Source organism: Thalassophryne amazonica, chromosome 14, assembly GCF_902500255.1.
Source record: "Thalassophryne amazonica chromosome 14, fThaAma1.1, whole genome shotgun sequence".
NCBI classification, from domain to species: domain Eukaryota; kingdom Metazoa; phylum Chordata; class Actinopteri; order Batrachoidiformes; family Batrachoididae; genus Thalassophryne; species Thalassophryne amazonica.
The window spans coordinates 13,935,707-14,079,885 of NC_047116.1; the positions used below are offsets into that span (position 1 = coordinate 13,935,707).

General features: G+C 41.3%; 4 protein-coding genes across 13 annotated transcripts in view; 2 read left to right on the top strand and 2 right to left on the bottom strand.

Moving 5' to 3' along the window:
- Nucleotides 1-8,973: 8,973 nt before the first annotated feature.
- On the bottom strand, nt 8,974-97,489 carry tbc1d4 (TBC1 domain family, member 4). Of its 8 annotated transcripts, none has more exons than XM_034187233.1 (24): nt 96,355-97,489; nt 66,689-66,817; nt 65,632-65,860; nt 64,657-64,898; nt 64,140-64,229; nt 60,978-61,082; nt 60,757-60,889; nt 60,559-60,650; nt 60,339-60,449; nt 58,949-59,065; nt 58,195-58,245; nt 48,906-49,120; nt 48,273-48,428; nt 43,125-43,282; nt 41,069-41,278; nt 38,999-39,001; nt 37,565-37,726; nt 37,330-37,488; nt 30,620-30,720; nt 30,378-30,521; nt 20,141-20,300; nt 19,883-20,052; nt 17,124-17,300; nt 8,974-14,173 (listed from the first exon to the last, which is right to left on the bottom strand). In XM_034187233.1, the coding sequence occupies exons 1-24, from the start codon at nt 96,730-96,732 to the stop codon at nt 13,943-13,945; spliced, it is 3,723 nt and encodes a 1,240-aa protein (XP_034043124.1). In that variant the 5' UTR covers nt 96,733-97,489; the 3' UTR covers nt 8,974-13,942. The 8 variants fall into 8 exon arrangements, with proteins under 8 accessions (XP_034043124.1, XP_034043122.1, XP_034043123.1 ...); XM_034187231.1 differs by having other exon boundaries at nt 48,906-49,123; nt 96,355-97,488; XM_034187232.1 differs by lacking the exon at nt 38,999-39,001 and having other exon boundaries at nt 48,906-49,123; nt 96,355-97,488.
- A 9,030-nt stretch (nt 97,490-106,519) lies between these two features.
- On the bottom strand, nt 106,520-118,187 carry commd6 (COMM domain containing 6). Its single transcript, XM_034187019.1, has 7 exons — nt 118,024-118,187; nt 113,314-113,372; nt 111,923-111,988; nt 111,746-111,822; nt 107,663-107,831; nt 107,389-107,541; nt 106,520-106,935 (listed from the first exon to the last, which is right to left on the bottom strand). The coding sequence occupies exons 1-7, from the start codon at nt 118,043-118,045 to the stop codon at nt 106,885-106,887; spliced, it is 597 nt and encodes a 198-aa protein (XP_034042910.1). The 5' UTR covers nt 118,046-118,187; the 3' UTR covers nt 106,520-106,884.
- Nucleotides 118,188-119,687: 1,500 nt separating this feature from the next.
- On the top strand, nt 119,688-136,597 carry uchl3 (ubiquitin carboxyl-terminal esterase L3 (ubiquitin thiolesterase)). Of its 2 annotated transcripts, XM_034186921.1 has the most exons (9): nt 119,688-119,834; nt 120,041-120,052; nt 123,021-123,149; nt 123,274-123,430; nt 128,794-128,879; nt 135,372-135,419; nt 135,560-135,635; nt 135,758-135,816; nt 135,905-136,597. In XM_034186921.1, the coding sequence occupies exons 1-9, from the start codon at nt 119,793-119,795 to the stop codon at nt 135,992-135,994; spliced, it is 699 nt and encodes a 232-aa protein (XP_034042812.1). In that variant the 5' UTR covers nt 119,688-119,792; the 3' UTR covers nt 135,995-136,597. The 2 variants fall into 2 exon arrangements, with proteins under 2 accessions (XP_034042812.1, XP_034042813.1); XM_034186922.1 differs by lacking the exon at nt 135,905-136,597 and having other exon boundaries at nt 135,560-135,659; nt 135,697-135,793.
- Nucleotides 136,598-141,610: 5,013 nt separating this feature from the next.
- Nucleotides 141,611-144,179, top strand: part of lmo7a (LIM domain 7a) — a 114,632-nt gene continuing 112,063 nt past the window's right edge. Inside the window, exon 1 of one of the 2 annotated variants that reach the window (XM_034186924.1) lies at nt 141,611-142,088. In XM_034186924.1, the coding sequence (XP_034042815.1) occupies nt 142,020-142,088 (69 nt within the window). In that variant the 5' untranslated portion in view covers nt 141,611-142,019. The remainder of the gene's footprint in view (nt 142,089-144,179) is intronic. The other variant, XM_034186926.1, reaches the window with a different exon arrangement.

A 144,179-nucleotide genomic window follows, 5' to 3' on the forward strand; every position in this document is an offset into this window, starting at 1 on the left:
ATTACTAGTTAAAGTTAATGGAATACTCAGCTCAATAGAGATCAGGGAGACAGACACCCTCTCTACTTGTAAGATTAGGCTTAAAACTTTCCTTTTTGCTAAAGCTTATAGTTAGGGCTGGATCAGGTGACCCTGAACCATCCCTTAGTTATGCTGCTATAGACTTAGACTGCTGGGGGGTTCCCATGATGCACTGAGTGTTTCTTTCTCTTTTTGCTCTGTCTGCACCACTCTGCATTTAATCATTAGTGATTGATCTCTGCTCCCCTCCACAGCATGTCTTTTTCCTGGTTCTCTCCCTCAGCCCCAACCAGTCCCAGCAGAAGACTGCCCCTCCCTGAGCCTGGTTCTGCTGGAGGTTTCTTCCTGTTAAAAGGGAGTTTTTCCTTCCCACTGTCGCCAAGTGCTTGCTCACAGGGGGTCGTTTTGACAGTTGGGGTTTTTCCGTAATTATTGTATGGCTTTGCCTTACAATATGAAGCGCCTTGGGGCAACTGTTTGTTGTGATTTGGCGCTATATAAATAAAATTGATTTGATTTGATTTGATTGAAGACACATGTATTCTCCCTCTCATTTAGTTAGCATATTTGTCATTATGCTTTTTATTGTTGTTATTATGCTTTTTATTACTTTCAATATTTAATATTTCTTGTACTCTTTTAATTGTGTTTTTTTAATTGTGCTTTTTAATCTTTTACTTCATTTTTTGTTTTCGGGTTTTGTGTGAAGCGCCTTGGGGCGACACTGTCCTGAGCTGGCGCTCTACAAATTGAATAAATTTAATTGAAATTGAATTAAAAATGAAATGTTGACCACACAAACACAAAATATCTTGGGCTATACTGCCTGCAATGAAACCGAAGTCAAATTACGTACCTGCGAGGCCTTTGCATTCACAGGGCGCAGGGCTTCTGTGTGTTCCGAGGATGAACAAAAAGTCTGTGGGGTATAGAGCCTTCTCCTACCGTGGTCCGGCTCTTTGGAATGATCTACCTGCTGTTATTCGGCAGTCTGACATGGTGGAGATTTTTAAATCAAGACTGAAGACCCACTTTTTTAGACTGTCTTATCATTAATTTTTTAATCTTTGTGTTTGCTTTGTAATTTCTTTTTATTTTATTGTGTTTTATCTTTTAACTGTGCTTTTCTTGCTTTTAATTTTGATTTTAGATTAATTTGTGTTGTTGTGAATTATGTGAAGCACCTTGGGGAGACTTTCTCGTGATTTGGCGCTATATAAATTAATAAATTGATTGAAATTGAAATTAAAAATAAGGATCACAGCAGATTTTTTTTTTCCCCCTTATGGCCCAACTTTTTCTGATTTGGTATTATTTATCTATAGTATTCATGCACGCTTGCTCATAAAGTTTGTCTTAAAACTAACCCTGCCGACTGCACTTAAATACAACACGGGAGAGGGTGAAGCAAATGTTGTAGACGTCGTTCCTCTTGATAGGAGGAAGTGTCTGCAGTGTTTTAGGCCTCGTCTTCTTTAGCGATCAGTAAGTAAGGAACTCCACAATGCCATGAAAATGTTTGGGCATTCAGATATTCCAAGATGTATTGGCTCAAAGGTCCAACCTCCGGCTCCTTTTTCCTTTGTGGTTTTTGACTCTTGAATACCATAAACCTTCTCTCCACCCCGAACAGTCTTTGGTGTTTCGGCATTACATATGGAGATTGTCTAAATTATTACTGAGGTGAAGCGGCTGCGATAAGTAGAAGGACTCAGGCACAGCGTCCCTGCTCCGATCACTGCGGCCGCCTGGGACAGTTGTCACTTTTGTCCGGGATCATCAGTTGGAAAATGGCCTCATTAAGACGGTGATTCCTGATATTTACTGTGCCTGAACCTCCTTGTGTTTCTAAATGTGTCACGCACCGACTCTGCTCAAGATGTCTACAAGAGCAGCCACAGAGCGCGGTGGGCGACCGTGAAGAATATGTTGCCGGGCAGCATGCCTGTGGCCTGTTCGCCCGCACGTGCATACGCGTACTGTATATCTGTGATCCCCTGGTGAGTGCGGGCCTCCAGAGGTTCCACAGATGACTGAAGCGTTGGATCAGGTGAGCCTGGCAATACTCCCGAGCATGTGCTGCAGCTGGCCCAAGGGGATCATGGGTAGCGTGCCTGCCAGACCGCTGCGGGGGAAGGTGAGAAGAGGAAGAGTGGCTCTTGTCAGGAAAAAGATGAAGAGGATTTAGACATGACAAGTGTGCCATTAATCACAAGACTCTCCAGGCAGCTTTCGTGGCTCTACCCGCAGTCACTGGGAGGAACCAAAGGAGCGGACCGGACCCGTCGTGGGAATAGCAAGAAGAAGACAGCGTGCGTGTTTAGTTTTGTGTTTCTTCTGCAGCTTCATTACTGTGCTATCTCGTATTCCCTGTGTCATTGCCGGCTCCGGCCGTGCACCATCAGTCCCTCTGGCAGACACATCGGTGACAGGTACAGTGGGAGAAAAGCGCTCTGTAGGAAGCAAATCTGTCAGTGCGCTAACTAAAACATGTCACTGACAGCTCTGCGAGCGCGCTCACGCAGGGACACTCGCTGATTGGAATCCAAGGCTGCTCTGCTGAGGGGTTCATTTCACCACACGCAAGACGCAAACAAGGAGGTTTAAAGGAGCTGAAACACCGGGCGGGGAGACGGAGTTATTTAGGAGAGGAAAGCTCGGGAGAGGAATCAAGGCAGGGCTAAACTCTGAACCAAATGTGTGTTTGGGGGGCGGCCAGGGGAGGGGGGGGTCTCAGGGGAACTGGCTGCTCTGTGTGGACTAGACTGAACCCACCTGAGTCTCTTCCCCACCCTCCAGCTATTTCCATCACCACTTCCAAACCTTCACTCTGTTCTTGGTCCTCTGTTTTCACAAACTTTAAGCTCTGTAACTCTACGCGTTGATGCAGCTCTGCACAGTTCTGCAGCTTTGCACGTTTCTACAGTGCGTTTGGTTGCAAACCCCAAGATTGATTTTTGTTAACTTGCAGATAACTACACTGCAAAGTTTAAAACAGAGCTGTTGCTGCTGCTGCTGCTGCTTCGATGGCCTCCAGTCCAGATTACTTTCTACTGAAATCAGTCCAGCTTCCACGGCATCGCCGCCACAGCAGCGTGAATATCCATATAAGGCTGGAGGGTGCTTTCTAACCTCCTTCCTCCTCGACTCCTTCTTTGCAGCCGCACTGACAGCTCTTGTGTTTTGTTGTGCAGAAAACCACGCACACCGCAGAGATCAGTGCTTCTACCTCACGGGTGATTACATCTGTGTGTCTGCCTGTGTGTATGTCACCCAACACAGCTCAACTAACATCAAAATTCCAAACCTTAAAACACCAGTGGGCGTGCTCTCCCAAATCTGAAAAATGTACTTAGAGGCCAGAATTATGAAAGCAAGTTTGTCATTTCATGTTTGGGTTTTTGTATATTCATTGTATTCTTGTTTGGGCTTTTCTTTATGTTCAGGTTTTGTCTGCTTTGTGTTTTTCCTGACTGCACAGTCTTGTCTTGTGTTTGGGGTTGGGTCTGGGTGTGTCTCGCCCCTTTTGTCTTCCTGATTGTTCTCCCACACCTGTGTCTCATTTTCTCTAATCACACCTGTTATTTAAACCCTCTGTTTTCCCTCCTGTCTTTTCCAGTTCGATGTTCCTCGTGTCTTTGTTCCAGCCTTTTGTTCACAGTCCTTGTCCTTGTTTTTGCCTCGCTGTGTTACTGAACCTTTTGCCTGTTTTTGACCTTGAGTAAGTCTCATAATTTGGATACCGTTGCTGATTTTGACTTGCCTGCCTGTGTACTGACCTTTGCCAGTTGTTTTAGTGAATCCATTTTGTCACTCTACGCCTGACACATTTGTGTCCAGCCTTTTTGCGCCCAAGTTCCCGACAGTAAATCTGCACAGCCTGGAATCATATATGCCTCTGATGGACTTGTTAATTTTTCACAAAGTACAGTTTTGCAGTAGTGATTCATATGTATACAGTGCATCCGGAAAGTATTCACGGTGCTTCACTTTGTCCACATTTTGTTATGTTACAGCCTTATTACAAAATGGAGTAAATTAATTTCTTCCCAGCTGCGAACATAAGTTGGCCACAGTAGGACATAGATGCCACTGATGTCAAGACATGAAAACTCCTCACAATGCACGAAGGTTTCCACCCAAAGAGCAGTACCCTGAGGCTCTATGCGCAATTCAAGGAGGGAGGGCGAGGAATAGTGAGTGTCAGAGCAACAGTCCGGGATGAGACGAGGAGCATCCATGAATACATCAGAAAAATGGCCCCCGAGATCAACTGCTAAAAGAATGCCTCAGGCAGCTGAAGACGGACAGTGATAAGGAACAGGAGGAGATATCAGGGAAAAGTTATCCCCTCCATGGCATGTACCATCGAGAGATAGAGGAAGTGCCTTGACACTTGCACAAATTTGATCCGCTCACTGGTATGCAATCTGCTGTGCCAGAGAGTAAACTCATTGTAAACCGTTGTAAACTGTGCGCGCCTTTGTGCAAGTGCATAAAATACATTTTGAAATGTTCAAAATCTCTGGCACACATTATGTGACCTTTATGTGAACATTGCACAAACAATTGAAAAACACTGCATTAGTGCAAGTGATTGCGTCAGCGCACCGCACCACAGTGCTGCTCATCTGAACAATTATGATGAGATGTTAAATCTATAATAAACTTAACTTTATAGATACTCATAAGAAGGAATGACAATGCAGCTGTTTTATGAAGCCATTATATAAATATTACAAATATTACCTTTTAGTCAATTCCAAATGCGTTCTCCACCTCATGAAGAGCACAAGAGAGAGAGAGAGACAGAAATGACACCAATTCCACCAGTTAAAGTGTTTTTCTGCATTGATTAATTGGTAAAATGGTAAAATAAAGGTTTTCATATCTGGAAAAAATAATGCTGATACAGATATACCGATATTATCGGCCAACCAATACATACGAGGTCTATTAGAAAAGTATCCGACCTTATTATTTTTTTCAAAAACTATATGGATTTGAATCACGTGCGATTACATCAGACAAGCTTGAACCCTCGTGGGCATGCGTGAGTTTTTTCACGCTTGTCGGTTGCGTCATTCACCTGTGGGCAGGCTTTGAGTGAGGAGTGGTCCACCCCTCCCGTCTATTTTTTCATTGTTTAGGAATGGCTCAGAAACTGCCGCTTTGCTTGATCAAAATTTTTTCAGAAACTGTAAGGCACATCCGAGTGGACACCATTCGAGAAATTCAGCATTCGAGAAATTCAGCTGGTTTTCGGTGAAGATTTTAAGGGCTGATGAGAGATTATGGAGTGTTACTGTCGCTTTAAGGACAACCCATGGAGCCACAGAGAAACACCTCTGTTGGAAGCGTTATGGGACAAGTTTGAACATGCCCAGCTGTTGAACAGTTTCTCGGATACTCACTCGACTGAAAACCATCGAAAGCCGCCTGAATTTTACGAATGTTATCAACACGGAGGTGTTTCTCTGTGGCGCCGGGCCATGAGCGGCTGCCTGCCAACGCGCGAATCCGTCCGCATGTCTTTCATTACAAAATCTCCTTTAACAGTGGAATGTCCGGATAAACTGCTAATCCTGACCTCTTCTGAAACTTCTCTGTTCTCTCACGACGTCCTGGGTCAACAGAGGCTTAAATTTGGACTTTTTCAGCTCAAAACAGGCTGACGATGGCGGCTCGGAGCGCGGCGCGCCCTCCGGCTCCGTGGGTTGTCCTTAAAGCGACAGTAACACTCCATAATCTCTCATCAGCCCTTAAAATTTTCACCGAAAACCAGCTAAATTTCTCGAATGGTGTCCACTCGGATGTGCCTTACAGTTTCTGAAAAAATTTTGATCAAGCGGCAGTTTCTGAGCCATTCCTAAACAATGAAAAAATAGATGGGAGGGGTGGACCACTCCTCACTCAAAGCCTGCCCACAGGCGAATGACGCAACCGACAGGCGTGAAAAAACTAACGCATGCCCACGAGGGTTCAAGCTTGTCTGATGTAATCACACGTGATTCAAATCCATATAGTTTTTGAAAAAAATAAAAAGGTCAGTTTCTTTTCTAATAGACCACATATATCTGTCGGGTATAGTTTAAAGAATACCCATAATCCAATATGTGTTCTTCCTTTTGGAAGTTCAGCCTAATCTTCTAATTGTTGTAGCAATCAAATGACAATGAAATACTGAAACACAGAAAAACTGAAATTGGGATTTTTAAAAAGTGATGACAAAGTTAAAAAAAAAAAAACTTAATCCACATCTGGATCTGTATGAACATAAAACTTTGTGTCCGTCTATTTGATCATAGTGATTATTTATTTATTTTCACAATGTTTTGCTGAGATGGACTGGAAACCTTTTGACTAATCCTGCTAACAGACTGAGTTTGGGCGGGGTCAGCACGCTGATTGCTTTCTTTTCTCTATAATCCCGTCTGAACATCTGTTTCAAAGCATTCTTTGCAGTCTCCTGTGCACTCCACAATACAGTAAATATTGCTCATAAACTTCAGCTGAGAGCTTCAGTTCCACAGGGAGGATGAACACAGCGGGAAGCAGGGTAGGAGGTAATGATGGATTGAAGGATGAAGATAAGGAGGACGGAGAAAATAAAAACACAAACTGAGCTGATATGACCTTCGGCAGAAGAAGCATCGTTCTTGGCCAATCCCCAGCGGAGTCCCAGAATCCCAGTGCTGGCCCGTCGCAGGATGTGTCCTGGTGTGGGAATAATCCAGGAATGTGGCCTCTTTTGTTTAGAGCAAGATAGGCTCCTGGTTGGCGGACTTTTGTGTGTCTGTGCATGTATGTGCTCCAGGCTTGGCAGAGACTGATCAGAGCGACACTCAGCAGTGCATTCTGGGAAAGGCCGTCCTCAGAAAACAACATGGCTGCTATCTTTGAAGCCCCTCCTCTACTGATGTCGCTCTCACTGGGTTCTTGCGATTCAAGTCCGTACTCTAAAACAAAAGAGCCTCGATCAAAGTGTTTTATCAAACCCTTTAGGATCTAGTTAGCAGAGTCCATCATGATGTCGCCACTGGGAAATAAGCTGACATTTTAATTACATTTATTGCAAGTTGAGCCTGGAACCAAGCGCTGGTGTGGCCCTTTGCCACATCTACGACACCACAGGACCACCTGGGGTCCAGTTGGGATATAATACTACTTTTTATTTACATTTATCACAACGTCAAAAATGCAAAGTCTATTTGACTCGATGAGAGTTTACTCACACTGCCTAACAACAATTTTTATTTATTTATTCATTTTTTAGAAAAAAAATAGCCTGTAACTATCGTGATTGGGCCCAGATTCTAGAGTTTTCTAAAGGGAAAATTGCACCTTAATTTAAATGGACATAGTACGCAATAAAAGAGAAAGAACACAGTGTTCGGGCTGTCTTCACCTGCTTTTGGAGATGATAGTTTTCTCTGTGCAGGGAGTAAGGAAATGGGAAGGGAAACCCGAATGACATCATGGGGAAACCCCAACAATAAAATACATGTTTCTGCTTTTAATGAAGAACATTTCCCCAAAGGTTCACTTGAAATCTGTCAGCTATCAAATGCAAATTTAGGGGCTGTGTGATGTGTAACTGCTCAGAAAAATACAGTTGTATGAACATGCTTCAAATTATTCTTTATTTTGGACCATTGTCAGTATTTTGGCACCACAGTACGTTGACACACCTCTGATTTACTTGGATTTTTTACATTTTTGTTTTTGACAGATGACACTTCTAGTTAGCCAATCAGGAAGCACTTTCCACTTGAATACACAAGCTACAGGATACAGGCCTGTAGCTCTTTTTAAAAGACAGTTTTGCACATAACAATATTAATAATAAGGATGAAGGTATTTTTAACAACTATAACACAGCCACTCATCTTTGATCCATGCTGGCCAGTCAGTACAATATTACTTTGAGTGTTTCATTTTACTACTGCAATTCTGCTTTAAATGGAATTGATTAAAGCAATGTTAATTACCAAAGGCAAAAAAAAAATCCCTTGCTAATTTGGTTAAAAAAATTCATAAACGGTTAAAGAGTATCTTGGATTGCGGGTATCCCCCATCCCCAATGCATTAGCTGGCTGTAAAAGTGATTGTGTTAATCATAATCCTTATAGTTTGTCCAATTACTTATGGCCTCTGAAAATGCAGAGACTTTATAGAAATGACCATAATTCCCACATGGCTCATAGTATGTTTGTTAAATCCCTTAAATCTGAAGGTCTATGCTACAAACACATCTTAATTGTTTTACTTCAACTCCATTGCGGTGGTGTACCAAGACAAAACTAAGAGAACCGTGTCACTGTCCAAATACTTATGAATCTGATGGTAGGATACCTCTTAAATTTAAAGGTATCCTGACCTGTTCCCAGCATCTGAATTTGTATTTATTTGTTTCAAATTCTCAACCACCAAGACACAAACCAAAATATCTAAATAATACTAATACAATACTATGATGACATGTGCTACGATTGCTACTACTAACGACAGCAACAGCAACACCATAGTAGTAAATAATGATTCTAATAATACAGATCTCTACCTTATGTTAAGTTTGGGGGGAACTTGCATGGTATAATGCATGTTTTCTGTTCAAGCTGTTTTTGATGTTTTATTCGCTATAACATAACTTAATTCAGAAATATAGACATCCTTTAAATATTTCACACATCTTTTCCCCTTACTGTGGACCTGTAGTTCTCTTTGCCCGAGGCCATCACCAAAGTAAAACTCTTGAAAGGCCTTTAAATAGTCTCTCAAACAGTCGAAGCCTAACCTGGTCTTTTACGCAATGTCTCTACACACAGAGACCATTTGAGCTCGGGGCTACATCCTACACCGAGAGCACCGGCTTGTCGAGCAGTGAAGAAACATGATTTCTTTATTATTGTAGGGCAAGAGAGGAGGAAAAAAGGGCACCAGAAGACGGAAAACAAGGCAAGGTGAGGTTTATTGAAGAATTATTGACAATATCTGTTCTTCGTGTAGCCCTCATCTTGGAAATTAGCTCTTATCAAGCAATCATTCCTTTAAAACACAGTGATCGAAGCATAATTTAGCAGTCAGGACTGAAAGCACCTCCAGTGGCCATGAGGATGAACTGCAAACAAAAATTACATAAAACCAAAATAACATGGTATCTCTGTGCAATGGATGATAAAGGTCACCTTAGCCTGTTGGCACTAATCAGTAAACTGAGAAAAATATGCTAACAGTTTGCCAACAGTGATGTTTTTTTTTTAACTTTCTTTTCGAATCATCACATTAAAGACAAAAAGATCAGATTACCAGACATGTTCAGACAGGTGTAGTGACAGAGTCAATTGCATTGGTTGATTTGAAACATTTTTTTGGTTCATAAATCAGTTTTGTAGTGCACAAATAAAGTAAATAAGCAAAGTACAGGCAAAAAAAAAAAAAAAAAAAAACGCAAAAGTTGTGCATCAACCGTGTTGTAGATGCACATCAGCATGTTTGAAAACCATGGTCTGAAATGACCTGAAGGCCCCCAACCAGGATTTTTATCATGTGGACCATGTTTAACAATGTAAGGCATGCCACGGACCATTATGTACTTACTAATGGTTCTTATCAGGCCCCCAGGCCACCAGTTTGAAATCCCTGTTGTATGAGATTTGTCTGATATGTTTAAATGCAGACAATCCCTGCTTTTCAGTGGTGACATTTATTATGTCACTTCAGTTATCACGGGAACATTTAATGATGATGGAGCCACACAGTTTGATCAGTCTCAAAGTTCTGCTTCTCAGCAAATGTACAAGCAGGCAAGTGTACAGAGTACGAGTATATGCAAAAAAAAAAAACAAAAACCTCCCAGCATCACGAAAAAAATTACATGTTGCATTGTATGCAAAAAGACACTCAAGTTTTAGAACACCTTTACAGTAAGATGGTAAAAAAAACAAAGAAAAACCCAGCACTGTCGCTACTTGTTTCCAAGAGCCAGAGGACTGATAGATGCTGTTCATAAGGTATATTTTTCATAGATGGATGTTGCCTTCAAATAAAAACCTTTGAAGAAATCAGAGACCAGGACTGTTGAGTCACACGAGCTAAAGAGATTCAGGGACACTTAAGTGTGTGTCAGCTCTGTAAGCTGTGTACACGTGAGTGTGCAACGACGCCCCGTGGAAGAGGAATTTATGATGCAACAACGTACATTTTCAGAATACTGAGAAAAATAACATTTTTGAGTCAAATGTGGAAAGAGTGGAACGCTGTGCTGAAGATAAGTATTGGTTTAACAATTTGTAGAAGCCTGGTTATTTGTAAATCTTTCCTCTGAAACAGATTTATATATATATATATATATAACACACACACACACACACACCTGCAAAAATATCTGATATGGATCTAGATACATGGGCTAGGATAGGATTCATGGGCAATACTTTTTACTCTGTCTGATACAGTTCTTTGTTTATTGGAGATATTTCTTTCCATCAATTATAATAAACCAAAAATGGTGTTGCTTAACTTCAAATACATATAAAAAACCAGAGACCTTCTTAGGGTTTTTGCTACTGTGCTGCAGCATGCTGGTACTGCCTGTGGTCACTTTTTCCCACTACTGGGTGCAGCACCACATATAGCATCAGAAAGCAGAAGTCCAGAAGAAACCAGCTGTTGCTAGCGTAGCATAAACAAGCACAGCATACGTTTCTGAACCAGTAGAACTTGATTTTCGGTAGCGCATTTAAGATTGATTCATGGTTCCATGTATCAGTGTAGCTGTATCTATTTTTTTTCTCAAAGACTGGTGATCTGTAAGCTACTCATTGTCCAAGAGTGACCCCTAGTGGCCCTTGAGTATATTGGTAAAATAACATTTTAAATTGATACTGTATGTCTAACTTAAAAGCGTTTTTCAAACTTTAAAAATGACTCTGGAGTCTAACAGACGTAAAGCTGTAATATACAGATGGAGGGGTAAGCAGACCGATTGTTTTAAGATATTTGGGGAGTGACATTTTTATTTATTTATTTATTGGTCAAGTGGTCCTTGGTCTGAATGAGTTTCAGAAACACTGCTTTACTTACCTATATTGTTTATTGTTCTACCAGTTAGATATGTTTAAAATGTCTTCTGCTTCAGTTTCCGCATCATAGTTTTGGTTAAATTTCAAATGATCTGAGTGTAAACTATTTACTGATAACACACATTGTGTTCTGTCACCAACAGAACAGGCCAAAAGAAACAAGACAGGAAAGACTCATAAACATATATAAGAGCTCTCAGCAACAGTTTTTCACTCGGCTTGTGAGAAACCCTGCGATCGTGTCAAACCTTCCGTTTGGTGTGTCATTACACCCCCAGTGCACACGCACGTATACATTCCCACAGCTAAAGAAGGAACTTGAGTGTCTTTAAGTTCTTATTTGTTTTGCGGTCTGACGCACCGCTGAGCAAAAAAAAAAAAAAAAAAAATAGTTGTCATGTGACCATGCAGCTGCTGCAGATACGCATCATCTGGAAATGTCAAATATTCAGGGAACTTAAGGGAGGAAAAGTTATTCTTGCTAAATTTGTAACGTGCACATTTGGAAAACTAAAAAAAAAAAAAACAGCATTTTAGAGTTCACAGTCGGGTCCTTGTTTCTCTTCTTGTCAGCTCGAGTGTGAATGTGGTGAGAAGCTCGAGGCGACACCGCGGGCAGTCACACCGGAAACCGAGAAGGCAGACGACCTGACATCCTGTCTGAGCTTAGGAAAGAAGCCGCTCCCACACCCCACCCCTACACCCACCCAAAAAAAAAAAAAAAAAAAAGTAGTTGAAGATTTGGTTTTGTCTCGACTGCACTGAAAAACGTTTGTGGTGTGTGTTGTTGAGAAATGAGACAGCAGCACACATGGTGCTACAAAGAAAAACAGAAGCAGCACAACAAGACCACAATCAGATGCAAACACACAAACTCTTATTTAAATTCATATTTCACTCATCTTTTGTGTAATATCTGTGAGTGCCACGCCAACAAACAGAAATCAGTTTTTTTTTATCTTATATTTTGATTTGTTGTTCATTTTTATCTCTTTGGTCTCCACTTTGTGCACCCTGACTCGTGCATTTCTTTCATCCAGACCTAAAAGTCTTCGAACTGCTCAAAATGTCAGAATTACAAGTTAAAAAAAAGACAATCTGACCAGATTAAAGTTTGAAGAGTTAACCTGCCGCTGTCCACTTGAGTTCAGCTGTTGTAATTAAAATAGTTTATGAACATTTACGTACTCGTGCTTTCCCAGAAAGCATTCCTTCTGTTTGTCGGATTCAAAAATATTTTTTCTGTCAGTAACTGCCAGCTGACAGAATAAAGATTTCTGAGAACTTGATTGTTGTAAGATTCTATAAGCCTGAGACATTTGTCTATTTTGGGGGTTACACAACCTTTGTGGCACCATTTTGGAGTTGTTTTCCTTTGTGAAGACACGCTCTTCGTGGTCTGAACGTAAAAGTATGATTTTTGGAGAGTTCTGAAATTCCTCAAGTAGTGTGCTGTTTTTGATCATAGCGTTTATGTAATTTTTTAAATTCACTATTAATGTTGTGGATTTTGAATAATGCTCCTTTTTGCAAAAATTAAGCAACATTTACTTTTTCTAATATTCCAGGTCATTAATTTGAATTTTTGTAGTTTTCCTCAATGCATTCTTCAGAGTCATATTTTTGATACAACTTATTTCACAGTGTTGCTTATTTAAAAAAATATATTGCATGTATTGTAAATTTTAAAATTTTAATTTTTCCCCCTCCGTTTTCAGTGGCTCCTGTTAACTTTAAAAATTAAAAATTTGGACTGATGCTGGATTTGATTCCGTTTCATTAAAACGGTGAGGTCATGATGTTTTTTTTTTTTAAAGATGTTTTTAATATTAGCGACATGATACAGTGCACTAATGTTTTTAGTAAAGTTGGTTTTATTAAACTTTGGTGTGGATTCATATACTAAAGAAAATAATATTCTAAAACCTGAAGAAAATGTTGGTAAAAGGTCTAGAAAAGATCGTATTACATTTTGTGGTGTAAAGGGGGCGGAGTAAGGAGACTTTATTTCATTTATTATTTTAAACTTTTTCTTATGGGATGGTTTCGCCTTGGCAGTGGTGTACACTCAATCCACAGCCTGTCTAGTTGAAATTATTGCACTTTTAGTTTATATCTAGCTGGAGATGATGTGAGGACTTTATTATAACCTGATATCGATACTAGAATCCTCGATAAGGAATCGTTGCAGCGTGTGATGATGTGATTACAGAGAAATGGCGAGTGGACGATGGATTGAAGTACAAACTTTGTGAGAGACGATCTGCTGCTTGAAATATTCCAGAGTTCAATGGTAATGGTTTAGTGAGGAATCAGCCAAAAGTCTAATGTGGCACATGGGAGTGTCTTGTTTAAACATTTTTTTTTAATAAAAACAGAACCCCTATCACCATCATCTTTGGAGGGATTTTACATTCACAAAAAATTCAAGTATAAGTGACAAAAAAAGCAAACTACTCATATAAATCAACGTGATTAGCCTGAGCCCAAGACTTAAAACTGGACGGCTGTAAATTGACCCTGAGGGCTGAATGATTGTTCGCCACCAGGTGGTGCTACTGAGCTGGATCATGAATCCGTCAGCGAAGGCAGTGTTTAAAAGTGTTACTAAGGCGGGCACGTTTTTTTTTCACTTGTGACTAACTCAAACATGCCCCACAATGGTCAAACGTATGAAGCGGGCGAAGCCGCGGTGAGGACAGTTTTGACCAACAACAGCAGCTTTGATCCGCTGCCGGATTAGTTCACGGCTAGTGGAAGTGAAACCTGTTCCTCACGTTTTTAAAACCAGCGCTGTGGCGTCCGGCTCCGCTGCACTCTCAGGCCTCGCTTGGCCCTCAGGGCTTCTTGGCCGCAGCTTTGGCTTTCCCGTTGGGTCCAGTTTTGATGTGGGTCATTTCCACATCTGCCACGGCGTCGGCAGGAAAGCACGAGCGCATGCGTTCGATGGTCTTCTGGTAAGACGCCCGCTCCTGCTCCAAGGAGCGAATCATGTGCTTCATTTTGCTCTCCCGGGAGAGGAAGTTCTCCACGCTGCTCTCCAGCGTCTGAATCTTCTGCCGTGCAACCTGGAGGACACAGATGTCAGTGAACACACCGTGTGACACAAACATGAGGAGGAAACAAAAAGTCAAACACCTGGATCAAAGCTTTTCTCAAATGTAGTTTAACTCTATTAAAAAATAAACCAGTAAATCAGTGTTTGTTTCACTTTATGACCCGTTTAACTGACGTGACAATTCTGTTTGGACTTTTTTCCACACACAGTAAACTGTGAGCGGGTCTCCGGCTGTTTGTATCAACTCTTTACTTTATGCTTTGCTGCCCTCTATGGGTTATCAGAAACACTACAAGGTACAATTTTATGGCTGTCAGCAGCTATTTAAAAAACAAAAACAACCATTTGGGCAATTCTACAGTAACGGAATTACAATCTGAGCTAATCTGTTGTGGTTAGATGCCATATGTCCAGATTTTGCTGCTGTTGTAATTCCGTTACCATAGAATTGCCCATTTCAGGAATTCTCTTCCGGATCCAACACGATAATTTAATAAAAATATTTTAATATGGATATTAAAAACACCTCATTTTGTCTTTTTAATGCAAAATATTTTGTTTAACAAAATGATAAATCATAAAGGTGCAGCTAAGTATTTTATTATTATTCAATCTGTATGATTATAGGATTAAAGAATTGTTTTATTCAATGTCAAAGTAATAATAATAATAATAATAATAAAAGGCAATTTTACAGAACAAAATAAGACACCTTGAAATTAAGATATTCTGTTTTGTTTTTTGGGCGGGGCTTACCTACTTTATAAAACTTTGCCTAATTAAACTGAATTATGTAAATACTATTTAAACATTTTTAAGTGATTTAAACAGTACATACTTGATGTACGAGGTCTATTAGAAAAGTATCCGACCTTATTATTTTTTCAAAAACCATATGGATTTGAATCACGTGTGATTACATCAGACATGCTTGAACCCTCGTGGGCATGCGAGAGTTTTTTCACGCCTGTCGGTTACGTCATTCGCCTGTGGGCAGTCTTTGAGTGAGGAGTCGTCCACCCGCTCGTCGATTTTTTTCATTGTTTAGGAATGGCTCAGAGACTGTTGCTTTGTTTGGTAAAAATTTTTTCAAAACTGTAAGGCACAACTGAGTGGACACCATTCAATAAATTCAGCTGGTTTTCGGTAAAACTTTTAACGGCTGATGAGAGATTTTGGTCTGGTAGTGTCGCTTTAAGGACGGTCCACGGCGCCTGACGGCGATCTGCGCTTCGAGGCGGCAGCGTCTCGCCGTTTCAAGTTGAAAACTTCCACATTTCAGGCTCTGTTGACGCAGTAAGTCGTCAGAGAACAGAGAACTTTCAGAAGAAGTCGGCATGAGGAGTTTATTCGGACATTCCATTGTTAACGGTCATTTTGTAATGAAAGAACGTGCGGGCAGAGTCGCATGTCGGGCTGGACCCGACCGCGGGGGGTCGCGGCAGGAAAAACACCTCCGTTGGAAATCTTAACGGGCAAGTTGGAACATGCCCAAGCTGTTAAACAATTTCTCAGTTACTCACTTGTTGAAAGCCATTAAAAGCCGCCTGAATTCTACAAATGGTTTTCAACACGGAGGTGTTTTTCCTGTCGCGGCGCACACAGATTTGCCGAGTCGTCACGGAAACGACTCGGCGAATTTGCGCGTACGTCTTTCATTAAAAAAATGTCCTTAAACAGTGGAATGTCCGCATAAATTCCTCATGCCGGCCTCTTCTGAATCTTCTCTGTTCTCTCACGATGTCCTGGGTGAATTAAGCCTTAAATTAGGATGTTTTCAGCTCGAAACAGGCCGACGACAGCGCCTGGAAGCGCTGCAGGACGTCCCGCTCCGTGGGAAGTCCTTACACCGACAGAAACACCCCATAATCTCTCATCAGCCGTTAAACTTTTCACAGAAAACCAGCTTAATTTCTCGAATAGTGTCCACTCGGATATTCCTCACAGGTCCAGAAAAAATTTTGATAAAGCAACGCGCGCCGTCTCGAGCAGCGTGTGAAACAAAGGAATTCAGCCGAGAGGGCGGGACCACATCTCACTCAAGGCCTGCCCACAGGGAAATGACGTCACCAACACACGTGAAAAAAACTCACGCATGCGCACGAGGGTTCAAGCATGATTGGTGTAATCGCATGTCATTCAAATCCATATAGTTAAAAAAAAAAATAAAAGGGTCGGTTTATTATCTAAGAGACCTCGTATAACAGGATAAAATCATATATACTTTAAGCAAATTATTACAGACTTGTTGGTTTATTGCTGTTTTAAATCATAGCGTTAAATAATAATTTAGCAGTTTCTAAACCGGTATAAAACTGCTTCCCAAATAAAAATACTGATATAATATATAAAAATAAACAGTTAGATAAAAGACAAAGTATTTTTTTAAATCTTAAGATAAAAAATTTAAATCAGTATAATCAAATATATACTTTAAAAAAATGCTGAAAGTAATTTAAAGGATTTTATTTCAAATAAAACCCTCTCCTGTTATTCTGCGACACGTCTCAATTTGAATTTTTAGACTGATTTGGCCGTTTTGATCAGGTTTATGGTTTTACTGATCATCAGCCTTCAGGTTTTACTTCAGGATCAGTGTGTAACTGTTCCTACTCCTTTTGAGTGTTTTTTCTTAATATACATATTTTTCTTGTGTATTATTATTATTATTATTATTCCTTTGATGAAAATAGATTTCATTCATTCATATTACTGCTGCGGTTCTTATTGGATCAGTCTGAAGTTTTGGACCGTGTAAACTGGCCCACAGAGCCACAATCTAATGGAGCCAGAATGTCAAATTTCAATTTCAATATCGAAAATTTCAAAAGTGATTTTGTCCCGGCAGAGCATTCTGGCCCACAGATCAGCCTGTTTCCCAAAATAACAGGATTACTTTTGTAAGTTCGCTCATGAATTGATGTAATAATAGTTTCCATTGTGATCGTCTGCTCATTTACCTGAAGTTTTTCCAGCAGGTCCATGTTCTGCTTCTTCAGTTGTGCGTTGGTCTTTTCTAGTTTGTCCAGTCGCTCAGATTCGTCGGGTGGCGAACCGACTTCCAACATCTCATCCTGCAGAACGTGATACTCCACCTCGTACGCATGCAGCTGTTTGGAGATGTCCATCTCCAACACCTGGTCACCCACAGACCACAGAGTGAGACTTTGTAACCTCCACAAACATGCACACACACGTGGACAGACTTTAACTTGCTGGGTGATACCATAGACTGGTTTTGACAGAGATGTGGGAGAGTGTTTTGATGCTCAAAAAGTTCAACTTCATGATAGTGGCTAAGAGTGCTAACGCTGTAGCATACACAATTAAATAACATGAAAATTTCACTCGCTGGAAATACTGGAGCACAGACTTCTTAGATGATCCACAAGGACAATTAACAGCACATAAAGAATACAGCTGTCCATAACAATGCGTAGCTAGCTGCAGCATGCGGCGTCTCTTACTGGAGTAGCGGTGCACAATACGTGTCACTCAAAGTGACCACGCCCCTAACTTTATGTAACTTTATGACTTAAAACATCTTAAACTAAGGTTTTACAAAATAAAAAAACACCCTGATACAGTTATGTAGGAGGAAACAAGCTGTAGAAACCAAAAAGTTTTTTTTTTTTTAATTATTATTGTCATTATTTTTTGGTACGAGGCTGTAAACATGTTTACTTCTGTTATAAAGTTGGGTATTTTAACATGAGGTTCTATGGGAATCTGCATGCTTTTGGAGCCAGGCTCAAGTGGCCACTCAAGGAAGTGCCTGAGCTCCCTCTTCCAGGTGGGCCTCGATTTGGACGGCCGTAGGTCAGGTCTTGGATGATACTGGTAAAATTGTATTCTGTCTCAGTTTTGTTCCACACCACATCAGTGTAGGTCTGTGTGCAGATCATTTGCAACGAAAGGAGGCCCAGAGCTGATTTTCCATTTTTGGTCAATCCCAGACAGCATTCTGAGAAAATTACCTGTATATACGCAGTTATTTATTTATTTACGCTTACTGTCCACCATCCATGTAATGTAGCTTTGGTAAATTATTTCTAGCACATTTTCTTAGGCTTTGGCATGTACCCTGTACAAGTGAGTGAATGGATCAGAGTCCATCCCGTCCAGGTTGTTAACATGATTACTCAAAAACCATAAATGCTATCATCTGTTGAGTCCCCAAACTAAATAGTCTTCTGATGAGGACAAAGTGGTTAAAATTTCATTAACTTTGATGCATGGGCTCAATAGAAAAATCACGTTTGATTTGCTTATCTACTACTAAAAGCAACAGGTTCATCGTTGTGTCCCACAAGAGCTTGTACGCAAGGTTCTTGAAATTATTATTAATGCAGGTACAATATAATTTCACCAAGAGCTCTTGTTTAATATACGCTGTACCTGTTTGGTCTTGCTACAGGGAACAAGGTTATCATTGAAACGATACCGCCTACCATAGCTGGACATGTTAATTTTGATTTTACATCGCAGGCTACGCTAACGTAACTGTGACGTGTCTTGTGAGAGTTTTGTGCTGACCTTTGAAATTTTGTGAAAGTCCAAAGACGTGAAAGTCGCAACATAACAGCTTAATTGATTCATAATGTTAAAACTGAGCAGTTTAAATTGATGAGGGGGTCAGCGTATTGATGTAGTTGTAATTTTACCCGAGGCTAACATATTGCCATCAGGTATTGCGAAAACCTGGCGTCCGTCTGTCTGTACATCCATCTGTACAGCATAAGTCCAGTTCTATTACTGCCACAGTCTTCAAATTCACATGGAACATTCTTTGGACACAGACCTTGGACAAGTTAGACGATAGCTAACCTTGCCGTATTGTAAGAGGTATTTAAAGATGATTAAAAAGTCTCATTCTGTACCTAGTGTTATGGCATGATCTCATGGACATTGAGGTGGTGATGTCACTTCCTGGTGTCGCTAGCTGCTAACTTTGCTTCATTTTTGGTTAGAAATAACACCTATATTATGTAAAAGCTAGCGAGAAATAAACACTTGTAAAACTGAAAACGCTGTTTTTATAACCTGATAACACCTCTGGAAGGATTTACAAACCATTTACCGCACGTTAGCATGGTGACGTCACTTCCTGGTGTTGCTAGCTGCTAAATTTGCTTCATTTTTGGTTAGAAATAACACCTATATTATGTAAAAGCTAGCGAGAAATAAACACTTGTAAAACTGAAAATGCTGTTTTTATAACCTGATAACACCTCTGGAAGGATTTACAAACCATTTAGAGCACGTTAGCGCGGTGACGTCACATACTGCTAGCTAGGAGAAACTGTCTCGTTTGTGTGTAAATATAACCCCTTTGTCATATATTACGTAAACGCTAGCGAGAAATAAACACTTCTAAAACTGAAAACACTGTTTTTGGAACCTAATAACACCTGAACTGATTTACAAAACATCTTGTGGATGTTAGCGTGCGTGATTGATTGATAGAGTGGCTTTATTGAACATGTACAAATTGTAAGACAACAGGATCTTAATAATGAACTGACTGAAAATTATCAAGAACACAATGCTCATACAGCCGAGGGTATTTCAGCATTGTGTTATATTTTTACTTTAAAACCATTTTCTGATTCCTCCCGGTTAATGGCTACATTTCAAATTTTTAGTAATTTCATTGTGGCGCCACATTTATTTTAAAAAGTAACACGGCCGCTCATGTTGGGGTCACGCCCCTCTGTACCTTAGCAATAGTCTGCTCCATCTGAGTCTGAGTCAGGGTGGGAATTGTAGTTTTCAGATAGTCCACGATGCTCTCAAAGCTGTCGCACTCTAGTATCTCCCCCTCATGGTTGCTCAAGAGACAAAGGGCCACTTTAAAGATCACCTCTGTCCCCTGGATGAACAAAAAATCTGAAAACACAAACACACAAAGGACTTAGACACGGAGGGACTTGTAATTGTCAGAAGGTATTACAGTGTCGATACGCTGGCAAAATACCAAAAATGCGGGACACAAATCCGAGTGGGAACTGTGAGGCGAAGAGCGTGAGGAACCATGGAGCCGCGTAGAGGCTTGGACAGATCTCGTGCTCGTCCAAGTGATTGTACAAACCGCGATGGTAGTCGTGCAACAGCCTGGAGAGCTGGTACATCTGAATCTGCAGACAAAAAAAAAACCAAAAGAAAAACACAGATATACACAACGGGCAGGTCACGGCGGGCAGGAAAAAACAAAAAACCCAAAACTGGTCTGTCTGGATGTGCAGATAAAGCAGCAGATTAACCTTTAGCTGAGCAGCGAGCTGCTTCAGCGACTTGCTCGCACACGCATCAAGGCCAAAAGCATTTAAGGAGCTGTGCAAACTGCACACAGTAACATTACAGCGATCTGACAAACGCCTCAAACACTCACCCGCCAGAAAGGGGAAGCAGAAGTTAGCGCAGGTTAAAATGACTCCGTTATCAGCGTGACAGTTTCCTGACAGTTAGCAGAAGACAGAGAGCAATACCTTTACAGCGACGAGCGGAACCATTTCCTCATCTTCACCAACTGTGGTTTGGACTTTAAAGGTGGGGGGTGCGTGGAGAGTCCGGCGCTGGTTAGCTAAATAGTTACCTGAAGTGGATTAAACATTACCATGCCTGCTGATGTTTTCACCTCAGCCAGATCAGCAGACAATCAGCTGAAGCCAACTCGCTGAGCACGCCGTCCGGTCTGAATACAGGGTGGGGACACACACGGCTACTGTTTGCTGATAACCGACCCGGAAGGTTTACATAATAAATCACCTGGTTTTCCATCATAGCGTCAAAAGGTACACCTCAAAAGCCTGGTCTGTGTCTCCCCATTTAGGTTTAATTTCCAGGGGGTGGTACTATTGGTCGCAGACAAAACTGCATCTGGACATGACTGGACAGATTTACAACCAGTGGAAGCAGCGAAACAGGTGACGTAGGCAGAGCGACAGTAGGACTAGTGTCAACAAAGGTGCAACGATGGCGTGCAGTGGAGTAGGTACGTTGTTGAACGATTGTTCTCGCTTTTGCCGGAAAAACCTGCAAGTCCGTGGAGTTTTTTAGTCATTCAAAAAAAAAAAACAATTTTTAAACAGAGCATGTGGTGCTCTTCAATGAGTCATCGCAGAACGCAGTCATAAGGATGACTGGGGGGGAACTGCAGTCGCATTTAATAAGTGAGCTTGTCAGTGTGACTTCTGTGAAACAATGCTATTGCACTGCTGTGCCAATTTACATGCACTCAGGTGCCATAAAACAGTAGGAACGGGCGCTGTGAAACAGCTGGAAAGGTGTCAGTGCTGGACGTAAAGTTATCAAAAGACTAACAGAGAGCAGACACCACCCGTGTAAATCAATGTTCTTTTAAGTACAGTTATTTTGTGTCCAGTTTGTTATTATTAAACTGTTGTATTTTAGTAATGTGCTGCTGCACATCTGTGTGGTATCTGAACCACAAAGGATTGTGGGTAATCAAGCAAAGCAGAAGGTTTTTGGTGCAGCGTCTTGCAGCCATAAACACTGGAACTAATTCATGAACATTTTTAATAATTTCTCTCAAACTCCTTTTACTTGTTGTGAAAGTGTAGGAACACGGACCCACAACAGGGGGCGACAATGAACGGACAATGGAGGAATCAAATAACACTGTTTTTACTGTTGTGGAAAAAGGGCACAACAAATACAACTGATAACAATAGAGAGATTTAGTCTAATTCAAAGGTGTCGTGTGGGCAGGCTCGACGATAGGAGACGTCTGTCCAAGTCGAACCGGAACCAACCCGATCTCCTCCGCCACCGGACCCCGGGGATACTGGAGCCGCCAAGTCCCGAATTCCCAGGTGGCCACTGCCTCCGCTCGCCGGATCCGGTACTGCTGGCAGGAAACAGAAACAGTCAGGTGTGGATGCGGCTGCACCCAACAACACGGAGGGTGGAGAGTCCACCTCCACCTCTCGTCAACAACTGGTATGTGCAGGAGTATGAGTACTTATCAAAAAAGGTTGGTGAAAAGTCCAACTCAGTCTCCAGCTGCAAGTACTCACTGACTACTGTCAAAACACAAAGCAACAATGTTCACTGTCTGAAAGACAACACAACGGCTGAGTACGTTACCTCTTTAGGTATGGCGATATCTCGGCAAATGAGGTGGAGATGCCGTCCTGCTGATATACCTCCGTCTTGATTGGGATCAGCTGTCTCCCGTGATGGATGACAGCTGTCGTCCTGGCTGCTCCTGTGAGGCGGGAGCGCCCTCTGATGTCTGGAGCCCGCACTCCAGGCAGGGCGCCCTCTGGTGGTGGGCCAGCAGTACCTCCTCTTCAGCGGCTCACACAACAGGACCCCCCCCTCAACGGGCTTGTCAGGGTGGCGACGGTAGAAGTCAACCAGGAAGGCCGGGTCCAGGATGAAGCCCTTCTTCACCCAGGAGCGTTCTTCGGGGCCGTACCCTTCCCAGTCCACCAGATACTGAAAGCCCCGGCCCATTCGTCGAACGTCGAGGAGCCGGCGTACGGTCCAGGCCGGCTCTCCGTCGATGATCCGGGCAGGAGGCGGCGCCGGACCCGGAGTGCAGAGGGGTGAGGTGTGATGGGGTTTAATCCTGGAGACGTGAAATACCGGATGAATCCGCAGTGAGGCCGGAAGCTGGAGCCTCACTGCGGCGGGATTGATGACCTTGAGGATTTTGTAGGGGCCGATGTATCGTTCTTGCAGTTTCGGGGAGTCCACTTGTAGGGGAATGTCCTTGGTGGACAACCATACCTCCTGCCCAGGACGATACGTGGGAGCCGGGGCCCGCCGCCGGTCTGCATGGTTCTTCGCCCTCGTCCGGGCCTTTAACAAAGCAGAACGGGCGGCACGCCACACCCGACGGCACTTCCGTAGGTGGGCCTGGACCGAGGGCACACCGACCTCCCCCTCAACCACCGGAAACAACAGGGGTTGATACCTCAAGCATACCTCAAAGGGGGAGAGGCCGGTGGCGGACGACACTTGGCTGTTGTGGGCGTACTCGATCCAGGCCAGGTGGGTACTCCAGGCCGTCGGGTGCGCGGCTGTCACACAGCGTAGGGTTTGCTCCATCTCCTGGTTGGCCCGTTCTGCTTGTCCGTTGGTCTGGGGGTGGTACCCGGACGAGAGACTGACCGTGGCCCCCAGTTCCCGGCAAAAGCTCCTCCAAACATGCGAGGAGAACTGGGGACCGCGATCGGAGACGATGTCTGATGGTATTCCATGCAGACGGACGACGTGGAGGACTAGGAGGTCCGCTGTCTCCTGGGCCGTTGGCAGCTTCGGGAGGGCCACGAAGTGGGCCGCCTTGGAGAATCGGTCCACTATCGTGAGGACGACGGTGTTTCCCTGGGACGGCGGGAGACCCGTGACGAAATCCAGGCCGATGTGAGACCAGGGGCGATGAGGCACGGGCAGCGGCTGTAGCAATCCCGGTGTCTTGCGGTGGTCTGCCTTGCCCCTGGCGCAGGTGGTACAGGCCTGGATGTAACCCCGGACGTCGGCCTCCAGCGACACCCACCAGAAGCGCTGCTGGACGACTGCCACGGTTCTTCGCACCCCAGGATGACAGGAGAGCTTAGAACCATGACAGAAGTCCAAAACTGCAGCCCTGGCTTCTGGTGGGACGTAAAGTTTGTTCTTCGGTCCGGTTCCGGGGTCCGGGTCTCGTGTCAGGGCCTCCCGGACGGTCTTCTCTACGTCCCAGGTGAGGGCGGCCACGATAGCGGACTCCGGGATGATGGGGTCCGGGGGATCCGACGGCTCCGTTTTGACCTCATCTTCATGTACCCGGGACAAAGCATCCGATCTTTGGTTTTTGGTCCCGGGACGGTAGGTGATCCGGAAGTCAAAACGGCCGAAGAACAGTGACCAGCGGGCTTGCCTGGGGTTCAGCCGCTTGGCGGTCCTGATATACTCCAGGTTCCGGTGGTCAGTGAAGACCGTGAACGGCACGGACATTCCCTCCAACAGATGTCTCCACTCCTCAAGAGCCTCTTTCACCGCAAGGAGCTCTCGATTGCCGACATCATAGTTCCGTTCGGCTGGGGTCAACCTGCGGGAAAAATAGGCACACGGGTGAAGGACCTTATCGGTCTTCCCGCTCTGGGACAGCACGGCTCCTATCCCTGAGTCCGAGGCGTCCACCTCAACCACCAACTGGCGACTAGGATCGGGCTGCACCAGAACAGGTGCAGACGAGAAGCGCCGTTTCAACTCCTTAAATGCGACATTGCACCGATCCGACCAGGTGAAGGGGACTTTTGGTGAGGTCAGGGCTGTCAGGGGGCTAACTACCTGACTGTAGCCCTTAATGAACCTCCTGTAGAAATTAGCAAAGCCTAGGAACTGTTGCAATTTCCTACGGCTTGTGGGTTGGGGCCAGTCTCTCACCGCCACAACCTTGGCCGGATCAGGAGCGACGGAGTTGGAGGAGATGATGAACCCCAGGAAGGACAAAGACGTGCGGTGGAACTCACACTTCTCGCCCTTCACAAACAGCCGGTTCTCCAACAACCGCTGCAGGACCTGACGTACATGCCTGACATGAGTCTCAGGATCCGGAGAAAAGATGAGTATATCGTCTAGATATACGAAGACGGACCGGTGCAGGAAGTCCCGCAAGACGTCGTTAACCAAGGCTTGGAACGTCGCGGGGGCGTTTGTGAGGCCGAACGGCATGACCAGGTACTCAAAGTGACCTAAGGGGGTGTTAAATGCCGTTTTCCACTCGTCTCCCTTCCGGATCCGAACCAGGTGATACGCATTTCTAAGATCAAGCTTGGTAAAAATCTTGGCTCCATGCAGGGGCGTGAACACCGAATCCAACAGGGGCAACGGGTATCGGTTGCGAACCGTGATTTCGTTCAGCCCCCTATAATCAATGCATGGACGAAGTCCGCCGTCTTTTTTACCCACAAAAAAGAAACCTGCGCCCATCGGGGAGGTGGAATTCCGGATCAACCCGGCAGCTAACGAGTCCCGGATGTAGGTCTCCATTGATTCACGCTCAGGCCGTGAGAGGTTGTACAGCCTACTGGACGGGAACTCACTGCCCGGAACCAAATCAATGGCACAATCGTACGGACGGTGGGGGGGAAGCGTGAGAGCCAGATCCTTGCTGAACACGTCGACAAGGTCGTGGTACTCCACCGGCACCGTCCCCAGATTGGGCGGGACTCTGACCTCCTCCTTAGCTTGGGAGCCGGGAGGAACCGAGGAACCTAGACACACCCGATGGCAGGTCTCGCTCCACTGAACCACTACCCCGGACGGCCAATCAATCCGGGGATTGTGCTTCAACATCCAGGGAAAACCTAAAACCACACGGGAAGTGGCCTGAGTCACAAAAAACTCAATCACCTCCCGGTGGTTTCCTGACCACTCCTGAGGGAGTAGGGAGCCATCTAGTGCCCGAACCTGCACAGGCGAGGTAAGCGCCACCAGAGGGAGCCCTATCTCCCTGGCCCATCTGCTATCCAACAGATTCCCCTCAGAGCCCGTGTCCACCAGTGCTGGGGCCTTCAGGGTTGAGTCCTCATAAAGGATCGTAACCGGGAGTCGTGTGGCAATGTGGGTGTGTCCCACGTGAATGTCTCGGCCCACCCCTAGCCCAGTTTCTAGGGGCGGGCGTTGGAGTTTAACCGCTCGGGGCAGTCTCTCATATGGTGCTCTATTGCACCACAAACAAAACAAGCTCCATGGGCCCGTCTCCTCTGTGCATCTGGTGCCCTAAATGTTGCCCTACTCGTGTCCATAGCTTCGTCAGTAGGGGGAGCTGTGGCCCCACGGAGCGCAGGGGCCGTGGAGCGTGGGGAAGGCGGAGCGCGGTCGGAACCGGAAGGGAGAGGGCGACAATGAACGGACAATGGAGGAATCAAATAACACTGTTTTTACTGTTGTGGAAAAAGGGCACAACAAATACAACTGATAACAATAGAGAGATTTAGTCTAATTCAAAGGTGTCGTGTGGGCAGGCTCGACGATAGGCGACGTCTGTCCAAGTCGAACCGGAACCAACCCGATCTCCTCCGCCACCGGACCCCGGGGATACTGGAGCCGCCAAGTCACGAATTCCCAGGGGGCCACTGCCTCCGCTCGCCGGATCCGGTACTGCTGGCAGGAAACAGAAACAGTCAGGTGTGGATGCGGCTGCACCCAACAACACGGAGGGTGGAGAGTCCACCTCCACCTCTCGTCAACAACTGGTATGTGCAGGAGTATGAGTACTTATCAAAAAAGGTTGGTGAAAAGTCCAACTCAGTCTCCAGCTGCAAGTACTCACTGACTACTGTCAAAACACAAAGCAACAATGTTCACTGTCTGAAAGACAACACAACGGCTGAGTACGTTACCTCTTTAGGTATGGCGATATCTCGGCAAATGAGGTGGAGATGCCGTCCTGCTGATATACCTCCGTCTAGATTGGGATCAGCTGTCTCCCGTGATGGATGACAGCTGTCGTCCTGGCTGCTCCTGTGAGGCGGGAGCGCCCTCTGATGTCTGGAGCCCGCACTCCAGGCAGGGCGCCCTCTGGTGGTGGGCCAGCAGTACCTCCTCTTCAGCGGCCCACACAACATTACTTGTTTCCAATATGAGTGCGCCGCTCCAGATCTAGGAAACACTTGTACGAGTGTGCCGCACCAGATTCTGTAAACACTCGTATGAATGCAGCGCACCACATTCAGTGAACACTCATACGAGTGTGCCGCACCAGATTCTGTAGGCGCTCGTATGAATGCAGCGCACCACAATCAGTAAACACTCGTACGAGTGTGCCGCACCAGATTCTGTAAACGCTCGTATGAATGCAGCGCACCACATTCAGTAAACACTCGTACAAGTGTGTCACACCTGATTCTGTAAACGCTCGTATGAATGCGGCACGCCACATTCAGTAAACACCTGTGTGAGTGTGCTGCGCCAGATTCAGTAAACGGTTGTATGAGTGCACCACGACACATTCTGTAAATGCTTATATGAACATGCCACACCACATTCAGTAAACGCTCGTACCAGTGTGCTGCACCAGATTCTGTAAATGCTCGTATGAATGCGGCGCACCACATTCAGTAAACACCTGTACGAGTGTGCTGCACCAGATTCTGTAAACGCTCGTATGAATGCAGCGCACCACATTCAGTAAACACCTATACGAGTGTGCCGCACCAGATTTTGTAAACGCTCCTGTGAATGCGGCGCACCACATTCAGTAAACACCTGTACGAGTGTGCCGCACCAGATTCTGTAAACGCTCATATGAATGCGGCATGTCACATTCAGTAAACACTTGTATGAGTGTGCTGCACCAGATTCAGTAAACTGTCATACGAGTGTGCTGTGTTAGATTCAGTAAACGGTTGTAAAGTGCACCGCGACACATTCTGTAAATGCTTGTATGAACACGCCGCACCACGTTCAGTAAACGGTCGTACGACTCTGCCGCACCACATTCAGTAAACGCTCGTATGAATGTGGCGCACCACATTCAGTAAACGCTCGTACCAGTGTGCTGCACCAGATTCGGTAAACGCTCGTATGAATGCGGTGCACGACATTCAGTAAACACCTGTATGAGTGTGCTGCACCAGATTCTGTAAACGCTCGTATGAATGCGGCGCACCACATTCAGTAAACACCTATACGAGTGTGCCGCACCAGATTTTGTAAACGCTCCTGTGAATGCGGCGTACCACATTCAGTAAACACCTGTACGAGTGTGCCGCACCAGATTCTGTAAACGCTCATATGAATGCGGCATGTCACATTCAGTAAACACTTGTATGAGTGTGCTGCACCAGATTCAGTAAACGGTCATACGAGTGTGCTGTGTTAGATTCAGTAAACGGTTGTATAAGTGCACCGCGACACATTCTGTAAATGCTTGTATGAACACGCCGCACCACATTCAGTAAACGGTTGTACGACTCTGCCGCACCACATTCAGTAAGCGCTTGTACGACTGTGCCGTGCCATATTCAGTAAATGGTCATACGAGTGCACCGCGCCACATTCAGTAAACAGTCGTACGACTCTGCCGCACCACATTCAGTAAACGCTTCTATGAGTGTGCTGCACCACATTCAGTAAACGCTCATATGAATGTGGCACACCACATTCAGTAAACGCTTGTACGGCTGTGCCATGCCAGATTCAGTAAATGGTCATATGAGTGCATCGCGCCACATTCAGTAAACGGTCGTACAACTCTGTCGCACCACATTCAGTAAACGCTTGTATGAGTGTGCTGCACCACATTCAGTAAACGCTCGTATGAGTGTGCTGCACCACATTCAGTAAACGCTCATATGAATGTGGCACACCACATTCAGTAAACGCTTGTACGACTGTGCCGTGCCAGATTCAGTAAATGGTCATACGATTGCACCGCGCCACATTCAGTAAACGGTCGTACGAATCTGCCGCACCAGATTCTGTAAATGCTCGTAACTTCAGATGACTGTGTAAACATGCTGAAGTCCACCTGTGTTTCAATCCTGAGCACGTTCACAAGAACAGCAAATAAGCATAAATAATGCGCACATGATGTACCGCCTATATATGCCACAGGTGTCCAACACAGATTGAAAGGATGAACTTTACAAGTTTGGAGATTGACATCCTGCTATCAGAGTTCCACAAAGGAACATCTGTAATGTTTAACTGTGGAAATTGTGGAATAAAAGAAGTGAGTAAAGTAAATGGGAATAAACAATTGCTTTTAATGCCGTGTTGTGCAAGGTGTGCAGGGCTGTGAAAACTCAGCGGATCCGCGAAATTCCGCAGATTTCATCATGGAGGGGGGTGTTAGTGTTTTACTCTGTAATCGTGATCGTCACTGAGTTTTTAAAAAGTCTGTCGCAAAGTGTTCTTTTTTTACGACATTGTGCAAGCTCTTATAAGTCCGCGGCGGTCCGCAGACACTGATCTGTGTGTTACAGATACAAATCAGTGTCCTGTGTGATCTGTGGAGTTTCGAGGAGAAAAAAGCCTGGCTGTTAACGACAGCTGTCATAAAGCGAGACTGGTTGGTTACTGCGGCAACGCTGTGTGAAGCTTAAGCTGCCTTCAGACAGAGAGAAGATGGCGAGAAAGACTGTTTGTTTGAAAAAGTCTGATAAGGACAAGAATCCATGGAATTGTTGCTGGCTTCATCAACACACCTGAAAGATAAAAGAAACGGGAAAAGCGACCTGTGCCCTCTCAGGAAACACGGTAAGAATTTTTCTCTCTCTGGAAAATAAACGTGCTGTTCAAACAGGATTTTAGAAAAGATTATGTGACTTTTTTCATTAATCTAGACTTTCTTTCATTGGAAAAAAAATACTGTGGATTTGAATGAATTTACACAAGAATATAAATGAGTTTTTACTAATGTAGACTTTTTCATGGGAAAAAGACAATGTTGCTTTTAGTGGATTTACAGAAATTTACACAAGAATATGTTGCTTTTTTACTATACGGTTTGTTATTGATATATTACCATGATTTTCAAAATATTCTACAAGCTTTAGCTGTGGTTTCTGAAATGCGTTAACAGTGTTTTCAGTCTTAATGAGTTAATGCATAATTTGGTTTACAATTAAAAGGAAAATCATTTCAGGTCCTACTTCCACGTCATATTCTGTTATTTCAACATGATCACTGACAGTTCAAATGAAACTTGAATACAGGGTCATTTAAATATGCACTAATTCTGAGATTATTTATTTTTTTTTTTTTTTTATGAGATTCTGAAAATGTATCATTAGATAAAAAATTATTTTGGTTTCTGGGATCCCACAGGGCCTGAAACCCCGGCTCCTGGGGGCCTATGCCCCCCAGACCCCCTGCAAATTTTCCTTGGATTTCACAATTTTCATTTCACAGCCCTGGGTGTGACTGGTGACATGAACAGGAAGGTGGTCATGGGGTAGTGCGGACGCTAAAGGCGCTTCTGAAGAAGCTAGACTACATCCTATCCATCCCAGAGAAGAGTTCCTAAATTCTGGGGCAGATCTGAATGTGTTTGAAAATCTTTTCTATCTCTCTATTACCTGGTTACAGGTCTTATGACATCACAAAGGTTTATAGATGTGTTGTTTACTGTATAAAAGTCCTTGTATATTTGTGTGTTGAAGGTATTCATGTTGTCTCAGAGTGAAAAAAGTTATTCTGGGGCTGTTAAAACTGCCACGGCGGTTGTCTCGTGTACGCATCCGCAGGCTCACCTGCAGCGAGATCATATCCGGTCTGTACTGGCGTCTGATGCCGAGGTCATACATCAGGAACTTGAGCATGTCGAAAGCTTGATCCTCGCTCATGTGGAGCAGCAACACGCCAGCCACAAAGCTGATTCCCTGACAGTAGCCGACCTGGGCAGCAAAAAAAAAGAAAGAAAAGATGGATCCTTCAGTCTGCGTCCTCATCATCTGTCCACATGAAATCTGGAGGACAGGATCGGCGTGAGTACCTCCGTATCCAGCAGAGAGTAGGCTTTCAGCAGGTTATAGAGGGACAGCTGGCCCGCTCCCAGCTGGGTCGAGAAGTACTGATGGGAGGGGAAGGTCCGACCTGAGGAAAGCAGTCACAGTTCCCCCCATCAGATCTTGTTGATGTCATTAGTGATGCACCGATTCACAATTTTTCACTTCTGATCCAATCCCGATACCTGGATTTGGATATCTGATGATACCGATACTTTTCAGATCCGATACCAGAGCTCTGTTTGCTTTAATATTATTATATTGTTATTACTGTTGATTTTATATGATGATTTTCTTTTAAAAAGGAGACCTGTAAGTTGAGCTACAATTTGCCAGAAGGTGCATCTAAGATGAAAGCCGAGATTTGATGTTTTATGAAAGTATTAATTACTTTTATTTTTTATAGACTTTTATAGCCTTATTTTTATAGACTTAAAGAGAAAAGACAGCACTCTAGTAAGTAAGTAAGTAAGTAAGGTTTATTTATATAGCACCTTTCAAGATAGAAATCACAAAGTGCTTCACATAAGAACAGAGAAATTAAAAACAGCAGAAACATAAAACCATAAAAACTAGGTAAAAGCCAGCCTATACAAAAGGGTCTTTAGCTTCACTTTAAATGTTTCAACAGAGTCCACGGAGCGTAGGTCCAAAGGCAATGCATTCCACATTTTAGGTGCCACCACCTCGAAAGCACAGTCTCCCCTGGTCTTCAGTCTTGTCCTAGGCACAACCAATAGGCCTAGGTCCGAAGACCTCAGAGACCTACTTGTCACATATGGATGTAATAGCTCGGTGATATAAGATGGCATTTGACCATGCAGAGCTCTAAAAGTCAGTACTAGAATTTTAAATTGGAGTCTGAAATGGATGGGGAGCCAGTGCAAGGAGGAGAGGATTGGGGTTATATGTGACCTCTTTGATGACCTTGTCAGCAGCCTCGCAGCCGCATTCTGAACCGTTTGTAAGCGGTCCAAAGAGGACTTGCTAAGGCTAAAAAATAGAGAGTTACAGTAATCCAAACGTGATGACACAAATGCATGAATGATCATCTCCATCTCCATCCGAGACACAATGCTGCGCAGACGGGCAATATTGCGCAAATGGAAAAAACAAGACTGTGCCAGGCAGGTAACATACGCGTCAAAATTGAGGGAGTGATCGAACGTAACACCCAAGTTCCTCACTGCTGAGCGAACAAAAGGGGCCAGAGAACCAAGATTCCCAACCACAGTGGGAACAAACTCGTCAGGGGCACAAACAAGGACCTCAGTCTTTGCTATATTTAAGGACAAATAGTTGGCCACCATCCAGTCACCAATAACCTCAACACAGTTCTGAAGAGCAGATACCCTAGAGACCGTTTGAGGAGTGAATGAGATGTACAGCTGGATGTCATCTGCATAACAGTGGTAGGAGACATCTTTAAAACTACTCAAGACATGACCAAGTGGGAGCAAATATAGAGCAAACAATATAGGTCCCAGAACAGAACCCTGAGGCACACCACAGGATAGCATGGCAGAGGAGGACATAAATTTACCAGCAGCAACAGCGAAAGTCCTGTGTGAAAGATAAGACAAAAACCAGTCCAGAGCAGACCCAGAAATGCCCACCCAAGTCCTTAGTCTCTCAACTAAGACTCCATGATCCACCGTGTCAAAAGCTGCAGAGAGATCCAGAAGGACAAGTACAGAATATTCACCTGCATCTCTGCGCATTAAAATATCATTTGAAACTCTGAGAAGGGCAGTTTCTGTACAGTGCAAGTGGCGGAACCCAGACTGGAATTTACCAAGAATATTATGTTCAGCTAAAACCTCATTAAGCTGTTTGGCCACCACTTTCTCTAAGACTTTGGAAATAAAAGGCAACTTTGAAATTGGTCTAAAATTTTGAAGGCGTGAAGGATCAGCATTAGGCTTTTTTAAAAGAGGGTGAATAACTGCCTGTTTAAAATACTGAGGGACATAGCCGGAAAGCAGTGATCTATTTATTATCAATAAGACAACTGGGCCAATAGAATGGAAGACCTTTTTAAAAAAGGAGGTAGGGACGATATCAAGTGGGCAGGAGGAAGGTTTCAATCTGTCCACCAGACCAGTGAGCTCTTTCAGTGATATAGGTTTAAAACTATCCAGAACTGATGGCCGGGTAAGATAGGGAACAGAAGAAGAAAGAGAGGGATTAATATTTGCCCTGATATCACGAATTTTGCTGATAAAAAAAAAAGGACAAAAAATTGTCACAGTCTTCATTTGACTGAATGATAGCAGCAGGAGATGCAGGTGTAACAATGTCTCTGATTGTGTCAAACAAAATTTTTGGATTCCGTCGGCTGTTAGAAATTAAAGTGGAAAAATAAGCAGCCCTCGCATCTTTCACCATATTATTAAAAGAGATTAAAAGCTCCTTTAAATGAAGGAGGTGGACCTGGAGCTTTGTAGATTTCCACAAGCTCTCCACTTTCCGACATGATCTCTTAACACTACGAATACTGTCATTCATCCAGGGGGAGGAGTTATTCAGAGGGGCGTGTCTGGTTTTAAAAGGAGCCACTCTGTCCAAAATTGAGAGACAATGATGATTAAAAGAATTAACTAAAATATCAACATCATCTGAACTAAACAACTCATCAAGGTTAAAAGCAGCAGAAAATACATCTGCAGTAAAATGATTAAAAATGCGAGAGCAGATCACAGGAGGAGCAGACGGACAATCCAGATTAAGAGACAAATTAAAAAGAATACAAACATGATCAGAAATAAAAATATCCTCAGAATAAATAGACTCAATATTAAGACCCAGAGTAAAAACAAGATCTAAAACATGACCTTTGCTGTGTGTGGGGCCAGACACGTGTTGGATCAAGTTGAAAGATTCCATCAGACTGATGAATTTAGCAGCAGATTTATCAGAAGCATCATCAGCATGAAAATTAAAATCACCAACAATTAAAAGTCTGGACAGCTTGAGAGTTGTAGATAAAAAGTCACTAAACTCCTTGAGGAAGGAAGTGCATTGACCAGGTGGACGATATATTAAAACACAATAAAAAGGATTAGTTCTCCCAACTTTTAAAATCAGTGATTCAAAAGATGGAAACGATTCTGAACTCACACGTCGACACACAAAGCTGCTCCTACAGACCACAGCAAGTCCGCCACCACGTCCACACAAACGCGGCGAGCTGAAGAAACGGAAATTTTTGGGACAGAGTTCAATGAGGGGGGCGTGTTCCATTTCCCTCTGCCAGGTTTTAGTTAGAAACAAAAATTCCAGGTCCTTGGAGCGAATATAATCATTCAAAATGAAAGTCTTGTTAGCAACGGAGCATGCATTTAACAGCACCATCCTGAGAGGAGCTGCAGCTGGATTCTCCATAGCAGACTGCCGGGGGAAGGCACACAGGACCCGCGGAGACGAACCACTTCGCCTGCGGGGTTCACGCGCCAGCGGGGGGGCCACCACAGCCACGGGAAAATCAGGAAACACCTGACGGAGACAGCAGGGCCGCCGGTGATGATCCAGCGAGGGAGATGGGCCGTACATCCACATGTCTGGAGAAAGCAGGTTGATCAAACGGGATCGACGACATTTTCCCACAACTCTGCGTTTCCAGAACAGCCTCAGCCTCACCTGCACACCGGCTCTTCTCCCCCGCCTTCGTCTGCGTCCGCGGGAGCTCCTGTAGCGCTGACTGGCGCTAGCATCACCGGCTAACGGCACAAACGGAGGCCACCGAAAGAGCTCATCACCAAAAGAAGACGAGAATGAAGCCCCATAGTTCTCCATAGAAGCTCGGATATTGAGCAGAGCCTGACGGTCATACACACAGCGAGCAGCAAGACCATCGTAGACCAGCAGGATGACAATCAACAACACACACACAACAGGTACGCGGACAGCAGCGATGGTGAAGCCAAACACAGGTGCCATCTTGATCACCGTCCCAAGTCCCTCTCTCTCTCTCTCTCTCTCTCTCTCTCTCTCCCTCTTCGTCTGTCTGTCTCTCTCTCTCTCTCTTGCTCACTTTCTCTCTCCCTCCATCTCTCTCTCTCTCTTTTTCTTCCTCTCTCACTGTGTAAGTGCTGCACAAACTTCGAACTTTTGGGAAACACGAAGCCTTTCAACTGTAAAATAAATGTATCATCATTGACGCTCACGCGCAGGATTTTAATGGAGACTTTTTCCCCCTTTCAGCGGACAGAATCTCTGTTCAGCTTCTCCTCCTCGGCTGCACGCTGAGCTGGCGTTTTACAGCCTCGGGACAGTGAAGCGGCTAACTTTTTAGCACAAATTTTCAGAAACAATTTTCAGAAAATCTGTGCTCGAACAATAGACAATTTGAATCCTCGAGTCGGGCAGAAATTTGCAGCTAACAGCAGCTAGAACACTGTGGAAGAGAGCTCTGTCAAACAGCCCGGCTTCAGAAACCTCCCCCTTCTCCTCCCGCTCAGCAGTAAACAAGCAAAGAGCAAACAGCAGTTGAGAGGATTCACAGTGGCTCTTCTCCGGTATCAGAAAATGTCATGGGATGGATCGGTATTTTCTGATACGTGAATTACGTTGGTATCGGATCGGTCCCATCCCTCGATGTCATAAAGCAAAACTGTTAAAGAGATTTAAAAAAGGCACATTCTGATCTTCTTTGACTCAGTAATTATCTGTTCCCCTCTTTCTGAGCCAATGACAGCCCGGTATGCAAATAGAAAACACAACAGTGCACACTTAGAGAACGGGGTCAGTGGGCGGGGTTCAAGGCAGAACTCATTTGCATACATATGAATATTCAGTCCCCCCCCCTTTTTTTTTAAGAATGGAGTAGAAGTTCTGCATTGAAGTATTTTTCTACACATTCCTGAACAATTTTTTTTGGGTTAAAAAAAAAAGAAAAAACATATTAAAGATGGAATAATCATTACCCCAAAAAAAAAAAATTAATGCATTTTTTTTTTACTACACTGGCACCATGTAATAACATAATGAGCTGATCGATATGACCTTTAAATCACATCTCCAGTCTTACTGGTCGGGGAGACATCCTGGATCAATTACATCATCATTTCATGACGTCTTTGCGACAAAATCAGTTTTGAATGAGGCTGCCACAAAGATAAAAAATAGACCAAGGTCTGATTTACTTAGGGTCAATCCCTCCAAAAGTGCCAATAAAAGGATCATATTCTCTACTGTTTATTCAAAACCTGCTGAACAGTTTAAAAGCATTGGCACATTTTACAAACTGACTCTACCTTGGGGGAGGGCTTTAAACAGCACCCTCTGGTGGTGTACAAAAGAGGAAAACTGGTACATTCCTATCTTCCTCCTTCTCCACCAAAAACAGGACAAATCATGTTGACTCCTATCCCTGATGGTAATCGCAGGTGTGGAGGCTGTAGTCAACGTAACTACACCTACTGCTGTAACAGTTTTAAACATCCCCACACTGGTAAAGTCATACCCATCAGAGGCATCAAAATCTGTTATCTACATGATTACCTGCCCATGTGGAAAAGCCAACGTGGGAAAAACAAGCAGGGCTTTAAAAACACGCATTGCAGAACATAGCACAATAAGATGTAAAAATTTAATTATCCTGTGGCAGCTCATTTTGTGGAGTTCAATCATCCTATCTCTTCTTTAAGATATATTGGTATTGAACATGTAACTCTGCCACCAAGAGGTGGGAACCTGGAAGTGCTACTGTCAAAAAGAGAGCACTTCTGGATCCACCATTTGAAGACTCTCACTCCTCATGGACTCAACACTGACTTCGATTTAAGATGTTTTTTGTGATTATGTTTTTGTAATCATGTACTGTTTATGCTGATGTTTTTCCTATGAACATTTAATAATTTTGTCTTCTGATTTTTAGAATGGGCTGAAATCACTGGGTGTCATCACTCTTGGGACCTCCCACTCGTTGGAGGGGGTTTTGAGCACCTGGGTTGACAAACAATTTTGAACACTTGGTCCAACTGAAGCTGCAATCTGACAAGGCCTTTGGCCGAAACGTTATTATGAAATAAAACAGCAGCAGGACATCAGTATTTTGAGTGTGCTATGCTTTTTCTTTATATTTGAGTTACTATTTCTGCATATGCACCTCAGCAGAGGATCTTGGTGTGCATTTTTTACCTATTTATTTTGTCTTTGCGACATTACCATAATGTCATTATAATAACATTTGATTACAAATAGCTTCCTAATCGATACAGGCTTTGTATAAACTGTTCTAGCTCCACTGCATCTGGAGATATTCAACATTCTTAACAACCTTTGATCTCTGACCAAACCGCTCCAAAAGTTAATCATCTGGAAACGTACAGCCAAGGAACATTCCCACCAAGTTTGGCAAAGATCTGCTCACCCATGTCAGTTAAATTGTAAAAAGACGAACCTTGGAATAGAACCTTGGAATAGCTGCGCTGTCGCTGGAGCTCAGGGTAACAAACAAAATACGCTCCCACTCAGAGGCTAAAAGAGCAAACTTTGAACTTAAATTGTTCACTTACCCCAAGTTTCTATTTGCTCTGATTAATTTTTTGGTTGAAAATGATGTAAAGTCCTCTAACTGACTCCTTGCTGTACTTCAGCAACGTAGTCAACGGTCCAAAAATGTGACTGAGGTACTTTTGTAAACAGTTAGTAGCATCTTGGTGGTTAATGGTCCCACTGGGAGCGTTTTACGTACCGAGGTCCACCAGAATGGCGTGCTGCTGTGTGGTGAGCTGCTTCAGCAGGTCGTGGTACTGGATGTCTGCCGCTTGCTGGCGCTGCGGCAGTCGGTGTCGCAGCCGGTGCTGATGGGAAAGGAGCAGCCAGACTTCTCCACGCCTGCTCTTGGGAACACCTGCAGACGAGAACCAGCGCGCCACACGTTAGTGAAGCCATACGTCTCTACTGGCACAGAGCTGGGCGCGTCAAACCTTGGCAGAGGGCGCGGTACATCTCCTCCGTGTCTTGTGGGACAGTGGTTCTGCCCGGGGCCGTCAATTTTTTCTCCCATAATGCTTGTCCCTCTCTGGAGCACTGTCCCACTTCCTGGTAGTTCAGCTTCATCTTGCGGATGTGCAGCTCATCCCGACTCGCTGCAACACCACCGCCACAGAAACAGATAAGAAAAGACCTTAATTTAAGGACATTATGTCACCCAGCAAATAAATGCAGCAAACATGGAGAGAAGGTTGAGTCTGACCTGCAGTAGAAACTTTTTTTTTGGCAGATATGACAGTGGGACAGAACCAGGATTATTATAACTGAATTTTTTTTTAAACTGTCAAACTTACTGAAGCTTGGAATAAAATAAAAAATTGTAGGCCCATCCTTCAATATGTTAAAAAAAATAACTAAATATCTTATTAAATCTGGATAAACTGTTATGTCGGGAAACTTAAATGTGCAAGAAACTATTTTTAAAAATGAATGTTTTTTGTGAAAATTCAGCAAAAATGTTAGGTTTATTCTGCAATTTATCTACTATACTATATATAAATATTTTTTACAAAAGCAAAACAGCACAAAACATATATATATAATTTTGACATATTGAAAAGGGTGGATGTAATCAATAAATCATTAAATATTTAAATATTAATTTATTTAATTGCAAATATGCAATTCAGGCTGGAGTCAGGAAATTAAATACATTTTTATTTTTACAATTGTGAAAGACCAAAAAAAAAATGATATAAATATATAATTTTGACATACTGTATTGAAAATGGTGGACAATATGTGATTTAAATCATAAAATGTTTAAATATTGAATTATTACATGTTTGGGCAAATATGCACTTTGGGGCAGAGCCAGGAAATTAATTTATTACTATTCTGAAATAGAACTGTCGTTGACACACTTAAAGGATGGAAGCAATGATGGATGTAAATTATTAAATCTTTACATATTGTTAATTCTTTGATTAAAATATGCAAGCAGGGTTTTTTAATTTTTAAGATTGCATTGGCAATGAAATCTGAGTGTTTTATAATAGCATCATTCATCATATTGTGATTCTCTGGTGAATCAGAGGATCAAAACCCAATAATGTTGCTCTAAACAGAAAATCCAAACTATGTGCTCGTGTACGTGAATGTTCTCCAATGTGATGATACAGATTCATGACAGCAAGTCGGTCTAAGCGGAAAAACCACATGAACACAAACCACAAAAAACCCATCTGCACCAGAGAAACAACCGTATTAAGCTGAAGGTGTGGAGAAGCTGAATAAAAATAACCAGTAGAGATCAAAAAGAGGACAGAAACAACATTCACCACGAATGACACCAAACATGCAAAACAAAAAAAAACAGGCCGCGAGCACCAGCACCAAAAATCATTATTCCCAGTCATATTTCTTACCTTCTATTCAAAACGTTTATTCACTGTTAAGTCCTCAGACCAGCATTGTTGTCGTGGTAACAAACAAAGGAAACAATGTGTTGATATTCAGCATATAAAAGAATAAATAAATATGTATTAAAACAAATCATAAATCCATCTTGGTTGATTATATTCATATTATGTTTAGATGATTAGCATGTTTAAACACAGCGTTATTAGCATTGACGTGAGCGGGTGGATCACCAAATTTTTTACGTAACACCATAAAAACATCTGCATATTCAGCTGTGAAACTTTGACTTTTAATATATGTGAGCACCAGTGAAGTAGCTCATAAAGCCTTGTTGCTAATCGCAGGGCCCTGATGGCCACTCAGGCCGCTGTTCCTTGTAAGTCCAGTGATGATAAATATGAAACTTTATTGTCTGTTCTTCAAACCAGCACATGCATGCAGCAGCAGGAATCTTTTTAATTCCAACAGAAACCTGAAATCAATCAGTAGCTGCATTTCCATCACAGACTGTATACATACTGGACAGAGCCTGTGTCACCCATTGGTTTTCTACAGAGACCCGGAAAAGCCTAAATGACCCCCCTTTTCTGGGTGTCGCCATGTTGAGTGCTCCGCCCACACTGACTCACAATGAACTCATTAATGCATAAAGGGGTGGAGCGTTGGTGGCTCCGTGTGTGACAAACAAAGCCGGAACACATCCCTCTCTCTCAGTTCAAACCAGCAGCTAACAGCTAACCTTAGTTTTGGCTTTTATTAATTCATAGTTTTGGGGACTGTGTGGTGGTTCTCGTAAGGGTTTACTCTGGTGCGGACAGTAAAAGTTACCCACCGCATATTTCCTTATTAATCGTGCATTACATGCACCTACCTACAGCTACTAAAAGTTAGCATTAGCATACAATATTAAATAAGATGAGAATTTCACTCAGCGTTAATATTATAACAAGGGTGTCTTAGATGATCCGTTAGGATGTTTCACCGCAAAACAAGGCAGATTATTTCAGGTGTTTGTAATAAAATACTCCAAATAGACAGAAAAGCGAGTGGCTCCGTTTCAGTCAGATGCTTCGAGGGGAGGAATCAATGGACAGCAACCACGCCCACAATTATACAGAATTTATTAAGACATCTTAAACTAAGAACTTAGCAAAAAACATTCAGCCCTGTACAGTTGTCACAAAGGAGGAAACTATCTATTGAGACCAAAACCGTTTTTGTACCAAGCTGTAAACATATTTATTTCTGCTCTAAAGTTGGACATTTTAACATGGGCTTCTATGGGAATGTGCTCTGTTTTGGAGGCAGCCTCAAGTCACCAATCGAAAAACTACAAGAAAAATGACATCGGCAATAAGGTGAAAGTGGGAGCTTGAGTGTTGCTGCTTGGTTTCCATTACAGATTTGCACAAAAATTAAGTGATATTATCAGAATGTTGAGAAAACGCTGTAACGGAATGAAAGTGTTTCCATTAACTGATGGAATGCAACTGCTGGGTTTTATCTTCTGGCCCGAACTGTCTCACTAAATATTGCCATTTCGTCGTTTTTATTTCAGTATTACTGTAACGTTATTTCTCACAAAGTTTAACAACCTTTCCATCGCTTCCTCTGTCCAAATGGTTTAGGCCCTATTTTGGTTAAACCAACTGGATTAAAGTTAAAAGTCTATACTATAAGAACTCTGCTGTGGTGGAACTAACTGTCCAAATACTTATGGTCCTGGCTGTCGCTCTCTTTATTCCAAAGTATCTCATGTGGCTTCTGACAAAAATACAAATTAAACCAAACAGGAAAATAGAATAATAAATGGTAGAGACATGAGGAGAAAACAAAACAAACAAGACATCTGACACGCTGGGAAAATTAAATAAATAAATAAATCAAACAGTAACGTTCTTTGTGAGAAATTTTCTACATTAACACAACAGCTTCATGATACAAAGAATTCCAGTGTCTTCAGACAAACAAATACACCCAACGTCCAAAAATAGTTGGTGCTGCAGCTTGAATAATGTGCTGTTTTTTCATGTTTCAGACTCTGGAAAGTTAATGAAGTGACGTGTCTGACTCACCCTCCAGCCGTTGGTTCTCCTTCTCCATGCGCAGCAGCAGGATCTGCTGGCGGATCGCAGTCTTCCAGAGGGCCCGGTACTCGGCTCCCGTCCTCTTCGGATGCTCACCGGTGAGGTCACCAGCCGGGGTCAGCAGGCAGCCCAAGGGGTCTCTACTGGAACCCGAGGCCCGAGGCGAGAGAGGCAGCAGCTCCCTGACATCAGAGCAATCTGAACAAAAGGAGACAGTACGTATGATCTTAGACCTCATTCAGACTGGGGTTGGCAATCTGGCTCGATTGGGATTCAATCCGGATTGCTTTCTAGTCTGATAGCGTTCAGAGCTGTTTTCCAAACTCAAACCAGCTCAGGCTGAAGAGACTATTGGACCGTTTCTTGCATTGTGATCCTTCACCTATTTGGCTTTGAAGTAGTTTATCTTGCCATGACACGGGCTTGCCTGGTTTGAAACTCCACTGCCATCTCTCCAAGACTTTTCCATGCCTCCACTGGAATGTCATCTGGACCAACTACCTTTCCACTCTTCATCCTCTTCATAGCTGCCCTCACTTCATCCTTACTAATCTCTTGCACTTCCTGATTTATTGTCTCCACATCATCTAGCCTTTTATCTCTCATTTTCTTCATTCATCAGCTCCTCAAAATATGCCCTCACCTTCCCTACACTCTTCTCACTTGTCAGCATATTACCAACTGCATCTTTTACCACCCTAACCTGCTGCACATCCTTTCCAGCTCTGTCCCTTTGTCTGGCCAATTGTCCTATTCTCCTTCCTTACTATTCAGCTTCTTGTACAGTTTGCTAAATGCCTTTTCCTTAGCTTTTTCCCCTTCTCTTTTTGCCTTACGCCACATCTCCTTATACTCCTGTCTACTTTCTTCGTCTCTCCAACAATCCCAATTCTTTTTTGGCAACTTCTTTCTCCTTATGTTTTCCTGGACATCTTTGTTCCACCACCAATTCTCCTTGTCTTCCTTCCACTGTCCAGATGTCACACCCATACCTTCCTAGCTGTCTCCCTCACCACATCTACAGTATTTTACCAGTTGTCCAAAACTGCATCTCCTCCATCCAGTGCTTCTCTCACCTGCCACTGAATTTCACACAAGTCTTCTTCCTTCAATTTCCACCATTTGATTCTTTTATTGAGCTCTGAATCTCTTCTTCTTCTTTCCCTCTAAAGTCATCCTACAAACCACCATCCTATGCTCTAGCTACTCTCCCCTGCCATCACCTTACTGTTGCCATTACATTAAAAAATAATCGTAAATATTTTGGGGTTAATTTTAAACTTAAAAAACACTGTGAATTATATTGCCATGTTCAGATTTTTATTTTTAATGTAATTATGCAAAATTAAATGTCAAAACTTCAAGCAGAATATTCTGTCTGTCTGTGAACAAGATAAATAGAAAACAGACAGATTTTCACCAAACTTGATGGGAATATTACTTGGGCAGATATCTAGAGAGGATTAACTTTTGAAAAGATCAAATCAACAAAACATTTTCTGTTATATCTCAGCAATCTATAAAGCTCGAGAGATTATCTAAATATAACAATGATTAGCAAAACATTTGTGATTGACTGGTATAAGTCACATGGAAGGCATGTGTTTTCAGTAAGTACATTGTTCAAGACATTTCGTCCTCTTTGAGGTCCTGATGTCTCCTGCCTATAAAGGGCTCCGGTTTGTGAGTGAGAGAATAATAAACATAGGACGTTGTGTTACCTTTCAACAAAAAGTTGGAGTTTTCTACAAAACTAATTATCACCACCGGTTTTAGTAATCAGAACACTGTGCACACTGACATATCCCAGTGTGCACAACGTGCAGGTTTTGCATCAGTCCCATGATGCCTTTCATTTTAATTTTATGCAAGTCACTTTTTCTGCACCTGCATGAGAAATCCTGAGAGCAACGTGCTGAGATTTGACCTAAACTCTAAGATGTACGTCCCACTGTACCCTTAAGTATAAAACGTGTTTTGCATTGTTTCAGCACCAAATCTGTCTCAGTAAAGTAATTATGTTGTCCGGTGTTTAGTGTCACACCTGTGTACATGGATGCAGAGGGCTTGTTGATGGGCGATGCCACTCTCAGGAAGATCTTCTGTCTCCACGAGACTCTGCGTGTGGGCGCAGGCAGACCAGTTACACTCACAGAGTCGCTGCTGCAGCCGGACAGCGACCTCTTCCTGCCATCCTCAGTACTGCAGAAGAAGACAGAATGTCACAGACATCCGATACAGCTCAGGTATCATCTTACAGTCTGCCGGCAGACTTCTATAAAATGCTCAGCAGGAGAAAACTCATCATCAACACCGTGCACACCATTAAACAGTGACATTAATGAAGCAGAAGGTGGCACTGCAACTCACGATTAGTAAACAACAACAGACACACAAGCAGACAGTTGTTGTGTGCATTTGTTTATTTTCCACTGAAGAAACAACTTCAGTAAGAAGGAATTTTTAAAGCATTCACTGCCTCAGGATTTAAATTATACGTGTCGTACAGAAACTGCTCGATGTTATCGAGAACACTTAAAGACCACAAACCTCCAGCTGACTAACGCTCCTGTTTACATTTCACTTTGATCCCTTTCTTTTCCAACATTCTTAACATTCTTAGATCCTGATTGCCAAACTTTGATCCGGTCTTTGATCCTCACCAAGGAGGGTATGCTTTAATCATTGTTTGTATGTTTTTCTTGCTTTGATCCTCTAATTAGGATCAACGAACTCCGAATCAAGAGGCAGATTGTGCCTTTGATCTTTGATCCGCACTAACTTTGATCCTGACTCTGATTATCTGTTGAAAGCAATCAGGATTTACGTTCAGCAATACAGATCAAAGACTGGGTCTTTTAACTTTCAGGCATTTCAAAGTGCTTTACATTATCATTATATATATATATATATATATATATATATATATATATATGTGTGTGTGTGTGTGTGTTCTCCACTCAGATTGCAATAGCCAATCACAGATTAGCCTTTCTGTAAATCATTTACCTGTATTTTGGCATGCTTGGCACCAGAAAGTTATGTTGGATCTAAAAGGATCCAAAAAGGCTAGGACCAAAAGTTATATTGGATCAGTTCCCACTGACCAATAGCGTTAGAGCTTACTGCCAACAGCTAGCCAATCAGAGCACGGCATATGAAGGTCAGGAACTAGCTGACAGACACTGGTTGAAAAAATGGCAACAAACATGTCAACAACAGCAGAAAATCATCTGCCAGTGAGGTTTGCTGAGTTCACAGAGGAGGAACTGGTGGAACTATTGAACTCCAAGGATGCCAAAAACACTAAGAAGGTAGACAAGCTACTGACGTTCCAAGCACGCTACTGACGTTTGAGAAGCATTCATATGCTGTTCACAACAAAATAAATTGATCTAATTTACTTGACTCTTTGTTGTTTGCTTAATTTGGGAGGGGGTTGGAGAACATAACAATTGATGGATGGTAAGTCATCCAACATAGAGAAATATTGGATGAAGAAAAGTTATATTGGACGAGGCATCATCCAATATTTCTCTATGTTGGACGACTTACCATCCATTATTTGCATAATATATATATATATATATATATATATATATATATATATAAACATAAAAACAATAAAAAAAAACTAAACAACATAAAATCTGAAAAGCAATTAAACTGATTGATTACATAGTAGCCAAGTGGTTAGTGCACTTGGTTTCAGTATGGAAGGTTTGCCTGCCACATTTCTCCATGTAATGTGGAGTTGCATCAAGAAGGGCATCCGGTGTAAAACCTGTGCCAATTCAACGTGCAGATCCACCTTGGATTTGCTGTGACGACCCCAAGTGCAAACAAGGGAGCAGCCGAAGGGGCTTACTTTCGACGCTTAAAACCTCAAAACAAATTTCAAATATACAAGTTACTTTTAGGATACCATGTTACATGTTCCGAGCTACTGTCAGTTACACTCAGGTTACAGTTATTCAGTTGCTGTTTCTTTAAGTTTTTATAACTCTCATTTTACATATTTACTGTCATTTACAAGGTTACTTGCAACCAGTCAGTTACCTCACTAAGTTACAGTTAGTTCATCTCTTTTACAGATACTTTAGGTTCGGGATAAATGATATGACTCCAGATCAGTATCATGATTTAATTTAATTTATATCGCGCCAAATCACAACAAAGCCGCCTCAAGATCAAATCATGATTATATCCTATTATAACGTTTACCTCCATTATGATGAGTTACTGATTATTTATATATATTTTTAGGATTACAGTGGAACCTCGGTTTTAGAACGGCTCTCTTTATGAACAAATCGGTTCACAAACATATTTTTTGACAAAAAAATGCATCACTTTTCAAACAGTCTTGGTTCATGAACACCTCCACCACAGTAGGTGGCGGTAATGCACCCTGTTGGGTTGCATTCCGGCAATAAACAAGAAGAGGCAAGAAAGATTTTTTTGGTGATGAATGATTTTTTTGAATTTTTGGTGACTTGCGTGGTGGTTCTCCTAATGGTTTACTTTGTTGTGGACATTAAAAATTATGAACTGTGTATTTTTTCGAGTAATCACACATTAGCGGAGCTAATGGGTGAAGTTTTTAAATTTGACTTCTGTGTCAGTGTTATTAATGTGTAAAGGTATGAAAGCAAATGCATATAATTAAAGTGTGTTTAGTACTAGTGAGTTACTGCAGCAGTAAGACTTTGAATGTGATTTAAAGGTCATAGTAAACTGGCCACAAGGATCTGCTTGTATGTGTGTGTGTGTGTACGAGGTCTGTTAGAAAAGTATCGGACCTTTTTATTTTTTGCAAAAACCTGATGGATTTGACGGATTTTTCTGTCTTTTTCTGTCTTTTTCCTTGAAATGAAAATCCGCCGAGCACACTGCACATGTCCTCACACAAAGGCTGCTTACCAGAAAATGACGCAATCAACAGGCGTGAAAAAGGTCACGCATGCGCACGAAGGTTCAAGGTTTGCTCATGCAAGCACACGTGATTCAAGTCCATCAATATATATATATATATATATATATATATATATATATATATATATATATATATACACACAAAACTTTTTCCTCTCCATTTATGTCAAACTTAAAGACAATAAATTTTACTGAAAATGATACAAACACGTTTTACTGGTTAAATAAATAAAACGTCGAGGGCATCACTAAAACGACATCTACCACTTGCCATTAATTAATTAATGAACAAAAGCAAGATTCAGTTGATTAGAGGCTCCAACTGTTGATTTTGATACATTTGAATTAGTTTAAATTATTCAGTTACTCTTTGACAAGAGCTGCCACTTGATCCAGATCCACACCAGGAATTAATCATGGCCTACCTCTGCAAAACCTTTTACTAAATGACCTTTTGAGATAATCTTCTGCTTACCGGTAAACGTCGGTAAACCTGTGTTGTGACGAGCAGTTGGTGAAATTTTAAAGCTCAGCGTTAACAGCAGGTTAACGGTAACTAGGTGGCAACAGGTAACCATGTGGCACCAAGCTCCAACTTCCAGATACAAATGTGGCATGAAGCTGTGCTTAAGGTTTTCGTGTAAATCCATGATGTCACTTGTTATTGATCACATGACCGCGTGTTTTCACGGTGGGTCAGCAGAACGGGCAGCATGATCATGTGCACGATGAAAAACAGGAAGGGATTTCCTGTTGGCACAAGCGCTTTCTCACAGCTGCTCTTCAGATTTCTCACTTCTCCACAGCTCCATTGAAAGTAATTAAAAAAACGTTATTGTTTATTTTTGATAGATGTGCAACAGCTGCAGGATTTGATCTATACCTAGAACCATTTGTATTAAATCCTGTTGGTGCATTATCAATGCAAATGCTTTGAGAAACAAAGAGTCCGAGAAGAACAAAACAACTGTGTGCCGCTCTGAATGTCATTCATAATGTAAATGTTGACCTTCTCTGTCTGCAGACACGTGCAGCCTGTCAGGAACCCGAACACTCAGTCAGACCGGCTGCAGTGCACCTGGTTTCCAAGATGATACATTATCTGACTAATAAATTAGTAGAACCCCATTAGCACCAACAGCTTGGAACTATCCTGGACAGGAACTTTGTGGTTCCTACAGTCAGTTGAGTGATTTTTCTTTTAGCTTCAGCTATCAGAGCTGCTTTGACGATTAACAAAAGAAGTCTAGTTATTGGTTCAACTTGTCTGTGAACAACAAAATCCAAAATGTTATCGATGGATTGTAATGATGTAACTGAGCAGTTTTTTGTGGATGCAGATCCAACATCACTTTAAAAATGATATCCATCCTCCTGATTGTTTTCATGTTTCAAAGAACTTTCTTTTAGCCACTGAATGAGGTTCTTTCATTAGTACCCAGAAGGAATAAGAACCCTTCACACATTTGTAAAGGAGAACAGACATAACTGCCCTTTGGTTGACCTTCAACTGGGAATCGCTTATCTTTGAAAACTGAACAACTCACTAAGATGCCTGGGCAAACGGTTTGAAGAGCAAGAAGAAGTCTATTTGCTGTAGAGGAAACTTCTAGACATCTCTCAGCTACAGCCTTCTTTGCCAAATCCGCCAAAATATTTGACCCCATTAACAAACCAAATGATGGTACAATTTGACCTGATCAAAGCCCATCTCACTTTGTTGGACCTAAAATCAGCTGTTCTCTGGTCCACTACAAGTTTCACTCCTCTCAGACCAAACTGGAACACCCGAAAAGTCCGACCCAAACAGTGTCGATCTGAACGCACCCCGACACACCACCTGTGGCGCAAAACATCCCATTACCTGTTTGCAACCTTTCAAAATAAAAGCGTGGCTGCACCGGATTAGTGACGCTGCAGCATCGTGAATTGCGCCAGTGAAGAAAGGTGCTGACAAATGTTAAAAATCCAGGTGAAGCTTAGTGGTGGCGCCGTGCAAACAAATCTGGATATCCTCATGCAAATAACAAGAGGGGCGTGTCAGTGTCCCCTTCTTTTTCTGAGGAAAGCAAGACGAGGACGGGTCCAGTTGCAGAGGTGATGAGGAGCTACAACAGCTGGATCCTGTTATGAATAATAATGTGGCGTGAACAGGCGGAGGGAAGCTGTTTGTTAAGGGTTTGGACTGCCAAAGAGCAGGCGCTCACTCCCACCCATCAGGTCTTTGCCAAATCCCTGGTGAAGCGGCCCTGCTCACCTCTTCGGGGTCCCACTGTCTGCCAGGGAGCTCAGGGACACCAGCGAGCCCTGGTAAAAGCTTTTCAGGAAAGTAGGGGTGGAGAAGGAGGAGCGAAGGATGAAGGTGGACTCGCTCTCCGAGGCGCGGCGGACTCTCGAGAAGCCCGCGGGAAAACTGGGGGAGCCCGACATATGAAATAACCACAAATAAAAAAAAACACACAATACAAAACACATCATAGAAAGAAAGAGCTGAAAACAATGTGTAACAGGAAACTTGTGTCGCTGTTGTCCACAGAAAGCGGGGCCGCCGGTCAGCGGGTTTAGGACTGACAGATTACGCTGCCCGTGGCATCAAAGGTCAAATAAGAATTAGTCATACCCCGATTCAAAGTGATTCAAATGCTAGCGTTAGCCATGTGTTCGTTACAAAACGTGAGTGTGAAATGCGTTCATTTGTAGCAGGCCGTGGCGTGAGGTCAGGTGTGCCGAAAAGAGGAGAATAAGGAGAAGGATTCTAGGGGCCCATGATTGACAGAGAGGCCCCTAATACAATTATACTACTGATAAAAAAATATGGGAGGTGACCCAGTAAGATTTCTTTTCATGGGGCCCAAAATCCCTGGTGGTGCCCCTGCGTGGGGCGAGTTACCTGCTCTGCAGCAGTTCAGGATTAATAGACTGCTGCCTGCGGAGTGGAACCTGTCTGCTCTGGTTGGTCGAGGGGCCCTCAAAAGAGATGCGTTTCCTCACAGGCGGGTGACTGAAGGTGTGAGCGCGCCGGCGGAACTGCTGGCCTGTTTCTAAGTCCTCGTCGGGGAACGGCGGCGGTGAACTTGGAGGGGAGTGACCAGGAGATTCCTCGTCCTGCTGAGAACAACACACGAAAGAACGTAAGTGCTCGAAATTTTAAGAAACAATGTAAGTCAATGAGGTCTTAGGAGGCTTATGGGTCCACGCTAACTTTGGATAACTACTGTAGAGGACTACGCTAGCATAAGCATTTATACATTCCAGTTTGTGTTAAAAATGACACAAGCATGCAACAGAGTTGTGCAAATTTTATGCTTGATTCACTGATACCATTATATATTGTTGTGTGTGGCCTTCGCCCTAAAATGGAGTCACTTTATCCTTGACCACATTTTATTAATATTGGCTCAAATTGTTTGAGTTAAACAGTAATGACCTTGAGTTGGGCCATGAAATGGTCAATGGCCTTGTTACCAATACAAATGTGATACGAGTTCATATTAATCCAAATATCCCCCTATATACAAGAATAGGTTCCAAAATTTGACGTTGGCCTGTGGCCTTTTCACCAATTTTTCTCAACATCAAATTGCGCTGGACGGCCACACGTGGCTGAAAACAACACCCCCACCATGTGGTACAACTACATACGGATGTAAAAATTCTCAGTGGAAGCAACCAAAAAGAACAGAAAGTACACATAATTATCACCTTAAAGATTTGGTTACGCATTTTTGAAAAGGCGCACGAAAACAATGGCTGGAGTCTTTTCAAGCTGCGGTACTGATGCAGACGCCACAAACGTAGCATTTGGCACAGTTAAAACTCTGACTCAAGACACGTATCATGTAGCCTCAAAATACATGTCTCCAAACTAGATAGCACGGACTTTTGGTGCAAGGGATGAGAATTGAGAATCAGTTCCAAATTTCTTATTTGTATACATCAGAAATTGTGAATTCCTTTTATCAATATGGCACATTTTTCTGATACTTTCGCGTCATAATTTCCAGATGTAACGTCAAACTCTGCATCTAGCAACCAGTACAACAGCAGCATTGGTGCTGAAAACCTCTGTAGGCCAGAAAACCCATCAGGACTTGATCAGGGGACTGAAAAAGATTCATCCCACCAAGCAAAAAATAAATAAATAAATAAAAATCAATATCGATATTGATAAAAAAACGTACAAATTCCCAATGTTGAGTAGTGATTACCCCTAAAATTACCTTCAGATATAACAAACAGGACAAGATATAATCTGAAATCTCTCTTACATTTTGTGTGCATGGATACTCACTCGGACCAAAACAGGCAAACGTCAAGATCTCTGGAGTTCAAGGAACATGGAAGTAATTTTATACCCAGCTGCTGTTTGCAGCCTCCAAAGCAAAAAAAAAAAAAAAACACCAGCTCAACTCAAGTTACAGGTCTGCACTCACCAAAGAATCCAGGTTCAACTTTCCTCTCAGCACCCGTAGACCAAGTGACACCTCGTGCACCACAAGTCCCACCTCTATTGTATTCTAATGGACAAAGTCCTGTGACTCATGAAGGCTGGACTACACGCTGAACCCTCCAATCACGGCTCATCGTTTTTTAGGAAACCTCCCACACCGGGATTTGACAGGACAGCAGGAAGACTGTGACAGCTGTGCACCTTTTAGCAGAAAAACTGCACTGTCCAATAGAGCCACTGCAATACGCGATTCATCCGCTGCACTGAGAATCAGGTCAGTAACATCATACTGACTGTAAGTGGCACTCAGGAGGTGATACCTAGAAGTTTAATAGTTGTAGATCCGGTTCCTTCTACAGGGAAAAGGAAGTCGGGACCAGCAGAGGTACAACTGCATATCCTGACTTGGGTTTCCTGCTTGGAAGAAGATCAGCATCCTGAAACAATTCCCAGATGATGACTCGCTCTACGTTTTAATTAGGAGTGTATAACATTCTCTCGAACATAACAAAGTCGGGGAATTTTAAAAGTCAATGTAGCATCTTTTAAAACACAAGCAATTAGATGTTGCAGACCCTTATAAGTCACATTATATCGATGAGACACCTACCAAAAAGTCAAGTTTAAAGTCTGTGTATCCCCCTCAGACAGAATGCCAGTCCAATGTAGGTTACTTCCCCAGCCAAGGCCGGTAACCATTTAGAGCTGGTTTGACTGGGACAATCCAGATAAAGTGTCCTGCCCAAGGACACAGACAGGTAACATGACCACGACTCGAACTAAGGTCTACATATTGGTAGCCCGACTGTAATTCTTTCATGAAGAATTGTCAGCGTAGACGACACCGAAGCACCCTGACTTAACGTCAGTGCAAATAATCTGCACTGAAGTCAAAACCAGCCTTTCTTTCAGGTAATAAACAACAACAAAAGACACACACACACAACAAACGAAAACAAAAACAAAACTGAATCCAGTGTAGCAAGCCAAATCTCTGCTCTAAAAAAAGACTATACCAGGGTATATTATAGTTTAGCATAGCCCAGAATATGCAGTGTGGTATAAAATAGCTCAGTTGGATTTATTTTGGCTATGCCGGGCTATACCCCTATAGTTCGGGTGATACCCCATTGTGTTTTCATAATTAAGTCTGTATTTCAAAATCTAGAGGGTTTTTTTTTAACTGAATCCAGGCAGAGGGCCCCACCACCAACGGGCCGGGCCTCAGGGCCTATACAGGACTTTCTTCTACTTCTAAATAACATGACTGGAATTCATCAACATTAGTAACAATGTACAGTCAGTTTATAACAAACAAGACTGTAATGCAATCTTTTTTTTTGTTATATATGTTTAATGAGATTACTGTGTTGCATCCGTAACTTGTAAACATAATCAATATAATTCACTCATTATAAATGCTCATTGAGTGAATCACTTTTTTTTCTTTTTGACTGGTATCTGTCTTCTTTGTGTGAACAAAACTGTGGATTGTAGTTTATAATGTTGTGTCTTCCCTTAATTAACGTTACTTGCTCTTAACAGGCGGGCGTGACTATCTCTGTGACTGTGATGAACTGGATTGATTAACTATTATTATTGTGATTAGGGGCTGATACTATTCTTTAAAACTAATCCTTTCAGTGATTACTTTGAGATTCCACTGTACATTAGCAGCGGTTAGCATTGGTGGATTTGCTGCAGCATTCTTACTTTTTAATGTACATTTGAAATCTGTAGAGATGTTTTCACATCATAAAAAATGTAAATCCTGCACTCCTGCTCTGAATTTGTCATCTCAAAAATTTACTATTCCATAAATATTGGTGGCGTTGTTTCTAAATTTAACAGGCTTTCTTTCTGGGACAATGAAGCTAAACATTAGCGTTAGCTAGGGCACATTAGCGGTTTTCCTATCAAAACAGATTGTTGCATTTCATCATTCAGCTAATATACATGTCTCCTACAATTTATAAGCAAACCAGGTTGAATTTCATAAATGTTTCCCCCTTATTTTATTGTTGAGCACTCACTGTAAACTGTTACTGAATTAATGTTTGCCACTCACTCAAGCTAAAACTTGCCCATAGCAACCTACAGTGAAAGCAATATAATGATAAACCCCAAATATTTGGACCTGTGTCTATTTTTAGAGTGACGCCGACCGAGGGAGGACTGACGACTTGGTCGGATATCGATCGAACCGCGACAGCGGGCCGACCCGCACAGAGAAGCCGGCCTTCAGGCATCATTTCTGGGCAAAACGAGGCAGGCAGCCGGGGGTGATGGAGCAAACCCACTCAGTCCGAAATCTCCCACTTTTTGGATATATGCGAAGTCCCAGTTTGCCCAACGGAGTTTAATTCTGCAGCTTTATTGAGGTGAGAATAATATAAAAATAAAACGTGACGTTTACTGCACTGCTGTGAAGGTTTAATGATCGGCTAATGTTAGCTTAGCTTTTTAGCACAGTTGATGTGAGTGAACACTTTAATTTGTAAACAGTTCAGTTTTTTTTTTTTTTACCAAATAAAGGTACAGCTTTTTTCGGAGAACATAAAAGCTCAACTTTAAATAACTTTTTTTCAGGCGTCTTTTTCTGTACTTTTTCTGTATATATATATATATATATATATATATATATATATATATATATATATATAACTGTAGTGTTTCTTTATGTTTTAAGAAATATTTTTTTATTTGCCCCAATCAGGAACATTTGCTGTGCAGACAACCTAAATACAGATGCACTTTCAAAAACTTTCAACAGCAACTATTTTATTATTTTTTAAAAAGCTGTTTCATTTTATATTTTTACAATAAATGAACGGGTCATTAAAAATGTCCACGAAATCAAAGTCAAAAGACATTTGCACAGGTAGGAGCTCTCCACTTATTGCGCTCAAATTCATATTTTAGAAAGGACTCTGTCCTGATAACAACATTAAAGGCAATTACATATTTTAACGTAATTACAAGTTGAAATGACTAAAAAAAAAAAATCATCATCATGAGGTTTATGTCACAGAAATCCTACTTTACAATCACACTGCAGTCATTGTTAAATTATTTCCTGTTGCATTTATAATAAACATTTGTATTTATTTACAGTGTCTGTTTTTCTGGTTGAAATGAGATATAAATAATCTACCAGACTTAAAAATGTACAAATTTCCATGTCATTTTATTTGTCTAAAAATAAATGTCCAAGGTTCCTTATGTTAAACAAGAAATTATCTAATCTGAAATAACAGGTGGTTTTAATTTACTGATGAAAGGTTTCTAAAGAACCATTTATTGATTTATTTAGCTATTTTAAGTACAAGTGTTCTAAACTTTTTTTTAACAGTAATCAGAAATTTTGAGGTAACAAACAACAACAAAAAAACATTTCCAAGGATTCTTCTTCAGAAAACTGCTAAATAAATGAGCAGTCCTATGACACGTTTCTGTTTTGTAGAGATCAGTGGTTTCTGCACCGATCCGTTTTGTACAGATCAGTGGTTTCTGCCACTAGTCTTCTGTATTTTGGCCTGACGCATCGTTGCTATTGGACAGCGCGAAGCTACGTCACAGCTCAGAGCGTCGAAAGTTGGATTGGGTTGAACTTTGAACGCGTCAGCCTGCCGACAAGCAGCAATGCCCGCACCCGTCAGAAGTGTCGCTTTAGCTCTGCTTTTGATGCGACGCTTCTGATGCCTCTAAAAAGCAACGCATCTCATTGAAAATAATGCTTTTTAGACAGATTCTTGATGCCTTTGACACTTCTGACGTGTTCAGTGTGAAAGGCCCATAAGACCTCAGACAAGTTTGACACTGTACACATTTCAGTTCTAATTGTGGCCACTAGGGGGCTGAGTTTCAAAAACCTAGCCCGACACCTGGCCCTGAATTGGGCCAGATACTGGCCTCTCTCTCCTAGCCTGTGATTGGTTGGCGGCTGAGATGCTGATGTCAGCCTCACTTTGATGGTGCGCGAGCACTGCTCTCCTATTGGTCGTTTAGGAGTGGGAAATCTCACTCCAAAATGGAGGCCAGTATCCGGCCCAGTTCATAGCTGGGCTGGTTGTTGGGCTATCAAAAGCCTTGTGTATGTCATATCTTTACAAAGACTGTGTACGAGGTCTATTAGAAAAGTATCCGACCTTATTTAAAAAAAAAAAAATATGGATTTGAATCACGTGTGCTTGCGTGAGCCAACCTTGAACCTTCATGCGCATGCATGATTTTTTTCACGCCTGTCGGTTGCGTCATTCGCCTGTGAGCAGGCTTTGTGTGAGGAGTGGTGCAGCCCTCTCGGCGGATTTTCATTGTCAGGGAAATGGCTGAGAGACTGCCGCTTTGCTTGATCAAATTTTTTTTAGAAACTGTGAGGCACATCCATGTGGACACCATTCGAGAAATTCAGGTGGTTTCTGGTGAAAATTTTATGGGCTTCAAAGACATTAAGTGATGTTACTGTCCCTTTAAGGACGGCCCACAGCAGCACCTGTGACGCGCAACGCAACGCCGTGATGAAGTGTTACAGAACATGTTCTGGCATGTCCAGGCTCGTCCACAATTTCTTGGATAATCACTCGATGGAAAAACCACCAACAGCTGTCTGAACGCCATCTCAAAGCCGTCCTGTGAGACCAAAACGGCGGTGGTTTTGTGTCGGTCCAGCAGCGAATCCATCGTGACGCGCAAAGCGTCCACTCGGCTTTCCATGACAAAATCTCTTGTTAAAAGTGAAATCTGCAGGAAAATAGTTGATGTCCAGCTCTTGTGATAACCAGAGAAATTGCACACGATGGTCACGGATCCACAGAGCGATCCGTTTAGAAATTAAATAGTCGCTCAGCCTGTCGATAGCAGCTGGAGCGCGGCACGCCCCACAGCTGCCGTGGGCCGTCCTTAAAGGGACAGTAACATCCCTTAATGTCTTTGAAGCCCATAAAAGTTTCACCAAAAACCACCTGAATTTCTCGAATGGTGTCCACAAGGATGTGCCTCACAGTTTCTAAAAAAAAATTTGATCAAGCAAAGCGGCAGTCTCTCAGCCATTTCCCTGACAATGAAAATCCGCTGAGAGGGCTGGACCACTCCTCACTCAAAGCCTGCTCACAGGTGAATGACGCAACCGACAGGCGTGAAAAAATCGCGCATGAAGGTTCAAGGTTGGCTCATGCAAGCACACGTGATTCAAATCTATATGGGTTTTTTTTTTTTTAAATAAGGTCGGATACTTTTCTAATAGACCTCGTATATCAAAGTTAAACTTGGTACACACAGTCATCTCATTAAGAGCTTGTACAAGTTAGAAGCGCATTTCAACGACTCTAACTGTGGCCACCAGGGGGCAGAATATCAAAGCCCTCATGTATGCAATATCTTGACAAAGACTTCACACAGCAAGGTGTAATAAACAACAACCCAGGGGTTGGTCATGTTAGACCCTACTTGTGTGAAGCACCTTGAGGCAACTTTTTGTGATTTGGCGCTATACGAGGTCTATTAGAAAAGTATCCGACCTTATTATTTTTTTCAAAAACCATATGGATTTGAATCACGTGTGATTACATCAGACATGCTTGAACCCTCGTGGGCATGCGAGAGTTTTTTCACGCCTGTCGGTTACGTCATTCGCCTGTGGGCAGTCTTTGAGTGAGGAGTCGCCCACCCTCTCGTCGTTTTTTTCATTGTTTAGGAATGGCTCAGAGACTGCTGCTTTGTTTGATCAAACTTTTTTCAAAACTGTAAGGCACAACTGAGTGGACACCATTCGATAAATTCAGCTGGTTTTCGGTAAAAATTTTAACGGCTGATGAGAGATTTTGGTCTGGTAGTGTCGCCGTAAGGACGGCCCACGGCGCCTGACGGCGATCTGCGCTTCGAGGCAGCAGCGTCTCGCCATTTCAAGTTGAAAACTTCCACATTTCAGGCTCTGTTGACCCAGTAAGTCGTCAGAGAACAGAGAACTTTCAGAAGAAGTCGGCATGAGGAGTTTTATTCGGACATTCCACTGTTAACGGACATTTTGTAATGAAAGAACGTGCGGGCAGAGTCGCATGTCGGGCCGGACCCGACCGCGGGGGGTCGCGACAGGAAAAACACCTCCGTTGGAAACCTTAACGGGCAAGTTGGAACATGCCCAAGCTGTTAAACAGTTTCTCAGTTACTCACTTGTTGAAAGCCATCAAAAGCCGCCTGAATTTTACAAATGGTTTTCAACACGGAGGTGTTTTTCCTGTCGCGGCGCGCACAGATTCGCCGAGCCGTCACGGAAACGACTCGGCGAATTTGCGCGCACGTCTTTCATTACAAAATGTCCTTAAACAGTGGAATGTCCGCATAAAGTCCTCATGCCGGCCTCTTCTGAATCTTCTCTGTTCTCTCACGACGTCCTGGGTGAATTAAGCCTTAAATTAGAATGTTTTCAAGTCGAAACAGGCCGACGACGGCGCCTGGAAGCGCTGCACTACGTCCCGCTGCGTGGGAAGTCCTTACACCGACAGAAACACCCCATAATCTCTCATCAGCCGTTAAACTTTTCACCGAAATCCAGCTTAATTTCTCGAATAGTGTCCACTCGGATATTCCTCACAGGTCCAGAAAAAATTTTGATAAAGCAACGCGCGCCATCTGGAGCAGCGTGTGAAACAAAGGAATTCAGCCGAGAGGGCTGGACCACATCTCACTCAAGGCCTGCCCACAGGGAAATGACGTCGCTGACACGCGTGAAAAAACTCACGCATGCACACGAGGATTCAAGCATGATTGGTGTAATCGCACGTCATTCAAATCCATATAGTTAAAAAAAATAAATAAAAGGGTCGGTTTATTACTTAATAGACCTCGTATAAATGAAAATAAATTGAAAAATGAAATTAAAAACTCATCAGACGTCTGATATGTTCAACGCTGACATATTTCATTTCTAGTATTGGTTGCCAGGCGGCAGAGTCTCGAAAATGTAATATAGATGGAAATTCCACGAGTTTTTCCACAGTTATTACAGGTTATACCTTGTTCAGTCCTTGCATGTGTTCGAGGTCATGTTTAGTGACACAGTACAGGGGAAGTGTTGGCTTTGTTTGCTTACTTTCTGCGCAACGTTGACTTGCCTCAGAGTCCAACTTCGTGGGAAACTGTAAACATACTGATTGTTGGCACCCACCGGAGCAGTAAATCAACATGTACAAATTGTCTTTAGAGACTCTCCAGTCACTGCTATACCGTCAGTAGCTGTACTCACAAATGTCACAGCAGCTCCGGACAACGTTCAACAGCACAGCAAATACAGAATAAAGAAACTGTTGCTTAATGTGAATAATTCATAGCTGACACGTCAGTTTTGAACACGTCTGACATCACACAAAATCAACAAAGGAATTTAAAGTCACATGACAGGTAAAATACGGCGAACCGCCTCAGGTTCTGAGTACGACTGACTGGAACTCATCACACTCTCGCTCCACATTCTGCACGGCCGCGACAAAACAATGAACGAACACCGCCTGCTCTTTATTCTTTACATTGGGAAAAATCTGTGGGAATAATGTGGGAAAACCACAGCTGGGAACGTCAACTTACTGATAATGATGTTTATGAGTAACATTCAACACGCTGCTGCAATCTGCTTAAAAATAAACAAATAAATAAATAAAGCATCTGGTTTAAAAGCAACAATATCTGTCCGAGCCCAGCTGTGGGAATTTCCACATTCCCCCTTATGGACACTTACTCTGTCAAAGCTGCTCATGCTTCCCAAACGGCCTCGCATCCGGCTGGCACCCTGGAGACAGAGGCGATGACAAAACATTAATCAAGCTCGGAAAATGCAAAAAAAAAAAAAAAAAAAAAAAAACTGTAACAAGTGTGACTGTGCAAACTTTATCAGCTACAAAAAAAGTGAAAATAACCTGGGTCAAAATACCGACTAAGACCCGCAAAAAAATGTGTTTTATTCATTTGAGAAGTTAACTTTTGGAAAAAATAAGATGGTCTGACAGCCAAAAATCAACTTACAGTTGTTTTCCTGCCCTTATGGGCAAGTTGTCTGATATTACAAAGAGAAATTACGCTGCAGCGTCACAAGAAGTTCACTTTCTGAACAACAATCAGAGCCACAGCTTCTTGTGTTAATGTAATTGTGCAAAATGCTAAAACTCTGTATCTTTCCATTAAGCAGATGATTGTCCGACTCATTAACAATGAAAAGTGACCCCGTCTGATGTCGTAATGCGCCATTTCACAGGGTTTCTGAATCATAAATTTGTGAGACAATAACAGATTACAAACGAGGTCTGAGGAATTACTCAGGCGTCTCCTGGCAGAAATGGGTTAATCCAAATCCTCTGCAGCAGCATTCCAAACACAGAGAGATGCACCAAGGTGCACGAGGCGGCGGCTTTTATGTGTCAGACGGCGGAAATTTAACAGAGTAACGTTAAGAATCGTAGCATGCAGACAGATAAATAAATACTAATGTGACCCACCCGTGAAAAGATGTTCTCCAGTGAGTTGGTGAGGGAGGTTCGAGCTCTATTCTTCAGAATATCGAGTTTGAAGCGGCTGCTCATCGGCGCGCCGTCTCCTGCTGCGTTTGCTGCATTCTGTCGAACAACAACACAAACAAACAAAAGTTTAGTAAACATTTTTGTTTTACACTCTTTTCACTTTTTATTGCCCCTTTAAAAACTGCTACTATGGCAACACAAATGCAGATTAAATATCTCATGCACACTCCATGTCAAAACGTGCCATTTTTTTGTGTGTTCTGAGAATTATTTTTGCAGCACTTTTTGTTCCTTTTGTTGCTTGGAAACAGCTGCTGTCAATCAATCACTGGGTTGTTAAACAGAGTTTTTCTTTCTTTCTTTTTGTTTTTTTTTGTTTTTTTGGATGCTGTCAATCAAGACCCAAACAGCAGCTTCTCTTCTGTCTGATTTTATTCTAGAGTTTTAGCTCCAGACTGAAAAGTCTTATCATTTGCTGAATCTGAATTGTTCATAGAATCACAGTCTTGCTGAGAAGCTCAGTTTTTCCCCCAAAATCTGCAAACAAATTATTTTTGGGAGAATTCTTTAAATGCCAGGTTAATTAAAGTGATGCACGTGAAATATCACCATTTTAAGGTTAGATTTGTCAACTTTTCCTAACAGAAACATTTAGTTGACATGATTAGTTCAAGGGTCATTGGAAATTTGAAAACCTGACAGTAAATTCTGTTTTTAGTTTCTTACTATGATGCATGATGTCATTGTGTTGAATTTATAAATGATACACATAAATTCAAGTGATTTCCTTCGTTTTCCTGATGGAAAATTTGAGGTGTTGTGGTTAGTTTGAGGGCTGTTGGAGATCATTTTTGTTTTTACGGGTTCTTGCTCTGATAAACGGTGTAATTTTGGTGAATTCTTAAAGAAGACATACTTCTTAAATCCTGTCGGTGGGTCGCGGAGCTTAAAGGGTTAAAATATCTGATGCTATCAAACTGTAGCGAGCAAACTTACTCCGCCTTTCACATTTTGCAGACTGGCCAAAAGAGTGTAGAAAAAAAAGATGTGGAATCAGTGTTTGCTCGCTTATTCACTGTCTGTTTTGTTTATTTATTGGAAATGGAGGATCACAGATATTGCTGATTACGAGTGGTTAAAAAAAAGCATGAGGGGACACAAAATCGTGACTGGTGAAGGCATAATGCAGTCTGCAACCACACCACAGGGTGGCACTAAATCCTACACACTGTAGCTTTAATGTGATCACTGCAGTTTTAGGTGATTTCTCAGTAAACGAACTGAAATGACATTTTTAGCAACGTTCAGTTCGGTAAGCGTTGTGACATTCTGCAGTCTAAATTGCGTTGGTTCATGTGCAGTTTAGTACCTGGGGGGCCTCGCCGATGTGCAGATGCGACCTCTGTTTGTTTTCAGACAGCAGCCTCAGGTGCAGCATCACCAGCTCGTTCTCCTCTTGGTCCGAACTGGGCTTCATCCTCTGCCGTGCACACAAAACAAAACATCACTTCTTCCAATAAACTGTTTCTTCTAATCAATCACAAGAAGCTGCAAACATGTCGCAAAAAAAAAAAAAAAAACGGCTTCACCTGAACTCGCTCAAAAACTTCGACTTGTTCACTGTCGGTCAGCTGAGAGAGATATTTCTGGATGGCCAGCTTGGCTCTGGGTGGGTAGAGACCTGCGACACAAAAGATTTCTTCAACTCACAGAGGAACACACCGTCAATCAATATACATATCAATATATTGAGGAGTTGAGGCAGAAGAGGCGTTCGGGTATCGAACCTTCAATGCGCTCGCAGAGCTTGTGCAGGTCGTGCATGGGGCACGCTTCACACAGCTGGATCTGGGTCTTGTTGCTTTGCAGCGCTGCTGCAGTGCTGAAAGCCTGCTTCAGGGTCAGCATCACCTCATCCACCTGACAAACAAACAAACAATTTCACACACAAAACCGTTTACAGTCGACAGTCACTGGGAGAGGAAGGAACTCTGAGCCGTCGACTCACCAGGGACTCGCTGGCGCACTGGAAAACGAAGCAAACGTACTGACTGGGACCGGACTCGGTGTGGTCGCGACAGATGAATCCAAAGTGGTCCGTCTGCTTTATGCCCTGTGTCAGAGTCCAGAGATAATCATTTAAAAATAATAATGAAAAAAAATTTAATAAAACAGCTCATGTAGTACAGCCCGTCCTGCAGCAACAGTTTCAGAGAAATGTATCCCAGGTGGAATACCCAGTCCAATACTTGTACTTTGAGATAACACAAATGCACAGAGCACACTGCAAGTACACGCACACACATGCACACACACACACCACCTTTAATCCAAGCTGCAAAGTAAATGAAGTTATTATTGTTCAATGGCACTTACCAAGTTACATGAAGTGCAGAATTGTAGCAGTATTTCTGACCACTAGATGTCAGTAGTGATAGTTACCGTCGTGGTAAAACTGTAAGTAGTACACCTGTCCAGCTGGTGGCAGTAATGTGGTAACAGCTTGCTAAACCTCACTAAACCAGTGGTGAAAGTTTTCCGGAAATCCGGGTTTTTACTCACTCCAGGTTATTTTTGACAACATATGTCAGAATCGATTCATTCAGTTCCACGCCCAAACAGTTGGTGGCGGAAATGCACCGTGTTGGTTTGTGAGCCACCAATAATTTCCAAAGAAGAAGAACAGTTATTTTTGTTTTGGGCTTGGGAGTTATTAAGTCATATTTTTGGGGACTGCGCTGTTGTTTTCCTAACGATTTGCTTTGTTGTGGACATTAAAAGTCATGAGCAGCATTTTTCAACCAGTAATCATACATTAAGTGGAGCTAACGGGTGAAGCCCCCAGCTGCTAAAAGTGCTAATGCCATTAGCATTCAAACTCTGAGTCTGCAAGTCTTAAGATTAATGAGTTTGAGCAACGGACGACAATTTGTCTGAGGTGAGTGAGAGAAAATAATACGTGACCTTTAGTGCTCTGCTTAAGATTATCAGCTAAATTAGCTTTTAGCTGCAGGATGTTGAATCAATCACTGTCGAGCTGAGTGTTTGACCTAGTTTTATTTTTACCAAATAAAGATACACAGTTGTTACTGTTGTAACTACAAGAAAAGTCTCAAGTTTAACTTAGATTTTTTATTTAATTTTTTAAAAGTAACAAGTAATCAAAGAAAATAGCAGTGCTGTTTTATATTTCTTTATATTTTAAGACATATATTTCTTGACCCACATCAGAAACATTTAAACATTTGCTGACTGAATGAATGAATCTACCATTACTTTTCATGCTATTTTATTTCTCTAAAAATTTTTCCTCAAAATGTACAGTAATCAGAAATTAATCTTTAAGTAAAAACACATTTGTAAGGATTTTAAGATGGCCAAGAACTGGAAAAGAGATAATAGCTCCAAAGCTCCTGCCAAAACTAGGAAAACTCAGAAGTGAGTGAAGGTTGAACAAGTTGATGCATTAATGTGCCATAAATACTCCCATTGTTCTATTTATTTTTGAGTTCTTTGAATTGTCATTTCTTGTACGGTGTACGGTTTTACAGTTCTATCCTTTACAATCGCAGGTTAAGACGCGCGTGAGAACGGCGGTGTTCTGCTGCCGCCGATAATGCCCTGTGTACCGCTGGATTTATCCAGGCAAATCCTGCGTTACTCCAAGAACTTTTGCATATAGGCACCGCCCCCAGAGTATAATACGCTGAAGCAGCTGTCACTTCAGGGGGAGGGAGCTCATCTCTCAGCCTTTTATTCTCCTTTCCTTTTCCCCTCCTCAACGTGTTGCTCCGTCTCCACCACAGGGCTCTCCTCTGCTTCTGAACCAGACCTCTTGGTAAGTCCTTGCCGCTGCCAATTTTCTTTTAGGAGGCATACTGGAGCTTCTCTGCAAAAATATCTGGAGCTGGCCGCGAGTGAGAGGCCTGCATGCAGCGCGCTAGCGTTTTTATTTGACCGCCGCCTATCGGCCGTTTGGAACACCGTTAACCGGGAGGTGGCGTTTAGAACGACGTACTGTCCGCTAGCGCCGCCATTTTGTCTGCCTCTGTCGCCGGTTAAAACGCCTTTGAGGACGCTGATGATATTGCCGTTTAACACGCCGTTGGTTAGGGATACAACGCCGGCCACCAATTACGGTGGTGTAAACTGTGGCACTACAGGAAGGAGCAGGATGACAGGGCGATTAAAAAGTATCAAACGCCGTTGTTCACGTTGTCTCCATCGTCACGCGAATTCTCCGGGAGCGCTCCCGGAATTATTCGACATGTTGAATAATTTTTTTCGACGATTCCCGGTAAAGCCGGAACTAAGCCACGCCCCCTAGTGCCGGCGTTGACAACAGCGTTTGATCCTTAAGACGGCTAAAAACTCTTCCGGGACGCTTCCGGAAGCTCTTACCGTCTATGTGTAAATGGGGCTTTACTCCCACAGTGCAGAAGGAAGAGCTCTTCTTCCAGTGTGGCACTTTGCAAAATGCCACACTGGAAGGATTATCTGTAGACTGTAGACTGAAGGATCACAGACTGTACCTGAAAGGAGAATAACACTTTGTCCAGGATGCACACAGAGACTAAGACCATCACTTGCACTGTCACAGAATGTCAGTGTTGACATTTTGGCCATGTAGCATGCTCCTCTGGGTGTGATCCAGCATGTAGGTGACTGCTCCAGATGGTTATCTTATTTTCCAGAGTATAAATCACACCTCTCAAAAATTGCCAGACTGACCAGACCTCAGTGTAGCACATGTGCACACCACAGCCTGTGCTGTTACTTAACACAAGGGCTTTCAAATTCCAAAAATAAGAAAGTTGGACAAATAAGAGTGTGTTGAGCAACAAAGTAGCTGTTACTTGATGCAGTTTAGACAAAAGAAATCATCAGATGAGCACAGATTGCACTGGTGCATAAGTAGCTGGACCTCACAAATGTGACTTATATTCCAGAAAATATGCTACTTTACAAGGTGGGGCTGGAATGGTTGTCTGGGTGGTTGTATGATGTGGTATAATGCACAGCACCACTGTGAGCTCCAAGACCCGACCTTATGGAGCCATAATTCTCCAACAACTTTCAGCTGAAACGTAAAAGTCTGCTTCACTGAAACGATGAGCAGTAACACTGTCAGAGTGAAGAGGTGAAGTGTTTGGTGTAAAAATAAACCCACCTGACAGCAGGATGAGATATCTTTGAAGTTCTTCTCCAGCACCACCGTCTTACTGTCTGGACTGATGAGGTTCACCTCAAAACGGCCGACCTGTGAAACACCGACATGCACACACGGCTTCAACAACATAAACATTTTATGATGAGGCCACTAACTTCAAAAGCAAACTAGTAAAATATGCACGCACACAATCGAGGTCACCGCCTCTGCAGGAATGATTTTTCCCCACAGAGTCATCAACCGCTCTGAGACGATTCTATTGAGTGTCGCGTTCCAGTTTTTAAAATTAGCTTAATGAATTAACGGGCACAATGTGAGAGGAGTAACCGCCGAGTAACGGCTGCAAGCGGCAAAAAGAAACCGCTAAAACCTCTAATTAGTCTTCAAAGGCTGAAATAAATGAAAATCTCTATTTTATCTCTAGTTTAACTAACTAAAAATGTTCCCTTAAAGTCCATCACGGTTTTTCATGACATCAGTTGGCCAATTCGACATGTTAATGTTTAATTTCCTCTACCTGGAACAGCATGGTGCGGTTTTTGTCTACGTCCGACGGCTGAACGTTGGGTGCGCTAGCATGTCTGCGGCGTATCGGTGCCATGAGGACACCTTCCATGGGCTTCTTCTGCAGACTCCCCGCTAGGCTGCTACAACGTGTACGAAACTCCTGCGGCCCGTCAAATCCGTCGTCTTCCAGGATGCACTCTGGGAACACTCCTCTCAGGCTGCTCCCACTGGTGCTGCCGATCAGACTTTTACCTGAAGCACAAGGACACGTGACACCGCTTCCAAACACAACACACGCACGCGTTGTCATCGCACTCAAAGCAGATCAATAACTTCACTGTTCTTGGCTGTAAAATCGATATTAAACAAGAAAGGCACTTCAGAGAGTCCAACACTGCAACTCAGTGTTAACTTAGTAATCGGTTCTGTGTGTCCTTGATTTTTAATGGATACTTTGCAAAATTTAAACACTTACCATGTTTTCCGGACTATATGTCGGGAAATATATATACGATTTGGATGGAGTTGCATCCGTTCAAAAATGTGTCACGAAGAGGAAAACACACATAGTGTTTTGTAGTAATCATAGGTGACACCACTGGGTTGAAATTTTGACATTGATTTTTAACCCATTTTTCTCCAAATCAAATCAGTTTGGACTTTGCTGACTTTCAATCAACCCACCAAGATTTGTCCAAATAGGATCAAAACCTATTTTGTTCAAACACAGATTGATGGACACATGGGGCCCAAAATCAATACCCCTACCTGCGGGTATAAAAATCCAAATGTTTTCAAATTTCACTCATTTTTGTAATTGTGTAAAGGACAAATGAATAAACATAAAGGGGGTTACTGAACTATATCCAACACAAACGTGTACAGAAACCTGCCCTCAATGTCAGGTTCAAGTTGAATCTACTGTATTTGTGTTCACACATCATTCAAAAAAAAAAAAAAAAAAAAATCTGAGCTACATCATTACCACCAATCAGATTCTCTTCTCCAAAGCCTTCAGGGTCTTCCATGCTCTCGTTCAGAACAGATGTGAGTGGGTCTCCTTCTCCACCCATGAGGAACTCCACAGGGTGCTCAATGGACGTGCGTCGCCCGTCTGGCAAACGTACCTGTTTGCGCTCGACCTCATGCTGACGAAATTTGTCTATACAGTCGTCGATGAGGGTGGATGGAGCCTTCTTCTGCCCAACTATCACCTGTAATTTTAAAAAGACCAACAATAATAATAAAAAAAAAATACACTAGAGTGCCAAGGGCCATGTGGGTTACCGGCTCAATTAAAGCCCATGGCAAAATGGCCATTTTCGGCATAAAAATGGCCGCCATTTCCAAATGAACAAATCTACGCAAATAAATTTGACATGGGATCAATGTCAATGACCAATATTGTGCCCTTCTTAAATTAAAAGAAAAGTTATCAGACAGTTTTGAGGAAACTTAGGTCCAAATACCCACATGGGCTGTTTTCAACATAAAAATGGCCACCATTTCCAAACAAACAAACCCATGACTATAATTTTTTGACTTGAAATATGTCAGTGACCCATATTAACCCCTTGACGAATTAGAAAAAAGTTATCAAACAGTTTTTGAGAAAACTGCCTTTAAGCGCTCAAAATGACTATTTTCCACATAAAATGACCCGCCATTTCCAAACAAACAAACCTATGACTATAACTTTTTTACCTGAAATATGTCAATGACCCATATTACTCCCTTGACGAATTAGAAAAAAGTTATCAGACAGTTTTTGAGAAAACTGCCTTTAAGCGCTCAAAATTTCCAAACAAAGAAATCTACAAATATGATTTTTAGGCAGGAACAATGTAAATAACCCATATTACACCCTTGTCAAATTAGAAAAAAGTTATCAGGCAGTTTTAGAGATATCGCAGTAAAAGGATGCTGACTACTATGATGGACGCCACGCCACGACGCAGGGTTAGTGGTCTATCGGCCGGTAACCCAAATAAAAAAAAAAAATTAACATTCCATAGACTCGATGTTTGTGCAGTGATTTCTACCTTCCCACAGTACAACACTTCAAATTTCTGGGAGTTGTAGAAAGCTTCATCCGTTTCCTGTTTGGGTTTGGTGTCTTCCTTTAAGACTGATTTGGACACTTGGCGGATGCTGCTGATCACCTCAGGAACCTGGAAGTTAGGACAGTAGAAAGGAGGAAGAAATGAATACGATAAATTAAGGAGGACTACAACAAAGCCCAAGTGTTGCGTGTAAATATGCATAGTATCAAAACCCACAAATGGAGTCTCCTTGGCTTTCTTCAGCTAATGGGGTCCTCACCACTGAGGCACCGACATACTGGATCAGGCACAGAGAAGCATGCTACGCTGACAAAACATCGTTACTGTCCCTCCCTCACAATGCATCATCAGAGTCTCTCTAAGCAACTGCTCTTCTGACTCAAAGTCATGGTACCCAAGGACTCTTCAAGACGATCAAGTAGCAAAGACATCTAGTCATCAGAGTCTCGATATCATACAACACAGGAAGCACCAGGACCCCAACACCTCAAAATGACCTCAAGACTCCATAAACTCTTCCCAGGTGTCTCCAGATCTCAAAGGCTGAGGATCCAGAGACCTGAACGCTACTGCCAACGTAAATGAATGTTCCTACAAGTTCAACACTTTCACTCCAAACAGATGCAATTCTGATCGCTGAGTTCAGGAACTCCATGTTTATTAATATTAATTGGTTTCCATAGGTAGCATTCGACCGTCGCCATTAATATTAACGGACATAGTTATATGTAAATATGCCAGATTATAGCAAAGTGCTAATTTCCATCCGTAGTCGTAGTAACATAAAAACAGACTAAGACCACACAACATACCAAAGTAAATTAATCATGACAGAAAAACAAAACAAAAATACACATACAGATATGTACAATTCAAAGTAACAATAATTGATAGATAATAAGTAGCTGACAGGTGAAGGAACTAAAAGAGTTTCATGATGGGTGTTGAGGCGCAACAATACTGTATTAAAGTGACAAGTGCTAAGTGCAAAAGTATTTCAGTGCCTGATTGTAATTGCACATTACAGTACTAGGTTGTATTGCACAATGCCCGCCGGTCTTCCTGCAGCACCTCTGCTGGAGCACGCATAAAAGAGCAAACATCCAAATGATTTTTGGGGGAAAGCGCAGCTTTCAAACAATCTAATTACTAATGATAATAAATTATCCATAACCTGTAGTTTCTGAATGTTCGAAGTTATTGGACAGAATTCTTAAGGTGCTTTATTTTGTTGGAGGAAAATTAATCACTTAAGTGACAACTCGGTAAAATAGGCAATAGATTTACTGACAGAAAATAGTTGTCAGTGGCAGCCCTAGAACACATCCCTGAGGAACACCGGCATTGAATGGGAACATATTCTCTCCCCACTCTGCACAGCACTCATGCTACCTGTTGTAAGGCTGCTATAATGTCCAACGAATTCTCAGGATGTCCCAGAATGCCACCCCTTCAACTGAACAAAAAATATTTTTCACAAAATTCCTTTCATTCATTCACAGGTTGCCAACAAGTACTTCCGGTATTTGCACTTACATTCAATCAGTGTTTGCAGAGACAGCCTGGAATTGTAGGTGAGAACTCAGGCCGTGCATATCTGAAGGAATATTGTCCAACTACCGCTGCCGCCACCAACCAACAGAAGAGGGCGGGTGTCAGGATTTTGTTAGATTTAACCTGATGAGGCCTCCTGACTGATGACACACAGCACAACCTGACTTTATACTTTCACATTAAACACTTCCACAGTAAAAACATGAGATCCTAACGATGACTAATGAGGACCAAACAAACAGGAAACGCCCCGGCTCTGCAGGCCTGCAAACACAACAGAGGAATGGAAGAACTCAGAGACCTGAAGGTCACCGGGCCTGTTTCTGCTCTGCTCTGACAGGCGTGTTCACCTTCGTACGTGCCGACGGCAGCAGCCAAGGCCACAGCAACAGGAAAACTTTTTTTTAATACTTGAATCCAGGAAATAAATCACATAAAAAGACACATTGTCTTTCAAAGCTCATTCTGAAGGAAAAATTGCACAAGATGAACCCAGTCCACATACTAACAAGACTTTTTTTTAAAACAATAGAAATGTGTTTCGGGGGGGGGGGGGCTAGTAGAGATGAAACAATAAATTACAACCCAAATTCCAATGAAGTTGGGACGTTGTGTAAAATGTAAATAAAAACAGAATAGTGATTTGCAAATCCTCTTAAACCTATATTCAATTGAATACACCACAAAGACAAGATATTTAACGTTCAATCTGATAAACTTTAATGTTTTTGTGCAAATATTTGCTCATTTTGAAATGGATGCCTGCAACACGTTTCAAAAAAGCTGGGACAGTTGTATGTTTACCACTGTGTTACATCACCTTTCCTTCTAACAACACTCAATAAGCGTTTGGGAACTGAGGACACTAACTGTTGAAGCTTTGTAGGTGGAATTCTTTCCTGTTCTTGCTTGATGTACGACTTCAGTTGTTCAACAGTCCGGGGTCTCCGTTGTCGTATTTTGCGCTTCATAATGCGCCACACATTTTCAATGGGCGACAGGTCTGGATGGCAGGCAGGCCAGTCTAGTACCCGCACTCTTTTACTATGAAGCTACGCTGTTGTAACACATGCAGAATGTGGCTTGGCATTGTCTTGCTGAAATAAGCAGGGACGTCCCTGAAAAAGACGTTGCTTGGATGCGGCATGTGTTGCTCCAAAACCTGGATGTACCTTTCAGCATTGATGGTGCCATCACAGATGTGTAAGTTGCCCATGTCATGGCACTAACACACCCCCATACCACCACAGATGCTGGCTTTTGAACTTTGCGCTGGTAACAATCTGGATGGTCTTTTTCCTGTTTTGTCTCGAAGACATGACGTCCATGATTTCCAAAAACAATTTGAAATGTGGACTCATCAGACCACAGCACACTTTTCCACTTTGTGTCTGTCAATTTCAAATGAGCTCAGGCCCAGAGAAGGCGGCGGCGTTTCTGGATGTTGTTGATGTGTGGCTTTCGCTTTGCATGGTAGAGTTTTAACTTGCACTTGTAGATGTAGCGACAAACTGTGTTAACTGACAATGGTTTTTCAAAGTGTTCCTGAGCCCACGCGGTAAGATCCTTTACACGATGATGTCAGTTTTTAATGCAGTGCTGACTGAGAGATTGAAGGTCACGGGCATTTAATGTTGGTTTTTGGCCTTGCCGCATTATGTGCAGAAAGTTCTCCAGATGCTCTGAATCTTCTGATTATATTATGGACTGTAGATGATGGAATCCCTAAATTCCTTACAAGTGAATGTTGAGAAACATTGTTCTTAAACTGTTGGACTATTATTTCATGCAGTTGTTCACAAAGTGGTGATCCTCACCCCATCTTTGCTTGTGAATGGCCGGCTGAGCCTTTTGGGGATGCTCCTTTTATACCCAATCATGACACTCACAATTAGTGTCCTCAGTTTCCAAACTCTTATTGAGTGTTGTTAGAAGGAAAGGTGATGTAACACAGTGGTAAACATACCACTGTCCCAGCTTTTTTGAAACGTGTTGCAGACATCCATTTCAAAATGAGCAAATATTTGCACAAAAACAATAAAGTTTATCAGTTTGAAAATTGAATATCTTGTCTTTGTGGTGTATTCAACTGAATATAGGTTGAAGAGGATTTGCAAATCATTGTATTCTGTTTTTATTTACATTTCACACAATGTCCCAACTTGATTGGAATTGGGGTGGGAAATATTTTAGTAGTTAACCCACAAAGGACATTAACCAGTTTCATTACTCTTAGATTTATGCAAATGTAGGGGTGGGAAACAGCCGGGGGCGGGGTCAGATGCACACAGTTATTACATTAATGATCGTCTATTTAATCCAGAATGAGACAAATAAAAAAAAAAAAACCCAGACAGACCAGGACCTGGAATCAGGCTGATCCAGACACATCTGGACTCGCTGAACAGAAACAGAGAAGCTGAGCAGATATTTTTATTATTCTTAACATTCTTACAATACACCATTAAAATAAACACTCTGCCTTACCTTCCTCTTCTGTGCTATATTTTTTAATATTTGGGGAAAAAAAGGAGAAACTAAAAAATATTTTTTACCATTTTCTAACATTTCACAACAAAATGTGTTAATAGAAATTAAATGCTCTCCTTTATTTCTGTCATATGCGCCATATTTTTAAATATTAGAAAAATTGTATTATTGTTTAAAACTTTATTTTGAAATGTGTTAAATAATCTCACAGTGCTCATCACAATTTTTTTTATGTTTTCTAACATTCCACAGCACAATATATTAAATAAATTAAATACTGTGCCATATTTTCTTCTGACCTATATTTTTAATATTTGAAAAATTGTATTATTGTTTAAAACTTTATTTTGAAATGTTGTGTTAAGTAATCTCACAGTGCTCGTCACAATTTTTTTTATGTTTTCTAACATTTCACAACACAATACATTTAAATAAATTAAATACTGTGCCATATTTTCCTCTTCTGACCTATATTTTTAATATTTGAAAAATTGTATTATTTTTTAAAACTTTATTTTGAAATGTTAAGTAACCATGCCTAGCATTTGTGTTTTTATTTATTTTACTTTTAGAACATTTCGCAATACAGCAAATTAAAACTAATTAAATATTGTGCCTTATTTTCTTCATCTGTGCCATATTTTTAAACATTTGAAAGAAAATTTATGATCATTTAAGACCTTATTTTGAAATGTTGTGTTATGTAATCATGTGGAGCCTGTGTCACATTTTTTAAAGGTTTTCTAATGTTTCACAGTACGACATATTAAATCCAATTAAATATTGTCTTATTTTCCTCATCTGTGCCATCATTTTAAATATTTGATTTTTTTATTATCACTTAAAACCTTATTTTGAAATGTTGTGTAACCACAGACCCTGTGTCTCCGAAATTTTTTTTTTAACATCTGATATGCTGAACAATTAACCCTAAAGTTAACTGGTAGATTAATTAAATAATAAAACCAGCACTAAATCTGAATTTCAATGAAGGTCACAAATACCAGGTGTTTAAACACTTCCAGGGTCGCAGCCGAGGTCGGCCAAAGCCGCTGTCGCAGACGACAGTGAGGACGAAAGCAAACAGCAGCTGTGCACAACGTGCACCAAACCACATTTGATAAGAATCTCACACACACACACACACACACACACACACACACACACACACACACACACACACACCTGTTGGGTAAATACTACATTTGTAATGCAGAGAGGTGAAAGAAAACAAACTTTTCTCTCTTGACACAGAGTGGTGAACAGACAAACAGCAAAGGACGCCACGTGTCCCAGCAGAAAGACAAACCCTATCACTGTCCGTCCTTAAGTCAGCCCGGCCCTGACGCAGACAGATCAAATATTTGGCCTGACGTCCGCCGTGTTGCTGCGGCGGTTCCAGCAGCTATTTTAAATCTCCACTTTTCAACTCGCCGTCTTGTCATGCGCAGGGGAAGGAGGTGGGGGAGGGGGGCTGCCGACAGAGTGCTGCACTGAGGCGGGCGCCAAGCGGGGTCACGCACACAAAACAGCTCTTCACTGACCCACACCGCTGAAGAACCAGGGCGGGGTTCGACTTTCTGTTTGGAATTCTTGGAGATTGCAAACTAATATTTGAGATTTCAGTAACATGCCAGCGGTGAAAAAAACTACACACAGGCTGCAGAGAAGCACCAAAATCACCTTTAATCCTGGAGGAGTTTAACTCTGAGACAACTGGTTTATTATGTGTTGATGCAGAACAAAAACACTCGGGTCGGGTGTGTTCTGAACAAGCAACACACGTGCTCGTGCACGTATACATACAGTCCCTCTGCTGGCTGCAGCCTTTGAATATTAACTGATCATCCTTGAGATGTTTCTACAGCTTAAATAGAGTCCACCTGGGGTATATTCAGTTGATTGGACATGATTTGGAAAGACACACACCTGTCTACATATAAGGTCCCACAGTTGACAGCATGAAGTCAAAGGAACTGAATGCAGACCTCTGAGACAGGATTGTGTCAAATCGGGGGAACAGTACAGAAACATTTCTGCTGCTTTGAAGGTCCCAATGCACACAGTGGCCTCCATCATCTGTAAATGAAAGAAGTTCAGATCCACCAGGACTCTTCCTAGAGCTGGCCACCCATCTAAACTGAGCGATTGGGGGAGAAGGGCCTTAGTCATGGAGGTGACCAAGAACTCGATGGTCACACTGTCAGAGCTCCAGCATTCCTCGATGGACAGAGAAGAACGTTCCAGAAGGACAACCATCTCTGCAACAATCCACCAAACAGGCCTGTATGGTAGAGTGTCCAGACGGAAGCCACTCCTTAGAAAAAGGCACATGGAAGCCCACCTGGAGTTTAGCAAAAGGCACCTGATGGACTCTCAGTCCATGAGAAACAAAATTCTCTGGTCTGAGGAGACAAAGATTGAACTCTTTGGCGTGAATGCCAGGCGTCATGTTTGGGGGAAACCAGGTACCATCCCTACAGTGAAGCATGGTGGTGGCAACATCATGCTGTGGGGATGTTTTTCAGCAGCAGGAACTGGGAGAATAGTCAGGATTGAGGGAATCATGAATGCAGCAATGTACAGAGACGTCCTGGATGAAAACCTGCTCCAGAGTGCTCTTGACCTTAGACTGGGGTGACAGTTCATCTCTCAGCAGGACAATGACCCTAAGCACACAGCCAAGATATCAAAGGAGTTACTTCAGGACAACTCTGAATGTCCTTGAGTGGCCCAGCCAGAGCCCAGACCTGAATCTCATTGAACATCTCTGGAGAGATCTGAAAATGGCTGTGCACCGACGCTCCCCATCCAACCTGATGGAGCTTGAGAAGTGCTGCAAAGAGGAATGGACAAAACTGCCCAAAGATAGGTGCACCAAGCTTGTGGTATCATATTCAAAAAGACTTGAGGCTGTAATTGCTGCCAAAAGTGCATCAACAAAGTATTGAGCAAAGGGAGTGAATACTTATGTATGTGTGATTTCTTAGTTGTTGTTGTTGTTGGTGTGTGTGTGTGTGTGTGTGTGTGTGTGTGTGTATATATATATATATATATATATATATATACACACACACACTCAACAAAAATATAAACGCAACACTTTTGGTTTTGCTCCCATTTTGTATGAGATGAACTCAAAGATCTAAAACTTTTTCCACATACACAATATCACCATTTCCCTCAAATATTGTTCACAAACCAGTCTAAATCTGTGATAGTGAGCACTTCTCCTTTGCTGAGATAATCCATCCCACCTCACAGGTGTGCCATATCAAGATGCTGATTAGACACCATGATTAGTGCACAGGTGTGCCTTAGACTGTCCACAATAAAAGGCCACTCTGAAAGGTGCAGTTTTGTTTTATTGGGGGGGATACCAGTCAGTATCTGCTGTGACCACCATTTGCCTCATGCAGTGCAACACATCTCCTTTGCATAGAGTTGATCAGGTTGTCAATTGTGGCCTGTGGAATGTTGGTCCACTCCTCTTCAATGGCTGTGCGAAGTTGCTGGATATTGGAAGGAACTGGTACACGCTGTCGTATACGCCGGTCCAGAGCATCCCAAACATGCTCAATGGGTGACATGTCCGGTGAGTATGCCGGCCATGCAAGAACTGGGACATTTTCAGCTTCCAAGAATTGTGTACAGATCCTTGCAACATGGGGCCGTGCATTATCCTGCTGCAACATGAGGTGATGTTCTTGCATCTGGACAGTGTGAACCGGGATTCATCCGTGAAGAGAACACCTCTCCAACATGCCAAACGCCAGCGAATGTGAGCATTTGCCCACTCAAGTCGGTTATGACGACGAACTGGAGTCAGGTCGAGACCCCGATGAGGACGACGAGCATGCAGATGAGCTTCCCTGAGACGGTTTCTGACAGTGCTGAAACAATCGGTTTGCATAACCAAAGAATTTGTGCACAAACTGTCAGAAACCGTCTCAGGGAAGCTCATCTGCATGCTCGTCGTCCTCATCGGGGTCTCGACCTGACTCCAGTTCGTCATCATAACCGACTTGAGTGTCCAGGGCAGATGGCAGACAGCGTGTGTGGCGTCGTGTGGGTGAGCGGTTTTCTGATGTCAATGTTGTGGATCGAGTGGCCCATGGTGGCAGTGGGGTTATGGTATGGGCAGGCGTCTGTTATGGACGAAGAACACAGGTGCATTTTATTGATGGCATTTTGAATGCACAGAGATACCGTGACGAGATCCTGAGGCCCATTGTTGTGCCATACATCCAAGAACATCACCTCATGTTGCAGCAGGATAATGCACGGCCCCATGTTGCAAGGATCTGTACACAATTCTTGGAAGCTGAAAATGTCCCGGTTCTTGCATGGCCGGCATACTCACCGGACATGTCACCCATTGAGCATGTTTGGGATGCTCTGGACCGGCATATACAACAGCGTGTACCAGTTCCTGCCAGTATCCAGCAACTTCGCACAGCCATTGAAGAGGAGTGGACCAACATTCCACAGGCCACAATTGACAACCTGATCAACTCTATGCAAAGGAGATGTGTTGCACTGCATGAGGCAAATGGTGGTCACAGCAGATACTGACTGGTATCCCCCCCAATAAAACAAAACTGCACCTTTCAGAGTGGCCTTTTATTGTGGACAGTCTAAGGCACACCTGTGCACTAATCATGGTGTCTAATCAGCATCTTGATATGGCACACCTGTGAGGTGGGATGGATTATCTCAGCAAAGGAGAAGTGCTCACTATCACAGATTTAGACTGGTTTGTGAACAATATTTGAGGGAAATGGTGATATTGTGTATGTGGAAAAAGTTTTAGATCTTTGAGTTCATCTCATACAAAATAAGAGCAAAACCAAAAGTGTTGCGTTTATATTTTTGTTGAGTGTATGTATATATATATATATATATATATATATATATATATATATATATATAAATTTACAAAAAATAAAAAAAACTTTTTTCATGGTGTCATTATGGGGTGTAAAATTTTGAGGGGAAAAAGTGAATTTCATCCATTTTGGAAAAGGCTATGACATAAAATGTGGAAAAAGTGAAGCGCTGTGAATACTTTCCGGATGTACTGTATATTAACTAATACATGTTCCAGAGTCACAATAAGTTGCACCAAAGTACAAGCTGAACCTTTTTATTTCTGTATGTGGAACTCACTTTTTAATCTATTGTTTCCCTGGGGGGACTCTGTAGCACATGTGCACACCACAGCTTGTAGTGTTACTTAACATAAGTGTTGGGGAAAGTGTAGTGACACGGACCCACAACAGGGGGCGCAAATGAACGGTCAATAGATGAGCCAAAAGGTAACAATTTAATGTTGTGAATGTGCACAACGATGATACAATCACAGAATCTGATAGCAGTCAATACACCAAGGTGACGTGTGGGCAGGCTCGAGGATAGAAGACGTCTGTCCTGAGAAGAGCCGGGACCACACGATTTCCACCGCCACAGAACCTGGTGAATACTGGAGCTGCCAAGTCCCGAATTCCCAGGTGATCACCGTCCCCGACTGTCGGATCTGGTACTGCTGGTGAGGAGCACAAACAGTGAGATGTGGGTGTGTGCACACCCAGTAACAAAAACAGTCAGAAGGTGGAAAGTCACCTCCACCTCTAATCACACACTCGTGCAGCTCCTGTCAACCACTTATCTGGTTTGGGTGTGAAGCGAAGCCGTCGCTGTTCACACCAAACGCCAATCCAGCAGATAAGGAACACCACAGGAAAACGGCTGCAAAAAGAGTTCAGACTATGACAGTTTTAGATACAGCAGAGAATATTTCCTTCACAGGTAGAATGATATCTCGGCAACGAGGTGGAGATGATGTCCGGTCTTTATGGAGTGAGATGATGTAGTGTAGATGGGTGACAGCTGTCAAGAGATGATGAGTGACAGCTGTCACCCCCGGCTGTGTCCGTGGCGGCAGCGCCCTCTCGTGCCTGAAGCCCGCACTTCAGGCAGGGCGCCCTCTGGTGGTGGGCCAGCAGTACCTCCTCTTCTGGCGGCCCACACAACAATAAGGACTTGAAGTTCCAAAAATAAGCAATATGGACAAATGAACAAATGGTGGCCAACATACTGGATGTTACTTGATTAAGCTAAACAAAGATTGTTTATCCAAAGTTTTGAAAACACGTCATTAAAAACATGAGTCCATTTGATTTTTTTTAATCAGCTCTTTAATTTGGGATTTTTGTGCATTGCTGTTATGTATTTTTATTAATGGAGTTTCTTTTGTTTAGTGTGTTGATTCCTGGGAAAACCATGATTTTTTTTTTCTTTATACAGTAGTATAGAAGTTGCACCAGAGCATAAGTTGCATGACCTCCCAAACGGCATTTTTGTTTGAAAGGCACTCATGATTCCGAGAACATAGAAACACACGAGGACCTTCATCACAGGTCAGGAAGCAGCAAACTCCAGGATGAAAATGGAAAACAAACACGAGAAGAACATTCAAACTGCACAAAGCAAATTCAAATTCAGTACCTGTTTCAGTCAATAACCATATTTACTGATTACTCATTTATCTCAAATCCTCACAGAAATAATCAGCAGAATTCTGAACGCACAAACAACCTACATAACATTTCAATGCCTACAATGATACAAAAAGCACAAATATTTAAAAAATGGTGCATACATGCAAATTTTCTAACTTTGCACAGAAAAAAAATATCTGCTAAGCTTGATTCAAACCGGTGTGAAAGTAAATGAGAGGCCTGTGTATGTGTGAGAGTCACAGCTGGAGTGTGTCTCACGTGTTGGCAGTGAGACTCACAGAAGTCTTGTGCCTTTACGTCAGAGGAACGAAACATCAGTGTCCAGATTTAAAGGCACTGCTGAATTATACATGAGTAAGATGAAGCTCAGCATCCTTTCCTATGAATTATTTGTAGCTAACCCAGTGCAGCAACATTAAAGGTGTTCAGTCCAGACAACCACAGACCGTCAACAGGGAACCGGTTCTTTTTGAGAATCGTTAAGAAATGATTCGATCCACCGACATCAATAGCCTTTTTGCTTAACGATTCCCTTATCGGTCCTTCAGAGCGGCCGTTTTTGAGGGTGTTTCGTGGGAAAATGATCATTTCTCTCCGTTGATTATAGACCCTGCAGCGGGTCTGTAATCAACCGCTTCTGTAACGGCTCTGCTGTGAAGCTTAAACCAATGGCAAGTCCGCTTCTTAACCCCTCTCAAAGCTATTTAAAAATGTCAATCATGAGTCACTTTTGTGCAGATTAAAGTCACTAACTGGGACTTTTGAAACGAGAATCGTCGTCCGTTCCATTTGCACAGCTCCAAACGCTGCGCCGCTCTCTGCCGACTCACGTTAGAGTCCGGCCGCAAATAATAACTTCAAAGTGAATGACCGTTTTAAATGAAAAGACACCTCTTTCCAAACAACACAGACAAAAACTAAACAGACTAAAATGTGTTTTTCCTCCCAAAATGAGACGTCCTGCGTTCTTTATGAATGACATTGATGCTGACATGCAGCGCAGCTGAGCTCAGCTCAGAGGTATGGAGTCACATTCATGCCATTAATGTCTGAAAGGAAATGCTTTTGACAAAATCTACAGATTTTGTTTATTTCTATTTAAGTCCAGAGATAAAGAATCCAGTGACCAATTTCATATTTATTTACTTTAAGACTCAATAAAAAGTTATTGACATAGAAAACCTGTAAAGCCTACTTTTAGTACACAGAAAATTCACAAGAGATATCGATAAGGGAATCGATAAGCGAATCGATATCTATCCCTAACGGTCAATCTGTTCAAACATGCCTTCTTATTGTCATTATTCTTCAAGATAGTCCTCACTATGGTTGGGTATCTTGCTAAACCAAAACAGTGCCAGTGCCTTTTTTTAAAGATTACAACATGAAGGTTGACAACATTCAATAATGCCTTTGTGTTGTTCAGGCAAATCTAAATGTTAAATTCAGCAATATAGAATAGAATAGTCTTTATTGTCATTGTATATGAGGCGGGGGGACGACGAAATTGAGTTTATATAATATATAAACAACTTAAAGCTAGAGTGTGCAGGATTTAGTGCCATCTAGTGGTGAGGCTGCAGATGGCACAATGCCACTGCCGGTTACAATTTTGTTTCCTTTCACGTTTTTGTTTTTTTGGCCACATAACTCATGTTCGCTTGACTTCTCTTGTGATAAACTATACGTCACGTCTTCCATTCCACAAAAATGAGAGTTGTCAAACGTGTTAGCTTGCGCGAGCAAACAACAGACAGCAAAGAGGGGAGCAACCGCTGATTCTTTGTTCTTCAGTTTTCCAGCCAAGCCACAAAATGCAAAAGGCGGACTAAGTATGTCCCTATTGGCTTACTGTATCGATATGGTGATGCAATAAGGTGGCCCCCTTGAGGAGGGGCCCCCACCGATCTTGATGTGAAGGGCTCACTCTGAGCTTACAAAAACACACACGTGTTGTTGCTGTATGTGATTATACACTAATGGACACATTGCTATGAATGCTAATAAATGCTCATAAATCCTACATACTGTAGCTTTAAATCAGCATTTGGGTAAAAGAGGATTCATGATGAAACTCAGACGTTGCGGCGCCTTTACCTCATTTAGAACAAGTCCTGTAGAACAATAAAATACAAAAAATATATCTGAGGTAACAGCAATGAAGGAAAATCCTGAAATGTAAACTCTCCAGTTGCAAACTGAGGCGCCGCCATGTGTAAGAGCTTTTGTCCTGCCTTGTTTGGAGTTGAGACACGACCTTTGCACACGCGAAGTGTTGAATTTGTCCTCAGGCGCTTGGAAAAGCACCACGGTAATGCTGTTACTGTAGCGAGGTGCAGCTAATGTAGGGAGCAGAAAAAGATGCAGCTTGATGTTGGGTTCTGTTTCTCCAGTTACACAAAGAGACATTTTCCTTTGAAATTATTCAAAAGCAGCAGCCCTGTTTTTGTGAGACGCTTCGTACAATATCTGAGCCCCGTAAGCACCTGGTGGCTTCTGTTCGGTTCTGTCTTATTTTCTGTATCTTATATTAACACACTGATGACATTTCTTATTTGCTTAATATTATCTTTATTTTATGTTTAATAAGAACAAATGTTTAATTTGTTCATTTAATTATTTGTGTACATCTTGAGTATCACCTGATCCTGGCACGCTAAACCCTTTTGGGAACCTCCAGTTTTACACTTAATCATTCAAATTTCAGCTCTTTAGGTCTGTTTTTCAAAGTTTAAATCCAAACGTAACTTCATCTGTTAAAAAAATTAAATAAAATAAGGCAGACTACCGGTCCATTCCCACATCTCTAAAATAACCAGCTATCTTCCACATGATTGCCCCCCTCCCCTTAGCCTTCTCTAGCTCCTGGCATCCTCAACCCTCAGGCACCTGCGTGCTGGATCATGGCAAGAAAACAGACCCAAACAATGGACCAAATACTGGTTCTGTGAATGTGTGAGGAAGCTGCTGGTTTCCACAGCCTGACCATCACCCCCGGTGCACGCAAGCACTGGACAGTGTAGGAGCCAGAACATATCCCTGAGGAACGCCAGTTTTCACTGGGAAGAAGTCGGAGACTTTGCCCCTGAAAATCCAAAATGATTGATTTGATATTGACTGACTTACAAATTGCACATCATCAGTAAAAAAGCTGGAACCACCTGAAAATTAGCATTACTGTTCGATAATTGTTTTAAACAATCAAATTATTTTGTTGGTGACTGTCCGACTAAATGTATCAGCTTTGTTAAGCACTAATGTTAGCAGCAGTTGCCTGGACACATCTGCAGTATCTCATGTGGCAAGTGAAGAAACCCAATGTTGTTTTTCAGACTCCCCACCCCCGTAGGATTTCCATGCATCTCCAGGCAGGCGAACCTGTCCTGACATCACCAAATTTCTTTCATGCGCAGGCAAAGAAAACTGTACAGTATGCCCCATGCTATGCATAGGTGTCGAGTTCACTGAGATGTGTCCTTTTTGCGGATGATACAACTGTGTTCTGTAGCGGTGAAAATCTTCAACAGCTTCTGGACATAGTGAAGAAAGAACTGGAAAAATTTAAGGTTTGGTTTGACGCTAATAAGTTGTCACTCAACCTTGGGAAAACTAAATGTATTATATTTGGAAATAAACAGGCACCCAAATGTAAAAATTTAACTATAAACAATAAGGAAATTGAGTTAGTAACAGAGAATAAATTTTTAGGTGTTATAATTAATAATAAACTTAGCTGGAAACCACATATAAATTATGTGAAATCAAAATTGTCAAAAACTATAGCCATTTTGTATAAAGCCAAAGACCTACTGCCGCAAGAAGGGTTACTTACTTTATATCATTCTCTGTTGGTACCATATATGACATATTGTGTTGAGTCATGGGGAAACACTTACAAATCAAATACCAATCCAATATTCCTTTTGCAAAAACGAGCCATACGAATCATCTGCAATAAACAATATCGTGAACCAACTCATTCTCTATTTGTGTCTTTAAATTTATTAAAATTCATTGATTTGGTCGATTACATTACAATTCAAACTTTATTTCGAGCGAAAAACCAAGCCTTACCGAGACATGTCCAGAGTCTGTTCCGATTGAGGGAATCCAGATATAGTTTAAGAGGTTGTGCAATTTTTATGAAACCACCAGTAAGAACAAATGTGAAGGGTTTTTGTGTGTCTGTGGTTGGGGTGAGGAAATGGAACAAATGTTCAACAGAGGTTAGAATGAGTAGTACCTTAGTAAGATTTAAGAAACTACTCAAAAAGAACATCATGTCTAAGTATCATAAAGAAGCTAATATAATTTGATTTATATGGAATGTTCAATTTATAAGTGGGACTTATTGTATATTTGAATGTGTGGGTATGTATATGCGTATGTAGATATATAGATATGGGTAGGTGTATATGTATATAAGTGACTGTGTATATGTATGTATATATTTATGTTTGTAAAGTATATACGTATGTATATAGGTACATATGGCACAGCCCAAGCAGAGGGTCACCCCCAAGAGCCTGGTCTGCTTGAGGTTTCTTCCTTATAGGGAGTTTTTCCTCACCACAGTTGCCTAGTGCTTGCTCTGGGGGTTGGTAAGGTTAGTCCTTACTGGCGTAAAGTGCCTTGATTCGACTTTCTTGTGATCTGGTACTATATAAATATAATTATAAGTGAATAGTATATTGATGTGTATGTCTGTGTGTCGACATGTAGTAGTGAATTTATATTTATGTAAATATGACTGATTAGAATTGTTGGACTTGTACTAGCAGGGGTGGGCGCTAATAAGCTTTGCTTCAGCCCACACCCTTTCGGACTCACTAGTTTTGTCTGTGTTTGTTTGTGGAATTGTTCATTTTTTTCTATTTGAATATTTTGTGTGCCGAATAAAAAACTTTGTCACTTGTCACTTTGTCACTATTCTGGCAACTGGACCACTATGAACCAAGCAGCACAGCACAGAACATTTGGCCACAGACCTTGCCTCGTTTCAGGCCTTGCACAGCCTTTGATCACATCTCCGTCCAGGCAGGTGAACTCTTCTTGATATCTCAGAATAATTTTTTTCTGTACCTGACAGCATAAACATTTAGCATTTCGTTGCACACAAGCACCACAGTATCTCTCCATGGAACATTTTACCACAGCGTGCACATCTTATTTCAGCACCCACACAGCTCAGACTGGCTGGAACGTCTCCACATACCTCAGCCGTTTCACAGACAAATAACCACTCGCAGCCATCATTCCTGTGTGCACGCTCTCTGGCCAACACTCCATGTACGTACAGTGCGTGAATGCCAGGCGTCATGTTTGAAGGAAACCAGGTACCATCCCTACAGTGAAGCATGGTGGTGGCACCATCATGCTGTGGGGATGTTTTTCAGCAGCAGGAACTGGGAGACTAGTCAGGATTGAGGGAAAGATGAATGCAGCAATGTACAGAGACCCCGACCCCGACCCATCTGTGAGATTTTTTTATTTTAACTTTACTTTTACTTCAGCAATCACTTGACTCATTTGACTTCCAGAAACACGTGACTGACAAAGCAGAAATCCTCTAAAACATAAGATCAGCTGTGTGTGAATGTAACACAAATCAGACCAACAATCTCACTCACATATCACATCAACAAAGACAACGCGCTCTTGTTTTCATATGATGACTCAGCCGTCTCGTGTCCAAAATAAAATTGACCAGAACAGATGTTTAAGGCTGCTTTCTGTGACTCAGCGAGCCTTCCTTTTTCTGTACTGAGACATAGTTCAAAGTTGCACAAATCTGAGAAATCTGAAAAACCTGAACCCAAAAACATACAAACTTACAACTTAACTCAAAATGTGTGTTATTTAAACTTTAACCTTCACCAGATGTCATAGATGATCCATTAAAATCAGGGGCAGGAACTTGTGATGGTTACACAACTAAAGTGGACCGAATAATTACCGGGTCAAAGGGCATCTACAAGTGTGATTATTCAAGATGAACTTTTTTCAACATGTTATAGGTTGTATAATTAATTAATCTAAATTAATACATTATTTAGACAGCCATAATAAACGTGCATACTTTAACAGAGAACGTCATTCAAAACACGTGGACTATAGTCCGTGTTACAGATGCGGGTCTGAGGTAACCCGTGTCACTACGGGTTTGGCTTCCAGCAAACGTTTGAATGTTAATGGACACACGTTCTCACCTTCAACCAGCATTTAGTAAACACACGTGAACCCTGCACCTCCCGTCTGAAAGAAGCACGAGTCAGCACTTGGTGATGTCATTCTTCTTTCATGTCAATGACTTGCTGGAGGACGCTGTGGAGGAAGGGTGACGGTGCAAATCCTGCACGGCGCCATTACAGGACATTTTTCAAAAACTACACATATGTGTTGAAAGTCATAATGAGATCTAAAGATTTGTCCATTTTGATCTTAACTGGTTCTACAGTGAACACTGTCAGAGTTGACAAAGAATTCTATATTTTAAGCACAAAAAACTAGAGCACTGTGCTTGTGGAGCGCACACCTCCACCAACACAAGTTTCCAATTCCACAAATTTTTATCTTGGAAAAAAATTCAAGGTCAAAGTCCTGTTAGAAGTGTCTTTTCATAAGCTAATTTAGATGTGATGAAATGTGAGGAGTATGAATTTTTTAGTTCATGCACTTGAATCAAAGGTTTTTGTGGTGTTGCTGGGGTTTTTTTTCCCAACTTTTTCGGTTTATGAATTCTTTTTCAGATCCTTTTCACAGAACATTGTTGATCTCTGCTGTGCACAATTTGTCATTGTTTTTTGTCACTTGGTTTCTGACTGACAGCTGGAAGACAAACAGCCATAAAATTGGAACCTCCGTCCAATTTTGGTGGTGTAGGTAAATCCATAAGAGAAAAATGAGAGTGACTGGGGCACTTTTGATTGAGATATAATGCAAAATGTACACCAAATGCCCTTTTCAATATTAAATTCAAATGTCCACAAAATCCACAATCCAGATCAGATCCGGATCAAACTTGGTCATGTGATAGTGAGTGCCAGTCTGCATCTCACTTTCAAATATGAGAGTGATTGATGTATGTTTGATTAAGATATAATGTAAAATATAAATGACATAGGGTTTTCAATGTTAAATTTAAATGGCCACAAAATGTAATCTGGATCAGATCTGGAACAAACTTTGACAGGTGATAGTGATTGCCAGTCTGCACCTCACTTTCTAATATAAGAGGGATTGAGGCATGTTTGATTAAGATATAATGTAAAATAAACAGTGAGGAAAATAAGTATTTGAACACCCTGCGGTTTTGCAAGTTCTCCTACTTAGAAATCATGGAGGGGTCTGAAATTTTCATGTTAGGTGCATGTCCACTGTGAGAGACATAATCTAAAAAAAAAAACATCCGGAAATCACAATGTATGATTTTTAATAATTTATTTGTATGTTACTGCTGCAAATAAGTATTTGAACACCTACCAACCAGCAAAAATTCTGGTTCACACAGACCTGTTAATTTTTCTTTAAGAAGCCCTCTTATTCTGCACTCTTTACCTGTATTAATTGCACCTGTTTGAACTTGTTACCTGTATAAAAGACACCTGTTCACACACTCAATCAGTCACACTCCAACCTGTCCACCATAGCCAAGACCAAAGAGCTGTCTAAGGACACCAGGGACAAAATCGCAGACCTGCACAAGGATGGGATGGACTACAGGACAACAGGCAAGTAGCTTGGTAGAAGACAACAACTGTTATGATTATTTATTAGAAAGTGGAAGAAACACAAGACTACTGTCAATCTCCCTCGGTCTGGGATTCCATGCAAGATCTCACTTTGTGGGATAAGGATGATTCTGAGAAAGCTCAGAACTACACAGGAGGACCTGGTCAATGACCTGAAGAGAGCTGGGACCACAGTCACAAAGATTACATTAGTAACACATGATGCTGTCATGGTTTAAAATCCTGCAGGGCAGCAAGATCCCCCTGCTCAAGCCAACACATGTCCAGGCCTGTTTGAAGTTCACCAGTGACCATCTGGATGATCCAGAGGAGGCATGGGAGAAGGTCATGTGGTTAGATGAGACCAGAATAGAGCTTTTTGGAATCAACTCCATTTACCATGTTTAGAGGATGAGAACAACTCCAAGAAAACCATCCCAACCGTGAAGCATGGGGGTGGAAACATTATACTCTGGGGGTGCTCTTCTGCAAAAGGGACAGGACGACTGCACCGTATTGAAGGGAGGATGGATGGGGTCATGTATTGCGAGATTTTGGCAAACAACCTCCTTCCCTCAGTAAGAGCATTGAAGATGGGTCATGGCTTGGTCTTCAAGCATGACAATGACCCCAAACACACAGCCAGGGCAACTAAGGAGGGGCTCCATAAGAAGCATTTCAAGGTCCTGGAGTGGCCTGGCCACTCTCCAGACCTGAACTCAATAGAAAATATTTGGAGGGAGCTGAAACGCCAAACCTGAAAGATCTAGAGAAGATCTGTATGGATGAGTGGACCAAAATCCCTGCTGCGGTGTGTGCAAACCTGGTGAAAAACTACAGGAAACGTTTGACCTCTGTAATTGCAAACAAAGGCTACTGTACCAAATATTAACATTGATTTTCACAGGTGTTCATATACTTATTTGCAGCAGTAACATACAAATAAATTATTGAAAAATCATACATTGTGATTTTCAGATTTTTTTTTTTAGATTATGTCTCTCACAGTGGACATGCATCTAAGATGAAAATTTCAGACCCCTCCATGATTTCTAAGTAGGAGAACTTGCAAAATCACAGGGTGTTCAAATACTTATTTTCCTCATTGTACATTAAATAGGGTTTTCAATATAAAATTTAAATGGCCACAAAATCCGGATCAGATCCAGATCAAACGTTGTCAGTCGATAAAGGATACCATCCTACATAACGCTCTCAAATATGAAAGAAATGTGATCTTTTCTGACAGTTATGATTTTTTTTTTCAATGTTAAAGATAGGGATTTTTCCTGACTTTGACCTTTGACCGATGACCTTGAAAACTTAATCAGTTCTTGCCTATCAGCATATGAATCCTCTGTAAAGTAAAAAAAAAAAAAAAATCATAATTATATATGGAAAATTGTGGGTTCTAGGCTGTTCACAAACAGACAAAAACATAACCTCCTCCAACCCTGTTGGAGTCTATCCCAGTAGTCACAGGGTGTGAGGCGGGGTTCACCCTGGACAGGGCGACACGGCGCTGACATAATAATGCAAACGTTACACCGCGTTCACTGAAAGCTGCTAATGACCAAACCAGTTCTGTTGCACAATAACACAGTTATGTTCACGATGTCGTTCTAACTGCAGAGGGAACAGACACGAGTCACTTCTACTGAGCTCACAGAGGCACACAAACACTGTGCACATGCCACAGGACACAACTGCAGACGTACTGCACACATAATAATAACAACAATAAAAAAAACATTTTGTACCCTTTTACCATCTTGGCGGAAGACCAAAAGACGAGATTCATGAACTAACATGAACAACATATGTCAAGTGATTTTATTACAGCCAAAGTGTCAAACGGATGCAAGAAACAACCAAAGACAGTTCCAACTACATCAGCCAATCAAAACATTCTTCCTTTCAGCTTGCTTGAGGTCACCACAGCCCCACATGAGGATACAGGACATGTTTTTTTTGTTTTTTTGGCGGCTCATGCCCTCGTTGCCACAACTGGGAGAAACACGATACAGGCCCGGGTTTTCCCAAGTGGTCCCCCAGTGAAGTGCTGACCAGGACCTTCTGAGATCTGACAGGATGCACTTGATCATAACAAAAACAACTATTGTCAATTATTCTGAAAGTTTAAGCTATGTAATTATCATGGAAAATGCAAGGCGTAAATGGTTTCAGTTTCCCACATGTTGGATCAGAGCCAGAGAAGCACCACACACCCAAAATGTCACAGCTGGTGTTCCCTCACAATGCAAGTGACACTTCTCATCTGAAGTACGGATCACAGCTGATCCGTAGGGACCACCCCCTGCAGTTCGGCACACGCATGTGAACCACAAATTAATTACAAATTTGATGAGAGTTTTTGTGTGGTGGTGACTTCTTTTTAAAGTGGTAACTGCTTTTATTTTGATGTACGGTGCATCTGGAAAGTATTCACAGCACTTCACTTTTTCCACACATTGTTATGTTACAGCCTTATTCAAAAATGGAGTAAATTAATTTTTTACCCTCAATATTCTACTCACAGCACCCCATAATGACAATATTTTTTTGCAAATTTATTAAAAATAAAACAAACTAAGAAATCACATGTACAAAAGTATTCACACCCTTTGCTCAATACTTTATTGATGCACCTTTGGCAACAATTACAGCCTCAAGTCTTCTTGAATATGATGCCACAAGCTTGCTGCACATATCTTTGGGCAGTTTTGCTCATTCCTCTTTGCAGCACCTCTCAAGCTATAAACACAAACCCATTCCAGCTTCCCATGGCCAAATAGTCTAAACACCTAAAAGAACTGTAATTTACAAGGACACAAATCAGAAAAACAACAAACTTTCACATTTTTCACATTTGAACAAGTCAAGCTTGAGCCTCGATGTGTGATAAATGGTCCACATAGTTATCAGATTATGCAAAGACTTGATTATTTTAGCCAACACACTAATTCTTTGAGCACAACTACATATTAATTTGATGACACTTAGTCCAGCGTTCCTGATTTTTGAGTGTTTCCAGCACATTTTGCAGTATTACTCAAGAGTGGCATGCTGAGAAGAGCATGTAATTGTGATGACGCAATATTGTGTCTGTCAGGTTCTTGTCACGCTTCAACCTCCAGAGATGTGATCCCCTAAGACAGGGGTGGCCAAGTTCGGTGCTCGAGAGCCACCTTCCTAACACTCTTAGTTGTCTCCCTGCTCCAACACACCTGAATCCAATGAAAGGCCCATTAAAAGTCTGCTAACGAGTCTTTCATTGGATCAGGTGTGTTGGAGCAGGGAGACAACTAAGAGTGTTAGGAAGGTGGCTCTCGAGCACCGAACTTGGCCACCCCTGCCCTAAGAGGAAGGCAAATGGGGGATTTAAAAATCCTGAGGGCTCGGACTGTTACCCACACAGATTGGTGGCCCAAAAACTTCAATACCAAGAGAAAACACAATTAGTCTTTTTTATTTTTATTAGTAGTTATTCTACTATGTTAGTATGTATGTGAAGACAGGAATTATCTCAAAAAGCATTTTGGATTTGTTTGTAGGATGTGCCTTTATTTTGAATTTTACCCCTAAAGCTTGATTATTAAAGTTAGAAGAGTCCAAAATCTTGATCTAAAACCTATCAAGACTATCCAGACTGGGCATTCAAGTTTGAGCCCTGCCTAGAAACTAAAAACAATAATCATGATAATTGAACTCTACCAAGACAACTGGCCAAAAATCCAAACACTTGCTTGAAGCTTGTTGATGGCTAACACAAGCACCTGGACAAGGTGACAGTTGGTGGAACCTTCAACCAAATATTAGCTTTCGTGTGAGTTTTTGGCCCTTTGTCAATTTCACAAAACAGCGCCCATATCTTATCATGCAACCCAAATAATCTTCCTGTAACAATATGCCTGCTGCACCTCCCAGCATCCTCCCCCACCCACACACAACCCCTGACACACAGAAACCCCCCAATCACATACACACACACACACACACACACACACAACTCCCCCACACAAACTCTGTCCATAGGGCAGATTTTACCTAGTAATAATAATAATAATAATAATAATAATGCAGTGGAACCTCAGTTTTAGAACAGCTCTCTTTACAAATAAATCAGTTCACGAACATATTTTTTGAAAAAAATGCATCACTTTTCCAATAAAGACTTGGTTCATGAACACCTCCACCACAGTAGGTGGTGGTAATGCACCATGTTGGGTTGCAATCCGCCAATAAACTCGAAAGAAGAAGAAGAAGCAAAAAAGTCAGTCTTCGGTAGAGGTGGGCGATACCGGGAATTTTGGTATTGATCCGATACCAAATAAATACAGGCCCAGTATCGCCAATATCGATACCGATACTTTTTCATATTTAAGCTTCATAGATTCAAAGGATTCAAAAGACCTAGGACAGAATTTCGCCAAACATTGTACGTGACAACAACATACTTTATTATCACAATCAACATTTTTTGTTAAAAAAAAAAAATCACTCAACACAACTTAAAACAAAATCTCGTGAGGTAGAGGGCTGACAAACCACAATACAAGGGTGCGCTGCTCCGTGTTGTGTGACACAGCGCAGCGCTGTCTTCCAGACAGAGAGTAGACTTTGATGAATCTGCGTGCGCAGCAGTCAGTGCATGCGGGAGAGAAAAAAAAGCTTGAGTATCGATCTTTTTACACGAGGATCGTTCAATATCAATACCAGCGTTGGTATCGATATTATCGATATTAGGATCGATCCACCCACCTCTAGTCTTTGGGTGTTTATTAAATCATATTTTTGGGAACTGCATGGTGGTTCTCTTAAGGGTTTACTTTGTTGTGGACATTAAAAGAGCTATGAACTGTGCATTTTTTCCAGTAATCATACATTAAGTGAAGCTAACGGGTGAAGCTACTAACAGCTAAAAGTGCTAATGCTGTTAGCAGACAACATTAAATCCGACCAGAGTTTCACTGCAACAGAGGCGTCTGATCCATTCAGAAGTTCAGTTACCTGATGTTCTTATGGTCTCTTCTGTACAAGTAAGGTGAAATTAATTGCTATTTTATTACAATTACTTTTATATCATTTTTAAGTCAAGACTGAAAACCTATTTTTATTCTCTTTCTTATGAATAGTTTTTATTTTTTTATCTGTTTTATTCTTTTACTTCTGTTTTTAATTATGTATTTGAAATTTTTTATTAATTTTTAATTATTTATTTAAATTTTATGTTGAATTGTTTCATGTAAGGTGCCTTGAGACGGCCTTTGCTGTGATTTGGCACATTATAAGCTAATCAAATTGAAATTATAGTATTTTGTATAAGATACTATGCAAATTCTTTGTATTTTGTTTGCCTTTTATGCATGAAATGCTGTTAAAAAGGATAAAACACAGTGTTCTTTTTGGTATCAGGAACTGATTAATCCATTTTACATTGTTTCTTATGGGAAAATTGGTTTTGGTTTAAGAACAACATTTAGGAACTAATTAAGTTCTAAAATCAAGGTTCCACTGCAATAATAATAATAATAATAATAATATTTACTCATACAGCCCTTTCAGATGCTTCAAATTTCTTGCATTCTTTAACCAGCATGCCATGGGTTCAATCCACAATTGCTGCCAAGTGACAACATGTGTTAAAGTAAGACACTGATTGTGTGATTAAGTAATTAGAGGTTTCTGAATTAGTGGCATCATTTTGTCTGCTGTGATTGATGATTAAAATAAACATGTTTTAAAAATACATAACAGAACCAATAAGTCTAGCTCCTGAATCCTCCCCTCAAGTTCCTTCCACACTGTTCATTTTCTCCTTTTGTTATATGGCTTCTGGCATCTAAATAAATGGGATTAAAAAAAATATATCCTCTGTAACCAGGCAGGTCTTTTTTTTTTTTTTTTTTAGGCTGATACTGCAGGTTTGGCTGGTTCTAAAACCATCGGGTTACAGCACAATTACTCCGGCATTTTGAGTTGTGCAGGAGCAGTTGGTGAGATATGCACCCCCACCCACCACCCCCAACACACACACATACACACAAAGAGAGAGGCTACTTTGCTTCCAAACCTATAATTGTATTTATGCATTGTCAGATGCTTTTATCTGCAGCAGCTAACGAGTCAGGAAACTGAACAGAGATGTGATCTCGGCTGGTAGGATTGTAAGACGAGTGCTCCACTCCCTGAGCTATAGCTGCAAAACCAAGATAAACTGCCACTCACACCATCTGGACACTGTGCACACAAACAAACTAGAGCACTGCACTCACAGAGCTCAAACCTCAGCCAACACTGGCTTCCAATTTCACAAATTTTTACCTTGGAAAACATTTTCAAGGTCAAAGTCCTATTAGAAGTGTCTGTACATATGCTAAAATACAAAATATAGATCAAATGGGCTTTTCAATGTTAAAATCACATTCCTACTAAATCTGCAAAACAGATCAGACTTAGTCTATTCATTGAGAGTGCCCGTTTGCACCTCACTGTCACAAATAAGAGTGATTGAGGCACTTCTGATTGAGATATAATGTAAAATGTACACCAAATGGGCTTTTCAATATTACATTCAAATGTCCAAAAAATCTGTAATCCGGATCAGATCTGGATCAAACTTTGTCAGGGCATAGTGAGTGCCAGTCTGCACCTCACTTTCAAATATCAGAGTGATTGGCTCATGTTTGATTAAGATACAATGTAAAATATACATTAAATGGGGTTTTCAATGTTAAAATTAAATGGGCACAAAAGCTGTAATCTGGATCAGATCCGGTGTCACCAACCGAACGGTCCCCCCTAAAAAAATTGGTCCGCCTTTTGCATCTGCGCATGCATCATTAACTGTGGTTCACAGATTAAAACCTCGTTTCTGTTTAAAACTGCGCTCCAGTCATCATCTGTCTCAGTGACCGATAACTAAAGCTTTAGTACAACAACCATTTCCACATAAATTCAGCATTATTTCATCATAAAAGATCAATGAAGCAATCAGAGTGCCACAGCTAAACGAGCTGCTAGCTGATGTGTTCACTGCGCGTCAGTCATTTCAAAGCACCACGGAATTTTGCGAGTTTCTGTTTAAACCAACCTCGTTTCTGCTTAAAACTGACTTTAGAATGATTTAAGAGGTTTTACCTTCATCATCTGATGGTTAATAATCCCATTAATCCATTTGATTGCTTTGGGTGAAGAGACTCCCTCTTAGACGTGCTGCTGTGGTCCGAAATGACACATGCGCAGTACCAAATGTGGACCGATTTTTAGGGGGGGGACCATTTGGTCTGCAATACCGGATCAAACTTTGTCAGTTGATAAAGGATTCCATCCTACATAATGTTCTCAAATATAAAGGAAATTTCAACTTTTTTTGGCAGTTACGAATTTTGGAAAATTAGTTCAGTGTTTTTCCAAGATATTTCCTGACTTTTCCCTTTGACCTTGAAAATTGGATCAGTTTTCGCCTATCAGGATATGAATCTTCAGTAAAAAAAAAAAAAAAAAAATTATAACGATGTCTAAAAAAGTGTGGGCTCCAGCCTGTTCACAAACAAACAAACAGGTATGAAAACATAATGTTTTCATAACTCAGTGTGTTTCGGTGTGCAGACATAATCCAGAGTTTTGTCTGGGGTTCAACAACTGTTAGCCACTGTGGCTAACAGGTGGCAATTTCAGTTAGCCACATAGGAAGTTGATTAGCCACACCCAGATGCAAAAGAGAAAAAAAGTGCAAATTCAAAACTCATAAACTTGAATATTGTTATCTGTGCTCTCCAAAATATTTGGTTGACAATAATGTGGGGCCCTTTTGTGACTTTGGGCTGCTGGTCTTTAGCCCAGGTAAACCCGTGGCATTAACCCGCCCCTGGCTCTGATTGGACGTAATCTTTTCTACACTTCATTCACACATTTGTGAGGAATTAATTGGATTTTTTTTTTTTTTTTTTTTTGGCAAATTTACACACGCTACACAGTGAGAATGACACTGATCAGCTGTGATCATGTGATACACACACACTCCTGTGTGCGTGTGTGTATGTATCTGTGTTGACATCATTTTTCTTTTTCTAACTTAACCATTATCAAAAAAGGACAGAGGTCTTAGTTTTTTCCTGCAGCGCTGTCATAATTTTTTTTTTTTTTTTCCCAGGCTAAATCGGTTCGCCGGGTCACATATGGCGAATGAACGCATGATGTGGCGGGAGCTCTGGAGATTCCTGATAATCTGAGCATCAGAATGGAGAACAAAGGTGAGTGAAGTGACTTTGGACGTAGCTTGTTTGTTGTGCCAGCCGGCCTGGTTCTGAGTATTTCTCAAACTGTTGATCTGCTGGGATTTTCATGCACAAAAGAAGAAGAACCAACCGGACCTCATGGACACCAAACACAATATATTCAACCACATCTGAGGTTTTGTGCTTCTAAAAATGGCTGGCACATCTGCAAGTGCTGCATACTTCTGGAATTGAACCAAGGCTCTGTGATGTTGCAGTGCTGCCTGGTGACCTCATCAATCAAACACATTTTCTTAAATGGGGTTAAGGCAATGATTGCCAAAATGTGGGCTGTGGCCCATTGATGGTACTGGAGATGAGCCATGAGAGGTCACTGATAAATAAATAAAAAAATGTCTTTGATTTTCATTTGTGTAAGAAAGTGTTAGGTTTAATTTCACTAAAATATACAAATAATCATAATAAAGTCCTATATATGAAGGTCCCAAGGCTTACTGGTATTGGGGCTCATCTCCAGATTCTGTAACATGAAGAGGACAAGAAACTATTGACCAGATCCTATATATCTTCATCATCATCATCACACTATTTGTTTCAATTGTTCCCATTAGAGGGCGCCACAGCAGACCATCCATTTCCTTCTCATCCTGTCCTTTGCATCTTCCTCTGTCACACCCTCCCCCAGCACATCCATAAACCTCCTCTTTGTCCTCCCTCTTCCCCTCCTGCCTTGTGGCTCCATCCTCAGCATCCTTCTCACTATATACCCTGGGTCCCTCCTTTGCACGTCTAAACCATCTCAATCTCACCTCTCTGACTTTGTCTCCAAACTGTCCCACCTGTGCTGTCCCTCAAATATGTTCATTCTGAATTCTGTCCAACCTCATCACTCCCAAAGAAAACTATGACATGCCTCCTGTCTTTCTGTTAGCGCCATAGTCTCTAAACCAGACCACACAGCTGGTCTCACTACTGTCTTGTAAAGTTTCCCCTACACTCTTGCAGATATTCTTCCGTCACAAATCACTCCACCCTGCCTGCACTCTTTTCTCCACCTTGCTACCACACTCTCCATTACTTTGGGCAGTTGACTCCAAAGTATTTAAGATCATCTTCACCACTTCTACTCCTTGTAACCGTACTATTCCACTGGGCTCCCTCTCATTCACACACATGTACTCAGTCTTGCTCCTCCTTTCATTCCCCTTCTCTCCAGAGCATATCTCCACATTTCCAGGCTCATCTCAACCTGCTCTTTACTCTCACTACAGATCACAATGTGATCGGCAAACACCATAGTCCATGGAGACTCCTAAGAAAGGACTCAGAGCTGATCCCTGGTGTAATCCACCTCCACCTTGAATCTCCACCTGTATCTGTCATTCCTACTGCACATATCACTGCTGTCACACTGTACTTGTACATGTCCTGCACCCTCACATATTTCTCTGGCATTTGAGACTTCCTCATACATTAACGCAGCTCTTCTCTTGGTACCCTGTCATAAGTCCACAAACACACAATGTAACTCCATCTGGCCTTCTGTGTACTTCTGCATCAGTACTCTCAGGACAAACATTACATCTGTACTGTTCTTTCTCAGGATGAAACCATATTGCTGCTCACAGATCCTGACCTCTATCTTTCAGAATATGTACCAAATTTAACATTGTTTTGCTGCCAGAACTGCTTGTCACTTCTGGGAGCATGCTGTGCAATTCAGGAATAAGAATTTCTCTAAACTAAACTGAACTGAACTAAACTGGATTACAAAAAAATATTGCAATGTGAACAATCGGCAATTCGGAAAGATTTGCACAGTATTAAAATCCTGCCTGAGTTCACTGCTAGAAGTGAACTGATTCCAATATTGGGCAGGGACACAGAGGTCCATAATTGGAAATATTTGTGATTACAACACTGGCTCCCACTTCTGGAAGGGTGCTGTGTGATTCTGGATTCAAAACAAGGCCATAAGATGTCTCAGCTGTGGAACAATGTTCCAAATCACTTAATCGTCAGTGGTTTAGAGATTCACACATTTTGCAGTCCATTCTGGAATGGGACCTAGATTATACTGAAATTGTGATACAGTGCAAGACCCCTAGAAATGTACAAATGTCTTTTGGCAGCCCTGAGTTGTTCATGGTCACCACAGTGGATCCAGTAGAGATAGATCAGCATTGGGATCTGGCACAACGTTTATGCCGTCTGCCCTTCTTGACGCACCTCCACATCCGCTGACCTTCCGAAATGCCCTCCAACCCAAGTACTAATCAGGACCTACTCTCCGCCACTTCTGTGATTTGATGGGCTCAGGTGCACACAGAGCAGGCTAGCTACATCCAGAAGTCAAAGTATCATTCAAATTCCAAATGATTTTTTTGTATTTCGCAAAAAATATATCTTGTCTCTAATCAACTTCAGATAAAATAATTTGCATAGTTGCTGTGCAGCGGAGACACACTTGGAGGTTTGTTCTGACATCAGAAGCACTTCCAGAAAGGGTGGTCAAAACCAGAAGTAAAAAAAAAAAAAAAAAAAATCATGAATCACCTTTGCCCCAGTTCACAAACTGTGTATAACACACACACAGTCAGGATGTTTGAGCAGTGCCTCTGGAATTTTACATGAGTTTGCGCACTTCCAGATATCTTGCATACTAGAGGAATTCTGAAATTATTCTGATTCACTTCCAATACTGCAGAGAATGAACATATGCAGCTTTACGCTTTATCTTGCAGTATATATTAAGTGATCTCCATAAGTACTGGAACACTTGATATTTCACACATTCTAATTTGTTTAGTTCATTCCAAATACAATAAATAAATAAATAAAAACTAAAATTATTTTCCTTAAATTCAAACTGAAAGCAAATCTCTACAACTTGGTATGCATTAATTGAAAATATAAAAGCCAAGATGATGGGTTGCATAAGTAATGGAATACTGTACATATACAAGAAATTTGTATGGACTGGTATCAGCACTCAGTATCGGTAAAAAAAAAAAAAGATCGGCGTATTAAAATTTTCCATTACGACTCGGACTTGTTCAGTTCTCCACTTCTGTTGTTTTTGGAGTGGGTATATGGACAGGACGTCCTACCTGGTTGGGATCGCACGCCTTGAAGACGTGACAGGACATCTCGGACTCGGGATTTTCCGGCTGTCCTCGGAGCAGGTAGGCGAAGTAGGTGAGGTCGTTGCTGTTGTGGATGAAGCGCGAGATGAGTTGCGCTTTGTGCTCGAAAATGAAGACAGACGAGTTGCTGCTGTTGGACGGGACACACCGGACGAAGGGGGCGTTGAGGACCAGCTGGACCTCCCTGGCCTGCACCGCGGGGCCGCCGTCTCCTCTCTCGCTCCTCCGCCGGATCTCAGCCACCAGCCACGGCAGCATGGGCAGCGTGGTCCGCCGGTCCAGACATGACCAGCCCACGTAGCTGAGGGAGAACCTTTGCTCCTTCTCCTCCGGACTCTCCATGTCCTCTTTCTGTTCGTCTTTCTGCAGGAGACTTTCAGAGACGGCGCAGATCTGCCATCCTCCGCTCGGATGATGATGAGGCGCAAACGTGGCTTCTTTCCGTCAAACTTCACAAATACCTTCAGGCGCAGAACAACATGTGCGCGTCAACGAGCTGCTGCTCCTCCTGCACATTCTATCCACAAACTCCGCACGGAACGAGGAGGCAAAAAAATGCATTTATTCCAGTAAGTGTTTTTGTTGTTCTGGTCCCAGTAACTTTAAAATAAAGAAAGAAAAGACTTACAGCGTCGCTTCAGTGTAAACATTCCTCCGACGCGCTTTGGCGCAAAATTTGCGGCAGTTCGCGTCGTCCTGAAAAATCCTGCTGCACATGTTCTCAGATGTTTCACTCGCTTTTTTTTTTTCTTCCTCCGCCGTCTATAAAGTGCAGGTAGTGATGTTTTGTTCGTGGATTTCTGCTGCTGTCTCTGATCCTTCCTTCCTTTGTGACACGTGACAAAGACGAAGCCCCGCCCTTTCCACAGTGCACAAGTTTTTTTTTTTGTTTTTTTTGTTTGTTTGTTTTTTTTTTGCTTGGTGGACATTATGGGATAATTTTTTTTGTCCAAAACATCATCTGAAATCCCGTGTAATAAAATTAATGTTCACTTTTTTAACCTTTGTGTCATATAAAATGCATATAGTGGCTGAAAAAATAGGCTGAGGATAGGGAAGTGAGGGATGAGCTGTGACCCAGACCTAGATGAAACTTTTTTTTTTTTTTTTTTACAAGTTTGGGAGGTCTTGCAACTTAAACTCCAGTGCGGCCTATATACAATAATAATAATAGTAGTGAATCACACATGTTATTAATAATAATTATAGTGACCGTTTACACAAGACTTTCCCAGGAATCAAAGCACTAAATAAAATAAACTCTAATAATATAATAATAAATGCAAATAATAGTGCACTGCAACAATGCACAAAAATCCCAAAGTACTGATGATACAAAAAGGTGCAATTTATATTCCAGTGCGTCTTATATTCAGGTCCAACTTATATCTCGGTTTTTCCTCTTTAAAAGGCATTTTTAACAGCTGCAACTTACATATACTCCAGGAAATACAGTAGTTATCGTGTTATAAGTCAAAAACAATAGATGCTATCATCCTGTATATCTCCACATTAAAAGTCAACATATTGAGGAAGGAACAGAGTAAAATTTGAACTTTTGTGTTTATGTAATATCACATAGACCTATCTGCCACCTTCTGAACACTGCCACCTGGTGGATGGTTGGTGAAAATTAGAAACAGGTGTGAATGAACTTACATGTAGCTTGTCTGCCACCTGCTGGACATGTGTGGACTTGCTGCAGTGACTAATGTATGCATGATGCAAATTAGGAGCAGGTGCGGCTGAAGTTATGTGTTTATCAGTTTATTTCACTTGGTTGTCATCAAGACCACAGCTGCTTGCACATTTGCACAACTGTACAGTTGGTGCAATGATAGTTTGAGCCAAGGTTGGAAAAGGTTAAACAGCAACAATCAGTTCAGTGGCTGATGTAAAATCAGTGACTTATTGCATAAAAGGACAACGCGTCAACACATGCCCATGGAAAAATACATTCAAAATATGAAAAAGAAATGTGGACTACTGGCTGAATTAACCTGGATACCTTTATTTATTTGACAACAGGATCAAACTTGCACAAAGCTGAGTCAGTGTTGCATGATTTCTGTAAACTGCTTAGAAATTTTAAATGTTTCACATTTTCAATTGCAAATATGTGCACAAAAAAGTGCAGCGCCAGTAATGTTGTGTTTACTTATGCCTTCAGCAGACATTGTGTAATATCAGACAGGCCCACACTTGATGACAAAGGCGAGACTTTAGCTACAAAGCGTGTGGTTTATAATTCTGTGCGTGTGCGTGTGTGTATAAGATGCAGTACAGCTGCAAGTTATTGATGTTATCAGCCGATGATGTGGCATTCATTTACATTATGTACATTTACAGTGAAGGGGTTATTGTTGTTGTTTGGTTTTCTTGTTAACATGTTCGTCACTAAAATTATTGCATAAATGCATCTGAATTATTGCTCTTCCCACAAATTTTGGATATGCTTTGCTCAATGACAAATTCCCAAAAACGCAATCGAAACAAGTATTTGCTGTCACTGTATGTGGGCACCAGCAACAGGGGGCTCTCTGCACTCTGTGCTGACATTATCTTGCCCAGTTTCCATGAATAACACAGAAAAACCACATCAGGCTGATCTCTGTCCAGCAACTTGACCTGATCTGAAGATCCCATCGGGTTGAATCTCACGACTGCAGCCAATTATATATTCCTCTAAATCTTACCATTTAACTGCTTACCAAGATTTATAACCCATATTTTTACAGTAAAGCCATGTTTTATGAGTGAAAGCAAATTTTAACATTTTGCAATGTAAAAAAAAAATTAGAATTTCCTTTCTGCACCCCTGCACCTCCTAATGGAATAAAAGCGCAACAAAGCAAATAGATAGTTATTGATTTGGAGCTGCAACTTTTTGAGTAATCATGCTAATAACCCAACCAAAGGCCAATAAAATCTTCCTTGCACAGGTAACGAGTGTCTGACATAGATATGTTGTTGTACTTATTACATAGTTATTGTGTTTAGCTGTAATACTAACGTTATTGCATAGTTATTGTGTTTATCTGTAATAGTAATGTTATTACAGTTATTGTGTTTAGCTGTAATACTAATGTTATAATGTTATTACAGTTATTGTGTTTAGCTGTAATACTAATGTTATAATGTTATTACATAGTTATTGTTTAGCTGTAATACTAACGTTATTGCATAGTTATTGTGTTTAGCTGTAATACTAATGTTATTGCATAGTTAAGATAAGATAAGAAAAGCCTTTATTCATCCCTCAATGGGGAAATTTCAGTGTCACATCGCAGCATAGAACAGTAGGAATAGAAGGGCATGCAACAAAACAACAAGCAGCTCTCAAAAACAAGTTGTTATTGTGTTTAGCTGTAATACTAATGTTATTGCATAGTTGTTATTGTGTTTAGCTGTAATACTAATGTTATTGCATAGTTGTTATTGTGCTTAGCTGTAATAGTAATGTTATTACAGTTATTGTTTTGCTGTAATACTAATGTTATTGCATAGTTGTTATTGTGCTTAGCTGTAATAGTAATGTTATTACAGTTATTGTGTTTTGCTGTAATACTGTTATTGCATAGTTGTTATTGTGCTTAGCTGTAATAGTAATGTTATTACAGTTATTGTTTTGCTGTAATACTAATGTTATTGCATAGTTGTTATTGTGTTTTGCTGTAATACTAATGTTATTGCATAGTTGTTATTGTGCTTAGCTGTAATAGTAATGTTGTTACAGTTATTGTGTTTTGCTGTAATACTAATGTTATTGCATAGCTGTTATTGTGTTTTGCTGTAATACTAATGTTATTGCATAGTTGTTATTGTGTTTAGCTGTAATAGTAATGTTATTACAGTTATTGTGTTTAGCTGTAATACTAATGTTATTGCATAGTTGTTATTGTGTTTAGCTGTAATAGTAATGTTATTACAGTTACTGTGTGTTGCTGTAATACTAATGTTATAATGTTATTACATAGTTATTGTGTTTAGCTGTAATACTGTTATTGCATAGTTGTTATTGTGTTTAGCTGTAATAGTAATGTTATTAGTTATTGTGTTTTGCTGTAATACTAATGTCATTGCATAGTTGTTATTGTGTTTAGCTGTAATAGTAATGTTATTACAGTTATTGTGTTTAGCTGTAATACTAATGATATAATGTTATTACAGTTATTGTGTTTAGGTGTAATACTGTTATAGTTATTGTGTTTAGCTATTAATACTAATGTTATTAGTTATTGTGTTTTGCTGTAATACTAATGTTATTATAATGTTATTGCATAGTTTGTGTTTAGGTGTAATAGTTAGTGTTTAGCTATTAATACTAATGTTATTACAGTTAGTGTTTAGCTGTTAATACTAATGTTATGTTATTACATAGTTGTGTTTAGCTGTAATACTGTCGTTACATAGTTATTGTTTAGCTGATATTAATGTTAGTTATTAGTGTTTAACTGTAATACTAATGTTATGTTGTTACATAGTTATTGTGTTTAGCTGTAATACTGTCATTACATAGTTATTATTGTGTTTAGCTGTTAATACTAATAGAATAACCATTTATAGCACTTGTGACACAGAATACAATGTGTAACAAAACCTGAGTCTTGAATATACTTGGCAATAACACCAGTGGGCATAAATACACTGAGCAATCTCACATTTGGCCCCAATGAACGTGGCCTTCTTCTAAGTGACTGACCTCTGGATGACCTTTCCAGGGCAAATCTGTAATTACCACAAGTGTTTGCCACATTTGCTCCAAAGTGGGTTTAAAATCAATTCACTGACACTGACCAAAATGAATTCTTTTTCTTTGAAGGCAGTTTCTGAGTCAACCTTTATTGACATACCCAAGTTTTGAGGAATTGAGTAAAAGGATGTAGGAGGAGTCGGCCAACAGACACACAAGACCTTGAGCCCAATGACTGACCTTTGGTAAATCTAATCTCACTTGTGCAAATCTGGACCCCACCTCTATATGTGTGCCACCACAGTTGGACAGAAGTATGAAAAATTTTGTCATTTGACCCCAATGGCCTTTGCCAAGACAGCTCCTTTAAGGGCAGTTCTGGGGTTGACCACCGTCCACATATTGTTTGGTGGAAATCTGCCAGACATGACCAGACAGACAAACGCTTGTCACATTATCGTGTGATTACATTTGACTATGTTGTGAAAGCGACATTTCACATTTTGACTGTATATAAACAGGCTGAAGTGAATCAGACTTCTGGACAGCTGTAATAACCACATTTGATATTCATCATGTACTGGAGCTGGTTACCACCTACCGCATGCCGACCACCCAGCCAACACCAAAAATAGCAGCAGAGCCATATATAACCTCATCTTTAAACCAGCAGCTGTTGTGTGGGCCGCTGAAGAGGAGGTACTGCTGGCCCACCACCACCAGATGGTGCCCTGCTTGGAGTGCGGGCTCCAAGCACGAGAGGGCGTTGGAGCCGCTGGAGGTGACAGCTGTCACCTATCAACACCAGCTGTCACCCATCACCACCACTACAAAGACCGGACTGCAACTCCACCTCCTCGCCGAGAAATCTTCTACCATACAGGTAGTTCTCTGCTGAACCTTAATTCGAGTATTAGTCTGATCTCTTTTTGCAGCCGTTTTCCTGGGATGGATACCCTGTCTGCTGAGTTGGCGTTTGGTGTGGACTGTGACGGCTTCGACTCCCACCCCACCCAGATAAGTGGCTATCTCTGGAGCTGCACGAGTGTGTGATTGGAGGTGGAGGGTCTCCCTCCTAACTGTGTACAGACTGTGGGATTACTGAGTGTGCGAACTCACACTCATCCAGAACTGTTTCTGTTTTCTGCCAGCAGTACCGGGTCTGACTGCTGAAGACAGTGGCCACCTGGGGCGCAGGGCTTGGCGGCTCCGGTGTTCTTCAGGTCCGTTGGTGGTGGGGGCTGTGTGGGATCCGGCTCTTCTCGCACCGGACGTCTCCTATCTTCGAGCCTGCCACACGTCACCTTTTGTCGGATTGATATAACGCATATTTGTATCTGTCTGTACTACGTTGTGCACCTTCACAACATTAAATTGTTACTTTTTGGCTATTCCATTGTCCCTTCATTAACGCCCCCTGTTGTGGGTCCGTGTCACGACACTTCCCCAACAGCAGCCAAAAGTTTCTCTGCAGCCTCAAAGGACGGCGTCATACACTTTGTGAAAAACAACGCTTTCATTTCTATTTCTGGGAACATTTTACAAGAAGGGTACATTTATTAATGCAGTAATAAGTGTTAACTAACAGTGAGTTAAAGTGGAGGTGACACGTTAGGGCATGTTTTATTAAAAATTTGAGACTAAAATTAAACAACAGTTTCCTGTTGTGCATTTTCTGAAGAGATAAATATTCGGATTTTGAACCGTGCGCCACAAAAAACCAGGAGCTTCCGGCGCAGTCACAACATTGGAGGAAGTAATATCAGCATGAGAACCATTGTCTTAATATTCCCATTAATTTTTGGATTAATTTCTGAATTTTTACAGGCTACTGACAGCCCCGTTTCCACAGAGTTATTCAGGTCGGAGTTGCACCGTGTTTTCGGTATCAGAACGGTTATTCACCCCAGCAGAATCTTTTTCGATTGGCAGGTGCAAACACTTCAGTTGACGAGCATGCACTTGCACGGTGTCCTCGGCTTCTCCACTCGACACGGAGGCAAACCTGAGTATTTTCAGATTTTTGTTTTAGTTTATTTTATGGGATAATTTTGTTGCGTGTAGACTGAGACGTTATAAGCAGATGAGGAACTGGGTGTCTTTCAAATTGCAGCGCAAAGCGTCTCGTTAACAACAAAGACTCGATACATCAGCCGAAATAACGGTTTACAGCTGGCATCAAACTCCCGTGTGACAAATGGACTTTTCTTCAACCAGGACAGAAGGAATTAAATTATTTTCAGATGTCATTTTGTAAAGGCGAATAAGTTTTCAGATGATCTCACTGAATTGGACAAGTAAGACATTATATACTCCTTCTGTGAATGGTTTTAATATTTAATAACGTGTTATGCTAGTAATGTACAGTACATTTAACTGTATTCAAAAAGGAAATATTTATTTTAAGAAACACTGATATTTTCAGTCCGTGTCATTTCAAGGACAGTAAAACAAACTTTTTAATAAAAAAAAAAATTATGTCGATTATGACCACAGAGCTGGGGGGGAAAAAGTTTATCATCTGCAGCATGCCAAAACCGCCTGCATTATTTATTTATTTTATAATCACCATTCTGTGTTCTGAACTCTGCCAATAAATATCGTCACTGTTGTCAGACTGAAGGTTTTTCTGCAAGGTTTCTTCTCCCTCTTTGTGGTCTAAATAAGGTTCAAAACCAAGACTGTGTCCCCACAGCTGCTTCAGAAAAAAACCTTCAGACTGGACTAAAAAAAAAAAAGCTCCAAACTAGGGAAAAAAAAAAATAATCCCAAAACAGTTCGACCTCTACCGTGTTTACAATTGATTTGGGCTTGAATCAGCAGGTCCCGTTCTTGTGATGACGTAGCAACAATATGGCCTCGGCTGAGCTGAAATAAGGCGCAGGCTTCAGACAGCTGTTATTTATCCTTCATCTGTGCACTTAGCAACTTTTATTGTTCAGGATTTTTTAAAATATCAACATTTCATCATTTTTAGTGATTATCTGTGTACATTTTTGGGTGTCTCCTACACTTTAAGACCAAACTGTGCTTAGTAACTGTTTATTAATTCATACAATAAATTATAAAGATACTGATCATCCTCAGTAGATTACTAAACAGTTAACTCTTCATTCACTATTAGTTAAAGCTTATTACTGCATTAACTAACAAACACCCTTAATAAATGACCAAGCGGTGAACTCTTCGTTCACTGTTAGTTAATGCTTATTACTTCACACGAACTCCATTAATAAATGTTTACTAACTCATTAACTTTTTATTGACTGTTAGTTAAAGCTTATTACTTTACTAACACAAACCTCATTAATAAATGATTGCTAACCACTTAACTCTTCATTCCCTGTTAATGCTCATTACTTCAGTAATGTGAAGTCCATTAATAAATTATTACTAACTACTTAACTTTTATTCACTGTTAGTTAATGCCTATTACCGCATTAACATGAACAGCCTTAATAAATAATTACTAACCAGTTAGCGCCTCATTCACTGTTAGTTAATGCTTATTACTAAACATAAACTCCATTAACAGAGTCATCAGGAGATGACGTATCCCCCCCAGTCCCCACAAACCAGCAATACAAAGTCTCGGGAGATCGCCCAAGTACAAATTTATGCTAAATATGAATAAAACTCGGCAACTGGTTCTTCAGATATATCACGCTAACAAGCAAAAACAGACAGACATGATAATCACTATATCACCTCATATTTCATACCAGGGGATAATAAATTATTACTAACCAGTTAACTTTTTATTCAGTCAGTTAATGCTTATTACTGTAGTAACATGACCACCCTTATAAATTACTAACCAGTTAACTCTTCACTCCTAGTTAATGCTTGTTACTTCACTAACATGAACACATTAATAAATTATTAATGAACACTCAAGTCTTCACTGTTAGTTCTTGCTTATTACTACATTAACATGAACATAATAATTAAGAATTACAAAACCAGTATCAAATGTCAATTAATCTGGCATTGTTCATTGTTTCTCTAATTTATAAAAACTGTACAATAGATGATTGGTTCCTATGTTATTACTGGTTACTGGTTCCTAACTTGTTATTATTACTTGTTATTGGTTCTTAACTTATTTTTGGTTATTGGTTCCTACCTTATTTTTATTATTATTGGTTATTGGTTCCTAACATATTATTATTATTATTACTGGTTATTGGTTCCTAACATATTATTATTATTATTACTGGTTATTGGTTCCTAACTTGTGTGTACCATTGTTTACTGGTTCCTAACGTATTATTATTGGTTCCTAACTTATTATTATTACTGGTTATTGGATCTTAACTTGTTATTGGTTCCTAACTTTTTATTATTATTACTGGTTATTGGTTCCTAACTTGTTATTGGTTCCTAACTTTTTATTATTATTACTGGTTATTGGTTCCTAACTTATTAGTGGTTATTGGTTGTTAACTTGTGCTGAAGAAAATTCTTTACTGTGGCGTTACATTCATGTGACTGACGTTCATTAATTTTCCAAACCCACTTACTCCTATCAAGGGTCAATAGTAGAGAAGCTTGAATCTTCGACTGGACTGGGTTGTTTGACGCAAGGACATTTCGCTTCAAATCGCAGAAGCTTCCTCAGCTAAAATTCTTGCTCTGGTAGTCTGACTTCTGTCTTGACTCTTGTAGAGAAGAATAAAACAGAAGCCACAAAAGCTGGAGTTTTAAACCTAAGCAGTCCCCTCCTACCGAGAGGCCGACTGCTATAGGCTGGTGACTAAACAATAGCTCTAATTAGCACCTATTGTGCTCTAGTAAGCACCCTCCTAATGACAGGGCAGCTGACCCTCCTAATGATGGGACGGAAGCCTCTCCTGATGGCTCCCTTGACGACTCTCCTGATGACGTGAATGACACATTACCATGAACAAAAGACTGAAACTGCTTTGACCTGAGTACCCCATTGTAAACAGGGGACAAAGTGTGTCTCAGACCCCCTCCCCAGTTAAAGCTGGGTTTCAACCGTTTCACATAGAATGCCTCTTTGACCCCTCTCTCAAACCATTTCTTCTCTCTGGCTAAGATTTTAACTTCCTTGTCCTCAAACGTGTGGTTAGTGTCTTTAAGGTGGAGATGAACTGCAGACTGAGGTCCATTTGCGCCCTCTCTGCGGTGCTGGTATAGCCTTTTGTGTAAAGGTTGCTTAGTCTCACCTATGTAGTGTTCATTACAGTTTTCCTGACATCTGATAGAATACACTACATTGCTCTGTTTGTAACTAGGGATCCTGTCCTTAGGGTGAACTAATTTCTGTCTCAAGGTGTTAACCGGTTTACTTTAAACCGGTTCATTACATTATGTAGTGTTCATTACAGGAAAACTGTAATGTGACCCTCAGCAGGTTCCAAACCCTCAAATGGAACAAAAACATAAAAACAACAAAATGCAAGTAACAGCTGTGTTTACTTTCTTTTTATTCTGTACAGATAAAAATTAACAAGCCAAGGTAGTTAAATGTCAAAATCAAAGGCAAACGTTACACAGTGTTAGTAACAAAATACGGCACCAACAGGATAGCACTTTAGATCCAGCAGTGTTACCAGCTTATTACACGTCTACATGGAATTATTACACCCAGCATAACTAAAGAACACTTACATATGTTATTGTCATTCAAAGTACAGGGAGGAGTTTGTGGTTGTTCTCAGAAAGCATGTTCCAAACCTCTGTGTGCGTCCACACTGCGCCCCGTTAACATCGGATATCTGGGGTCACACCTCCTCAGGATGGTCTTTTAAGTCCGTATTTGGTCCGTGTTGGCATCACACAGTCTCCATAACAGCTGCGATCTCCTTGAACTGCTTGTGAAAGTTCTGCAAATATATATTAAAAAAAAAAAAAAACAGAACATGAATAGTCATCCTGGAGAATCTCGATTAGGTCCTACAGAAAATCATCTCAAGACTTTTCTACAACAACATGAATAAAAATTCCAACGTACGCTCTAAATAGCAATGAATGGCTCTAAAACGCTCTGCTACGTTTGTCATATTGACAATTCTACACTTTCTTTTCAGCACTTTGTATAGTTATCTTATTTGAGCTGACAAATGTGTGTACAACACTCAGAGGTGTGACCATTAACAATATTTCAATATGACCAAGGTTGTAAAAAAAAAAGTAAACTTTTCCTTAAAGTGGCACAGTCACATTCAATAACCAACAGTTTTACCACGAGCCATGTGAACACATGAAACATTTCAGACATTTAACAATATAATTAACCACATAACCAATGTAGTCGTGTAAACAACACATTCTCAGACCTGGAACTGTGGAATGGTCATCTCAAAAGACTTCTGACAGATCTGTCCAGACGGCTCGACGATCTTCAGCATTAGACATACATATGGAGAGTTGAGAGACCGGCAGGTGTCGGAGCTCACCGCCATCCCAAGCTTCCACTGCATGTCCACCAACTACATACAGTAGATACAGAAAAACCACAACTTTTCATCAGTACACACATTAAGTATCTGTGTTCTTAAGAGGCAAAATTATGCAAAAACAAATTATGCTGCCTGCTGACACTGGACAGACCTGTCCAATGCTGAGCATGACCTGGACCTCCTGCTGAGCATGGACAAGCGCACCCTGTTCACTCCACAACCTGTGCACCACCTGAAGAGATGCTTTGGGCCACTTGTTGCTACCTTCTTTCAGTCTGGTTACAAGCTCATCTCCTGAAAGGTTGGTCTTCCCAGCTGACCTGGGGTCAGATGGAGGGAAAGTCTAATTAAGACTACAAGATGGCACAGAAAAGATCTGATACAGAAGAAACCAAGTTTGTGTTGGACTGGATCAACAAGAAACAGTCTCATCTGCACAAAAATATACACGTCGACAATGATTATTAATATGAATACAGAGTAGCAGTTGTCCAAGAAATAAACCCTGTGGTGCACCACTGGACACTCAGGAGAGATTCTATCAGTTAAAACACATTGTGATCAATGTTTTTCATCTTCACCGATAAACACTAATCAATTCTTTATCATTACAATTTAAATGTTGAGTTTTAGATATATCAATAAATGTAGCAGCACAATGCTATATGGACATTATTTATCTGACATACAAAACAAGTACGTTGCAGAGAAGGGCAAGGGGCAAAGTTAATGCCTCAAATGTAGTCAAGACCTTGACGCACATTTGAGCACCTTTTGTCTGCATCTAGTGGATGATGTGAGCATTTCAGGGCTTCTGGTATACAGTATTTCCTACCTGAATCCCAAAATTCAGTTAAAAAAAAAAAAAGTTAGAAATGCATGATTTTTTTTTTTTGGCACCAAAAGGTTTGATTTTGATGGTTCTTGAGTTTTAAGATACAAAATGGAATTTCTCCTGACAAGCACAACTTACACTTGTGGATAAGGTTTAGTTGTTTTTATTTAAACCACACACGAGATATGAGATAAAATATTTTATACATGGTAAAGCATTTATAGCACAGCAGTGATCGTTTTGTGTTGCTGTGACTTTTTAAAGCATTCATACCACCGTGAACAGGCAGAAATGTAAGTTGGCCTTACTAAAGCCCCCGACCTGTACCACAGTGGCCTTTAAAGATATCCTCTTAGGAAAAATGTCCTTGGACACAGTTCAGCCAAAGTCCTTCAGTCTTTTTTTATCTCTTTCTTTGGCAGGAGTATCCATGAAAGATCACCACCTTACATTATGGATACTAGTTAGTACAACCCCTGGCAAAAATTATGGAATCACCAGCCTCTGAGGATGTTCATTCAGTTGTTTAATTTTGTAGAAAAAAAGCAGATCACAGACATGACACAAAACTAAAGTCATTTCAAATGGCAACTTTCTGGCTTTAAGAAACACTATAAGAAATCAAGAAAAAAAAGATTGTGGCAGTCAGTAACGGTTACTTTTTTAGACCAAGCAGAGGGAAAAAATATTCTGAGGAAAAAATTATGGAATCACCCTGTAAATTTTCATCCCCAAAACTAACACCTGCATCATATCAGATCTGCTCGTTAGTCTGCATCTAAAAAGGAGTGAACACACCTTGGAGAGCTGTTGCACCAAGTGGACTGACATGAATCATGGCTCCGACACGAGAGATGTCAATTGAAACAAAGGAGAGGATTATCAAACTCTTAAAAGAGAGTAAATCATCATGCAATGTTGCATAGATGTTGGTTATTCACAGTCAGCTGTGTCTAAACTCTGGACCAAATACAAACAACATGGGAAGGTTGTTAAAGGCAAACATACTGGTAGACCAAGGAAGACATCAAAGCGTCAAGACAGAAAACTTAAAACAATATGTCTCAAAAATTGAAAAATGCACAACAAAACAAATGAGGAACGAATGGGAGGAAACTGGAGTCAACGTCTGTACCGAACTGTAAGAAACCGCCTAAAGGAAATGGGATTTACATACAGAAAAGCTAAACGAAAGCCAACATTAACACCTAAACAGAAACAAAACAAGGTTACAATGGGCTAAGGAAAAGCATTCGTGGACTGTGGATGACTGGATGAAAGTCATATTCAGTGATGAATCTCGAATCTGCATTGGGCAAGGTGATGATGCTGGAACTTTTGTTTGGTGCCGTTCCAATGAGATTTATAATGATGACTGCCTGAAGAGAAGATGTAAATTTCCACAGTCATTGATGATATGGGGCTGCATGTAAGGTAAAGGCACTGGGGAGATGGCTGTCATTACATCATCAATAAATGCACAAGTTTACGTTGATATTTTGGACAATTGAAAGGATGTTTGGGGATGTTTCAAGATGATAATGCATCTTGCCATAGAGCAAAAACTGCGAAAACATTCCTTGTAAAAAGACACATAGGGTCAATGTCATGGCATAGGGTCAGTGTCAACGAGTAGATCTGATTTGATGCAGGTGTTAGTTTGGGGGATGAAAATTTACAGGGTGATTCCATAATTTTTTCCTCAGAATTGAGTGATTCCATATTTTTTTCCTCTGCTTGGTCTAAAAAAGTAACCGTTACTGACTGCCACAATCTTTTTTTCTTGATTTCTTATAGTGTTTCTTAAAGCCAGAAAGTTGTCATTTGAAATGACTTTAGTTTTGTGTCATGTCTGTCATCTGCTTTTTTTCTACAAAATTAAACAACTGAATGAACATCCTCCGAGGCCGGTGATTCCATAATTTTTGCCAGGGGTTGTACCATAATGACATATCCACTTTTGACATGTCTGTCAGAAACATTGTACTGACTGTAGCCTGTCCACATGAAATTCAAAGACACTCCTTGTTCATTCACTTGTGCTTGAATATGAGTCAACACCATCAACAGAAAGTTTGAACACATTTGTTTCCAAATAGCCAGTCAGGTATCGATGCCCTATTTAGCTTGTGATGTCTTCTTAATAAGGATTCTAGAACAATGTTTGAAACTCAGGTGTTTCAAAGCTGTCAAAACATTTTGAAGCAGGGTTTTAAGTTTGCAGTTACTAATTTGGCGTATTGATGAAAACGTTTGGCAAAACCCCCAGCCACACATTCTATCCATCCTTCAAGTCCGGGTTTATGTTCCATTCTGTCGCATGTTTTGTCCCATATTTGCACATATCCTGGCAGGTCTCACGTTGATGCTAGGTCATTAGCTTAGTGGAGCAGTGATAAGCACACACCATGTTAACAGTTCAAGAGACAAAGTATACACGATTTAAACCAGAGCTGTTAATTTTCATTCATTTATTCAGCATCCACTACCTGCCCAGCATGAGGCAGACGCATCTATGGAATATTAAATAACCAAAACAAAGCTGCTCCATTGATCAATGTGTAGCATCGAAGTTCACACAATGCAATACAGTTTGTCCTTATTGCATGTTCATGTAATGTGGTGAGTTACAAGATGACAGCATTTATTGGAGTTATTGTCTACACAAGCTGGCTGGGATGGAGCTATTCTGTCATCTTCATTTTTGCCACCCAAGCCCTACACTGTGAGAGCACAGGGGGAAAGCATCAAAAACTTAAAATGTTCATAAAATGAAAATTACATTTTCAATGGCATCTCTCCAAGTGACAGATTATACAAATCACATTGAGGGGGGACCTTAATGTGATTTGTATAATACCTTAATAGTTTTCATAATTATCACTTGGAAAGCACTACAAATTTGAATAAAATAAATCTTGTAATCAATAATTATGTTTGTCATCTGCAACAAATCAGTATAACTGTTATACAGTAACTGTACTGTGTATAACTAATATTGTGCTTTTTGACATTTCCACTTATGTTTGTTCTATGAATCTCTTTAAGGAAAACACCTGGTGTGAAGGATGACGAGAACGTTCTCACCATATGTTTACTTTCAGTGTGGGAAAGGGCACATATCTGCAACCTGGTGATGTAAACCTTCACTCTCCCACATCACTGTGATTTGCTTGATCACATGTTTAAGCTGTTTTTGCAAGAAGCATGATGCCTGGATAACAGCTGATCCATCAGAACTCACACTCTGGCTAAGTTCAGCTTTATTTCTGCAGAAACATTTTGATAGAGTGCCCAAAATTATGTCATGCTTCCAAACACGCAAAGAATTCCGAGAGCGAACACACCCGCTGCTGTTAAAAATGACTACACTCTGAAGTCAAACGACTGGAGAGATACCTGAATGTCAGCAGCAGAAATCTGATGATGTCCTGTAGAGCTTCATGGTCAAATCGGACTCCAGCTCTCTGGAAACTCTACCGTAAAATAAACAAAAAATATATTAGTAAATGACGAAAGATGACCCTGTGATGATGGGTTACTGAACGTTAAACCTCAAGAGAACTATTGACTCACATCAGAGATTTCGGCTGAATCTATGCCGCTGGTACGTCCTTGAAGATAAGTCAGAATGTGCTGGCACTGTGGAGATGACAAGATTTGCTGTTACGACTCCGGTCTAACCTTTACTGCTACAACACTACATTCTGTGCAGCTCAAGTAGCATAGAGCTGCTCATACCCCCCTAAAAAAATAAAAATAAATAAACTACTACATTGTTTCTCCAATTCAGAAATTTCAGGAAAAAAAACAAACATATGAAATCTATGACAGAAAGAACAAATTAAACTAAGTGAAATATAGCTTTAAAATGCATGCTGATAAATCATGTTTAATGTGACTTCAAAAATAATTCAAAAATTATCATTGATTTAAAAAAAACTAATATTTCATTTGTCATAGTGAATAATTATTTTTATTTATTTATTTATTTACAATTTATTCAAGGATTCCAAGAATTGTATCAGCTCTCTTTTTGTTCCGATCGCAAAATCAGCTAGCTCCATATATTAGACATTCTTTACCAAAACAAGAAAAACATGTATTTATTTAATAAGGAAAACTTTACTTTTCTACTTCATGCTGAGTAAAACCAAAGATAACACTGTTTTACAGTAATTGGAATTCCACATACTCACAGTAAATCACCCGGGTTTCTCTCATGAGAGGAACAAACCAGCGTCGCAGACCGAATGGTCCCCCCTAAAAATGTGTCCACCCTGCCTCCACTGCGCATGCGTCATTTTGGAGCATTGGAGTCTCTTCACCCAAAGCGATCAAATGGAATAATGGGATCATTCACCATCAGATGACAAGGTAAAACCTCTTAAATCATTCTAAAGTCAGTTTTAAGCAGAAGTGAGCCTGTTTTAAGCAGAAACGAGGCAATAATCAGTGACGCTTTGAAATGACGGACGTGCAGTGAACGCAACAGCTAGCAGCTCGTGCAGCCGCGGCACTATGATCGCTTCCTCCATCTTTTATAATGAAATAATGCTGACTTTATGTGGAAATGATTGTTATACAAAAGCTTCAGATATCTGTCACTGAGATAGATGATGACTGAAGTGAAGGTTTAAGCAGAAACGACGTGATAATCGATGAATCGTGGCTAATGACGTATGCACAGTGAAGGCAGGGCGGACCGATTTTTAGGGGTACCATTCGGCCGGCGACACCGGGTTTCCGGTACAGATCGGGCAGTGTCGACTGTATAAAGAGTGATGCATCACCGCATTCCACACAAATGATGCGTTTACCTAATCACTTTTGTCAGTACGTCTGTCAGCCCCAACATAAAGTTGTCTGAAGATGACCTTGCAGATTTGTGTACTCCCAATAAGCACAGGCACGAAGCATGGTTATGTTTGGATATGGCTGAATCTCAGCCTGTGTGATGTACTCACTGCTTTAGAAAACAGATCAGGAGTAAGTCTGCTGATGCCGTCTACAATGTTGCTGACGCCTGAAATACATAAGCGAATAAAACGAGAAGAGCAGAAATGGTTAACTCATTAACCAGTTAGTCAAGTAACAGAATATCAATCAACAACTACTCTTATAATCACTTGTCAAAATCATTTATCAAGCAAAAATGACAAAAAAAAGTTTTTAAAAAGGAATAGTTTGCACCATGTGTCATGCTTAGTTATCACATTACGGGGTAACATATGTCACATGTCATAGAATCCAATGGACGTCGACAATGTTTGATCTTTACTTTGGAGCCCAAACATTCAACACAGTCAAAACTATTCCATTTAATAACCCTATTAGTGCAACCAATAATTTGCACCACTTTTTTTTTTTAAACCAAAATTGAAGCAACTTTAACTTTTGACCCCAGTACAAATTGAAATTAACCTTTGTCACCATTCTTGCTGTTTTTATGCCATAACTCCATAACATTTAGTCATACGAGGGAAGCGCCATGCGGTGGCGCGAAGCTCGCTCATGGTACAGAAAGTCCCAAACAGGAAGTGCCAAATTTTGAGTCCACAGTGAAACAGGAAATGTCAAACACTTCCTGAATCAACACTTCCTGGACTGACAGACGAGATCCCATGGAATCTCATGGAACTCAGTGGCAAGTTCAAACTAAAACAGGACGTGCCAAATTTTTAGTCCACAGTGAAACAGGAAATGTCAAATGTTGAACACTTCGTGGCATGAGTGGAGCTAGAGCGGCGGCCAGGGTTGCGCTGAACTCCCCTGTAATCTGACTTGACACAGATGATTGACATGTCACGGCACCGCATCTCTGGTTGAAAGAGCTGCATTTTGAAATCAGTAACTCACACTGACTGCTAGGTTCCTCCTGTCCAGTAGTTGGTGCTGTGTACCACAAAAAGTTCTAACCCACCTTAGCAGAAGAAGAAAAATGTTTGCCTCAGATTTGAGCTGAACACGTTTGAACCATGAACCAATAATGACACCAAAGTTATACTGGTGAGTTAACGACCGTATTTTATGCCAGAAATGAGGTCCAAGTTGTTTAAAGTGGAATTTCTCCTTTAATTTGGGTTGCCTTATATACACACGTGTCTCCAGTGATTTTTAAACGAGCAGGCAGCTGTTGATTAAATAACCTCTTAATTTTGCTCTCTGAGTGACACCAGGATGATGCATTTCACTTAAAAATACACATGCCACAGAGTGTTTCTCAACTGTACTCAAAAGTATTGGAACACTTGGCATTTCACACATTTTAATTTGTGTATGCTATTTCAAATACAAATAAAGAAATAAATCTAAAGTTATCTTCCTTAAACTCAAACTGAAAGCAAATGTCTACAACTTGATATAAATGAATTAAAAATATAAAATCGAGCTTCCTGGTGACATGGTGTAGAGGAGGATTTTCTTAAAAAGAAGACCTGAAAGTTCAGCTACAATTTGACAGAAAGTACATTTGCGATGAAAGCCTAGATTTGATGTTTTGGTGAAAGAAACTTTTGTATTTCTTCATAATTGATGTAAATAAAGTCCAAGACATATTCAGTGACTTGGAAATGTTCATGTTTCCATCCCCTGACTTGTCTGAAGAAAACTGGCAATAAAACTGATTATTATTTACAGTATTATCAGGTTTTATAGATGTGCTTTCACTTTGAGTTTGAGGAAGATCATTTTAGAAATTTTTATTATTTATATTTTTTGTATTTGAAATGGCATAAACAAATTAAACTTTGTGAAGTAGCAAGTGTTCCAATACTTTTGGAGGGCACAGTATCCTAACCTTATGATGAGTGTAAAATGAGTGTGGTATTATTACCATTTTGTTTAAGAATGTTTAATTTTCACTGCTGCTGCACTTTGTGTCAAATCATAGTCATATTGTATATCATACTGATATGCCAATATTGAGCTACAATAATTTGGCCATATTGTAAAGCCCTACGGCGGGGGTCTGGGGGGAGGGGCAGACCCCCCCAGAAGCTGAAAGGCTGTAGCCATGCTAAAGGTGCACTGACACTTGCATGAGTTTGATTCAAGCACGTGCTCAACTTGTGTCATTCAGGAGAGTAAACTCATCTTTAAGGGGTGGAGACTGAACGTGAGAGGGGCGCCGGTGCGTGCAATTGTGCAAAGAGAATTTTGTAATGTTCAAAAAATCCTTCACGCATAAATGTCGTGCTACGTGGCGTGATATGCTCGCCAACACGACGTGCAGCTTGTCAAGTGGAGTAAAGAAGAAATGAACAGAGTGACTGGTTGCATCAGAGGATCGCATCAGAGCGCAGCTGGTCTGAATGATTATAACAAGATGTTAAATCTCTCATAAACATACTTCAACAGCTGCAGACAAGAAGGAAAGAAAATGCAACTGTTTTACCAAGCCATGACAATGTAAACATGACAAATAATTACCTTTTTAGGCAGCTCCAAATGTTTTCTCCAGCTCATTCAGCAAGCGCGCCAAGGCTACTGCTGGAGCGGTCCTCTGTGATTCAGGAAGCGATTAGAGCAGTTTTCAACAGACAACTTGCAGAGAAAATGATTAATCTGCTACAAATAATTATTTTATATACACAGCATCCAGCACAGAGTGCGTGGCCGGTGGTGGAACAAAGCACGGCATGCATTTGTGCATGCATCAAAGTAATGCAAGTTTCAGTGCAGCTAAAGCCTGCACCCTCTCTGCCCTTTCTGGAATGAGTCTGAGACCTCTGTATTAGATAGTCCAAACTATACTTTTTTGAAATCTTTATGTTCAGACAAATAATGTGGTACAGTTTTCAATATGATAGGAGCATTTTTAAATTTTGACCCCTGTGTAATTTTTCATTAACCCCTACCTGGCTATAGAGGGTTTTCAATCACGTGACCGATTAGTTAAGGTTTCCATCACGGATTACTACACAGCTGATGCGTGAAAGAAAATAGAGAGAATGAAAGCTTATTACAAGGCTTTAAACCCTCGAGATAAAGCTGTTTATTGTGATCGATGTGTAGCAGTTGGTTCAGTGGATCCGTATGTTATACCGGATAGTGAATTTAATGGCGATGTAACAAACTGGCCGGCAGTTTCACAGTGTAAGCTTAAGATGGACAGAACCAAATCCACAAGCTGCTGATCCGCAAGGTGCCGACCAGATCTTGTTGGCCTCCTGCAGAGCATCACAGCGGGGCACTGAAAGCGCAGGTCAGTCTTGAAGTACTGAGCGATTTCTCTCAGCAGGCGCTGGAAGGGCAGCTTGCAGAGCAGCAACTCTGTGGATTTCTGGTCTCTGCGGATCTCTCAGGGCCACGGTGCCGGGTCTGTAACGGTGTGGTTTCTTCACACTGACGGTAGCCGGAGCGCTTTGGATTTACGGGCAGTCTGCTTGGTTCTGGCCATATTAAAGCTTCCTTCAGATTTGCTGAGCCAGGTGTCTGCGTCGCTTAGAAAGCTTGTAACACTCCACTGCTTGATGCACAATAACTGCTGGTAGCCTGTAAAATGAGCGACCTGCCTCATTTTTATCTCCTCTGTTTGAACAACCAATGACACCACTAAAGTTTTCTGCAATTGTTCGCCAAATGCACGCTGTGTATCACAGCGGCCACCGCGTAGTAATCCAGAATGGCTGCGGGGCACAACATCATGTGACCGATACGTCACATGAAAACCCTCTATAACTACCATCCTAGGATGGCTATGATACATTTGTGTGTCGGCCATGGTACACTGAGGCTAGATTCTAAGTGTCGTTTAGTCCCCTTAAGTGGTACTAATTAGGTCAAACTTGATGACTGGCTCATGGACTAATACTTTCTGACATCCTGCACAGCAGCAAATTCCCTATTCCAGAATATTATCAGTTTGCATACTGTGCAGGAAATATGGTAGAGTCTCCATTTTTACAAATATTGTAGCACTTGTGCACACTTCTAAAAATATTGTATTCACTCTTTTCCATTTTTCGTGTAATAAAACAAATAAATAAAATAAACAAAATATAGCACCCCCACCTCCAATTGAGCACCTGTGTATTAAGATTTTTTTTAATAGTTTTGATTCACAATTTGTGGACCCACGCAGCACTCCTTTTTCAATGTTATCTAAATAAAATAAACAACTTAACTTTTTTCTGCTTTTCTGATTCCTGACATTATAACTGTGCTATTCTGAACAAAAAGTGCAAAACTTGCACGGGCAATGACAAATTAATTTTGGACTGCTGGTCAGCCAAAACATTTAGGTTATAGATCACACAGACAGAGGACCAGTTTTCTATCATTTTATAAAAGAAATAATTAGTTGATTAATACAGAAAGTCAACGGCTAATAGCTTCTGCTCGAACACATAGCTGCACCATTTTATAGACTAACATTAATAGAAAGAAAATATTGTTACTTATTGGTAGTGAAACTGCATCTCGTGGTTGTAACTACATAAACTACATATGAGTTTATTAACTACTTCGTGTGCTCTTATGCTCTGACGTCCAGCTTAACAAGTTAGCATATAGTTAGCTTACTTATTACAGCTCCGGTTGGCCGAGTGCCGAACTTAGTGTAAAATTAATGGAACTGTGCAAATTTCTACTGTCAAACTCACACCCGTCAGATGACATAAAGCACCAAAAGTCCATTTAAAACGTAATGTTTACTAACAGAAGATCAAACTGACCGTGTGACTCATCTGCGGGCATCGTGGAGACAACAGCGCCACCTTCTGACGTTCTTGTCTCAGAACAACACAAATTAAATAAAATCAAATTCTCTGTTTAACGCAGCTTTTAGGATTAGAGTTTCAATTCATAGCATATTAGGAGTGTACAGACGCAGTCATATTTGCCGCAAAATGTCAAACTAAACGTTTAGTTTCTTCTTCGTCGCCGTCTTTAGTGTTGCATTACCGCCACCAATTGGACTGGTGTGGAACAAGAGACGATGCAGATTATTTCAGATAAATCAGTTTCTTTAAAAATCCTAATGTTTCTGTATATCTTGTTTGCAATTTCCCCACAAGAGACCTAACAAGGAAAACAAAAGACGTACTGCCATGTGAAGCAAACTGGTGCATAGAAATGGTCTGTGTGCAAGCTTACTAAATGTTACCCCAGAATACTAGCTGCTTTACATGTCGGCAGGAGCAGATATTTGACAATGTTAGTCCCTTTGGCTGCTCTCTTGTTTCCACTCAGGGTCACCACAGCAAATCCAAGGTGGATCTGCATGGTGAATTGGCACAAGTTTTTTGAATAACTGAATTAAAGAGGAAGTTTGACATTTTTCAGCCTGCACTGGCCCTATTGTTTAGAAGTTGTTGGGTTAATCTTTTCACTTGGGGATAAAAACACATTAACCAGCACAACATTGTTTTCAAATGCAAACATATGAGCTAACAGGCTATATGGTGTGCATGGGGTAAGTTTTAAAATGGTCACAGCAAACTGTCTCTTTTGCCACTGAAGTAAACAAGGAAAGAAATGTCATTAGAAGTGTTTGGTAGCATGAATACGGCCCTTATGGGGGAAAACATGTCCATCCTTGCTAAGTGTAAAGAAGATTTAAAAAAAAAAACTACTGTGCAGTTAGCTGCTTACCTTAGCCTCACAGTCATCCTGTGGCACTGTCAACCACTGAGTCATTGCAAGTTATTTGCCGATGAGGGGCGTGTAAAACCAAGTAAATATTTTTGTCTGCCCTCTTGTATGAGGATTTGCATTGGCATTTAAGGGTGAAAAGCACTTATTTTAAATAGCACTCTCTTTAAATAACTGTACATTAGGTAATTGATTTTGATAGCTATGTTTTCGTGCATCAAAACTGAATATTTATAGCTAAAGATAGCCAACCGAGCTACATTTTCATGGCTGGTTCAGTCAGCATCTACAGTTTTTTTTGGGGGGGGGGTTCCATTTCTGTTGACCACTTTGCTGCATCACAAAATAATAAAGTCATCTATTTGATAAATAATAATAAACGTTTCAATATTGTTGCAATGCTATAATACTAACAACATTGTATTCCTAGAAATATGTTCTTACCTTACTTTGCATCATATTTTGGGTCTTTAGGCAAGTTCTCTATCTTAACCCTTAAACTATCTTTGATTTCCCTTCAGTGAACGTGCCCATGATCTTGGAATGATCCACTCCAGACCTGATGGGGTTGGATTGTATTTGAGGATAGCTAAACCTTTTATAAGTAAGGCTTCCAAAATTGAGCTGTATCGAATTTTAATGGTTATGTCACTCCAAACTATACATTATAATTTAGTTATATGATGAAATAAATATTACCGTGTAATTCTGTGATATAAATAAATAAGCAAACACCCCTTTAAATAACTTAAAGTACACTTTTCCGACGCGGAAGCGACTTTTAGCTATCAAGTGGATTTGCAGATATTTCTTGTTGATCGATTAAATAAAAGGGAAAATACTGTAGAAGATGGACAGTCCGCGTTGGCTTCCTCTGGAGGCAAATCCAGAAGTGGGTATTATTGTATTTTTTTCTTAGTCTATTTTGTTTTTGATTTAGTGGATTTAATTAAAAACTGCTAGCATGTGAAGGCTAGCTAGCTGGGGTACTGTGAGCAGAGACAGAACAAACGCTTCAGTCAGTTTTATTATTATTTTGGAAACTTTAAAAACAAATTCTGCTATTGACATGTTTATTTTTGTCTGTTTTTGTTTCAGGTCATGTCAAAGGTGAGTATTCACTCATTTGAGTGGTCAAAGTCCAGGCGAACAAGGCCTGTAGCGATGCTAAAATAAAACACTGTGCTGTTAATGAATGAAGGGTTCGAAATAAAACCCATCTGGCAGCTGAGAGTCGCACATTCGAAACTGTGCCTTACCAGTTGGATCTCAAAAGATACAGCAGGTGGTTTAGATCAGGTGATACTCAATTTGGGGCCCGTGGGCCACTTTTGGCCCCCACATTCTGTGTTGTGGACCACCATGGCAAATGACAAGGTCTCTGCACGTTTAAAGTAGACCTGCATTGAAATAAATGTGGTCAGATCTCAGAAAGAAATAGCTGATATGTATTTGTAAGACCCTTATGAATGCAGTAAAGTAAACCTGCAAGCCCAGATTTGTAATTTTAAAAATTACAAATTTGCAGCTAAAATTTGGCCCTCAGTGAAAACTGTTTGTACATCCGGGTCATTGCAGTGATGTCCGGCAGAAGACGGAGCACTCCCGCCTTCAGTCCGATCCCGCATTGAAATTGATTTTATCTGTTAGTAATGTTACTGTTATACACGTCCTGGTTTCAGCATCCAAAAGTAAACTGCAATGAATGTGAGATACAGCTCTGCACGCTCAGATCAGCGGCGACGTTCTTCCCCGACGCCTCACTCTCTGCCTCCGCTGCGCTTACTGAGTCTGCGAGTCTCGGTAAACGCTGAAGCGGGCCACTCACATCGCCCCCGTGGCTGCTGTGCAGCCGGCACCACGTCCCTGTCTACTGAATGGAGGTGTAGCCAACTTGGCAAAAGTCCAGAGACTACGCTCGCTGTTTTGATGCGGAGCGGCCGGTGACACCTGTTGCTGCAAGGACAGACTCTCCGCAGCGCCACACGTCTCGGTAATCAGAGCCGCAGAGCTCCGTGGCCACTGAGAGAGATTTATATCTTTTTAGTGACTTGGATTCTTTGCGGGTCCCACCTCCGTACCCCACGACGGTAACACCGGAGGCGAAAGACAGTAGATTTTCAATGCGACACCACTCAATCAAACGGGTGTATGAAAAAGTCCCCAAAATAATTTTCAAGCACAAATAAAAGAAATGTGTACTCACCAAACGTGCCGCAAGACAATATGAAGTTTTAAAAAAAGTAGATCCTTCCGTATAAGACAAGAAAAAGCTGCAGATGCAAACTGACGTAAATCCACAAATTACAATTGGCGCACGCAATGCATGCTGGGATAGGGTCTTTTCCCTGACGTCTCGGCAGCGTCCCGGATGTGATGACAGTTTTGTGGAAGGCTAAATTTTAGCTGTAAATTTGTCATTTTTAAATGAAGATTTCTCTGTTGAATGACAGATCTGGGCTTGCAGATTTACTTTACTACATTCAGAAGAATCTTATGTGTAAATATAATTCATTTTTTGGTCCAAAGATCTGACTGCATTTATTTTAATGCAGGTCTACTACTAAGAGTGTTTATACACACACTCATCTTCAACCGCTTATCCAAGATCGAGTGAGTGCTTATATTATTTTAAAATTTTATTCTAGTTTTTGAATGTTAATTTTCAGTCATACATACATACAGATATTTAAATGTAATGTAATTCACACAACATCAACTTTGTTTTTTGGCCCATGACCATCTATCCAGATTAATTTTGGCTCTTCAAAGGAAGTAATTTGGTATGTAGGACTTCACTGTAGACCGGGAACATCTGACCTCCACTAACTCTAACCTGAACAACAAAATACAAAGTGCTTGTTGATAGAGTACCGTATTCCTTTTCACAGTATTGCATATGATTAGAAATGGGTGTGACGTCACGAGATAAAGAGGGACATCATGGTGCTGAAGCTGTACAATAGGCAAGTGACGAATTTCAAGCTCAAATCTTGCGGTTACAGTTTGGATTGGACTTGAACAGTGCTGTTGATAGAAGAATGGGGCCTGTATTGTCATTGTACGTACATAGATACATTCAACACCTGTCCTTTGCATTTAGCCCATCGAAATTACAGTTAGACACAATCCGAACACTCGGAGCAGTCAGGAGCTACAGTCCATCTCCACGGGGACCAGCTCCAGATGTAGAGATGCTGCCTTTGTCAAGGGCAGAGAAAGGAGCAGAACAATACTCTGACAGTGGGAGAAAACCGCATTGCCGAGCTGGGAAAAACACACACAGACATGGGGAAAACATGCCAACTCTGCAGAGGAACTGGGTATGGGTGGGAAGAGTGCCAACCACTGATCCACCATGCTGACCTGTTGGTACCTTAAATAACGGCGCCATACAAATAACAATTCATGATTTGTGTATGATACCGTATCAATAGCAAGGGCCTAAATATATCCATAAACAAGCAAACAAACAAAAGCAAGTAGTGGTTCTGTTTCTCATCTAAAGTAGGGCTCCACTTTATTCAGAATTTTTATAGTTCATGGCTGGACGGGCTTTCTAAACATACAGTCTCCAGGTTCTGCACTCATACACATACTGAATCCACATGCCTGTGGTTTAACTTAAGTCTTATGCTTTAATATCTCAAGAGAAGCATAATTTTTTTTTCTACTGGTTACAAATGTCATTTGGTTTTATGTGTTGTGGCGTGTTTAGTTTCTAATGTTTTTAAGGCTGTCTGAATTTACTTGCTGCTTTTTTTTTATTGTGTTCAGCATATTGCATTTTTTTGACCTGAAAGTACAATATTAAGAAAAAACTGGGGATGTTAAGAGACCAGCAGCCTTGTGGCAATCTTACCAGTTTTCTAATTTCATCATTCATATATCCTGTGCAAACAAAAGCTTTCTTCTCCCCTTTGGTAAGTGCATTGGTCAGGTATTTAATTTGTTGGATTTTCCTATTAACTTGTGACTTGATTTAATTTATCCATAGACGTTGTTTCAACACATAATTTCAGGTTAATATTGAGCAGTATCTTATTGTTTTCACATGTTTAACTCAAATGTATTGTAGTTTCTTCATTGCTTGGGTATGATTCCAACTTGGCAATTTGGAGATGTATATGGACTAGACCCAGAGCTTCTCAGCATGGTGCCCAGGCCTGTGTGTGCAGTGCTGCTACTTTTCCCTGTGACGGAGAAGGTACTTTGTTCTTCTGTGCCACTGCATTATAATGTATGTCTCTACAGTGTGCATATGGGAACTACACAACTCGTGGTTTCAATCAAGAGTTGACATTTCTTTATTGTTTCCTCATTTTGTCCAGTATGAGATATTCAAGCAAGAAGAGGAAGAGAAAATTAAGATTCAGGGACAAGAAGTCTGTCCTGACGTCTACTTCATCAAACAAACAATTGGAAATGCTTGTGGAACAATAGGATTGATTCATGCAGTGGCTAACAACCAGGAACAACTCGAGTTTGGTGATTTTTGAATTTTATTTAATTTTTCAGAGGTGGGGGTTGCACATGTATTCAATAATCTGTGTTGACGGTTTAAAAATGTCTGAGTTGTAGTCTTACACACCTCTCTGCAGCTTCTCTCCCCCTGCCATCCCCTCATTACCCCATCTCCGTAGAGACGGTGCCTGCTCCCAGACCACCAATAACCAGAAAAAAATCTATTTAAGCATAAAAATTCAAAAAGATAAAATAATATAGCACCTTCAACTGCACCACAGACTAAAACAGTTAAATGTGGTCTATTAAACATTAGATCTCTCTCTTCTAAGTCCCTGTTAGTAAATGATATAATAATTGATCAACATATTGATTTATTCTGCCTTACAGAAACCTGGTTACAGCAGGATGAATATGTTAGTTTAAATGAGTCAACACCCCCGAGTCACACTAACTGCCAGAACGCTTGTAGCACGGGCTGAGGCGGAGGATTAGCAGCAATCTTCCATTCCAGCTTATTAATTAATCAAAAACCCAGACAGAGCTTTAATTCATTTGAAAGCTTGACTCTTAGTCTTGTCCATCCAAATTGGAAGTCCCAAAAACCAGTTTTATTTGTTGTTATCTATCGTCCACCTGGTCATTACTGTGAGTTTCTCTGTGAATTTTCGGACCTTTTGTCTGACTTAGTGCTTAGCTCAGATAAGATAATTATAGTGGGCGATTTTAACATCCACACAGCTGCTGAGAATGACAGCCTCAACACTGCATTTAATCTATTGTTAGACTCGATTGGCTTTGCTCAAAATGTAAATGAGTCCACCCACCACTTTAATCATACCTTAGATCTTGTTCTGACTTATGGTATGGAAATTGAAGACTTAACAGTATTCCCTGAAAACCCCCTTCTGTGTGATCATTTCTTAATAACATTTACATTTACTCTGATGGACTACCCAGCAGTGGGGAATAAGTTTCATTACACTAGAAGCCTTTCAGAAGGCGCTGTAACTAGGTTTAAGGATATGATTCCTTCTTTATGTTCTCCATTGCCATATACCAACACAGGGCAGAGTAGCTACCTGAACTCTGTGAGTGAGATAGATTATCTCGTCAATAGTTTTATATCCTCATTGATGACAACTTTGGATGCTGTAGCTCCTCTGAAAAAGACCCTTAAATCAGAAGTGCCTGACTCCTTGGTATAACTCACAAACTCGTAGCTTAAAGCAGATAACCCGTAAGTTGGAGAGGAAATGGCGTCTCACTAATTTAGAAGATCTTCACTTGGCCTGGAAAAAGAGTCTGTTGCTCTATAAAAAAGCCCTCCGTAAAGCTAGGATATCTTACTACTCATTACTAATTGAAGAAAATAAGAACAACCCCAGGTTTCTTTTCAGCACTGTAGCCAGGCTGACTGAGTCAGAGCTCTATTGAGCCGGGTATTCCTTTAACTTTAACTAGTAATGACTTCATGACTTTCTTTGCTAATAAAATTTTAACTATTAGAGAAAAAATTACTCATAACCATCCCAAAGACATATCGTTCTCTTTGGCTGCTTTCAGTGATGCCGGTATTTGGTTAGACTCTTTCTCTCCGATTGTTCTGTCTGAGTTATTTTCATTAGTTACTTCCTCCAAACCATCAACATGTCTATTAGACCCCATTCCTACCAGGCTGCTCAAGGAAGCCCTACCATTAATTAATGCTTCGATCTTAAATATGATCAATCTATCTTTATTAGTTGGCTATGTACCACAGGCTTTTAAGGTGGCAGTAATTAAACCATTACTTAAAAAGTCATCACTTGACCCAGCTATCTTAGCTAATTATAGGACAATCTCCAACCTTCCTTTTCTCTCAAAAATTCTTGAAAGGGTAGTTGTAAAACAGCTAACTGATCATCTGCAGAGGAATGGTCTATTTGACGAGTTTCAGTCAGGATTTAGAATTCATCATAGTACAGAAACAGCATTAGTGAAGGTTACAAATGATCTTCTTATGGCCTCAGAGAGTGGACTCATCTCTGTATTTGTTCTGTTAGACCTCAGTGCTGCTTTTGATACTGTTGACCATAAAATTTTATTACAGAGATTAGAGCATGCCATAGGTATTAAAGGCACTGCGCTGCGGTGGTTTGAATCATATTTATTTAATAGATTACAATTTATTCATGTAAATGGGGAATCTTCTTCACAGACTAAGGTTAATTATGGAGTTCCACAAGGTTCTGTGCTAGGACCAATTTTATTCACTTTATACATGCTTCCCTTAGGCAGTATTAGACAGCATTGCTTAAATTTTCATTGTTACGCAGATGATACCCAGCTTTATCTATCCATGAAGCCAGAGGACACACACCAATTAGCTAAACTGCAGGATTGTCTTACAGACATTAAGACATGGATGACCTCTAATTTCCTGCTTTTAAACTCAGATAAAACTGAAGTTATTGTACTTGGCCCCACAAATCTTAGAAACATGGTGTCTAACCAGATCCTTACTCTGGATGGCATTACCCTGACCTCTAGTAATACTGTGAGAAATCTTGGAGTCATTTTTGATCAGGATATGTCATATTAAACAAATATGTAGGACTGCTTTTTTGCATTTGCGCAATATCTCTAAAATTAGAAAGGTCTTGTCTCAGACTGATGCTGAAAAACTAATTCATGCATTTATTTCCTGTCGGCTGGACTATTGTAATTCATTATTATCAGGTTGTCCTAAAAGTTCCCTGAAAAGCCTTCAGTTAACTCAAAATGCTGCAGCTAGAGTACTGACAGGGACTAGAAGGAGAGAGCATATTTCACCCATATTGGCCTCTCTTCATTGGCTTCCTGTTAATTCTAGAATAGAATTTAAAATTCTTCTTCTTACTTATAAGGTTTTGAATAATCAGGTCCCATCTTATCTTAGGGACCTCATAGTACCATATCACCCCAATAGAGCGCTTCGCTCTCAGACTGCAGGCTTACATGTAGTTCCTAGGGTTTGTAAGAGTAGAATGGGAGGCAGAGCCTTCAGCTTTCAGGCTCCTCTCCTCTGGAACCAGCTCCCAATTCGGATCAGGGAGACAGACACCCTCTCTACTTTTAAGATTAGGCTTAAAACTTTCCTTTTTGCTAAAGCTTATAGTTAGGGCTGGATCAGGTGACCCTGAACCATCCCTTAGTTATGCTGTTATAGACTTAGACTGCTGGGGGGTTCCCATGATGCACTGAGTGTTTCTTTCTCTTTTTGCGCTGTCTGCACCACTCTGCATTTAATCATTAGTGATTGATCTCTGCTCCCCTCCACAGCATGTCTTTTTCCTGGTTCTCTCCCTCAGCCCCAACCAGTCCCAGCAGAAGACTGCCCCTCCCTGAGCCTGGTTCTGCTGGAGGTTTCTTCCTGTTAAAAGGGAGTTTTTCCTTCCCACTGTCGCCATGTGCTTGCTCACAGGGGGTCGTTTTGACCGTTGGGGTTTTTCCGTAATTATTGTATGGCTTTGCCTTACAATATAAAGCGCCTTGGGGCAACTGTTTGTTGTGATTTGGCGCTATATAAATAAAATTGATTTGATTTTGATTTAGTCTGAAATAACATTCCAGGTTATTTTGCTATCGATGCAGAGACATTTGAAGCTAGAAAGCTCCAATTATCAGCTGCAGTGCTATCATCATACACTCAACAAAAATATAAACGCAACACTTTTGGTTTTGCTCCCATGTTGTATGAGATGAACTCAAAGATCTAAAACTTTTTCCACATACACAATATCACCATTTCTCTCAAATATTGTTCACAAACCAGTCTAAATCTGTGATAGTGAGCACTTCTCCTTTGCTGAGATAATCCATCCCACCTCACAGGTGTGCCATACCAAGATGCTGATTAGACATCATGATTAGTGCACAGGTGTGCCTTAGACTGCCCACAATAAAAGGCCACTCTGAAAGGTGCAGTTTTATCACACAGCACAATGCCACAGATGTTGCAAGATTTGAGGGAGCATGCAATTGGCATGCTGACAGCAGGAATGTCAACCAGAGCTGTTGCTCGTGTATTGAATGTTCATTTCTCTACCATAAGCTGTCTCCAAAAGTGTTTCAGAGAATTTGGCAGTACATCCAACCAGTCTCAAAACCGCAGACCACGTGTAACCACACCAGCCCAGGACCTCCACATCCAGCATGTTCACCTCCAAGATCGTCTGAGACCAGCCACTCGGACAGCTGCTGAAACAATCGGTTTGCATAACCAAAGAATTTCTGCACAAACTGTCAGAAACCATCTCAGGGAAGGTCCTCTGCATGCTCGTCGTCCTCATCGGGGTCTTGACCTGACTCCAGTTCATCGTCGTAACCGACTTGAGTGGGCAAATGCTCACATTCGCTGGTGTTTGGCACGTTGGAGAGGTGTTCTCTTCACGGATGAATCCCGGTTCACACTGTTCAGGGCAGATGGCAGACAGCGTGTGTGGCATCGTGTGGGTGAGCGGTTTTCTGATGTCAATGTTGTGGATCGAGTGGCCCATGGTGGCGGTGGGGTTATGGTATGGGCAGGCGTCTGTTATGGACGAAGAACACAGGTGCATTTTATTGATGGCATTTTGAATGTACAGAGATACCGTGACGAGATCCTGAGGCCCATTGTTGTGCCATACATCCAAGAACATCACCTCGTGTTGCAGCAGGATAATGCACGGCCCCATGTTGCAAGGATCTGTACACAATTCTTGGAAGCTGAAAATGTCCCAGTTCTTGCATGGCCGGCATACTCACCGGACATGTCACCCATTGAGCATGTTTGGGATGCTCTGGACCGGCGTATACGACAGCGTGTACCAGTTCCTGCCAATATCCAGCAACTTCGCACAGCCATTGAAGAGGAGTGGACCAACATTCCACAGGCCACAATTGACAACCTGATCAACTCTATGCGAAGGAGATGTGTTGCACTGCATGAGGCAAATGGTGGTCACACCAGATACTGACTGGTATCCCACCCAATAAAACTGCACCTTTCAGAGTGGCCTTTTATTGTGCACAGTCTAAGGCACACCTGTGCACTAATCATGGTGTCTAATCAGCATCTTGATATGGCACACCTGTGAGGTGGGATGGATTATCTCAGCAAAGGAGAAGTGCTCACTATCACAGATTTAGACTGGTTTGTGAACAATATTTGAGGGAAATGGTGATATTGTGTATGTGAAAAAGTTTTAGATCTTTGAGTTCATCTCATACAAAATGGGAGCAAAACCAAAAGTGTTGCGTTTATATTTTTGTTGAGTGTATTAAGAAACATGAAAAAAGTTATCAGACATGCTGCTAAACTAAAATACAGACTCTCAACATACAGACAGTTTTGTAAAATTGTACTTGATGCTGTCCTTTTTCAGAACCTGAGTCTCCTCTTAAGAAGTTTATTCAACAAACCTGTAAAATGAGTCCAGAAGAAAAGGCTGCCTTCCTGGAAAAAGATGAGGTAAGAAGTATGTCAAACTATGGTGCATAGATAGACTGTGGGACCCTGAAGACATGGCTTCTTTGGGGGTTCCAATCAATCAATCAATTTTTTTATATAGCGCCAAATCACAACAAACAGTTGCCCCAAGGCGCTTTATATTGTAAGGCAAGGCCATACAATAATTATGTAAAACCCCAACGGTCAAAACGACCCCCTGTGAGCAAGCACTTGGCTACAGTGGGAAGGAAAAACTCCCTTTTAACAGGAAGAAACCTCCAGCAGAACCAGGCTCAGGGAGGGGCAGTCTTCTGCTGGGACTGGTTGGGGCTGAGGGAGAGAACCAGGAAAAAGACATGCTGTGGAGGGGAGCAGAGATCGATCACTAATGATTAAATGCAGAGTGGTGCAGACAGAGCAAAAAGAGAAAGAAACAGTGCATCATGGGAACCCCTCAGCAGTCTACGTCTATAGCAGCATAACTAAGGGATGGTTCAGGGTCACCTGATCCAGCCCTAACTATAAGCTTTAGCAAAAAGGAAAGTTTTAAGCCTAATCTTAAAAGTAGAGAGGGTGTCTGTCTCCCTGATCTGAATTGGGAGCTGGTTCCACAGGAGAGGAGCCTGAAAGCTGAAGGCTCTGCCTCCCATTCTACTCTTACAAACCCTAGGAACTACAAGTAAGCCTGCAGTCTGAGAGCGAAGCGCTCTATTGGGGTGATATGGTACTACGAGGTCCCTAAGATAAGATGGGACCTGATTATTCAAAACCTTATAAGTAAGAAGAAGAATTTTAAATTGTATTCTAGAATTAACAGGAGGCCAATATGGGTGAGATATGCTCTCTCCTTCTAGTCCCTATCAGTACTCTAGCTGCAGCATTTTGAATTAACTGAAGGCTTTTTAGGGAACTTTTAGGACAACCTGATAATAATGAATTACAATAGTCCAGCCTAGAGGAAATAAATGCATGAATTAGTTTTTCAGCATCACTCTGAGACAAGACCTTTCTGATTTTAGAGATATTGCGTAAATGCAAAAAAGCAGTCCTACATATTTGTTTAATATGCGCTTTGAATGACATATCCTGATCAAAAATGACTCCAAGATTTCTCACAGTATTACTAGAGGTCAGGGTAATGCCATCCACAGTAAGGATCTGGATAGACACCATGTTTCTAAGATTTGTGGGGCCAAGTACAATAACTTCAGTTTTATCTGAGTTTAAAAGCAGGAAATTAGAGGTCATCCATGTCTTTATGTCTGTAAGACAATCCTGCAGTTTAGCTAATTGGTGTGTGTCCTCTGGCTTCATGGATAGATAAAGCTGGGTATCATCTGCGTAACAATGAAAATTTAAGCAATACCGTCTAATAATACTGCCTAAGGGAAGCATGTATAAAGTGAATAAAATTGGTCCTAGCACAGAACCTTGTGGAACTCCATAATTAACTTTAGTCTGTGAAGAAGATTCCCCATTTACATGAACAAATTGTAATCTATTAGACAAATATGATTCAAACCACCGCAGCGCAGTGCCTTTAATACCTATGGCATGCTCTAATCTCTGTAATAAAATTTTATGGTCAACAGTATCAAAAGCAGCACTGAGGTCTAACAGAACAAGCACAGAGATGAGTCCACTGTCCGAGGCCATAAGAAGATCATTTGTAACCTTCACTAATGCTGTTTCTGTACTATGATGAATTCTAAAACCTGACTGAAACTCTTCAAATAGACCATTCCTCTGCAGATGATCAGTTAGCTGTTTTACAACTACCCTTTCAAGAATTTTTGAGAGAAAAGGAAGGTTGGAGATTGTCCTATAATTAGCTAAGATAGCTGGGTCAAGTGATGGCTTTTTAAGTAATGGTTTAATTACTGCCACCTTAAAAGCCTGTGGTACATAGCCAACTAACAAAGATAGATTGATCATATTTAAGATCGAAGCATTAAATAATGGTAGGGCTTCCTTGAGCAGCCTGGTAGGAATGGGGTCTAATAAACATGTTGATGGTTTGGATGAAGTAACTAATGAAAATAACTCAGACAGAACAATCGGAGAGAAAGAGTCTAACCAAATACCGGCATCACTGAAAGCAGCCAAAGATAACGATATGTCTTTGGGATGGTTATGAGTAATTTTTTCTCTAATAGTTAAAATTTTGTTAGCAAAGAAAGTCATGAAGTCATTACTAGTTAAAGTTAAAGGAATACTCGGCTCAATAGAGCTCTGACTCTTTGTCAGCCTGGCTACAGTGCTGAAAAGAAACCTGGGGTTGTTCTTATTTTCTTCAATTAGTGATGAGTAGAAAGATGTCCTAGCTTTACGGAGGGCTTTTTTATAGAGCAACAGACTCTTTTTCCAGGCTAAGTGAAGATCTTCTAAATTAGTGAGACGCCATTTCCTCTCCAACTTACGGGTTATCTGCTTTAAGCTACGAGTTTGTGAGTTATACCACGGAGTCAGGCACTTTTGATTTAAAGCGCTCTTTTTTTAGAGGAGCTAAAGCATCCAAAGTTGTCTTCAATGAGGATGTAAAACTATTGACGAGATACTCTATCTCACTTACAGAGTTTAGGTAGCTACTCTGCACTGTGTTGGTATATGGCATTAGAGAACATAAAGAAGGAATCATATCCTTAAACCTAGTTACAGCGCTTTCTGAAAGACTTCTAGTGTAATGAAACTTATTCCCCACTGCTGGGTAGTCCATCAGAGTAAATGTAAATGTTATTAAGAAATGATCAGACAGAAGGGAGTTTTCAGGGAATACTGTTAAGCCTTCTATTTCCATACCATAAGTCAGAACAAGATCTAAGATATGATTAAAGTGGTGGGTGGACTCATTTACTTTTTGAGCAAAGACAATAGAGTCTAATAATAGATTAAATGCAGTGTTGAGGCTGTCATTCTCAGCATCTGTGTGGATGTTAAAATCGCCCACTATAATTATCTGAGCTAAGCACTAAGTCAGACAAAAGGTCTGAAAATTCACAGAGAAACTCACAGTAACGACCAGGTGGACGATAGATAATAACAAATAAAACTGGTTTTTGGGACTTCCAATTTGGATGGACAAGACTAAGAGTCAAGCTTTCAAATGAATTAAAGCTCTGTCTGGGTTTTTGATTAATTAATAAGCTGGAATGGAAGATTGCTGCTAATCCTCCGCCCCGACCCGTGCTACGAGCATTCTGACAGTTAGTGTGACTCGGGGGTGTTGACTCATTTAAACTAACATATTCATCCTGCTGTAACCAGGTTTCTGTAAGGCAGAATAAATCAATATGTTGATCAATTATTATATCATTTACCAACAGGGACTTAGAAGAGAGAGACCTAATGTTTAATAGACCACATTTAACTGTTTTAGTCTGTGGTGCAGTTGAAGGCGCTATATTATTTTTTCTTTTTGAATTTTTATGCTTAAATAGACTTTTGCTGGTTATTGGTAGTCTGGGAGCAGGCACCGTCTCTACGGGGATGGGGTAATGAGGGGATGGCAGGGGGAGAGAAGCTGCAGAGAGGTGTGTAAGACTACAACTCTGCTGAAACAAGCAGAGTCTAACAAATGAAACAAGCTGTGGTTTGGGGAGCCTCAGATGAGACTTATGATCCAGCAGGCAGGTGTTTCACTGTTGAGAGGACTGTTGAGGCTGAGGACACCAGCATGTTTTACATGGCTGCAGCACATAGATGCCTACTTTAGAGAGATGGGGATGGGCCGCTTGTCTGCCTGGGTGGTTGCCATCCAGGGGCCGAGGCAGCTCCATAGCATGTGACTGGAGGGGTGCACAGCACACTGCGTACTCAACTGTTTGTGCAGTTTCCAGATTGGTTGCCATGTGCAGGATGTAGTGTCCAGTCTTTCACAGCAACTGTTTTAATGCCTAATTAATTGTTAAATTTTTGTCTTATTTTAATGAATATGTTGCACAGATCATTTTGCCTCCTGTTCTTGCATCCATACACTGGCTTCCGGTTTCTTTTAGGATTCATTGTAAGATTGTGTTTTTTTGGGGGGTTTTTTTTTTAAGTCTCTTCATGGGTCCGCAACAACCATGTCCGATCTGTTGGAGCCATGTGTTCCATCGAGGTCACTTAGGTCTATGGATTAGCCGCTTTTAGTCTTCCCCAAAACACAACTTAAAACTAGGAGCAACCATGCTTTGTTTTTTTGTTGTTTGTTTTTATTGTAGCTCCGAGACATTTGGAATGAGCTCCCTCTACATGTCAGGTTGGCCCCCCACACCCTTTTATAAAAGTCTTTTAAAAACACATTTTTATTCCCTCTCTTTTGATGCAGATTAATTGATTGTTTTTGTACAGTTGCCTCTCTTATCCTGTCCTTTTGTCTGTATTTATTGGTGTTTTATTGTTCTGTTTTGCTGTTGTACGGCACTTTGATAAACGTTTTTTAAAAAGTGCTCTATAGATAAAGCTAGATTGGATAGGAGATAATCTATCTATTGATTCTGTAAAACGTATGACTTGAGTTTGGAAAGTTAGTGTTTAGTTTTTCAAATGTGGAACAGCCTGCCAGTCAGTGTGTTTGTTTGTTTGTACTGAGCATTTCTGTGTGATGTGTAAATCATTAGAAAATGTTCTTTGTAAAGGCTCTGCCACACCTTTACGATTTAGCCTACGTATGCTGGCCGTTTCAAAAACTTGGGTGTACGCTGTCGTACGTCTAACAAATTAATGCAGCTGTCATAAACACCTTGATGATTAGCCAGCGTCTGCCGACAGCCCCGTTTACACCCAGTGGTTCTGGTCAATACTGCACCATGTGGTGCGAGTCAGAAACAGAGTAATAAAACATTATTTTATTTTATTTTTTATCTTGGTGGGCCATTTTCATTGTGTACAGAATGCTGATGAGTGTACTGGTTGTGGAAAACGCTGTCGTGAATGAATGGAGAGCTGTGACTCTTTAAGCGCCGGCTGCTGATCAGACCTTATCAGGTCATCACTGACCTGAATAATGAAACGCTGTGATGAATTAAACTTTTAAAGCGCCAGTCGACTGTGATCAGAATGATGTGCTGTGTGATCTGTCAGTGTGGTGTTCACAGACAGCCACTGCACTTTAAATGTTTAAACAGCGCATTAATCAGGCGTGATCACCCTGATTGATCAGATTGCACTAATATTAGGCTGTGTAATTTACACAACTATTGTCTTAGTAAAAAAACAAAAAAAAGGTCCTCTCCGGAAAAGTTGTAGTTGTTGTTTTCAATCTTGAAATATGTATGCAAACATCTGACAGGTCTGCAACTTTGGGCATTTAAGTACCCGAGTTAGCAGATAGATACGGATGAATAACTTGACCAAAGTAGCCACTTTGATTCTTTTGTTTCCAGTGACACATACCTGTGTACCCTGACTCTGAAACAGTCCTTATGAACGTGACAGTATCTTGCTACCAAAAAACGAATGTTAAAGTTTTACTTCAGGAACGACGGACCATCTCCGTGACACAGCCAGCAAACAATCTGGATCTCAATCCAATTGGGCACTCGTTTGAGGGCAGGCGCTAAAGGGGGAAAATAGGACGTAATTTCTCTACTTCTGGGGAAAAAACACTGCACTTTTTCAGTTTTTGGGCAAATTACATTCAAACAAAGTGAAAAAGTGACAATGCGGCGGAAAGTGGACATGTGTTGTGGTTTGTTTATGACCTAGAGCACAAACATGTTGAGGTGATTTTGCAGGCGAGAGAATGCAACCACTCTGGTTAGCTGTGTAGGCTAACACTTACTGACACGTCTCCCATTCGCCTCGTTTTCCCTTTTCACGACTGCTTCAGTGATTGTAGCCGAAAACAAAACCATACACCATTTTTCCATGTGAAGTTATGCTGTGTATATATTGCACAACGGGACCATCTGTCCTCATAAGTGGTCACATCCCGCAATATCACACAGGGTTCAAATGAGATTGTGCTGCCCTATAAAAAATTTGGATATTTAGAATTTTTAAATTCCTCCCTCAGTGCTGCTCTTCATCAAAGTTGGATTCAGCTTGATAGAGAATATAATTTTTCTGAGTGAAGTCCTCAAATAATTCAGGCCGTCATCGTACTATGATTTTTATTTTTTTTTATGATTCCGTAATAATCCTCTTCTTGAACAATTTGAATTTGTTTGACAAAGACAGAAATGTTCTGCTATTGAATAACACTTGTTGTATGTGTCATATCTGTGATTTCTTGATTTGCTACAAAGTAACAAATCTGTCATTCCATAACTTTTGTCAGGTTGTTGTAGCAACATTGGATTTTGACACATCGTTAAACCATAAGAACAAGCAAAAAGTTGATCTGTTTATATGCATTTTTTTGTTTTAATTTTAAGTCATTTTAAAACCACACCCAAGTCACACTTGTATGTTGTCTGTTCTGTTGTGTATGCACTGATGCTTTTTAACGCAACGGAAAAATAAAGTACTTTTGACTTTGAACATTCTCAGAAATTCTATATTTTTTGTTCTCTCAATTTTGTCTTCCAGAGTATACGAGTGACACATGAATCCAGTGCGCAGGAAGGACAGACTGAGGTTTGTATTCCGTCTTCAAGCCTTTGCCTGAAGATATTTGTGATTGTCGGTCGCGGTGCATTCCTTGAATTCTGAAGCTATACAGTAAATGTTGTTACATGGTCTATCAGGATATGAACTTTTTATTTTGTCTGTCTCAGGCCCCAAGCTTAGACGATAAAGTAAATCTGCATTTTATAGCTTTCGTCAATGTTGGAGGACAGTTGTATGAACTGGGTGAGTTATCAACTAAAATATGTTGGAAAAATTGTTGAGAATTTGTCACAACAATATCAGCTCTTCTTTAAAGTCCACCTGACTGTATGGAATTTGTAAATTGTATTTGTTTTTGTACCCAGATGGCCGTAAGCCTTTCCCTATTGTCCACGGAAAAACCACTCAAGATACACTCTTAGAGGTAAGAAATCGGGAAATTACAAAGGTGATGTCATAAAAGATGTCTTATGTGCGTATGTTTTTAAATTTCATTTTTGTTGTCACTGCAGGATGCCATTGAGGTTTGTAAATTGTTCATGGCTCGTGACCCCGAGGAGGTGCGTTTCACAATCGTTGCCCTCTCCAGAGCTTCAGACTGAGACTCATTTACGACCAGCTGGGGGAGGGTTTAAAAAACACACAGCTGCCAAACATTTTTTCAAAGTGCTGACTTTATTGGAAAAGAAGGATTTTTAACAAATAGTATTGCCTGCAGTTTGAGAAAATAAAAACATCAGGGATACTATAGTTCTAATGTTTCACTTTTTGTGAATTTTGTAGGGTTCTAAGGAAAATTCAAACTAAAATGCTTTGTTGCAAATACAGTATTACAATGAAATATGTCAGTCGTGATAACATGACGTTTTTTTTCTTCTCTCTGTTTGTTGACAAAGACACTTTAAAATTTTCCATATGTTATCCGGTGGTTAACGCGTCATTTTGGTCAACTAATCCACACAGTGATCTACGAAAACATGTTTCACAAACTATGATCATTTTAGTTTGATGTTGTAATGGCTATGAAAATACTAATGCTGTTGTTTGCATTAATGAGGCAGAGTGGAGTGGGGGGGGTCAACGTCCTGTTTTAGGCTGCCTCGGAGGAAGAAATGGTTGTCATATTGTACATGTTTGTGGAAGGTGCCTATGTTTTTGTAATGAAAACTAGGATTTCTGTCAAATAAAGTTCCAATTTCTAAGCATTTTTTTTCCCTGGATCTTTTATCTGACACAGATAAATTGAGCAATACATTGGCTATTACGTTGGACTTTTAAAGTTAAAACAGGTTAGTAAACGGTAACAACCTGGTGGGTTTGAATGCAAATGTGAACCAACTCTGAGTGTTGAAGCGTAGATTATCCCTTTACTTATTTATTTATTTTTTTTATTGTTTTAGTTAGCTTAGTTTTGCCAAAAATATTGGACAGCAGGTGTCAAATCAGTCTGGGCCATTCATGTACAGCACATCTGGAAAGTATTCACAGTGCTTCACTTTTTCCACATTTTGATATACAGTAATTCCAAAATCGATAAAATTCTTTTTTTTTTTCTCAACATTCTACACACAATACCCCATAATGACAATGTGAAAAAGATAAAAAAAAAAAAAAAAACCCTAATAAATCATATGTACATAAGTATTCACAACCTTTGCAATGAAGCTCAAAATTGAACTTGGGTGGATCCTGTTTCCACTGATCATCATTGAGATGTTTCTACAGCTTAACTGGAGTCCATCTGGGGTAAATACAGTTGATTGGACATGATTTGGAAAGACACACACACACCCCTGTCTACATAAGGTCCCACAGTTGACAGTTCATGTCAGAGCACAAACCAAACATGAAGTCAAAGGAATTGTCTGTAGACTTCTGAGACAAGATTGTCTCAAGGCACAAATCTGGGGAAGGGTACAGAAACATTTCTGCTGCTTTGAAAGTTCCAATGAACACAGTGGCCTCCATCTGTAAATGAAAGAAGTTCAGATTCATCAGGACTCTTCCTAGAGCTGGCCGCCCGTCTAAACTGAGCGATCGGGGAAGAAGGGCCTTAGTCAGGGAGGTGACCAAGAACTCGATGGTCACTCTGTCAGAGCTCTAGCGTTCCTCTGTGGAGAGAGGAGAACCTTCCAGTATGACAACCATCTCTGCAGCAATCCACCAATCAGGGCTGTATGTTAGCGTGGCCAGACAGAAGCCACTCCTTAGTAAAAGGCACATGGCAGCCGACCTGGAGTTTGCCAAAAGGCACCTGAAGGACTCTCAGACCATGAGAAACAAAATTCTCTGGTCTGATGTAACAAAGATTGAACTCTTGCTGTCATGTTTGGGGGAAACCAGCCACCATCCTTACAGTGAAGCATGGTTGTGGCAGCATCATGCTGTGGGAATATTTTTCAGCAGCAGGAACTGGGAGACTAGTCAGGATTGAGGGAAAGATGAATGCAGCAATGTACAGAGACATCCTGGATGAAAACCTGCTCCAGAGTGCTCTTGACCTCAGACTGGTGCGACGGTTCATCTTTCAGCAGGACAATGATCCTAAGCACACAGCCAAGATATCAAAGGAGTGTCTTCAGGACTACTCTGTGAATGTCCTTGAGTGGCCCAGCCAGAGCCCAGACCTGAATCTGATGGAACATCTCTGGAGATCTGAAAATGTATGTGCACCAACACTCCCCAACCTGATGGAGCTTGAGATGTGCTGCAAAGAGGAATGGACAAAACAGCCCAAATATAGGTGCACCAAGCTTGTGGTGCTTGTGGACGGGTCCGCGCGTCGGCTCGCAGCCGCCGCGACGCTCCGCCACAGGAAAAACACCTCTGTTGGAAGCCTTAAGGACAAGTTGGAACATGTCCAGCTGTTAAACAATTTCTCATATACTCACTCCACTGAAAGCCATCAAAAGCCGCCTGGATTTTACAAATGGTTATCAACATGGAGGTGTTTTTCCTGTGCCGCCGCTCCGCGCCGGCTGCGTCCCGACGCGCGGACCCGTCTGCACGTCTTTCATTAAAAAAATCTCCTTTAACAGTGGAATATCCGGATAAAATGCTGAAACCGACTTCTTCTGAAACTTCTCTGTTCTCTCACGACGTCCTGGATCAATAGAGCCTGAAATGTGGAGGTTTTCAGCTTGAAACAGGCTGATGACGCCGCCTGAGAGCGCAGCGCGACGTCTCGCACCGTGGGAAGTCCTTAAAGCGACAGAATCACCTCAAAATCTCTCATCAGCCGTTAAAATTTTCACTGAAAACCAGCTTAATTTTTCGAACCATGTCCACTTCGATGTGTCTCACAGGTTTAGAAAAAATTTTGATCAAACAAAGCGCCAGTCTCTCAGCAACTTCTCAGACAAAGGAATTCCGACGAGGGGCTGGACGACTCCTCCCACAAGGAGTGCTCACAGGCGAATGACGTCACCGACAGGCGTGGAAAAGCTCACGCATGCGCACGAGGGTTCATGCATGTCTGACGTAAAAACATGAATGAAATCCATATAGTTTTTGAAAAAAATAAAAAGGACCTATACTTTATGGACAGCCCTTGTGTGTGTGTATATATATATATATATATATATATATATATATATATATATATATATGAAAAAATAAAAAAAATGCATGTGGTCGTTATTGGGTGTTGTGAGCAGAATTTTGGGGGGAAAATGAATTTACTCCGTTCTGTTGTGTGGGCCGCCAGAAGAGGAGGTACTGCTGGCCCACCACCAGAGGGCGCCATGCCTGAAGTGCGGGCTTCAGGCACGAGAGGGCGCTGCCGCCACGGACACAACCGGGAGTGACAGCTGTCACACATCAACTCATGACAGCTGTCACCCATCATTTCATCACTCCATAAAAGCCGAATGTCATCTCCACCTCGCTGCCGAGATATCATCTACCTGTCAAGGTAATTCTCTGCTAAACTGAAAACATTGACTAACAGTCTGAACTTCTTTGCAGCCGTTTTCCTGTAAGTGTTTCCTTATCTGTGGGATTGGCGTTTGGTGTGTTCAGCGACGGCTTCGCTTCACCCCCCAACCAGATAAGTGGTTGACAGGAGCTGCACGTGTGTGTGATTAGAGGTGGAGGTGACTTTCCACCTTCTGACTGTTTTTGTTACTGGGTGTGTGCACACACCCACATCTCACTGTTTGTGCTCCTCGCCAGCAGTACCAGATCCGACAGTCGGGGACGGTGATCACCTGGGAATTCGGGACTTGGCGGCTCCAGTATTCTCCGGGTTCTGTGGCGGTGGAAATGGTGTGGTTCCGGCTCTTATCAGGACAGACGTCTTCTATCCTCGAGCCTGCCCACACGTCACCTTGGTGTATTGACTGCTGTCAGATTCTGTGATTGTATCATCGTTGTGCACATTCACAACATTAAATTGTTACCTTTTGGCTCATCTATTGACCGTTCATTTGCGCCCCCTGTTGTGGGTCCGTGTCACTACACTTTCCCCAACAGTTCTGGAATAACACAAAATGTGGAAAAGGTGAAGCCCTGTGAATACTTTGCGGAAGCACTGTCAATTAACTGGAGAAATGAAGTTGCACTGGATGGAGTGGTTGCAATACCAACGAAATTATAAGGGGAACTATCTTGATGGTCTGTGGTACACAGTCCATTTTGGAGATATTTTGTGTTTCTCCAAAAGGATGCTTTTTTTGTTGGTTTGTTTTGCAGTTGGTTTTAATTCAGTTCCTTTATATGGACACACAGAGTGTACACACAAGGTGGATCTTTAGTGCTGCATCCTCTAAATACCACAAATGTATACAACACTTGAATGTAGACCAGGTATTTGGTGATCTGCTGAGTAAACGCTTCCTGCTACCATATTGCACCGTTACTGCAGCCGACCACATCGCATTTGTTGACAACACGCTCGTGGGTGCACAGATGACCACAAGTATCATTGATATTTAAAGGATGTGTGAAAACTGCAAATGAAGTTTGCCGTGTGCTGCTTTACTCTGGTTGCAAGATGAGGTCTTAAATCATTTTCTAACCTGAGCCTGTGCATACAAACCCCAGCTGTCAGTAAAATCAGGACTTTAAGTGGGTTGTTAAGAGACTTCCTGGAAATATTCCACTGGCATTCATCGTACACTTGCTCTGTGAGATAAGCCCTATGCCCATATAACATCAAGACCTGGAAAACTTTGCACACCTTCTGGAGAAATGCTTAGGATGGATCCCAGAGAGAATTGAACCCACATAGACATGCACATAACTGGTACTCATGGTGCTTATGCATGCTAAAAATAAATGATGCGCAGCAGAAAACACAAGGGAAGTGCTTCATAAGAGGAAAGCAATGACAGATTGTAGGAAAAGTGTTTCCTTTGCTTTGCATCAATGATGTTTAGCACATATGAGCACTATGAGTACCAGTTATGTGCACCTCGGCGACATAGCTACCAGCTCTGCAGGAGTCAGGCTGTGGAACACTTCACTAGCTTTTCACTCTTACAAGGATCCAGAATGTGTGTCCGGAGAGTTTTCTCACCCAATGCTTTGTAGACTTGAAGAAGACCTCTGACTGGGATCCTCTGGGGTGTTGGAGTAATATGGAATGTCAAAGCCCGTGCAGCTGGATATCTGATTTTTCTTTCATTATGGCATAACATGTTAAGTTAAATCATGGTGCAGTTTTCTGTCACACAGGGACCGATTTTAATGTGCTAGTTGCTACCAATAACTTTTATTTATATATTGTCTTCCAAAACAATTTCTCCACAGCATTTATGTCAAATATTTAAGCACCACAAGGAAAACAATGAATTCTACAATAAGACAGAATAGACAAAATATTTATTATGATCCATAACAATGAATTAATACTAAATAACCACATTAAAATGAATAGAATTTCAGCTGCAGTCTTGCTTTCGAAGACTCAAGCGTATAAATACAAGTTTCACATATTTAAAAATAAGACAGCCAGGGTCATGCCTGCAAAATATTTTGAGACTGTACAGTAAACAAACATAAATATTAAAAGTTTTCAGTTATATTTCTCAGGACATCGTTTCTCGGGCTCGGCAGTACACCTAACTCACCACTGGGTGGCGCGTTAAGAAAAGGTAGAGAATTAAAGTGAATTCTTTTTCTTTCTTTTTTTTCCCTTTCTTTCCTTTCACTCAAAACTTTTACACGCTTTTGTATTGTGGACTCCCAGCCTGTGAGGAGGATATATGTGTGTTTTTTGGTTTAGAGTCGATTCTGAGCGACAGCATTTTTTTCTTTAAGGAGGGTGTCCCGCGGAAGGGTCCCCGGGCCCTACTTGAGAACCACCCTGCGGCTTGAAAACCAGTCCTTCTGTCAAAGTGGCGGCTCTGAGGACAGCGGAGGTGGAGCAGGAGTGACGCTGACAGAGACAGAGCAGGTGTGTCGGGTGACGGGAGGACAGACGAGCCGCGTCCCGCCGCCAGCAGCCTTCAGCGGCGACACCAGCTCACATGTGACCCAACTTTAAAGATGCCTCTGGGTTTTTTTTTTTTGTTTTTTTTATGTTGTTGTTTCTGCTTGTTTGACACCGTCCCACGTTGATGCTGGTGGACTCTCTAAGTGCGGTCCACTGTAAGAACCCAACCGGACCGGAACGGTTTTTTTGTGATGGAGTGGCGCGAGCCGTCCGCTGTCAGCTGCGACCAGTCTTACGAGGAGGCGCGGAGGTGGATCGAGGTGAGTCCAAAAAAAGTGCCCCAAAACACTCCAGACAGGACTGCAAGTTACTCTAAAGTCGGGAGAGAACTCTTAAAATATAGAATATGTGCGCAGTGTTGTTTATTTTACTCTAATTTTAGTTTATTCTTCATTTTAGGGTTACATGTCCACTGCTAGCTAATGTGTGCTTTAAAAGGGTGCTTTTATTTTATATAAAAAAATTGAATAAATCACTTTGAAAGCTAGCCAATATGTTAACAGAAGAATTTTAGGGTGCCATGATCCTTTGCGGGCTTGGAGTCGTTTCAGTGTTGTAGTCAGAGCGGTCCCCCCTAAAAAATCAGTCTCCCTGCTTTCACTGCGCATGTGTTATTTTGCGCCAGCAATGATTCGCTGATTGTCGCCTCATTTCTGCTTCAAACGGCACTCCAGTCATCATCTATCTCCACGACAGATATCTGAAGCTTTTGTACAACAATCATTTAGGACAAACTATCGCAGCCTTCATGCGCACAGAGCTTGGGAAAAAGGCTTTTCCTTCTCAGGTCCTTCCACGTGGAATACAGACAGTTGCTCAGTTCTGGATCACCTTTTTTAAAGTCCCGCTATACAGAGCCATAATGCAACTGAATGTCCTTTATTGCGTATTGTTGTATTGGACATTTGGATGTTATCTCACTGAAAAAGTCTGGGTGGTGTAGCCCTTCTACTTAAAGTGTGAAGCCACATTATGTGTGGTGCAAATATTTGCCGGAAATGAATCACTTTTGCTGGTTCTGGATCATGACACTCTTTGTTTGGGGGATTCTTGGCATCTGGCTGGAGCCGTTCTAATGCAGAATGATACACACTGTGCCCGAGAATGTGTTTTGAACACAAGATGACATAAATTCTACTTATTAAATGAGAATTTACTTAGTTTCAAAAGGCACTGTTATACATTTTTACGAGCAAAAAATTAAGTGTGGAGGTGAGATTTCTCCCGAATTAAAAAGTAAAAGCCCCCAACATTCTTGATGTTGAGATGACCCCCAAAGTCCACATGGCTCACAACTACTGGCACGAGGCTGCTGCTTCAGTGATCCACAACCGGCAAATTTTCGCGTGGGAGATAAATGCGTGCAGCAACTAAACAGCAAGACATAACACACTGACATTTTCTACCCAAGTAAGTATTTTCCCACTCTAGAACCAATGACACTGAATGGCTAACTCACCTTTGCTACGTCTCAGAGATCGTTACTTTCAAACTTGCAGGAATGAGTCAGTGAGAAAAAGCGCACACACCACAGACACTGGATGTTTTGATTCCTCTGCTGATCACATGGATGGCTGGATCTGGTCGAGCTTGTGGTCATTTGTAGACAAAACATTAGTCTTTCCATTGGTACCAAGTATTAGCTTATTCGTGCTGATTACAAGAAACGGCGCAAATCCGGAACTGGGCAAGTGACTGTACACTTCAGCAGGACCTGAAGCTGTCCAGTCTGGTCACATTGGGAGAATTTAGTTTTACTGAAGTCCGTGGCTACGGGTACGGACCCGTATCTACAGAGACCGTTCTAAAGATACAGAGGACAGAGATCGTTCTAAAGATACGGAGGGTATTCCCCGGTGACGTCATGTCTTACCAACCAATCGGAACGCGCAAATGTGTCCATACCCGTGCGCACCTGTCATTGTATGCGTCGCTTAAGGCTTAAAGCCTTTGAAACAATCTCTGTAAGCCTTAACTTTCACAGTCCGCTAATGCTACTGTATACGAAATTCAATGGGAGCAGTGTGAGTTTGGTAGTTAGAATTTTTGGCCCCGTTTGACCCACGCATGTGCAGATGTGTTGCGCACTTCGCTTATTCTCCTCGGTCCGTACCTTTAGCACTCCCGCAGAAGATACGGATGTACGTATCCTTAGCCACTTCGTTTAATAAAATATTTAGAGAATGTGTCTATAGGAAATTGTTGTTTTTTCAGTTAGATTTATTTAATGCTGTTGTATTTGTGATATTTTATCCAATGTTGTAATACTGTTTTTTGGAAATGTTATAACTTGTATATGTGACACAGGTCTCTCTTGCAAATGAGGCATTGAGTCTCAAGGGACTGCCTGT

What these genes read in the sequence shown, in the direction of transcription:
- tbc1d4 (XM_034187231.1), bottom strand. Translation starts at nt 96,732, where the DNA reads ATGGAGAGTCCGGAGGAGAAGGAGCAAAGGTTCTCCCTCAGCTACGTG. An exon ending in GCTCTGCGAGCGCATTGAAG is followed by an intron (nt 60,651 to 60,756) that starts GTTCGATACCCG and finishes TTTGTGTCGCAG; the next exon opens with GTCTCTACCCACCCAGAGCC. An exon ending in ACATCGGCGAGGCCCCCCAG is followed by an intron (nt 59,066 to 60,338) that starts GTACTAAACTGC and finishes GTTGTTCGACAG; the next exon opens with AATGCAGCAAACGCAGCAGG.
- commd6 (XM_034187019.1), bottom strand. Translation starts at nt 118,045, where the DNA reads ATGCCCGCAGATGAGTCACACG. An exon ending in TCATGCTCAGCATTGGACAG is followed by an intron (nt 107,542 to 107,662) that starts GTCTGTCCAGTG and finishes TACTGTATGTAG; the next exon opens with TTGGTGGACATGCAGTGGAA. An exon ending in TGACCATTCCACAGTTCCAG is followed by an intron (nt 106,936 to 107,388) that starts GTCTGAGAATGT and finishes ATATATTTGCAG; the next exon opens with AACTTTCACAAGCAGTTCAA.
- uchl3 (XM_034186921.1), top strand. Translation starts at nt 119,793, where the DNA reads ATGGACAGTCCGCGTTGGCTTCCTCTGGAGGCAAATCCAGAA. An exon ending in TTTTCCCTGTGACGGAGAAG is followed by an intron (nt 123,150 to 123,273) that starts GTACTTTGTTCT and finishes CATTTTGTCCAG; the next exon opens with TATGAGATATTCAAGCAAGA. An exon ending in AGGACAGTTGTATGAACTGG is followed by an intron (nt 135,636 to 135,757) that starts GTGAGTTATCAA and finishes TTTTGTACCCAG; the next exon opens with ATGGCCGTAAGCCTTTCCCT.